Source organism: Panthera tigris, chromosome A1 (genome assembly GCF_018350195.1).
Source record: "Panthera tigris isolate Pti1 chromosome A1, P.tigris_Pti1_mat1.1, whole genome shotgun sequence".
NCBI classification, from domain to species: Eukaryota; Metazoa; Chordata; class Mammalia; order Carnivora; family Felidae; genus Panthera; species Panthera tigris.
The window spans coordinates 1879965-2024143 of NC_056660.1; the positions used below are offsets into that span (position 1 = coordinate 1879965).

The 144179-nt window shown below is 46.5% G+C and overlaps 1 protein-coding gene and 1 long non-coding RNA gene across 4 annotated transcripts; one reads left to right on the forward strand and one right to left on the reverse strand.

The window, feature by feature from the left end:
- Nucleotides 1-17841: 17841 nt before the first annotated feature.
- Nucleotides 17842-94085, reverse strand: LATS2 (large tumor suppressor kinase 2). 2 transcript variants are annotated; one of them, XM_042979139.1, is made up of 9 exons: nucleotides 93876-94085; nucleotides 92936-93096; nucleotides 81018-81587; nucleotides 30219-30351; nucleotides 27724-29159; nucleotides 26080-26662; nucleotides 24625-24807; nucleotides 22751-22857; nucleotides 17842-19819 (listed from the first exon to the last, which is right to left on the reverse strand). In XM_042979139.1, the coding sequence occupies exons 3-9, from the start codon at nucleotides 81354-81356 to the stop codon at nucleotides 19325-19327; spliced, it is 3276 nt and encodes a 1091-aa protein (XP_042835073.1). In that variant the 5' UTR covers nucleotides 81357-81587; nucleotides 92936-93096; nucleotides 93876-94085; the 3' UTR covers nucleotides 17842-19324. The 2 variants fall into 2 exon arrangements, with proteins under 2 accessions (XP_042835073.1, XP_042834998.1); XM_042979064.1 differs by lacking the exon at nucleotides 92936-93096.
- A 149-nt stretch (nucleotides 94086-94234) lies between these two features.
- On the forward strand, nucleotides 94235-95918 carry LOC122236678. Of its 2 annotated transcripts, none has more exons than XR_006214861.1 (2): nucleotides 94235-94798; nucleotides 95712-95918. It is a non-coding gene; the product is annotated as an uncharacterized LOC122236678 (long non-coding RNA). The 2 variants fall into 2 exon arrangements; XR_006214865.1 differs by having other exon boundaries at nucleotides 94235-94792.
- Nucleotides 95919-144179: the final 48261 nt, after the last annotated feature.

Consider the following 144179-nt stretch of genomic DNA (forward strand, 5'->3'; position numbering starts at 1 on the left):
GTTTGTAGAATTTTCACTTTGTTCCAAATATTCTGAAATTTTGAGATGATGTACATTTGTATAGATCTATTTTTATCCATTGTTCTGTGCACTTCAGGTCCTCTAAACCTAGAAACATATTGTTTAGCTCTAGGAAAATTTCCTAAATTATTGCACTGAGGAGTTCCTCAGTTCCATTAAAAAAATTTTTTTTCCTCTTTCTGAACTCCTATGATCCAGAAATTAGACACGGACTTATCCTCCAATCCCTTATGTTTCACTCTTATTTTCCATTTCCTCATTTTTGGGCTCTTTTTTTTTTTTTCCCTGGGAGAGTTCCTTGACTTTATTCTTCAAACTTTCTGCTGAGTTTGAAATTTTTGCTATCACTCTTATTTTTTTTTTTAATCCCAAAGAGGTCTCTTTTATTCTCTGAATTTTTTTTTTATAGTATGATGTTTTTATTTCAAGGTTGCAAGATCTTTTCTCATCATTTTGAAAATATTAGTGATAGTTTATTCACACAAGCTCTTATTTAGGCTGCCTTTTCATCTGTGTGTTTTCGTCTGCATCTTCCAAGTTATAAGCTTTCCTCAGGCTCACATTATTCTTCAAAGGTTCGTACCTGAGAGCTAAACACTAAAATGCTGACTGGAAGCTCTGAGTGTGTGGTGAAGCTTCATTGTAATCTGGCTTGGCTTTCTGGTCGGAGAATCTTGATATAAATATTTTCAAGTCTCTCCTTCCAGGCTGTTCAGAGGACCTGGAGAAGACCACCAATTTCCTGCCCAGAGGACAATGGCTTCGTGGCCAGTATTTGGAGAACCGAATGAGAACAGGACATACATCCATTTCATCCTACTGTGGATGGTCCCATGGTTCTGTCCAAAACCACGCCTTGTAACCTCACAACGTTCCAGCTTGTCATACTCAGAGAATAATTTTCTGACATTTTCCAGTTGGGGGAAGGGTAGTTGGAAAGATGATGTAGGTAGCTTTTAATATAAACCTTCAGCCAATTCTCTTTATTTTAGCATGAAACATTCATCAAAATAGACCACAATCTGGGCCATAAAACAGACTTTTATACATTTAAAATAATAGATAGAAATCATAACTCTCAGACCACAGTGGAATTAAACTAGAAATCAGTAACACAAAGATAGCTGGAAAATGCCAAAATACTTGGAAATTAGGCAGAACACTTCTAAATAACACATACATCAAAGAAGAAATCTCAACAGAAATATAAACATATTTTGAAGTAAATGAAAATGAAAATACAACTTATCAAACTTTGTGGGAGGCTGCAAAAGGGAAATGTATAGTATTGAATGTGTGTACTAGAAAAGAAAAAAGTATAACACCAACAACCTAACTAGAAAGAGAAGAGCAATTAAGTCCAAAGTAAGCAGAAGAAAATAAATGATAAGCACTAGATAGAGCAGAAATCAGTGAGATTGAAAATAGAAAATCAGAAGAGAAAATCAAAACCAAATGCTGGTTATTTGAAAAAAAATTAATAAAATCAGTATGCTTCCAGCTAGAGTAATTAAGACAAAAAGAGAGAGAACATAAATTGCCAATATCAGAAATGCAAGAGGGGACATCAATAGAGGGTGGACATTAAAAGAATACATTTGGTAACCTAAATGAAATGCACCATTTCCTTGAAAGACACAATCTGCCAAAACTCACATAAGAAGTAATTGATAATCTGAATAGGTCTATATCTATTAAAGAAATCAAATCAGTAGTTAAGCTTCAAAAATGAAAGCACCAGGCCACAGGGGTTCACTGGTAAATTCTACCACACATTTAAGGAAGAAATTATACCAATTCTCTAGAATCTCTTCCAGAAGATAGAAACCAAGGAAAATTTCCTAACTTATTGTATGAGGCCAGCATTGCCCTCATACCAAAATCAGACAACAATATTACAAGAAAAGAAAACACAGGCATCTCTCATGAACACAGATGCAAAAATTCTCAACAAATATTAGCATATTAAATCAAACAATGTATAAAAAATTATACATCACAACTAAGTGTGATTTATTCCAGGTAGGCAAGACCTTTTCAACATTCAAAAATCAATTAAAGTAGTCTATCACACAAACAGGCTAAGAAAGAAAAAATCACATGATCATATTAATAGATGCAAAAAAAAACCCCACTTGACAAAATCTAAAACCCATTCATGATAAAAACAACAACAACACTCAGCAAAATTGGTATAGAAGGGAACTTCCTCAACTTGATAAAGAACATCTACGAAAAACCTACAGTTAACATCATATTTAATGGTAAGAAACTCAAAACTTTCCCGCTAAGATCGGGAACAAGTCAAGGATATCTCTTCTCACCATTGGTTATCAACATCATACTAAAATTTCTAGCTAATTCAAAAAGATGAGAAAAGGAAATACATTTATACTGATTGGGAAGAAAAAAACTGTATTTGTTCACAGATGACACAATGGTCTATGTAGAGAATCTGAAAAAAAATCTATACAAATACTCGTGGAACCAATGGTAATTACAGAAGTTTGCAGAATACGAGGTTAATATGCAAAAGTCAACGAGTAAAGGTGATCAAAAGGTAAAAACCTCCCAGTTGTAACATACATAAGTCTTGGGGATGTAATGTACATCATGGTGACTATAGTTAACAATACTATATTGCATATTCTAAAGCTGTTAAGACAATAGATCTTAAAAGTTCTCATCACAAGGAAAAACATTTGTAACTATGTGTGGTAATGGATATTAACAAAACTTTTTGTGTTAATCATTTCCCAACATATACATATATCAAATCATTATGTTGTAACCTAAAATGAATACAATGTATAAATGTCAATTATATATATGCATATATATCAATTATATCTCAAAAGAAGTCAATGACTTTCTTACATGCCAACAATGAACAAGCATAATTTGTAAACTGTCATTTGTAATTTAAAAACACATTACTATTTACAATAGAACCACAAAAAATGAAGTGCATAAGTATAAATCTAACAAAACATATACAAGAGCTACAGAGGAAAACTACGCAGCTCTGATGAAAGAACTAAATACATGGAGAAATATTCCATGTTCGTGAATAGGAAGACAATGTTATCAAGGTGTCAGTTCTTCTCAACTTAATCTAAAGGACCTACACAATCCAAATCAAAATCCCAGCAAGTTATTTTGTAGGTATTTTTAAGCTGATTCTAATGTTTACATAGAGAGGTAAAAGACCCAGAATAGCCAACTCGATGTTGAAGGGGAATAACAAATTTGGAGGACTGACATGACCTGAATTTAAGACTTATTATAAAGCTACAGTAATCAAAGCCGTATGATACTGGCAAAAAAGTGGACAAACAGATCAATGTAAAAAGATAGGGACCTTGGAAATAAATCCATAGATATCGTAAACTGATCTTTAACAAAGATGATTGGAGCAAAGATAATCTTTTCAACAAATGGTGCTGGAACGACTGGACATCCGCAGGCAGAATCTCTAGACACACACCTTACACCCTTCACAAAGAATATTTTCACAAAAAATCATGAACCTAAATGTAAAACACGAAATTAGGAAAGCCCTAGAACAGGAGGAAGCCTAGGTGATCTGAGGCATGGCAATGACATTTTATTTATTTATTTATTTATTTATTTATTTATTTATTGAGAACATTTTCTTGGAACTTGTCATTGTAATGGCTTAAATTTCTTCTTAAAAAATAACTTTCCGTAAGTTACAATTAGCATTTTTACCAATACTAACAGGGTCACTCAATGAAATATTAACAGCAAAACAAAAAACACGATTAAAGAAAAAGTTAAATGTTTTAGCATTAAACTATTTATCTTCCTGCAAGGTTGTTGCTGTGTTGTATAAAAATGGCACCAGGAGGTCACCTGGGTGGCTCAGTCAGTTGAGCATCTGACTCTCAATTCTGGCTCAGGTCATGATCCCACAGTCATGGGATCAAGCCCCCCATGGGGCTCCATGCTGAGGATAGAGCTTGCTTAAGATTGTCTCTGTCTCTCTCTCTCTGTCTCTGTCTCTCTCTCTCCCTGTATCCCTCTCCCCCACTCATGCTCTCTCTCTCTCTCTCTCTCTCTCTCTCTCTCTCAAAAATAAAAATAAAGAAAAATGTTAAAAATGGCACCAGGAAGCAGTATATTGCCAAATTGCTCTTTATCTGACACTGTACAGCTAAGAAACCTTTCTCCATGGCCATTTATTTCCAAGCGAAAGATCATTTAGATATTTCCACTCCAATCCAGGAATACATGTAAACAAGTTACAATATTCCCTGAGACTTAAGATAACAATGTTATCCTCGAATTACATAATTTTTATAACTAGTTTTTAAGCACGGATACTTTCAGGCCTCTGAATGTTATAAACGGAACCTAGCCTAAAATTCATAAGGTTTTGCAAAAATAAATGCACGCTGTGTTTATCTGCAGTCATTAGAGAGGTAAGGGGTGTTTTCTTCCATTAGCATTGTTGCAAGTACGTTCTTTGTCCATTGGTATCGTTAAAAATTGCTATTTTAAAATCCTCTATGTACCACTAATTTAAGACATCTATGCTAGATTAAGTTGTTTCATAGTAGTTTGTTTAGGGTTCCGTTTTCACTCCTCAGTAGGGTTTATGTATTTCTCATATGCTTCTCACTACTTCTCGTTACTTCACACGGTTCTGAAGGATTACTGAGTGTTATTTTGATCAGCCAACCATCTTCATAACAAGATCTGTTGACAAGTCCTGGATTTTCTGCAAGAGCTTCATTAATTTCAGTTACTTCTCCTGATAGAGGAGAATAGAGTTCCCTAGCAGCTTTCACACTTTCTAAAAGACCAAACTCATGTTGCTTGTTCAATTTTGTCCCAACTTCAGGCAGACTACAGTAAACAACATCTCCCAAAGCTTCCTGTGCAAAATTGCTGGTTCCCCCTGTTCCGGTTCCATTTTCTGTTGTTACCCATTCGTGTTTGTCTGTGAATTTATGCATGCAGAGCAGAGCGGAGCCCGCACACTGCTCCCCGATGGTGCCAGCCCCCAGCCCCCAGGGTCGCAGCCTCCAAATTCCACACTGCTCCTAGTGCCGGGTTCTCATGTTTGCAGAGGTGTTGGGCTCACAGTCTGGCAATGACATTTTATTTTATTTTATTTTATTTTATTTTATTTTATTTTATTTCATTTTATATTTAATTTAATTTAATTTAATTTAATTTTAATTTGAGAGACAGAGAGAGAGCATGTGCACAAGTAGGGGAGAGGGGCAGAGGGGGAGACCCAACACAGGGCTGGATCCCATGACATTGGGATCACGACCTGAGCTGGAATCAAGAGTCGGATGCTCAACCAACTGAGCCACCCAGGCACCTCTAGCAATGACATTTTATTTTATTTTTTTTTATTTAAAAAAAAATTTTTTTTAACGTTTTATTTATTTTTGAGACAGAGAGAGACAGAGCATGAACAGGGGAGGGTCAGCAAGAGGGAGACACAGAATCTGAAACAGGCTCCAGGCTCCGAGCAGTCAGCACAGAGCCCGACGCGGGGCTCGAACTCACGGACCGCGAGATCGTGACCTGAGCTGAAGTCAGACGCTTAACCGACTGAGCCACCCAGGCGCCCCTAGCAATGACATTTTAGATAGAACATTGAAGGCACGATCCATGAAAGAAAGAAAGAATTGGTTAGCTGAACTTTATTGAAATTAAAAATTTCTTCACTGTGAAACACAATGTCAAGAGAATGGGATGATAAACCACAGACAGGGAGAAATTGTTTGCAAAGGACACATCTGACAAAGGACATAATATACATAGAATTCTTAAAATTCAACAATAAGAGAACAAGTATTCTGATTTTAAAATAGGCTAATGATCTGAAAAGAAGCATCACTAAAGAAGATATACAGATGGCAAGTTAGCATATGGAAAAATGTCCAACATTATATGTCATCAGGGAATCGCTAATTGAAACAGTGAGATATCACACTATACACCTGTTAGAAGGGCCAAGATCCCAAACACCGACCACACCAAATGCTGGTGAGGATGTGGGGCAATGGGAACTCATTCACTGCCGATAGGAATGCAAAATGGCTCAGCCACATCAGTGGCTCACAAAACTAACATACTCCCACCGTATGATCTAGCAAGCGTGCTCCTTGGAATTTACCCGGAGGTGAAAAGTACAGCCGTCCACCCTTATCTGTGCTTTCACTTCCCACGGCCCAGTTACCCACCATCAACCACCGGCTTAAAGCAGGAGATCCTCTTTCCAACTTATTGCCAGAAGGTTAGCATTAGCCTAATTCTACACCACCAATGCCTAGGTCGTTCACCTCACTCGGTCCCACTGCATGGGCATTTTACCACCTCATACTGTCACAAGAAGCGTGAGCACAGTACAGTAAGGTATTTTGAGAAAGAGAAAAACCACAGTCACATACTGTCATTACAGGATATTGTTATAAGTGTTCTATTGTTAGTTCTTGTTAATGTCTTACAGTGTCTCACTGACAAATTAAACAGTATCACAGGTATACACGTACAGGAAGAGTATAGCATATACAGGGTTCCGTACTATCTGAGGCTTCAGGCATCCAGTGGGGACATTGGACATGTCTGTCCCCCATGGATAAGGGGAGACTACGTATGTCCACACAAGAACCTGCACGTGGGTGTTTAAAACAGTTTTATTCATAACTGCCCAAACTTGGAAGCAACCAGAATGTCCTTCAGCAGGTGAGTAGATAAATAAACCATGGTACATTCAGACAATGGAATATTATTCAGTGCCAAAGAGGAATGAGCCATCAAGCCATGAAAAGTCACGGAGGAACCTTAAACGCGTACTAAGTGAAAGAAGCCAGTCTTAAAAGACTAAACATATTGTACGATCTCAACTCTATGACCTTCTGGAAAAGGCAAAACTATAGACCGTAAAAAGCCAGTGGTTCCCAGAGGCTTAAGGAGGTTAAGTCCGTGAAGCAAAGGATTCTCAGGGCGTGAAGCTACTGTGTATGATGCTGTGATGGTGGATACATGTCACGAGATATTTGCCAAAACCCATAGAATGGACAACACTAAGTTGAATTCTAATGTAAACCATGGACTTTGAATGAGAACGACGTGTCAGCATGACTTCTTTGATTACAACAAATGCACTCTGGTGGGGGTGTTGATAACGTGGGAGGCTATGCACGCGTGGGGGCAGGGTGTATGGGAAACCTCTGTACTTTCCATTTCATTTTGCCGTGAACCTAAAGCTGCTCTAAAAAAAAAAAAAAAAGGCATATTAGGGGCACCTGGGTGGCTCAATCGGTTAAGCGTCTGACTTCGGCTCAGGTCATGATCTCACAGTTCGTGGGTTCAAGCCCCACATCAGGCTCTGTGCTGACGGCTCGGACCCTGGAGCCTGCTTCAGATTCTGTGTCTCCCTCTCTCTCTCTGCCCCTCCCTCACTTGTGCTCTGTCTCTCTATCAAAATTTTAAAAAAAGCATATTAATTAAAAAAAATCTCTTTTCTGCCATTTTAGTGGTGTCAGGGGAGAGAGAAAACGTAGACACAGTCAGAGTTGATTCTTAGATGCCTAAATCAATATGCTACACCGAAACCGAGAAGTGTGTTGAAGGAGCGATGGCTGGTGGAAAACACTAAGAAGCTGGTTACTTTTGGCCCTGAGGGAATAACTAGGCCTCTTGGTACAAGCTGAGGGCAAAGGAATAGATACTCACTAAAGAGGGTCCGATGGTTTGTGTGAGAATCCAGGATAATAAATATCCTGGCCCTGCCAGATGCTGAGTAATGGAGAGCCTTCAAGCTTCCTCACTGCAAAAGATTCCTGACCCAGGAGGGAGAATATGGCCAATGTACATGCAACAGAGGTAGAGATCTCAAGGTAGAGAGAGAGAGAGAGAGAGAGAGAGAGAGAGACATTCTGAGCCATCTCTGCTAGGTTCTAGGTCCACAGAATGCCTGCACTTGGTTGTATAACCACCAACAGGCAAGGCAAGTGAAGCCTTTTCTGCAAATACAGAAAAACCTCAGAGTCATAAATAACACACACACACACACACCCCAAGTGGAGCTCCTAGTCACCCTCAGTGCTTGATACTTTATTTTATTTTTTCTTCCCATAATTTAGAATTACTTTTCTTCCTATAATTTAGAATAAATAAAACATTTTTCTTTTTATAACCGTATCCAAGTTAGCACATGGTGCAACAATGATTTCAGGAGTGCTTGATACTTTGAACAAGAATGGATAGCAAAAGGAAAGGTGCATCGTTCATTAAATATACTGGAGAGTCCAAAAATAAATCTTTAAATTTATGGTCAGTTAATCTTTGGCAAGAATGCTAATAAGACAATCCAATGGGAAAAGAATAGTCTTTTCAACAAATGGTTGACATTCACAAGCATACTAATGAAATCATACCCCTTCATCTCACCATACACACAAATAAATTGAAAATAAATCATAGAGCGAAATGTAAGGGCTAAATTAAAAAAAAATTTAAAGAAAATATAGGAGTAAATTTTCATGACTCTGGGCCAGGCAAAGCCTTCTTAGATACGACACCAAAAGCAAACCCACCAAAATAAAAAATAAATAAATTGAACTTTGTCAAAATGAAACATTTAGGGGCATCAAAGAATACCGTCAAAAAAGTGAAAAGACAGGGGCGCCTGGGTGGCTCAGATGGTTAAGTGTCCGACTTCAGCTTAGGTCATGGGCTCACAGTTTATGGATTTGAGCCCGCATTGGGCTCTGTGCTGACGGCTCAGAGCTTGGCGCCTGCTTCGGATTCTGTGTCTCCTCCTCTCTGCCCCTTCCCTACTAATGCTCTCTCTCTCTCCCTCCCTCTCTCTCTGTCTCAAAATAAATAAACATTAAAATTTTTTTTAAAAAGTGAAAAGACAACACATTTCCCAGAATGGAAGGTATCTGCAAACCGTATTTCTGATAAGGCTCTTGTCTCTAGAATATAATAAAGAACTCTTACAACTCAATAAGAAAAAAGCAATAGTCCAATTTTAAAATGGGCGAGAAATTTGAAGAGACGCTTCTCCAAAGAAGATAAAAAGATGGCCACTAAGCACGTGAAAAGAGGCTAACATCCTTAGTCACTAGGGAACTACAAATCAAACCCACAACGATACTACTCCATACCTGCCAGGATGGCTATAACAAAAATGATGGATAGTAACAGGTATTGATGACATTGCAAAGGAGTTGGAGCCCTCATACGTTGCCGGTGGGAACGCGAAACCCCGCAGTGGCTTGGAAAACAGTCTGGCCGTTCCACCAAAGGTCAATTACAGACTTACCATTTGCATCAGCCTTTCCACCACCAGCACATACCCAAAAGAAATGAAGCCACATATCCACACAAAAACTTGTTCACGAATGCTCATAGCAGTATTATTCTAAACAGCCAAAAAGTAGAAATAACCCAAATGTTCATCAACTGATAGATAAACAGGATAAATAGAATGGGGTAAATCTGCATAATGCAATATTATTTGCAATGCAAAGGAATGACACGTACTACAACATGGATGAACCTTTAAAGCATTATGCTGAGTGAAAGAAGCCAGTCGCCAAAAGCCATAGATTGTATGACTCTATTAGCATGAAATGTCCGGAACAGGCAAAGCCGTAGAGACAGGAAGCAGATTAGTGATTGCCGAGCGTGGGCACCTGGATGGGGACAAAAAATGGGAGTGATCGCCAAAGGGAACAGGGTTTCCCTCGCGATGAAAATTAAAATGTTACGAAATTATGGTGACGTTTGTGCAACTGTGAATATCCTAAAAACGTTAATTTTGGACTTTAAATGGGTGGATTTTATGGATTTATGTGAATTATATTTCATTAAGGGGGACTTGCCTTTAAAGACTTTAAGCAGTCTCTGCACCCGTTGTGGGGCCTGAACTCACAACTCCAAGATCGAGAATCGCATGCTCCACTGACTGAGCCACCAGGTGCCTCTAAAGCTACTTAAAAAAAAAAAAAAAAGAAAGAAAAAGATGGCCAGAGTCAGAAGGAAAGCTTCCAACATGAAAGAGAAAGAATAGAGGAAAACAAAGAAGCAAGCAGCAAAAAGGCACCCAGAGACAGCTTGGGAAACCACAGAAAACCCTGAAAATAATAAGAGGGCTAATAAACACTAATACTGAGGGGCACCCGGGTGGCTGAGTCGGTTGAGCGTCCGACTTTGGCTCAGGTCATGATCTCGTGGTCCATGAGTTCAAGCCCCACGTTGGGCTCTGTGCTGACAGCTGGGGGCCTGGAGTCTGCTTTGGATTCTGTGTCTCCCTCTCTCTCTGCCCCTCCCCCACTAATGCTCCGTCTCTCTGTGTCAAAAACAAACATTAGAAAAAAACACTAATACTGAAGACATAAAACAAGAAAAGGTTTCTTAGAGATTAAGAATGAACTCTTGGGAATTAAAAAGATATTGCTTGCCCCTCCACCCCCAAAGTTTAATATGAAATCTGCAAGATAATGTCAATGAACTCTTCCAGAAAGTGGAATCAAAAGACATGACAGCATATAAACAAGAAAATCGGAGGATAAATTGAGGAGTCCCAACATATGGGAGTTCGAGAACCAAGTGAATAAAATTCAAAGCAACACAAGGAAACTTCCCAGAACTGAAGGGCACAAGCCTCTAGGTTGAAAGCTCCGTGTGTTCAGGATAATCAATGAAAAACAGCGTATATCAAGGAACGTCATCGTCAAGTGGAGAGCGCTGGGTATACAGACGTGACTCTAAGTCCTTCCAGAGACAGAGATAAAAGGCCACTCATACAGGACTGAGAATCCCAACGGCATCAGACTGCCGACAGCAACAGCCGAAGCAGGAAACAAAGGATGAGCGCCTTCCAAATGCGTGTGAATTTTCATCCTGGAATTTTATGCGTACCCATATTTTCAATCAAGTACCAAAGGGGTATTTTCAGACAAGCAAGGACTCTGAACGTTTTTTAGGTATAAATCCTGCAAAACGAAGATACAGCTTTTGGCAAAAATGGGATCCGGCACAGGAAAGTGACAAAGAGAACTCCCAAGACGACAGCCGCTTGTCGGGTTTGGAGAGCAGCCGGTGCAGACTGGGAGGAGGTGGACAAAGCATTTGTGCTCCTGGAACACAGGCTGGCATTTGGCAGATCTGTTGCAGTGACTGGGAAGGAAGGAAGGAAGGGAAGAAGGAAGGGAGCGAGGGAGGGAGAAAGGAAGGGAGGGAGGAGAAAAGGGCGGATGGACAGACAAAAACACCTGTAGGTTCAAAGAAAACAAAGCAAATGGAAAAATGAGGTAGTTATTAAGAACAAGAGGGGACAAAATTTCTATAAGAAGAGAAACATAGTCACAATATAGTGTTCGGCTCCAAGGCTACTTAGCGTAGTCTTAGTAGTAATATTTCCATTGACAATTGATTTAAAAATTGTGATCGAACTCTATTAGGAAACAGAGGTTGGGAAGAGGACTGTAAGAGAATCAGCAGGAAATGCTATTGATAAAAAACAGTTGAAATAAGTAAGTCAAGCAATAGCATTAAAAGTTTATTACAAATGATGGAAATGCTAGAAGAAATAACATGGAAGACATGGGGGTTGTGTTTGGGGAGCAAGAAATGGCAAGAGATGGACAGAGACTTTTTTTTTAGTCATACAACTTTTTAAAAACTATACACATTTATTGTCTATAAAATTTAAAATTAGCTTTAAACAAAAAAGAAAAGACAGTACTCATCATTGAAACCAGTGGTCTTAAAACTTGTTTTGTTTAGACTGCTTTTTTGGGAAATCTCATGCAAGATAAAAGCACAGCTAATATATGACAGAAGCAGGGGGCAGAGGCCCTCTTGCCCTAGCAGCCTCTGAGACAACTCTTAGAAGCCACTAATTCTTAAGAAGAATTTAAAAATTGGACTCTCTCTGACCCATGTTACTAATAAATCTGCAGAAGTTCTAACTTACCCAAAGTTATACAAAGCTGGGCTTTAGAATCAAAAAACCCCAGACTCCCTACTTAAGACTCTTTCACGTATATGGTCCTGCTTCAGAAATTTAAAAACAAAAGAGACAGAGGCATCAATTAAAGCCAGTTCATTTTTAGAGACAGGGAATATGTAGACACCTTTAATCCTGTTGGTGTAGGAGTTAGAGGCCAGTGGAAAGAAATAAATGAGTGTCGAGGCTTTCACAAGAGGTAAGGGACGATAAGGTCAAAGGAGAAAGAGAGGAAGTTAAGAGGTTGGCGTTATTACGCCGAGAGTGGCAACTAGGTATTATCTCAAGTACCTAGTTTGATCAATCGATAAGATTTACTCCAAGCACTGAGTTGGATTTTGAGGCCGAGTCTGGGTTCAGCTGGAAGGTGTATCTTGATTGATTAGTGACGTCTGGCAAGAAAAGTAAGAGATTGCTGTGGTAGATGTGCTACGTATCTGCTATTCTTGTCTTATTTCTACAAACTGTCATGATCCTTTTGGAGACATTAGGCACCAGCTTCAAGAAATAGGAAAACAGCGATGCTGGGAAGTACCACATAGTCAGAGCAGCAAAGCAGCAAAGGAATAGGCAATGATGCTGCTGAACCAGAGACAAGTTGGGACGCACTGTAGATTTTTAGTTAACTCTGCTCCTTGAGGAATAATGTGGTCTCTCCCTTGCCCAAGTGTAAATGACACGTAAGAGATGAAGGGCAACTTACCTATCTTAAAATTCAGCAAGATGTTTGTCCATGCGGGGATTAATGCAAAACTAGAGAACTGTTCTCTCGGATCTGAGCTATCCAATATGGCAGCCATTAACCACATGTCGCTACTGAGCATGTGAAATGTGGCTGGCGTGACCGAGGAACTGAATACCGAGTTTTCGTTGGTTAAAACTGAAATTGCAATTGCGACCCACTTCCTCTTCCAGATGGCGTAGACATACTTTTCCCTATTCCTTCCACTAAGTACAAGTAAAACTCTTAGGCATTATACATAAAAGAAACAAAAGACACTGAAAGGAGGAAAGGAGGAGGAAGAACAGCTAGGGACCTCGTACCCAAGGAATGACACAGTGCTGAATTCCCTGGTTTTCCTTCTGCCTCAATGATCCAGACTTGAAGCTAAAGAAGTCAGCAAATTGGAATGCCAACAAGCACAGACAAAAAGGGTCCCAACGAGGATCTGCTCTCTCCACCAAAGGAGAAAGAATAGGGTAGACTAGCAAGACGGCTTTTACACCATAACTGCTCTACTCCAGCCAACTGCCACAGAAAAAACGGTGGCACCACATACTTATCCTAAAATGCCATGCCAGCAAAGGCAGAGTGGGGGAGCCTGGAGTTCTACCCTCGCAAGACTGAGATGAGGCTTCCTGCTGGGGTGATTTCAGAGAACTCCTAGCAGGATGCTGAGATGTTCATCCCCGTTGGCTGGTAACGCCTTCCCCAACTTGGCAGTCTAAGTGGAAAACGTGGGGACACTGGACTTCGATACCTATGTCACCATAATGAGGCACCCTTTTCTCTCTGTCACTAGGGTGGTGTCAGAGAAGGCCTCCTGCCGGCGACAGGACTGCTTGATGTTAATGAGGACACCCTGACGTGATGTCAGCGGACACAGCTTGGACGGCAGGTACTGCACCCCTGCTCAGCAGTAACGATGAGACTTCTCTGTCCCTGAGCATCCAAAGAGGCCAAGTGGCGGCTTCTATCTCCACCAGGCAATAAGGAGGCAGTATGGCCCTCTTTCCTACCAGAGCAGTGTCAATGACAGCCACACAGAAGATCCAAAGTCTCGGATCATGATGCAAAATGGCCAGGTTTCAGGGGAGTATCATTTATCACAACAAGAAACAGTAAGATCTTAAAAAAAAAAATCAATAGACGACAACACTGAGATATCAGACTTGTCTAAGATAATAAACGCTTCAAAGAGCAACCACGCTTCTTAAAAAATGAAAGCTTCAGCAAAAAAGTAGAAGATATAAAGAAGAATGAAATGGAACTTTTTGAACTAAAAAATACGATAACTAAAATAAAGAGCTCGCTGGATGGGCTCAAGAGTAGAATGGAAGGACAGAGGAAAGAACCTGTGAACTAAAAGATAGAACAATAGAAATTATCCAACCTGAACAACAGCACAGAGATGGGGGTGGGGAAGGAACAGAGCCTCGGGGATAACAAAAGATGTAATACTTGTGTCCTCGGAGAACTGTAAGGAGATGAGAAGTGGGGCAGGGATGAAAAAGCAACCAATGAAACAATGGCCAGGAACTCAAAACTTTGGCAAGAGAAATGAACTTGCATGCTCAAGAATCTGAGCGCGGGGCACCTGGGTGGCTCAGTCAGTTGAGCCTTTGACTTCGGCTCAGGTCATGATCTCACTGTTTGTGAGTTCGAGCCCCACACGGGGCTCTGTGCTGACAGCTTGGAGCCTGGAACCTGCTTCGGATTCTGTGTCTCCCTTTCTCTGTGCCTCCCCAGCTCTCTCTCCCTCTCTCCCTCTCAAAAAAAAAAAAAAAAAAAAAAAAAAAAGAATCTGAGTGAACCACAAACCAGGTAAACCCAAGGAAATCCAAGCCAACACATATCATAATTAAACTTCTGAAAAGCAATCAGAGAAAACATGTTGAAAGCAGTCAGAGAAAAACACCTGGTGTCTAGAAGGAAAATAGAATGACAACAGATTGTCATCAGAGACCATGCAGGCTGGAAGGAAGTGACACGCTCTTTGTCACATGCTGAAAGAACAGCTATCAATCTAGAATCCTACATCCAAAATAGCATTATACCTCGAATTTAGACATACCTAAAATATCTTTCAGAGCAAAAGGGGAAAGGAAGACATTCTCAGACGAAGGAAACAAGAAAATATGTCGCCAGTTGACCTAACCCTAAAAGAGTGGATAAAGGACATTTTCTAACAAGAAAGGAAAAAATAAAAAAACCTCAGAACATCGGGAGGAAAGGCACGGTCAGCAAAACTATCGGTAAATGCAGCAGGCTTTCCTTCTGGAGCTTTCTAAAGTATGTTTGATGGTGAAAACAGTTTTCAATTGTCTGATGTGAGTTGCAAAAGAAAAACAAAGTTGCCATTCAAGCTAATGTGTTCCCTTTAACCGTGGGCCCTATGTATTTCATCTCAATGTTCAACAACAATAGAATGTTTCTTCCTTTCTACAATGAATAAGCACATTTTGCCCCGTAACTTTAAGCTGCCATTTTTGCAAACTGAAATTCTCTTACTAAGGAAAAGTTCTTTACTGATGGAAAACGATGTAATTAATGGTTAATAATGCCAGCATAGTACTACTTACAAACATGCACAAAGATCTTTTTTTATATTATGCTGAATTTTTGCCAGTGGAAATAAGATATTAATGAAGTACTGGGGCTTTAAAGGTGGTTTATAAGTAAAATCTGGAAGACGTAGGATGAGTTTGATAAACTCCACCTTAAAAATTTCCAACTGAATAATGGTTTGGACCACAGGACGTTCGGAGGAAGTCTGCCACGCTGGATAGCGTCTTTCTCTCCGTGATTTGTGTTTAGATTTACCAAGGGACACATAACGTGCCAAGTGCGAAGAAGGAAACTTCGAAGGAATGTGGTATTTGTTCCCTCAATGCACTCCAATCACACCCAGCAATGACCACGGACGCACTGAAGCCGGGCCTGGCTGTGTCCTTGCAACATCCTGAGCGGAGTATTCACTTCCTATGGAATTTGTCAAAAACACTGAAGCGGTCTGTTCGCGGTAATCTGTTATCTGGCCATCAGCCCAGTTAAACAATTCACTTTAGCTGAGCAGGAAGGAGAAGTTGAAGAGTGAGAAGCGAAGGGAAATCTTCTGGGATTCCCTTAGGGGCCGCCACTCGAAAAGTGCATAATATTAGGACCACTGCTTTTTAAGGCTATTCAAATGAATATTAAGCATACACAAATATGTTCTACCTCTTTCAAAATAAGAGGAACATCAAGCAAAAGTATATCAAAGGCGCACACACACACACACACACACACACACACTTTAGTCAATGGACAAAGATCAAAAAGGTTGGTAATACACAGTGCATTTGGCAAGGCAGTAAGTAAATACTCTTGTGTATTTTTATTGGGAGTACATACTGGTATAATACCTGTTGGCAGGTGAAAGATTTGCTTTTACCCTACTTATGAGCTAAGAAGTCAGTCTATTACTCCTTCATGAATCCTGAAATCAGACAAGGGACTCCAGGATCAGACCCACAGGACTTTATTACTCACAGTACACTTGTGATGAGAAGTACCAGGCGGTATAATAAAGCATGACAAGTTTCTGTAAGTGCGGGCTCGGATTGCCGAGTGAAGGAAACAGATGCAGAAAAGTACACGAAACGTTCTCGCATTTGTGCAGGTGGGGCAAAATATACGTGCATATGTGTTTCCTTGTGCTGTGTGTGCGTGAGAGGTGTCCTTTCTCTAAGGACACGATAAACTGAGAGGTGAACTCAATGGCTGAGACAAGGAGTAGGAGACATTTCATCGTATATCCTTTTTACACGTTTGATTTTTTTTCTTTTTTTAACGTTTATTGATTTTCGAGAGAGAGAGAGAGTGCGCGTGCGAGTGGGGGAGGGGCGAGAGGGGGGGACAGAGGATCCAAAACAGGCTCTGTGCCAACAACACAGAGCCCAACGCAGGGCTCGAACTCACAAACCATGAGATCATGACCTGGGCCGAAGTCAGACGCTCAACCGACTGAGCCACCCCGGTGCTCCCACATGTTTTGATTTTTAAATCATGTGATTGTACCTACTCAAAAGATTAACCCAAAGAAAAGAAACTATTATCTTTTCTGAAATTCCACCAACCATTTTATTTTAATTTTTTAAATGTTTATTATTATTTTTTAACGTTTATTTATTATTGAGAGACAGAGGGAGACAGAGCATGAGCAGGGGAGGGGCAGAGGGAGGAGGAGACACAGAATCGGAAGCAGGCCCCAGGCCCCGAGCCGTCAGCCCAGAGCCCGACACTGGGCTCGAACCCACGGACCGCGAGAGCATGACCTGAGCCGAAGTCGGAGGCTCAACCGACTGAGCCCCCCGGACGCCCCTCCACCAACCATTTTAAACCTAAGGTCAGGGCACTACACCGTTCCCTCTCCATTTGAGCACTTCATGCAGGGGGATCGGCTCGTATTAGGATTGATTTCATCACCCGCCAGACACATTCAGTATCTCGCTCGATCCGCTGGGCTTCGGCTTCTTGTGTATAAACTGAAAGCCCATTTTTGCCACACCTCAGACCCTTCCTTCCTGAGCCAGCTTCCCCCCCACCCCCCAACCCCGGTCTGGGCGGCGCCCGTCCCTCCCCTCTCGTGACAGTGCCTCCAGCAGCTGGCAACCCTAGCCGCACACGGGTCACTGGGGAGCAAGTCACAGATTAAAGCGGGAAGTTACAAATTCAGCACGACGTGACATCAAGGGATTTGGATTCAAACTTTTAATAATAAATTGTGCCAGTAGAAGCTTTTCAAAGGCAATGATATATCAATAAATAATAGTTAAATTGAGTTCCTGAGAAAGAACCTACCACATGAAAGTATGTCAGAGCGCTGTAAATAACGGGCTTTACTACAAAATAGCGAAAATACTGAGTCACAGTACAAGCACAGCAGACTTCAGAATTTGCCATTCATACAATGTAAACCAGTACAGTTTTGTTTGTTTGTTTCGTTTAGACACTGATAAACTTATAAGTGTTGTTGCCTAGATATACACTAAATAATGGATACGTTATGCTAAAAACTTCGAGGAAAAATATGTGGAATAATATAATGAAAAATACGATGCGTCAGGTTTTTAAAAAGCAAAAAAGAATTGAACTTTTAACTCAGATATAAATCACTTTAAATAGGAATCATACTAATTTGAAAAAAGGAATATTTGGTGTGTTTATCTATGTAGTTATATATACATCTACACTTCTAAGAAAATATGTATGGCTTCATTTTTTTTTTTATTCCAATGTCACTTTGAATAATCCTTGCTGTTTTACAAAGATTAGAAAAATGTACTGTTAAAACCCAGTTAAGTTTGATACTTCAAAGCACACGCACACACACACACACACACACACACACACACAGAAATGTGGAAGAACTAAATTTCATCCTGGTAGCAATACCTCAGCTGTCCAAGACCACAGGAGGAACGACGTCACGAAACCTCTCAGTGGCAGTAGGTCGCAGCCACTGGGTTCCACGTGTCAGCGATGCCAGTGAGAGTGTCCGGACGAGCGAAACGGACACAGTCCCAGGATGAACTTAAAATTTTTGGCATGGCTAAATTAATCCCTTTTGATGTATACGAGTTTAGTATATGACAAATGTTGAAGTTTGCCCCCCAAGACACACACACACAGATCGCTTCTGTTACACATCTGCGTTTCTTTAACAAAACAGTAAGGGTTACAATCATAGCGAAGAAGTCACCCACACGATACATTATCGGCACACTGTCTAGAACATCTCATTTAAAGATACTCAGTAAAAACATATTCACAGAACCTGCTGTGAATGGCAAGATATGGTAATTTTATAATAGAAAAACCCTGCTCATGCAGTACTCTCTACACACCAGACATCTGAAATCACACCCACATGATCACCTTGCTCACACTTTCTATTATACTATAATATGCAAAAAGCAAAAAAAAAAAAAAAAAAAAGCAGCTTTTAACATTATATCACAATTTTGAAATGTGGGAAAAAATATAAAACAAAAACCATTGTGTGAATAAAATGGCATCAGTAATATCAGAACAGTGTTATCTTTTTTTTTTTTTTTACACATTATTGCACAGAGATTTCTTATCACATGTTCTTCAGTTTTTATGTCTTTTCCTAAATGTGAATAAGTGCTATGGATAAAATACAAATGTAGAAAATAACAGCAGCATGATTTGTCAAAGTTAATCCCTATAATTTAGTAAGAAAATGGCTATAAACAAAATAAGTGCTCTTTCTAAACTGTACTAAGTTTTAAAAATATTGTTTTAATGCAGTGAAGGTCCTCGAAAGCCAATTGAAAGCAATGTTGACACCCGCCCCCCACCCCCATCATTCGGAACCTGTTAGGCTTGAGTCCTCGCGTAAAAAGCTTTCTTGTTTCTTTTGGGGGTTTTGGCGAAGACCAGAACTTCCGCTGCCAGACTCAACCCACCTTGAACGCGGCTGAGCTCAGCTGTCCACCGGGCCTGCGGGGAGACCGGCCGCGGGCCCCCCGGGACCCCGCGGAGGCAGGGCGTCGGCGGAGCGGAGTCTACACATACACTGGCTGGCACCCTTCGGTCTGATCCCCCGTATCGGAATTTTCCACGTCAGAGTCCTCGGCCTGTGAAGCGTCTGCTCCCGAAGGCTTTGGGCACCTAAAGGGATAGCCGTTGTCATCAAAGAACCTCCGGAAAGTGAATTCGTAAAATGCGTGCTCAGGGTGTTTGTTGTTGGGAGAGGTGAGCGTGTCCCAGGCCTTAGTGCTGTCTTCGCTAGCGTCGTTCCAAGGGCTCTCTTCGTCTACGGGGTCAAAGTTGGAGGTGTCCATGGGGTGGCTGATCTTGGGCACATAGGGGGCCGGCTGCTTCCGGATGTCACTGGAGAAGTCGATGGCCCCGAAGAAGGGGTGGGCCTTCAGATCGTCGGCCCCGTTCCTCCCCAGGCGCTGGTCAGCAGCACAGCACAGTTTGGTGATAAGGTCCCGGGCTTCGGCGCTCAGCTTGACCTGGGCTGGAATGTGGAGCGTGTTCTCCCAGTTTATCACCTGCAGAAACGACAGAACCAAAGTTTTCCTCTCTGTGCGCTTTTCACGGTCAACGTGAGGCCGTTGTGAGCCTACGTGACGAGGTGGCTTTTAAATACTTTCACCTTCGTGATGGGAGAACGATTAGAACAGGAGCACCGGCGCCACCCTGAGCAGCTGTCAAAGGCCAGTGCCGCCGAGGAGGGGGCTCACCGGCTGAGGCAGAGGGGCATGAAGCCAAATACAGACCAAAAGACACGGATTTTCTTGGATCAGGAATACACGTCAGCGGGAGAATTTTCTGATTTCCATAAGAACGAAGAGGCTGACCCTCTGGGAGAATCATCACGGTTCTCATTCAGTACTTCCGGCTGAGACATGTTCAGCTGGAGTGTCAGTTAAACAAACAAACAAACAAGGCAACCCTACAGACAAGGAGAATAAAGGTGCTGGCCCTGTGGCCTTCGCCTCATGTTCACAGTCAACTGCACAGACTAGCCATCGACATGTTCGGCAAATATACTGGTTACGAAACGTGGCTACCGTGAAGAAGAAACTGAAGGGCCTTCTTTATCATCTATACTCAGAGTCAGGGTAAAGCAAGGCCAAACTAATGGGCTACGGGCCGGGGTGAGGGGGCACTGGGTGAGGCATGGAGGTAGCTGAGTGTATAGGTGGGGGGGCTGGTCTGAACTTGAGTAGATGTTCTAGTCATAGAACTGTAACAGAAAACTGTAAAAGTCATAGAAGAAAATGGGAAAATACTCATGACATTAGATATGGCAATGATCTCTTGGAAGACACCAAAAGCACAGGCAACAAAAAAGTACCTAAAACGGACTTCAGCAAAATTTCAAACTTTTATGCACCAAAGGACACCATGAACAGAGTGGAAAGGTAACTCCCAGAATGGGAAAATATATTTGCAAAGTGTTTCTCTGATCAGGGATTAATGTCCAGAATATATAAAGAACTCCTACAGTTCAACAACAAAAACAACGATTTAAAAAGGGCAAAAGACTTAAATAGACATTCTCCAAAGAAGATGTACAGATGTCCAATAAGCACACGAACAAAGGTTCAGTTGCTAATCATCAGGGAAATATAAATCAGAGCCACAATAAGATACCACCTCACACCCACAGGATGACAACTTAAAGGAAGTCGATGAAGACGGAAGAGACTGGAACCCTGTGCACTGGTGACGGACGTGTACGATCAGGCAGCCACTGTACCGAACAGTTTGGTGGCTCCTCAAGACGTTAAACACAGAATGACCCTGTGATCTGGCCATCGCACTTCTGGGTATAAAGCTGCAAAAATGAGAGCAGGGACGCAGATTCTTGAATACGTTCTTCGCGTCAGCCGAAAGGTAGAAACGACCCAAGTGTGCACCACCAGATGACGGGTAAATAAATGTGGTTTACACACACAACGGAATATTCCTCAGCCTCAGCAAGGAAGGAAGTTGTGACACATGCTACAACGTGGATGAACTCTGAAGACATGATGCTCAGGGAAAGAAGCCAGTCGTGAAATGAGGTGCCTCGAACAGGCAACTTCCCAGAGACCAGAAGAGGGGTTATGGGGTCCGGAGGAGGCAGGAATGGGGAGCTGCTGTTCCCTGGGTACAGTTTCTGTTTGGGAGGATCAAAGTATCTGGAGACAGGTAGCGGTTAGAGTCGCACAACACTGTGAGTGGACTTAATGCCACTGGGCTGTAAAATTAAAGCTGGTTAAAGTGGTAAATTTTATCACAATAAAAATACTGGGTTATCATCACGCAGGCAAATTAGTAAATTAGTGGCTGGTTTGGCAATTCAATTAGGATGCAGATAATGTCAAATTCCAATTTTATTGTTACCAGAGTGGAAACTAAACCTTCATTTAGGGTTTTGCTAAATAAGGGATCATTAATTTAGGGTCTAACACAGACTCTGGGACACATGAATACTTCACAGAACTGTTAGTAAACACGCATGCTGGTGGGTAAGTTCAAAGAAGTACCAGGGGCGCCTGGGCGGCTCAGTCGGTTAAGTGTCTGACTCTTGATTTTGGCTCAGGTCATGATCTCAATCAAGGTCTCAAGATGGAGCCCCGCACTGGGCTCTGTGCTGGGTGTGGAGTCTGTTTAAGATTCATTCTCTCTCTCTCTCTGTCTCTCTCTCCCCCTGCCCTGCTCACACACACATGCTCTTCTCTCAAAAAAAAAAAAAAAAAAAAAAAAAAAAGAGGTTCCAAAGATTCCATCAGATTCTCAATTCAATCCTTCTTAAGTAATCAACTCATTTATATCAGAGGACAAATGGCTATCACTCCTTTTAAATGCTTATTTACTTTGAAGACAGCACGAGCAGGCGAGCAGGGAAGGGGCAGAGAGAGAAAGGGGGACACAGGATCCAAAGCAGGCTCCGCCCTGATAGCACAGAGCCTAATGTGGGGCTTGAACTCATGAACCGTGAGATCATGACCCAGGCCGAAGTCGGATGCCTGACTGAGCCGCCCAGGTGCTCCTAAATAGCTATCATTCTAAAACTATTTAGTATTAAATGATGGACAGAGGACTTAATTATTTCAAATTAATATTAGGAATACGTACTGCAAGCCTGACCGCATAGTTGATAATCTGTGAACAGATTACTGTTGATAAAACATCCAAACAACTGATTTCTTTAAATCCAGTTCCTAAAGGTTTCAGTGTCTTTTGCCCGGTAGGCACAGGTGGCAACAGAAAATGGAGGTACACGGGTCTAACGGTGCGGCTTCACTTGACTAAACAAAAATTTTATAGAGCTGATAACAGTAACACTTTGACAGCATGCAACTGACGCTCCTACGCTACTCAGAATAAAAGGTCCAACGTTGACCAGACATTCGGGGCTTCATCAGAAAACCACGCGTGTTTGCAGCAAGCAGGTGCATGCCTCCTGCACGGGGCTGCTTCGTTCCTACCTTCAGCTGGGTCTCCGTGGGAGTCGGGGCCAAGAAGGGTGGCTGTCCCACCAGCATCTCGAAGAGAATCACGCCAACACTCCACCAGTCACAGAGCTGCGTGTACCCTGAAAGACAAAGGCTCACTCAATTCCAACACGGGCATGCATGACTCCTAGAGAAGAATTTGGGGAAAGTCTCCAATACTAATTTGCTGTGAAGGGGGAAAGCGCGTTCACGCAGCGTACATGCTTTGTGGCTCAGAACAGAAGGCTGGATGGGACACCTGCCGGGGACCTGACAGATTTCCTCTTATTTTCTCTCATTCGTCTGTGATATGCACGGGATGCTTTTGTAATAAGACTTCTTCATCTTAAAAGATTATTATTATTGTTGTTAGTAACATTGCAACCGGGATTTTAGGTTCTTAAAGGACACAAAGACACAAATGAAAAGAGTACTGGCTGAAAAACAGTGCTACACCGGTGAACGGTCAGCTGCGGCCAGTCGCGAGGGCTTCCCGGGGACGCTGGCGAAGTCAGTTTTGGAAGGAGGTGAGGGATGAGAAGAGGAAGAGAGAGAGTGCCCTTTGGCAAAGGAAACAACTGTCCCCTGAGACCCAGCATGAGGCGCTACCAGAGCCAGGCCCTTGGTCACGGAGCTCCCGAGACGCGGCAGCTGAGGCCGGGGCACCCTGCGGCTTGGACAGGACCAGCCTCACCGAGGCAGGAGGACAGGCTCATTTTTCTTTGATCTTCTCTCACTTTTCCTTCAAAGCTCTGCATCCCAGTCCCAGCTATGCTCCAGTCTTGGTGTCACCTCGTCCCCGCTAACCTGAACTGGGCCTTGGGACCCGCCAGCAGCATTTGCCAACTCTGTTCTCCCTCCGTCCCACGCCTTCCACCCCAGCCTGGCACTGGAGGCAGGGGGGTGGGGGTGGGGGAGAAGGGGAAATCTGCCCCCTAGTTCCCGGACTCCTGCACGTGTTGGGGTGCTGCAGACAGTGGGAAGGGGATGGGGGAGACGCCACCACAGGAAGGAGAGAATGAGGCCGTTACTGGGCGGTGAGGCTGATCATCACAACCACCTCTCAAGGCAGTTCTTGTGACGCCAGTGGCTCTGAGTGAGTGGTTAGGTGATTTGCCTTGGATTTCCACGGCCGACCGAGAAAACTCGGGTCTGAACAGACTCCATAGACCCGAAACCACACGTGTGAAAGGACAGGTCACCGATCCCTGGACGTATCACACCGTGGCCGTGAGCCACGCGACTGATCACTGAAAGGTTCCTCCTGTACTCAACCAAATGCCGTCGTTGGTAGAACACAGCATCCACACGGAGGCCGATCTTACCGAACACTTGTACTTTTATGCGCACCACCGTCCCCAAATGTCACCCTCCAGCGATCCTGGACTAGCAGAGAGAAGCGGAGGGAGACACTATTTGTGTTTTGACATACTGGACAACCAGTGGAATTTGGTAGGAGCAGCTGGGAGCCCGGGCAAGGAAGAGTCAAAGCGAGAGTATGGCTCAGGCAGACCGAGAAGTGTCCGGGTGACCTCACGGTTGGTTCTTAAAAACCAGGTGCGAAGAGATTTCTCTTGGGGTCTAGACGGAAAGCCCACGCCCACTCCACACCCTACACCCACTCCATCCCTTCCCGGCCCAAGGGGGGGCTAGCGAGGTAGGCCTAATGGCGGACGTCCGTCGTCTTTCTCGCCGGAAGCAGGAGCAGCTACAGAACCGACGCGCGGTGCGCTGGAGGCCTGCTTGTTAAGGAAATCGTTTCCCTCTCAGGCTTCCATGAGGATAAACGTACAGCGAGACCATTCGGAGTCTCAGAAAGCTGGAGCCAGAGACTCTTAGAGGTCGTGGCTGTGGCCGGAAGCGCATACCTTTTCGCAGCAGCACTTCCGGTGCGATGTAATTTGGGGTCCCAACCAGGGAGTGGGCCAGACACCTCTGGTGCTGCTTCCGGGCTCTCTGCTCCAGCGTCTTCAGCCGGTCTCCACATCGACAGTTAGACACGTCGTCCCAGAGGTCACTGGGCTCCATGCTGTCCTGCCTGATGTGGCTCCCTTTCACCCCGGAATCGGCGGCAGTCAAAGAAGAGAATAAAAACCCAGGTGAATTTGCACTGTTCAACAACGCAGCAAATCCACAACTTCAAAGGGGAAAGTAATTCGGTTCAGCTCCCGGCATGTTAAGAGAAAGAATCCTCCCCAACTGCTCTGCAGGGGTGGCCTGTGATTCCTGGGTCTGAGACTCGAGCCGCGAGGAGCCGTGAGGAAACACAAACACTACGACAGAACACACGAGGGGCGCCCGAGCGGCTCAGCTGGCTAAGCATCTGACTCTTGGTTTCAGCTCAGGTCGTGATCTCACGGTTCGTGGGTTCGAGCCCCGTGTCGGGGTCTGCGCTGACAGCACAAAGCCTGCTTGGGATTCTCTTTCTCTCCCTCTCTCTTTCAAAAACAAATACATAAACTTAAAAAAAAAAAGATGAAGCGATGACGAGCTGGGTGCTACGCGGGGTAGCAGTGTGATGCTGTGGAAGAAAGGCTCACGTAACTTGGGGACGTCATGCGTAACACTCAGGCCAGTCTCAGAGGCCTACTACCTGTTGGACAGGACGTGTTTCAAGAGAACCACGGAAAAGCATGAGAGGATTTAAAAAAGATAAACAAAAGTGACTGAAATACCAGAAAATGGGAACGAGTTAAACGTATAGGATTAGTTTTGAGTTAAAAAATAGAAGAGCTCTTGGCTGGCTCAGTCCATACAGCGTGCAACTCTTGATCTTGGGATTGTGAGTTCGATCTCCACATTGGGTGTAGAGATTACTGAGAAAAAAAAATAGGGTTAAAAAAAAGTAACAGAAGCCGAGCCATCGCATTAAGACCACTATTTCCAGAAACTGAGCCATAAATAAGATAATGGCCGGCAGACCTACAGCAGATGGAGTTACACCCAACCTGCCTAGTCTATACCTTCACCTGGACTTACTGACGCCTATAGACACATTCACGTTCGCCATTAGGACTCTTTGCGAGGTGGTGAGACTTTTAAGGCTCATTTTATAAGGGCAGAGTGATGGTTCCTAACCACGTTCCCATGACACCCCGTAGACTATTGTCCTAAAAATGCTACAGTAAAACTTAAATCCGTTAACTTCAAAAAACTTCTTTTACACGTATCATGCTACTGCTTTAGGGAGAAAAGGAGGTCACGCTAACTTATATTAAACAGATAATTTCAAAATGACCAGGAGCCACCAGGATGCGAAACAGCTGCCTGAGTCTGGTCCTATCTAGACGTAGAAGGTGGGTGCGGCGTATCTAGGACAATACCTTTCTGGTAGTATTTGGAATTGTGAGTCCACCTGAACCCAGTGCAGAGGCCAAAATCCGTCAGTTTGATGTGACCATCGAGATCTATCAAAATGTTGTCTGGCTTGATGTCTCGGTGGATGAAGCCCATCTTGTGGACGCTCTCAATGGCCAGGGTCAACTCTGCGATGTAGAACCGGGCCAGGTGCTCGGGGAAGACCTCCATCCGGATCAGCAGGCTCATCATGTCCCCCCCCGGGATGTAGTCCATCACGAAGTACAGGCTGTCCTTGTCTTGGAAGGAATAGTAGAGCTTGACCACCCACTCGTTGTCTGCCTCAGCCAGGATGTCCCTCTCGGCCTTGACGTGGGCCACCTGATTCCGGTTCAGGACGTCCTTCTTCCTGAGGGTCTTCATGGCGTAGAGGGCGTGCGTGTCCACCTTACAAGCAAGGCACACTTCTCCAAAGGCACCGATCCCCAGGGTTTTGATTTTCACAAACATGGACTTATCCATTTTGGCCCTCTTCAGCCTGTTGTAGTTAGATTCCTTCTGGTAGAGGATCTTCCTCATCTGTGCCTGTTCAGCTTCACAGAGTCCAGCCTGTGGAGAAGGGGAACAAGGAAGTCACGTCAGAGGAGCCCACGGGAGGAAACAGCCAGGGCGGGAGACAGCTGAGAACCGCGAGGGTCCTGACTCGATTTACAGAACCAAGAACACGTATGGGTCCAGTATACTACAAGCAAGACAACAACTGGGTTTGCTCTTCATCTACTTAATGTAGACACAAATCTGGACTCTAAAGGGAGGACAAAACCGGCGACTTTAGGCTCTCAGGAAACCTCTAGAAACAAACACCGTTGGCAAAGCAGACCACAGCATTCCCCGGACTCTCAGCGCAATCTAATATTTTAACAGCTCAGGGAAAATGGGAACAAAGAAAAGTCAATGAAAATGGGGCAGCAGAAAGTAAGAGCACAGATCTGATTTTTAGAATTTGAAATCGCTGGCTTTGTGTGATTTAAATTTACTGTAAGATTTTAATTTAAATCATTTCATTAATTACCTTCTCTAGCAGTTTAGTGTCAACTAAGGTATATTTAAAATACTATTTGCTGGGGCGCCTGGGTGGCTCAGCCGGTTGAGTGTGACTTGATTTCAGCTCAGGTCATAATCCCAAAGTTGTGGGATTGAGCCCCGCCTCAGGCTGCGGCCTGGAGCACGGGGCCTGCTTAGGATTTTCTCTCTCTCCTCCTCTGCCCCTCCCCTGCTTGCATGTGCACGCACGCTCTCCCACTCTCTCTCTCAAAAAATAAAATAAAATGAGTAAAAGGAAGTAAAACAAGTAAGTAAAATAAAATAGCAAAATGAAATGAAAGAAAATGAAATAAAAATATCGCCGTGGTCACGTGCCCACCGGCTGGGTCAGGCGCAGTGCTCACGGCCCCCCCGACAGAGCCGGGGGGGGGGGGGGGACCCGTGAGGGAGCCTGCACCATCGGTCATCCCTCCAAGCTGTTGGCCCCATAACCACACCATCGCCCCGGGACGCGAACCGTTTGTAATAACGGGGCAAAGCAGAAGCATAACAGAGGTTCGGCTGTGAGCGCCACCGCCAATTTGGAGAAGAGCCGGGCCGGCGGCGGGAACCCGAGGACAGCTTACTTTCGCCATTTCCTGCTCCAGCTGCAGCCTCCGGTTGACCTTCTGCTGGTAGGTTTTTATGACATTCTCCACGTGCTGCTCCATGAAGAACTTGAACGCATACGGTGAGTAGCTCTTGATGCGCGACTCCCTCTTCTCCTCGTCCCTGCTGGCTTTCCGAACGGGGACAGGCGAGGTCTGGATCTGCTTTTTATCCTTCCCCGGCCTCTCCCCTTTGGCGCCTTTGTGGCTCTTGTCGCTCCGGTCGGCGGGCTCGGCGGCCGGGCCCCCCCGCAGGCTCTGCTCCACGCCGGCGCACAGGCCGTCCACGTCGTACTGCTCGGACTTGCTGTGCGGCAGCAGGTGCTTGGGGTAGGGCGGGGGCGGGCACCTCAGGTCCGGGCCGCCGTACTCCACGTCCAGCGGGTACGCACCGGCGCCCCCCAGCGGCAGGGAGTGCTCGTCCTTCGAGTCCAGACCCTCCACCCCGGGCGCGGGCGCGGGCGCGGGCGCGGGCACCCAGGCCGGGTGCGAGGGCCCCACGGCCGTCTGGGGCTCGGGCCGCATCACCCTCACGCTCTTGACCGGGTGCAGGATGTGGGCGGCCGTCACGGCCGTGATGGTGTTGGGGGAGGGCACGGAGGGCTCCGTCTTGCCGGGCACGCCCGCCCGCATGGGCACGGCCACGGGCGGCTGGTGGCTGTTGAAGGAGTTGGTCCTGCTGGGGACCGGGCCTTCGGGCAGGAAGGCCACGTGCTGGCGGGGGGGTGCCTCCAGGCCCGGCTTCTGCAGAGAGTCGCGGCGGGACAGGGTGGAGGCCTGCCACTGCTGGACGGGGGCGCCGCTCAGGTCGTACAGGTCCACGTTGAGGCTGTTCCTGGAGGGCGCCATCAGACTCTGGGGGGGGCTGTCGCTGGCGAACACCTGGCCCCGGGAGCCCATCACGTGCACCTGGTGGGCCTGCTTGTGGTGCGGGTGGGGCAGGTACAGACCGGCCGCCGCTCCCGCGGCCGGAAACGCGTGGCCGGCGCCCGGCTGCACCTGCACCTGCACCGCGGGGCCCTTGGCGGCCGGGCTCGCGTACGCTCCCGCCTCCTTGTTTTGGAAGGAGGGGCTGCGCTGGAGGCCGTAGCCCAGCGGCTCCCCCGGCACCAGCAGGTGCGGCCTGTAGGGGGGGCCTTGCAGCGGGAGGGCTTGGCCCGCCGGCGCGGCCACCGGGAAGCTCATCCCCGCGGACTCCAGGTTGGCCGCGTAGCCTTTGGGCTGGTGCTGATGGCCGCCGGGCACGCTGCGCGCGCTTCCGGAGAAAAGAAAGTCCACGTACTGCCGGGGCACCTCCTCCAGCGGACCGCTGCCCTCGTAGGCTGCCCCGCTCATCTGATGGTAGGGCGGGAAGGGGTCGCCTGTTCCTTCGAAGCTCGGCCTCCGCGGCCCGGGGGCCGGCGCGATGCCCTTCCCTGCAGCGGAAAGAACGCGGACACGGCGTTAGAGGGGAACGGCTCTCGCGGGCCGGCTCCCGGCGCTAGCCGCGTCCTTGGGGGCGGACACCGCTGCGCAGGCTCTTCCGCCGCTCGAGGCCGCCCGACGCAGGCTGAACTCTGCTCTGGCAAACCCGGGCTGCCTTGTGGGTCAGAGCCCCTCGTGGGGGGACCCGGCAGAGCCCACAACCTGTTTTCCTGGGCTAAGAACATGTGTCAAAGGCACACGTAGGAGAGAATCGTTACAGATGTGGGTCTGCGGCAACACAGACCCTGGGACTCCAAGAATCTGGAAATGGACTGCCAGCAGGCAGCAGTTTAATACGAGCCTCCTATCAACGAGAAAACAAAAGTTTAACAACGAAGACACAACTTCTCACTCGACGGACGAAGTGGGAAAGCTCCTTTGGCTGAATGGCGTGAGTCCCTTATCACACTCAGGACCTCAGCTACCAAAAATTCTCCCATCTGTTCATCCTCTAAGAGGAACATTCACTGACAGCCAGTGAGGTAGAGCATTTGGTGCTGGTGCCTCTGGCCCTTCCTGGGGGTCACTAAAGGGGCTGTCCCAGCGCCACTGCCCGTGGCATCCAGCCCAGGGAGGCGCCTGCCAGCCTGCTCTGAGGCTCCTGTGTGAGAAAAGGCGTGTTTTAAAAATCCGTGAAATAAACCTTCCTTTTAATAAACAGACTCCCTCACAGGCCCAAGAGAAAGTAAAAAGCCCACTTTAGATCTCACTCTGCGCGTTGCCTAACTTTAATATCCACTGAGTTTTCCAACCTCTGTAACACAAAACCTGTCCGCAGCCACCGGCCGCAGGAAGTACCCCAGATTACTTCACACGGGGAGAGGGAGCACCCAGGGAAGTCCCAGGATCTGCCCCCGCTGCCTCCCCTTCTAGGCCCTGAGTGCAGAGCAGGGCAACGTGCCAAGAGACAATCTGTTGACCAGGGCCACACTGAACCTCCCTTCCTGCAAACGGATTTGTGCTTTTCGATGGCAAATCTCCCTCCCCCAGGGCTGCGGGTCTGAGCTCACCTGGGGAGGTCTGCTTAATGACTCGCACAATCTGCTCATTCCTGGGGTCCAGGTAGCCCATCTTGCTGATGTACTCCAGGGCGGCTTCGATGCTCCGGCTGCCAGTCTGCTTGAGAGCCCTGCCGGCCATCTCCTGGGCGGGGCGGGGGAAGCACACAGATGCTTCACTGGGAGGTACAAACGCATGACATCTTCCCACAGAGCCCCTCGGGGACTTCCGATGCTGCAATGTTCACCTCTCTGTGCCTGCTGGGGGCCTGCACCGTGAAATGTCTGCATGAGATGCCCTCAGGTGCCCACGACACATGCTTAACGCACACTGAACCACGGGCTATAGAGAGTATGTGACGGACAAACAGGTGTTCTGATGGTGGACCAGAAAGAAGCTAAGTTCTGCTTCTCCTTAGGAAACTTCCGGTTGGACTGATAAGTTCTGCTCTGTGGGTAAACCTATGACTAGAACAGTTTAACGTGAAAACTAGTTGAAGTCAGGGACCCTGGCTGCAGCTCCAGCCCACCCGCAGGCTAACTGGGAGAGGGAGTGACCCGCCCCCAGGGGAGGGGAGGGTTGCCAGAGTCATTTATGAAGAGCTGGCTGAAGGCCTACTGTTCGCAGTGCCCAGTGCTCGCTCTGGTAGTTGGGAACTTGCGGCTGGGCCCCTGGTCTAGTGGGAGAAAGAGAGACAGACCCCGAAAGAGCCCTTGGAGCAGTGCCCAGCACAGGACACGGCCTCCGAAAACTGCCTGCGAGATGAACAGGAGGCAAGCTGGACCCGCCATGGGAAACACAGCAGACAAGGGTCGGGGAATAGGAAAGAGGGTCAGAGGAGACGGATTCTTCCGGCTCAGAGCGAGGGCACCAGGGACTGACTGTTCGTGGAACAGACGGCAATACAGCTGGCTCCCCAAGGTCGGCCCGAAATTGGGCAGATGGAAGGCACAGCAGAGGAAAGGTATTCTTGGCAGGTGGAACCGTCAAAGCAGCAGAGGCCTGGGGTGGGGGGGTGGGGGGGGGTGCGTGGAGAACAGGCCGAGGGGCCAGCAGGGACATGAGAGACAGCAGAGAGGGAGCCACAGGCTGGGCCTGACTGTCCCCGGGTTTTGGCCCTCTTGGAAGGCAGGGACACGGAGCCACGAGATCGGTTTGGGGCAGAACTGGAGGCGTAAGACAGGCCAGAGTGCACGGGAGACAGGAGGGAACACACCTGTGAGTCGGCTCAGCAGAGCTGTGGGCAAACAGGATGGACGGGACAGGAGAGAGAACACCTCGGAGGCCAGCCTCCTGGAGACGAGGGCGGAACACACAGAGGGGGTCTCAGGGGCGGGAGAGCATGGCCAAGGGGACCCCGTGGCTCAGACAGGAGAGAAAAGGGCTGAGGGTGCAGGAAGACCCCAGGACAGTGAGAAAGCAGCTTGGGGCTGTTGTGGGCAGAGAGCGGCTGTTGTGGCCAAGGGCCACTCTGGGGAAACAGCACTTGTCCCCGACACCGAGAATGCACCAGTCTCCCTGCCCTCCGAGCCAAGCATTGTCCAGGCTGACTCAGATCTGTGCTCCTGCCGGCCCCGGGAACGAGGCATCACACACCCGTGACCTTTACCGGCCCCATCTGTCTGTCTGAATGTCTGCCTCCTCCTCCTCTAGGACCGGGAGAACCCGCTGGGGCCTGGATTCCACGTCACTCGTGGCTGTAGCCACCCACCCAACGCATCAGCCGGGACAACTTGAGTGCTTGCATAACAGCAAAATCAAGTTTCCCGTTCCTGGCCATATCCCCAGCGCGTGGCAGGACAAAACACGTTGGCTGTAACCTGTGCCTACGTTCTTGGTGGTGCCAAGACACTCGGCAAGACAGTGGGGGGAAGGAGGGGCCGAGACGGGGGGCCCAGCGAGGCCGTGCCGGAGAGCAGGACGGGCAGTGGGACGTGTGGGTGCGTGTGAGGGGGCCGCGTCCGGGGCCGAGGGGCCCGAAGAGACATGGCGAGGCGGACGGGGCCACGGCAGTAAGGACAGAGCTCCCGGTTTAGAAGCAGAGCTCGGACCGACAGGGCGAGTGCCTGACGCGCGGCGGGGCTGCGGAGAGAGAGGTGCGGGGTGAGCACGGCGATGCCCCACCCGCAGACGGGAGGCAACGCTGCCCCCCCCCCCCCCCCCCCCACTTCACAGCTATGTTATGCGATGAGGTCATGGCTGCAGAGAGCTCTCGGCGGCTTGGAGAGAGACACGGTATAGGGCCGCATCTTCTCAGGATGACCCTGGAGCTCTTGGCACCCATTTAAAAACTGGGGGAGCCGACCCGAACCGCAGCCCTTCGGTCAGCACCGACCGCGCCACCTGCCGGGTCAGAAGCACGGGCGCCGGCTCCCGCGCCCTTCGGGGGGACCCCAGACACGCGCACCACCTCGGTGCCTGCCCGTCGACTGAGTCCAAATGAACACCTTCTCCACCCGTGCCCGTTGCCCGGGCACTCGCGACTCCCACGTTTAAATGTTTACCGAGCTCTGAATCCAGGAACTGAACTGAGCAAGACCAACGGGAGACCACAAACGACGACTGTGGTCACAGCAGTGCTTCAACTCGTAAGGCCCAAGCGACACCGATGAGACAACCTGCTTGTCAAGAACCACCAAATAGTCCAGCTCGGCTGTGTCCCGTCCTCGACGTCTGCTCCCCGTGCTCACCTAGCAGGTCAGTGGTGCCTCGACACCAACTCTCGGAGACGCTACCGTGCGTGCAGGCACCGCTAGGTCCCACAGCTGCGGGAGATCCAGGGTCATTTCCGAACCCACCGGGACACGCGCACCGTCTCTCCTCCAGCCTCAGCGTCAGCCGCGGACTGCGAACAGACCCCAGCAGACGCCAGCCAGAGAGCACTAAACGCAGCCACCGGCACCGCCTGCTGCCCGCGCGGTCGCTCTGTGTGACCTCTCGCCCGCTCTAGGGGACTCCGCTTCTCAGACATCAGGCCGGCAGCTTGGAACGTCGCCACGGGCAGTGGCCCTGGGGCTGCGCGGGGACAGGTGCAGGGAGAGGGGAGGGACGGGCTGCCTGGTGGGAGAAGGCCTGGGCCTCTGCCCTGCAGGTCGGATGCCCCTCCTGGCACAGGTCAGCGGGTAGAGTGGAGCCAAGGGGCCATTACATACCGCATTTCTTTTTCTGTTTCCTTTTTTGGTTTCAGGAGCAGAATCCAGAGACTCAACACTTACACACAACACCCAGTGCTCTTCCCCACAAGCGCCCTCCTTAATGCCCATCACCCGTCTGGACCCCCCCCCATAACCCTGTTTTTTCTCTCGAGCTAAGAGTCTCTTATGGTTTGCTTCCCTCTCTGCTTTTATTTTGTTTTTCCTTCTCTTCCCTTATTTTCATCTGTTGTATTTCTTAAATTCCACACGGGTGAAATCATATGGTATTTTTCTTTCTCTGCCTGACTTATTTCGCTTAGCATAATACACGCTAGCTCCATATACGTTGCCGCAAATGGCAAGATTTTATTTTTTTGATGGCTCAGTAGTACTCCCGTGTATATATAAACCACATTTGCTTTATCCATTCATCAGTTGATGGGCACTTGGGCTCTTTCCCTAATTTGGCTATTGTTGGAAGTGCTGCTATAAACCTTGGGGTGCATGCAACCTCTTCAAGTCTAGATTTTTGTATCCTTTGGATATATACCTAGTCGTCAATTGCTGGGTCATAGGGCAGTTCTCTCTTTAACTTTCTGAGGAGCCTCCACACTGTCTTCCAGGGTGGCTGCACCAGTTTGCATTCCACCAACAGCAGACCAAAGTGCCCCCAAGAATGCCCAAATCCTGCCCCAGTGCTCGGGCACTTCTCCGGGACGGTACGCGCTCAAACATCAGCATATTGTGCGCCAGGTGCCTGCACCTCCAAGCATCCTGCACGGGCTGGCGCACATGGGCCCTCCTTGGCCCTTCCTCCCGCAGCACGCACGCATGTCCCAGGGGCCTCTGAACTGTCTCTTCCTCTTACCCGTCCCCACGCCACCCCTGAGCCCCACCCCACGTGCTCCTCCGTCCCTCGTGCTCCTATTACCGATCCGCCCCGGGACAGATATAAAAGTATAAAGCGCCAGGTTTTACGTTTGTTCTTCTTCCCATAATTCTAAAGGGGAAGGGAACGCGTTCTTTTCAGCAAGTCTCGACGGACACTTCCGATCTCTTCCACTCCACTTCACCTCGGGCTGCCCCTCAAAAGTAACTACGTTCTGTGGGTGCGGACATGAGACCGAGGTTGGGCGGCCCTGCCCTGAAGCGAGCACGTGGCCCCAGTTTAACGGGAAGGACAGTCAGGCATCCGGTCCTGTGTCTGACACTAGGAAGAGACGGCTAAGTGATGGAACGGCCGAGTGGGACTGTGACCTGACATCAGTCGAGGAGGAAGGAGCCGCCAGCTGGGAGACAGACGGGAGAGGCCGTGGGTTCCCCGGGCGGGCGGCCTCCCGCTGTGTGGGAAGACAGGGAAAGCGCCAACGAGGGCCACCCCCAAACGCAGGCTGGGAATGTGATAATCAACCTGTCTCCCTAGTTTTACTCCGTGACCCAATTTGCATACCTGGGCCCTTCTTCAGGAGCCTCTGCTACGGAAGTTCACAAAATCTTAAAGCTGTCCCACTGTGTGTCTCTGAACCGCTGACCACTCACTGATTATTAACACTCGCAGACGGAGCGGTACGTCCGTCGACAAGACTTTGATGCCTTTATGTCACCCATCACCACGCACCAAGAAGATCTTACGTACAACTGAATTCTCCGAAAACACTCTAGAAGGCTTCAGTTAGGGCTGAACGTCTCACACGAAAGGCACGCTCCGCCAGCAGGGACGAAGTTTTCCCTTCGAGACGGCCGCGCGTGCTGGGATGGGAGCCGTCGTACGAGGCGCGCTAGCTGCGGCACAAGACGCCTCCAGGGTCCCCACGAGCTTCACGGCGACTGCTCCGTGCCCCCCGCTGCAGACCCAACCTGTGCGCACTCGACCTGCCCCTTCCAGGCCTCCCCCCGACCTCCGCGTCCCGCACCCAGTCTAGAAGCTCTGTCTGTCTGCTTTACCCACACCAGGGTGGTGGACGCTCGGTGCTCTGAAGGCGAGAGCATTCCACCTTAGGCGTCTCTCCCAAGGGGTTTCTCCTCTTACATTTTACCAGCAAACTGCTGAGAACTGAAAACGGCTTCCAGCCACAACAAATTCTGGAAAGGGGGAATCTCCCACATCTTGTCTGATGTGCCACGGGCTGCGGTGAGGCAGTTTAACAAGTGGCCAAGTGGGTGAGGGTGGGGCACGTGGCCACACCGCTCTCCCACTGCCCCGGCAGGACCTGGGGCGGCTCCACGCTGGGACCGTCCCACGGCGTCCGCTGGGATCGGCCAGGGCCTCCACTGCAGCTGCGTCAGCACCTGACATCCCGCCACCTGGTCCAGATCCTGCCCCTCCCTCTGAGCCTCCTCCCCAGCAGCCTTGCCCAGGGACCGGCTCCCTGGCAACCAGCTTTGCTGTCCCTCGGCCCCAGACGCATGGGCTCTCGGTCCGGGGAAGGGGCTGTGGTCTGGCCAGGCATGTGCCCCACCTGCCTTTGCTCTCCTGACCTGGTCACCCTCAGATGGGTGCATTTTCTCCACCACTCACACTCACAGGTCCTCTGGGGAAGAGCTGTTGCAAACCTAGTCATGCTCCTGCAATTTCTGGCTCATAACTCATAGGAAGACGAAAGTTGGGTTCACACACTCTATATAGCTCGATTATTTTATGGGCATCGACACAAGACTGAGAGTAATTGAAATTCAGTGAAAAGTTATTATGTATGAAGGAAGGAATTTCCTACGGAGATCTTTCCCCCACCTCCTTCCTGGTAAGGAAGCATTTTTCAAACATTAGCAAAGCCATATCCCCAACATTTTAACATTCCAGCTATGAATTTTGGCTGAAAAACTAGAAATGTAGAACTCGGGCCTTGCTGGGTCTATGTGGGCCTGTGTCTCAGTCCTTCCCATACCCACTATCAATTTAAGTTCAAAGTTAAAACGGAGGGAGAGAGGGTCTGGCCGTCGCTCACTGAAGGCCCCATCTCTGGCCACCCGAGCACTGCTGTCCTGGGACTCCAACACCCGCTCTCTCCCCAAGTCCAACGGGCACTTGCTCAGCTTGCCAAGGAAGAAGACAGCACAGCCAGCTTTGAAACTGGGCGGTACTCCTCTTCTCCACCTTAAAAAGGAATGGGATCCAGAAGACTCGATTTCCTGAGAGAACAGCGGGAGGAAGATCCAGAAATGCTAGCAGGGTAGGTAGCCTTGGAAGAAGCCTGCCCGCAGGGGAGGGAAGGTGCCTGGGTGAGCAGGGAAGCGACAGCCGCTCCTGGGAGCGCCAGGAGGCAGCCCGGGAGGCCCACACACTGCAGCAGGGTCTGCTGTTGCCTTTCACTCCCCGAACCAGATGCTTCCAAGAGTTCTTCTGGAAACAAAGCGGAACACAGTGTTTCAGCGCATCCGGCCGCCAGTCTGTCAAGCCTTAATCAGAAACACAGGCCTGGGGCGGGATGGATGTGAATCACCAGCCAGCCCCGCGGACCGGCCTCCCACCTCCCACCATTCTTTGCACGGTATGTACTTCCCAGAGAAGGAAGCACGCTCTCCGCGGGCTTAGGAGAGCTTCTGTGCGTGTGCGCTCCAACGACGGCTGGAAAGTCGGGCGCGGAACAAACGGGAGCAACCTTTAGATTAGAAAGGTGATGTGTGTACAAGAAAAGAAAATCAACTCCTACCGCACATCCGTGTGACTCACAGAAACATCAGCCCCTGGTGGTGGCCTCTTAAAGGTCTGCTGGACGAAGCCACGGCACCTACACCTTAGTTACACAGCAAGTGCCTCCGGGGAGGGTAACTGCTCAGCACATTAGAGGGAAAAGAAACTCGGAGTAGGGAACGAAGAATAAATTTAGCCTAAAACTAAACAAACATGAAAAAGCTGCAACCCAGCCAATGATGAAAGAAGCATGAATACAATAGCATTTGATAACTAGAGCTAGCACCAAAATAAAACAAGTCATTATAAAGATAAATGGGCCAGTGAAATAGAAACCATAATTCTCCTTTGAGGTGAATGTTTGTTAATAAGTATCAAAAGTTAGGGGCGCCTGGGCGGTTTAGCCGGTTAAGCGGCCAACTTCGGCTCAGGTCATGATCTCCAGGTTGGTGGGTTCAGGCCCCGCGTCGGGCTCTGTGCTGACAGCTCGGAGCCTGGAGCCTGCTTCGGATTCTGTGTCTCCCTCTCTTTCTGCCCCTCCCCTGCTCATGCTCTCTCTCTCTTAAAAATGAACATAAAAAAAAAAAGAGAAAAAAAAGTTTTGACTTAATTTTGTTTTATGTTGAAGCGTTTTTGTTAAAGACAGGTCACAGTAAGAATATTTATTTATGCCTATGCCATGTTCCATTAAAGTAAAAGTGCCTGTATTATGTAGCTACATCATTGTGGGCAGATGACCGAATTCTTCAGATCCCAGTTGAGTCCAGTGAAAGAGCAAGATTTCACAAGGGAATCCCTCGGTTTTGAGGGATATTTGCTAAAATGCTAAAGATGTTTAATTTTGCCACTTTGGAGATAGGTGGAGAGAGGTATCACACACTCCATGGAAACGTCACATAGCAAAACTCCCTTTGGTTTTCAAACACACACGCACACACGGCGACTGTGTCCAGAAGTAAGCACCGACAACCGCCTGTCGCCTGGACACGCGGGCTGCAGCTCCCGGAGGAAGGCGAGTCCCTCGCCCTCCCCTCCGGTCGCGGCCGGCCTGGGATTTGCTCCAGTGAATGAACCACCACCGATAACCGTGCCAGTCCCGAGCCTCGCCTGGCCTTTAAGAGGCCGGGCTGCTTCCGTCTTGACTCTGTGGCTCCCTGTGGAGCTGGAGAGAGCCCCGTCCAGCCTCAGTGGCTCCAGCTGTCCTGCCGCAGCCCTGGCGTGTGGGTGGCGCCGTTTCGGATGCTCCAGCCTGAGCTGAGCCCCCAGCGGAATGAGCTACACTGAACCCCGGGAGAAGCCCCGCGGAGCAGAGGAACTGTCCAGCAGAGGCCAGCCAAGCCAGACGGTCGTCATAAGCAACACATTATTACTTTTCGGGATGGTTTGTTACACGACACTAAAAAACTGGGTCCGAGGCTACTTCTTCTGCAGCGTGTAATCTGAGAAAGTATGTTCACCTATTCGCCTTAAACTTTGAGCGGTTTGGTCTGCTAAACTTTTAAACAGTTTAACTTTGCAGAAATATAAGATTATTACTATTAACGGGGACCTAACAAAATGCCAAGAAACAAAACTTCATCAGAAGAGGAGATGATCTCAATACTGATTGCTTAGTGAAGTTTGAGAACTTCCGTAAACATCTTTATTTTAGTATATCCCCTTAGGTCGGTCTAGTTTTCTGTAATGGCCCCAATAATAAAATACTTGTTTTGCATTTGGTTATCGTAACTGGGCTGCATACTCAGCAGTAAGTACTGCCTTTTTACATAGTCTTGTAACTTTGTAGGCCCTCAAATAAATATTTGGTTGGGTTACTATTTGACCACAAAATTATTATTATACCTTTAAATGTTTCTGTTCTCTCAAGGGTACTAAATTCCTGGGTGTGACTTATGATAATTTAGGTCCAATCCCTTTTTGAGAAAAAATATACAATTTTTTTTGGTAACGGAAGTAACAGGAAAACAGATGTAACACACGAAGTGTGTTCGGGAGGGGAGCCCGCGTGGCTCAGTCTGTTGAGTGTCCGACCCTTGATTCTGGCTCAGGTCACCCACAGTCGCGGGGCCGAGCCCCTCGCGGGGCTCTGCCCTGACAGCTCGGACTCCGCTTGGGGTTCTCACTCCCTCTCTTCCCCTCAGCCGCTTGTGCTCGTGCTCTCTCTCAATAGATAAATAAACATTAAAAAGAGAATTAAAGTGCTTCAGGAAAGAATGGGCCAATGAATTTTTTTTTTTTTTAAGTAATCTCTAACCCAGGAAGGGCTCAAACCCACGACCCCGAGATCAAGAATTGCCTGCTCTGCCGACTGAGTCAGCCAGGGGCCCCCGGGCGACTGTGTCTGTGTCTACTGTGGGAGAGCTTCCTGGGTCCCGACCATACGTGGGCATAGGCATGAACTTGTGTGTGCACACAGCCCGCCGCCCGGGCTGAGGAAATGAGTACTGCACTGGGCTTCCCAGCCCCAGCCCCTGACCTGCGGGCACCCCTGAGCTCTGGCAGGAAGCGCCACGGAACAATCCAGCAGCATCCTGATCCAAGGACTAAGAGCCAAGGCCCAAGAGAGCTCGCCCAAGGGCCTCATGAGGCAGAACTGGCTCCGGCCCCTTCCAGAGCACAGACCCCAGTGTTTCTTGTGCCTGGGGAAGCAAGACGTCTTTGGCCGACGGCCCAGGAACGGTGCGGTGGAAGCAATGAGGCCGGGAGCCCCACACAAGGCAGAACTGTAGGGACAGCTCCGGGCACCATTAGCCAGAGGGTCTGAGGTCACAGGCAGGTAGAGGTCCACGTTTTCCCAACACAAAAGAAGACCTAAGTGGAGCCGCACACGTTCAAACGACGAGCTGAAGGCTGCCAGGCGGAGGGTGGGGCTGGGTGCAGGTGGCCTTGGGAAGACGGATCAAGCAACTGTGCGGGAGACAGGACAAGGTGATGCGCAGAGACAGGGCGGAGCGCTGGGCAGAGGCTACGAGACCCGAAGCCGGCCTTCCCGACTCCCGCGGCCGCACAGGGCTCAGGCTGGCCTGGGCCGCACCGACCGCAGGCTCTCCCGTGCCTTTCTCTTCCTTTCGAGGTAGGCTCAGACGTCAGGACGAAGGTGCAGTGGGAGGGGCTTGCCGTGCGTGCAGTTCGCCCACAGACCTAACTCTGAACCTCCACCACGGTCTGACAGGGACGGAGGTAAGATACCAAAGGCAAGTTAAGACAAAAGGCCACCTGTCACGCATGTTCTGCGGCCTAGAGGAGCCTTGCTCAGTGGTAAAGAGAAGGATGAAGGAAGGTAAGTTGGAGATTTTTTAAAAAAATAATTTCTTAGATGTTTATTTATTTTTAAGGGAGACGGAACGTGAGCAGGGGAGGGGCAGAGAGAGAGGGAGAGGGAGACACAGGACCCGAGAAGCAGGCTCCGGGCTCTGAGCTGTGAGCACAGAGCCCGATGTGGGACGCGGACCCACGAGCTGTAAGATTATGACCTGAGCGCAAGTCGGACGCTTAACCGACTGAGCCACCCAGGCGCCCCGGTAATTTGGAGTTTTGATTCACACTCTTGGTGGGAACTCTACCTTGAGAGGAAAAGGTCTCCAAAAAGGAAAAGACTCAATCTCTACCTCAACCCGTGAAGCTTTAGGAAGAAACATCAGAGCAAGAATGATGACAGACCAGTGAGTGAGGCATGGAAACCTGTCATCAGTGAGCAAAAGAAAACTGTTGCCCGAGATGTGCACATTTCTGCTGAAGACGGCACTACCCATCCCTGGTCTCTAACGCCCACTGTATACACACTTGAAGAGGATAAGTGGGTGGCCGGTTCGATTCTATGAAGGACCGTCTGCCACCAAAGTTTCCGTGCTGTGATGAAGGACCAGCCTGTGCCAGCACTGGACATCAAGCCGGCCGACAGATGAGCCGGAGTCACCGAAGCTGAAGCACAAACAGCTTAAACGTGATTCTGCAAGAACAGATTTCTTCTCCTGGGCTCCAAGCCAGTCCTGGCTCTTGAAATTAAGTCCACAGAATACGTGGGAAGCCTGGCTTCTCTTCACTTGCGGACAAATGCTGCCCGTGAACTTCTCCCCTGGTCTGTCTCTGCACGACCCACCTACCTGAAGGCAGCACATGGGCCTACTTCGCTGGCACATGCCTCTGTCACAGAACCTGCAGCCTGTTTCCTCTGCTTTTTGAGTCAGTAGCTGTTTTTGCTTTTGTGTGTTCCGGGCCCTCAATGCCTCTGTCTCACGTTGTTGGGGACGGTCGGCCCACAAGCATCAAGGGCAGGGGTGTCTCATGCCGTGTACCCACAGCTCTCCTCCCTGTGGTTACTATTTTTTTTTAATATTACCAAGTAAATGGGAAGGTCTAGAAAGCTAAGGTTCATTTAAGAAAGAAGACAGTAATCTGCTACTTTTACAAAGTACCCTTGAAGGATACAGTGTAAGATATTAAATACACTATAGTTTACTAAAATGTATAAATATATATGAAACATGGTAGTGGAAACTAAAATTCCCTACTTTTTATGTATTTTTCACAAAAAGCTACAGTATAACTTTGAAATGGATACATATCGGAGAGTTAACTTTTAATTCACATCTTCAAGGGCTCAGAAGCTCTGTAACAATTTTCATTTTCCAACAATGTTTTAAAATCCACTCATTTTGTTTCAAATCTGGCTGTGACTACCAGTTATAATTTTTCTGGATTCTATGCTGCTGACAGTGAAATCCCAGGACATGCATTGCCAAATAGCGTTACAAATTTTATGTTAACAAAATACATATCTGTTCGGCGAGAATGTGGAGAAAAGGGAACCCTTGTGCACTGTTGGTGGGAGTGCAAACTGGTGCAGCCACTGAGGAAAACAGCACGGAGGTTCCTCAACACATTAAAAATAGGAATACCATATGGCCCGGGATTCCACTTCAGGGCATTTATCCAAAGGAAATACAAACACTAGTTTGAGAAGATATTTCCATCCCCATGTTTGTTGCAGCATTATTTACAACATAAGTATCCACTGATGGATGAATGGACAAAGAAAATGTTGTGTGCACATCTACGTACACACACACACACACACACACAGAATCTTATTTGGCCATAAAAAAAATAAGCCAGAGAGTGACAAATACTATATGACCTCACATATATGTAGAATCTTTAAATACCCAAAACCTAAAAAGGGGCCTTCCTTTCAAATTGCAAAAGGACTCAAGAACACACAGCTCTGGTTCCAGTATTCTCAACGCCAGTAACTGTCCCCATCACCCCTCAGCGCCTTCAATCCTGCCGGCCTAATCGTCTCACAGAACTTCGTAACTGGAACTAAGTTGTGGGGCGCCTGGGTGGCTCGGTCCATAGAGGGTCCGACTCTTGATGTCGGCCCAGGTCATGACCCCAAGGTCATAGGGCTGAGCCCCACACTGGGCTCCATGCCGAGCGTGGAGCCTGCTTAAGATCCTCTCCCTCTTTCTCTCCTCCCTCTGGCCCTCTCTCCCCTCCTCGCTCTCTCTCTCTCGAAAATAAAAATAAAACAAAACTTTGTAATTGGAGAAAAATTATCCTTATTAGTGAGGATATATAATTAACTACATAGTGAAGGAAACAATCTGAGATGTTAACACTGCATCTTATCTCTGTGTGGTAGGGATCAGGTGTGAATTTTATATCCTTCATACTTTTCCTACACTTTGCAAATCTGTAATGACTTTGCATTGTTTTTGTATTTAGAAAATAAAGTCTCAATAAAAATGCATCAACCCCAGGGGCACCTGGGTGGCTCAGTCGGTTAAGCGTCCGACTTCGTCTCAGGTCATGATCTCGCGGTTTGTGGGTTCGAGCCCCGCGTCGGGCTCTGGGCCGACAGCTCGGAGCCTGGAGCCTCCTTCAGATTCTGTGTCTCCCTCTCTCTCTCTCTCTGCCCCTCCCTGCTCACGGTCTGTCTCTCTCTGTCTCTCAATAATAAATAAACGTTAAAAAATTTTTAAGAAATGCATCAACCCCACCTTCTCATACATATACGCAAACACCCCACCGGTAATGGCTGAACTCAGGTGCTCCTCTCCCCCTGGCCTTTCTCACTCTGGCTGGAATCTCCTCCTCGCAGGGCCCGCCTGCACACTCCTGCCCTCTTTGGCCTCTGTCCCCTCCCCCCGAGCTACGATCCACCACGTGGGCTGTACTCTCAGTGGCGGGCCACTCTGAAATGCACCACAGACATCTGCCCTGTGGCTTAATGTCCTGGGACCCTTGCTCACACGGCTTCCGATGCGGGAGTGTCAGCCCACCCCCAGCTCCAGCTTCACAACTGCCTACACACTTCTGCGGCCGGGGCTCAAGCCCTTATCCCAGCACGGGCACTCCCCGACGCCCGTCCCCTCACCCTGCAGCCAGCACCCGGGAGAACGGACTTCTGTCTCCTCGTATCAGAATGCCTTGTACACGCCACCGTCGAACTGATGCCCCTGAGTTGCACTTACTGGTTCGTATGCCGTCTGCCCCTACTGGACTGTGGGAACATTGAACGAAAGCCCACTACTGAGTCATTTCGAGAAACGTACCTACTGAGAGCCCACCACATGCCAGGCATCATCGTAGGCCCTGGGGAGACAGAGGTGAACAAAACTGAGGAAGATCACAAAGTGACGACCGAATGTGTAGGTGTTGCGACGGTGACAAGCGCTAAGGGGAAAAAGTCAAATGAGGCTTATGGGGAGAAGGTGATGTCAGGTCAAGGGTAGTGGGGCTGATGGGGAGTGTGTGAGGTCAGGTCAGAGGTAGTGGGTTGCTATTTTATAAAGGATGCTCAGGGTGCCCGGATGGCTCGGTCAGTGAAGCGGCTGACTTCGGCTCAGGTCACGATCTCGCAGTCCATGGGTTCGAGCCCCGCGTCGGGCTCTGGGCTGACAGCTCGGAGCCTGGAGCCCGTTTCGGATTCTGTGTCTCCCTCTCTCTCTGCCCCTCCCCCGCTCACACTCTGTCTCTATCTCAAAAATAAGTAAAGGATGTTCCCAGACCTCTCTATTATGACAACATGTGGACAGAGATCTGAAGGAAGGGAGGGAGGGAGCCCAAAGGTTTCTGCAGGAAGGGGACACAGTGACTAAAAGGCCTTGAGGCAGGCGAAAGACTGTTGAGGAAAAAGCAGGCTCGGGGTCGCTGGAACAGAGCAGGGGGTCAGGGTGCTGAGACTCAGGCCCCGAGTTACTGGGACGCTGCTCACAGGAAGCAGTGCGTTTACGTGAAACCAGCCGATCCAACTGATTTCACCCCAGCTGCCAGCGGCACCCTGCCGTCCCCTCCCCTCCCCTCCACGTCGTGGTTCCGACGTGCGGGACCTGGTCCCCCAGGCTCATTTCGGCATTTCAGCGCTGACAAACCACCGGGCAGGATCTCCGCGCACACAGGCCACGATGAGGACCTGGCTTTCACCGAGTGAGATCAGAAGCCACCCAAGAGCACAAGACCTGCTTTCTGCTTTAAAAGGGTCGCTGCGGCCACTGTGCGAACGGACTCTAACGGTACGCAGGGAGAGAGGGGGTCGGCCGACACCCCAGACCCGACTGGCTGTCCACATGCTCTGCCCGGCGGCAGGGGCTCTGCTGGGCCTCCTGCTGGGCTCTCAGGAGGGTCCTCTCAGCTCCCACAGGGCCTTGGTTACAGGCTCCTTTGGCTCCAGACCACAGCCCCTGGAGGGGGGGGGTGTCCTCCTCAATGTGGGGGCAGCCTTCTGGGTGTTGTTGGAAGAATGACTCAAGACTGAGACAGAAACAGAGCCAGGAACTGTGCACGTGGTCTCCAACCCTCAGAATGACTCCAAAATGTCGGCACTCACGTTTTATGAAAGCCAGGAGACTGAGGCTCGGAATGAGTAATCACGTCTCAAGTTCATGCCATCGGTGGTTCAAAACCCAAGCAGCCAACAAAAAGTCCGATGTCCTTAGTCATCGCAGAAACTGCATTTTTTTTTTAAACAAGGGGCTATTTCACACCCCTCAGATTGGCATGTATTTAAAATGTCTGGGAGCTCCAGTGGTGCAACTGGTTAGCGCGTGGTACTTACAAAACGTCTGATGTCACCGGGTATTGGCAAGGACAGAGACCTGCCCCGATAAACCGAGGAAAGAAGTGCGAGTTGGTGTAACCATGTAGGTGAATACTTTGACGATATCCAGGAAAGTTAAAGATGCTCAAATCCTGTGACCCTAACATCCTAACATCCTTCAGAGAAATTTCCATGTTCATAAGGAGACATACAGAAGAATGCTCACTGCACTTCTGTTGGTAAAAGAAAACTGGAATCAATCTGAATGTCCGTCAACAGAGTAATGGATAGATAAGGGGTGATCTAATTACACAGTGCAATACTGAGCAATTAAAATGAATTACAGCCTCTTCTATCAACAAGGAAAAATCTCGAAAACATGCTGAATAAAAAAAGCAAGTTGCAAAATCATATCGTATAGAGTTTTTTTGAATTTGTAGAACACCAGCGTAGATTGGTTATGGTATGCGAGGGAATGAGAAGATGCATTCAGGACAGTACTTGCTCGGGAGGGAGGGGACAGATCAAGGTTGGAGAAGCCAGAGAAGCTTGACTACACATGTAATGCAGGGTTCCTTTAACAGTCTCTGAAACAGTATTGCAATTCCAGACTTCAGCTCTATTACAAAGCTGTAGAAACCAAAACAGTATGGTACTGGTACAAGAATAGACACGTAGAACAGACACACTGTAACAGAATAGGAAACTCAGGAATAAATCCACAATTATTAGATGAATAATATATAATAAAGCGTATCTAATGGGAAAAAGACAGTCTTTTTAGCAAATGGTACTGGGAAAACTGGACAGCAACACGCAAAAGAATGAAACGGGGCCACTTTCTTATACCACACCCAAATATAAACTCAAAATGGATGAAAGACCTAAATGTGAGACAGGAAACCATCAAAATCCCAGAAGAGAGCTCAGGCAGTAATGTCTCCGACATCAACCGTAGCAACATTTTTCTAGAGATGTCTCCTGGGGCAAGGGAAACAAAAGCAAAAATAAACTATTGGGACTACATCAAAATAAAAAAGCTTCTGCACAGAGAAGGAAACAATCAGTAAAACTAAAAGGCAGTAGTGTCCAAAATACGGAAAAAAACTTCTGCAACTCCACACCCAACAAACAAATAATCGAATTAAAAAATGGGCAGAAGACACCAAACGCACATTTCTCTGAAAAAGGTATACAGATGGTCCACAGACACATGAAGAGATGCTCGACATCACTTACCACTGGGGAAATGCACATCCAAACCACAGCAACATGTTACCTCACACCTGTGAACAGCTAAAACCCACAACACAAGGAGCAAGTCTTGGAGAGGATACTGAGGAAAAAGGAGCCCCCTGCACTGCTGGTGGGAATGCAAACTGGCGTAGCCACTCTGGGAAACAGCATGGAGGTTCCTCAAAAAATAAAAATAGAACTACCCTACCCCATGACCCAGTAAGTCCACTACTGGGTATTTACCCAAAGAATACAGAAACACTAATTCAAAAGAATACAGGCACCCCAATGTTTACAGAAGCATTATTTATAATAGCCAAATTTTGGAAGCAGCCCAAGTGTCCATCGATAGATGAATGGATAGAGAAGAGGTGATCTATCATGGATAGATACACACACACACACACACACACACACACACACACACACACACACATATACAAAGACACACAATGGAATATCGTTCAGCCGTAGAAAAGGATGAAATCTTGCCATTTACAACAATATGGTGCTAAGCGAAACAAGTCAGAGAAAGACAAATACCATGTGATTTCACTCCTGTGTGGAATTTAAGAAACAAAGCAGCAAAGGGAAACACAGAGAGAGGCAAACCGTGAAACAGACTCTTAACTACAGAGAACAATCTGAGGGTTGCCAGAGGGGAGGAGTGGGGTGGGGTAACGGGGCGCCAGGCGAGGGGACTGGGGAGTGCTCCTGCTGCGATGAGCGCTGCGTGAGGCATGGGACTGGTAAGCACTAGACGACACACCTGCAACTAGGATTACACGTATGTTAACTAACTGGAATTAAGATAAAAACTAAAAAAAAAAAGGCTCTGAGACAAATGGGGGGAAATGTTCTCTTATTCTCCTTTTACAAATGTTTGAAAGATTACATCATCATCATCAATCATCACCACATATACTGAACAATAAAACCAACACCCAGTTTCTCTTTGTCCCACGGTCTTTCTTCACAGTCCTGCCTCCTTATCCTGTAAGCATTCGGGGCCAAAAACTGAGTCATATTCATGTTTGTATTCCACTGTGCTTAGCAAACAGGGACTGCTCACTGTTTGGTTAAGTACCGAGCGAACGAACACATGTGCAAAAGCACAGCCCTTCATCCCGTGGTTTCCCCCCCACCTTGCAAGTTCTTGGAAGGCAGGAAAAAGCACCATTTCACATCCGAGTCAGTGTCCTTGAGACCTTTTCAAATAACCCATTCTTCCTTTGCACCTGCTCCTATCTTCTCACCCTTCTCCTCTCAGGCAACTGTCTGAAATCCCTCTTGCAAATTGGTTCAAATTCAAATTGTCTGTGGACAACTGGCCCAGCAAATAATGTCTAGGAATGAAATAGTTAATTAGAAGTATATCTATCTGGGTGTTGCCTATGGAGTGAAAAATTACAAATGGACTGAGTGTCCCAAAATAAACTAATGTCTATCATTCATATAGTGAACTACAACACCGTTTTTAAAAAAAATAATGTGAGGGAATAAAATTTCATGACATGGGAAAACATTTATACTATACTGCCAAGTAAAAATAAATCAACAGGGGCTCCTGAGTGGCTCAGTCGGTTAAGTGTCTGACTCTTGATTTTGGTTCAGGTCATGATCTCAGGGTTGCTGAGATCAAGCCCTGCGTCCGACTCTGTGCTGACAGCTGGGAGCCTGCTTGGGATCCTCTCTTTCCCTCTCTCTCTGTCCCTTGCCCCCCTCCCCCCCCCCCCACCTTTTCCATAAAATAAATAAATATTAGAAACAAACAAAAAAATGGTAACAAAGATACATATACGACTTCAGCTCATGCTTGGTGCATTAGCCGCAAGTCTGGTTACTCTTGGTTTACGTTTCGTTTTCGTCGTAGCTCTTACACAACAATCACGGTGAAGAAGGGATCTCAGTAGCTGGTAGAACACAGAACTAAATGCAGAAGAGCTACGGACCCCACAGATGCCCAAGCGCGTGACGTGAGCCCACAGGGCAGGGGAGGGTGAGGTGTGCAGCAGAAAGCAGGTGCTCTGCTGGAGGTCCATATGCAGGGCACCTGTGTCCTCAGGTCCCCACCCTGGGCAGGAGGCACTGAACCAGAAGCACGGGCATCGGAGACCGTAGCCAGGGGCAGACAGGAAGCACCAGAAGGAAGCAGAGACTGGGCCACACATGCTGAATCGACGATGGCCCGTCAGCGACCCTCTCCTGTCCTGTGGACAGACCTCCCAGAGCCACTGCCCATCCCCCCTGCACCTCACAGACTTGAGGGGCTCCCCTGGAAAAACCCAAGTGTCCCCGAGACGAGCCTCCAGAAACAGACAGTTGGGGGACTGGCTCTCTGCCTGATCTCCCTACAGTGAAGAGCCCATCAACAGGCCCCACCCCACAGTCCCTCCACTCAGCATCTCAGTGCGTCACTCCCAAATATGAACAGCCCCCGATCACCAGACCCTCGGGAAAGTCTTCCAACAGGAAGTCAACACAAATCAAACAGTACCTGCGACAGGACCCTGTTCTCGTGAGACCTTACGAAATCACAGCTTATCCCACACGCTCACGGTAGCTGCCTCGCGGTGGCAACAGCATGACTCTCCATAAACGTGCGCCAAACACCCCCTGGGGGACCCGTGACCCTTCCTGCTTCCTCTCGCTTCTCCTTTGGCCACTATTCTGAAACGTCTGCTCCCCCTCACTCAGCCTATCAAAGGCCGACACGGACTTGTCGACGCGGCGAATGTGTGTCAACTTCTGCTTGAAAGAATCGCCACATCGTCTCCGCCCCCCCGTGGGTCTCAGACCTTCGCCAAATGCGAAGGCACGCTGACCCTTGGCTGCAAAAGACGTGGCTGGAAGTAATGTTTCTCGTTTCAGGGAGGATCGTGTTCTTAAACTGCTCACTGGACCCACAAGTGGCAGAAAGCGGATTAAAAAAAATCAGAAAATGCACAACTTCTTAGGCACATTAACATTTTCTCTGAGAAAACAGCGGTTTTGAACGGCAGGTGACCCCATGTGATGGTGATGAAACAGTTCTCAGTACACGCTACTGCTGGGAGGCTCTGCCCCGGTCCAGGAATTTCAAGATCTGTTGTGCTTCTGTCTCGACTGGACAATCTGGGGGCAAAATACCACCAGCAGGCTAGGACAGGGCTAAGAGTTCCAAAAATGATAGAACACTAAACTTATTAATTTTTGCCAGAAGCGTCAGCCCTCCCACGAGGAAATTTTCTATTCCTGTTTTCTACCTAACAGTGCTCCGACCCTCAGAGTGAATTCTTAGGAAATGCCATTTATGCCACCGGCCACAGCCCACAACTATAAGCGGTTTGGTAGATTTTTGAAGGAAATGGGCAGCTTGAGAGGATGACGTTGGCAGAGGGCCACGTGCCGTACAGGACCCTTTACCTAAATCATCTCCCGTCAACCCCACAACTACCCTGTGAAATGAGAATTACCCACCACGGTTCCGAGACGGAAAAACCGAGACTAGAACAGATCAGTAATTCACGTAGAGTGACAGAGACAACACAGCTCTCTGCCTGATCGTGGATGGGCTGGTGTTCAGAAGCTGGTGTTGTTTCTGTTACAGAACAACTAGTTGAGGTCCAGGGTTTTGTTCAAGCCAACGACTTCGGGATTTCAGCTGTTAACGTTTCGTTTGTTCAGAACAGTTACTAAACCACCAACCAGCAAGGGGCCCTGCTCTGGGTACTGGGGCTGCAGCAGTGACAGAGCAGACCAAAGTCCCTCTGCTCATGGGACTTCCATTCTGGGGGTGGGGAACGTTCCTACACCTAACGATTCTCGTTGCTTGCTCACTCAGGCCAGTTACGTCAACCAGCTGTAGCACTTAGGTGCAGTGGGGGCTGCTTTTAGGGGTTACTGGTAACTACTCGCTAGAGTTACGGAAGCATGAGGTTGGTCCGGTGGGACCTGGACCGTTGTCCTCACTTGATGCCCAAGTCCTAGGCCCATCCTCAGGGTGCGAGCAACAAGCCTGAGCCAGGACTATCATACCTCGGAAAAGCGAAACCCAGCGTGTGCTAATTCCAAAACGCATGGAAAGAGTCGAATTCTCCGTAGACAAGATCTAAGACAGGCAGGCAAGGTAAAGGTGGCGTTGTTTGAAAAGCTGCACTCGGAAGTCTGTGATACAAAGTCTTGACCTTTTTTCAAGGCCGCAGCAGAGTTCCATTTTAACGGTTCGCCTTTCACATTTATGTTGGAATGCTCTTTCCTCTTACTCTCTGAAACGTCCTTGTCCTTGTCCTCCATGAAGTTTGTGTAGCTCATTTAAAAATGAAATAAGGGAGCGGATTTAAAAGGCTAAACGCTTTAGGGGGAGCAAACGGATAAGAAGAGAGTTATTCTAAAAAACCAGAACAGGACAATACGAAGTCTGTGATGCCGGTGAGCATCCCTGGACGCTCCCTGGACAGGGACGGGGACACGGATGGGCCGTGTGTGGCGCTCGCGAGCCCAGCGGCCTTCCTTCTCACTCGTGCTCTCAGATGGGAGCAAACCGCAGAGGACAATTAGCAATTCAAGCGGCTATCCTCTCAGGTCAAATGATCTATCTGAAACAAGTTCCAGGACTGAGATACAGCAGCCAAAGAAAGCAGTCACGCAGTCCGCTTCGACAAACCAAAACCCGTTTGCACTGCCGTATGGTTTGGCTTAGCTCGAGACGCGAGTATGAATACAGCGTAACCTTTGCTAAGGAACGGCCACGAAGGAAGTATTTTCGGATGAAAGGCATATGTTTGATGTGTATTACAAAATTCCACGCCGGGAGGGTTTCACGGTAGCTCTTTCAGGGCGCTGTGGAGGCAGCACCCTCGCCAGCGATGCCCGCCTTGGTCGCGGTCACGGCGTCAGAAAGGCACACGCCAGCAGCTCGTCCTCTCATGTGCGTCCTGCTGGCCTCGCTGAACTGGGACGGTCCGTTTCTGGAGCCAGCTCTGCCGCTATCCAAGCTGAGCAACACAAACAAACGTCACGGGGCCAGGGAAGGGATGAAAACGATCCTCTAAAAAATGTGTGTGGAGTGGTTTAACTTTAGAGACTCAACCACATGAACACTCCTTTCTCAGAAATTCACAAACAACACGTAACAGTCTTTACCCAGCTGGGCAATCTGAGCTCTTCTAAGATCTCGTCCGTTTGGTGACAGTTTAGTTTTTTTTAATTTCTTTTTTCTTTATGTTTTTATTTATTTTTGAGACAGAGAGAGACAGAGCATGAGCAGGGAAGGGGCAGAGAGAGAGGGAGACACAGAATCGGAAGCAGGCTCCAGATTCTGAGCCATCAGCACAGAGCCCGACGCGGGGCTCGAACTCACAGACTGTGAGATCATGACCTGGGCCGAAGTCTGACGCTCTACTGACAGAGCCACCCAGGCGCCCCGGTGACAGTTTAGTTTTGAAAAAGGTACTGAAAATGCATCTGTCGGCTGGCTGGCTGTAAGCCCCAAGAGGGGCCATCAGGTCTAGTATGTTCACTATGGTACCCTTGGGGGCCTAACACAGTGCCTGGCACACAGCAGGCCCTCCCTAATACACGCTGCATCAGTGACATTAGGAATTTATTTTCAGGCTCAAACACCTGGTGTTCTAGCTAAAACTGTCTAACCCTCTTGGTCCAGTAACATCTAGGTTACCGTGAAATGACCTATAGCGAACTTCGGCAAGCGTGGTTTTGGCACTTTCTTTATTCTTTCATGTCGGAGTTCAGACGTCAGATGCTGGTAGGAAAAAGTCCACGTCCGCTGTAGAGATGAAGGGACAGCCAGCCGGAGGACCGACCGCGGGAGGGTGCTTGTGTTTGGTGCGTTTCACTTTGTGCTGGTGGTTGTAACCCTTAGGACCCTGCCCTGGATGAAGGTCTGTGTTTCACACACGGCAAGGACCAGGACTCTGGCAGAGAGCAGACAAGGTACCCTCTCTTCTGCACAACTTCTGAGACGTGGTGAAGGAATCATCCACACATAATGAAAGACACCTAGCAGACCTGCACAGTAATCCACATGATGCACAGTAACTCACCTAAAACCCAAATAAAACTTATAAACTTCTGGAAGAGGACAACAAGCAAAATACCTTTGGCTTTGCTGACGCCCAACTTTAAACATTTTCCAAGGTGGGTGCTATAAACAGAATTCCGGGGATTGTCAACAATTAATTCTGGGGGCACATGGCTGGCTCCGGAGGTTGAGCACGCTACTCTTGATCTCGGGGTTGTGAGTTCAGGCCCCATGTCGGGTGGAGAGATTACTTAAAAATAAAATCTTTAGAAAAAAATCAATTTTCTAGGATCAGCAGTTTCCCTTTTTATACCAGTTCATTCCTTTAAAAGTAGCCAGGAAAAAAACGATCTTTCTTCTTATTTCACCCTTGTCCTACAACCAGGAAATATCAGCAATCTGCCGTAAATACTAGGACACTAAGCACAGCCTCTCTTGTGACCTCGAGTAAAAACAAGTGTTTCTCCACACCAATAGCAAATGACTGGTTTGTTCACTTCACAGTTGAGAAATGAGCCGAAAACCTCCTGCTCGTAAAACCCCACAGAAAACCTAAAGTAGGGGCGCCTGGGTGGCTCAGTCGGTTAAGCGTCCGACTTTGGCTCAGGTCATGATCTCACAGCTTGTGGGTTGGAGCCCCGCATCAGGTTCTGTGCTGACAGCTCGGAGCCTGGAGCCTGCTTCGGATTCTGTGTCTCCCTCTCTCTCTGCCCTCTCCTGCTCGTACGCTGTTCTCCTCTCTCTCAAAAATGAGTAAAACATCAAAAAAATAGTTAAAAAAAGAAAAAAAAAAGAAAACCTGAAGTAACTGTCTACCACAGCAGGGCCCATGACTGCCCCCTTGCTTCCTGTCCAATCCACCTCCCTGACATGAGGGACCCCAGGACAAAGGACAATACCTGCCCAGCCCTTGGCCACGTATCTGTTCTCAGAGAGAAGCCTAAGTGGGACACCAAATTACTCGGGAGAAAGAAACACACCCCGTGGAATACAGCAAAACCGGAAACAAATTCGTCTTCGTTGGAAGGGCTTCTTTCTTTCTTTCTCAGGTTTCTAAGGAAAGTGAAGCAGTGGAGTAGTCACGGGAGGGGACAAACCATCAGGAAAGCCCTTAGCAGAGTGCCCAGCACTTGAACAGCAGCTGGGTGATGGAGTAAAACACGGAGCCCGTCCCCGCGTCACCGTCCGCACTCTACACAGAAGTGCGTATGGCTGCCATTTTGTTTACACCGGGACTCACAATTTCACGACAAGGTGCCCTTATCTACGTGTGATGCGATTCTCCGCATTGTGATTCACAGACCACAAAATGCTTGTCTGATCCATCCGAGGATCTCGCTCTGCAGTTTGAAAGACACTTGACCAAAAATGCTTGGGGGCCATCAGCAACCCTTCCACCAAAAGGAGCAGTCATTTCTTCATACCAGTGATGTGAGACTTCTGAAAATGCCCTCCCTTCAGTGTCGGTGCCACAGTCCTCTCCTATCTTCTCACGCTCGAGCCGCCACGTAGCAGTGGGAAGGCGTCGGCTGGGCTGGCTCGATTCTCCAGGATCAATTTTACTCCCGCAGAGGACCATCAGCTAGTCGGTCAGCAGATCTGCAAACTCACAGGGCAGAAAGGTCTGTGGACCCTAGGACGTTCCCTCGGGCACGTACAAGGACTTAAGAGGTCAGCGAGAGTGAGGATTTATTTGAGAAACAGGGAAGCGAGTTCCTTCCTGATTGGGAACAGACGATCCTATCTGGAGCCTCTTGTGACCTGTGGGGTCTGCAATGATGCGGAAGGAACTCACCAGCAGCGGGCGATAAGGCACTGACCCGGAAAAGCGAAACCAGGTCCCAGGGCCCCTGACGCTGGGCCCGGAAAGCAGGCTGGCGGGGCACGGCCTGCTCTGGTCCCACACACACCCCGCACACACCCGTCCACCGGCCTCCGACAGGGCTCCAGGGCGCCTTGCACAGCACCCCAGAAACCAGCCGGGGTACCAAGCAGCGCAAGGTGAAAGGTCCTTCCTCCCAGCCTTCTCAGCTCCACACACCGAGATAGCCAAAATGCGCCCCTGGACTGCCTTTCCGCACTGCCGTCCCCACATCAGAAGAGCGGACTTCATTTGTGACACTAAAGCACTTAGAGCAAAGGGCGCTGAGCCGGGCGGGAAACAGAGGACCGCCGAGAAGACTAGCCCCGTGGGTGCCCACGCTTGCTGAGGAGTTTTTAAAAATACCAAGGCCCGGAACCCATGTAAGACGGATGAAATCGGAACCTCTGGGGCTGGGTGTGCGAGCCTGTGTGTGTGTGTGTGTGTGTGTGTGTGTGTGTGTGTGTGTGTGTGAGAGAGAGAGAGAGAGAGAGAGAGAGAGCGCGCGCGAGTGTTCGCACATGTTCCCAGAGCTCCCCGTGAGTCTAACTGCTCAGGGCTGAGAACTGTTGCTTCCAGCATTTGCCCTGAGGTTCTACCCTTCCCCCAACACACCCTCTACCTCTTCTCTCCCACTGGCGCTGCAGCTAAGCTCCCTGACACCCCACCTTCAGACTGCGCTGTCGGAAAGCAGGCGCCGCGTGGCCCTTGCTCCCCTGTGCCCCAGTCCAAACCGCCGCCCCCTTCCCGAGAGGCAAAGTGAGTTCTGCCAAAGTCAAAACTGAGCTTTTTATCCCAGGTGCTTCCAGGAATCCCGGGCTTGCCACCCGACTCCGAGAAACTGAACATTTGAGCAAGCGGGGGTCAGAGATGAGAGGTATTGAAGATATTAAACAATCAACCAATTTAGATATGAAAATGGGAGTTTCATTCGCTGGTTTTTGGGAAACTGAACTTGATATAAACAGAATTATTCACCGTGATAGAGAGTAAAAGGTCTTCATTATATTCACGAAGGGATTTTCCAGCTACTCTTCAGGGAGGCGGGAGAGGCCATAATATCCTGGCTTTAAAAGAAATAATCACTTTTTCTGAGACGCATCTATCATCTTGATCACATATAAATTAAAGTCATGGGGCACCTGAGTGGCTCAGTAAGTGTCCGACTTCGGCTCGGGTCATGATCTCGCGGTTGGTGGGTTCGAGCCCCGCGTCGGGCTCTGGGCTGACGGCTCAGAGCCGGGAGCCTGCTTCACATCCTGTGTTTCCGTCTCTCCCTCTGCCCCTCCCCCACTCATGCTCTGTCTCTCTCTCTCTAAAAAATAAGTACTAATTAAAAAAAAACTTAAAAACATGATAAGCCATGAACTTTCCCCTTCTTACTCTGCATGCCGTGCCAACGGCTGATGGCATACATCCCCCCCAGGCATCTGATCTCCCCTCTTTAGCAAACACAGGAGGCAGCGGAGCGGCCGGTTTTGAGCCTCGAACCGCTGGCAGGGGAGTAGGGAGCCGCCAGAGGGAAGAGGGCTTGGCCCGGCCCCAGCGAGGGGGCCTGACACAGGACTGCAGGTGGCTGGTGGTGGCCAGTGCCGCCTCGAAGCCGCTCCCGCTGCTGTCTCCGGCGAGCAGCCGTTCTGGGGCTTCGTGTCTCGATGCCGTTAGACCACACTTCGGCCGTGTCAACACTGACCCAGAGCTCAACACTGAACAGAGGGCTCACAGGTCACCCAGAAGCCCTGGGACCAGCTTCTGTACAAGACAGACAGGTCCTGGGCTTCTCCTTTTCCAGGGAAGCCAAAATTCCAAATTTTAATGTGGAGCATCCTGGTTTCTGAAAGTTGGAAACCGATTTTTTTTGTCTTTTTAACTGTAAGGTAGTGTGTGGGAGTAGAAGAAAAACGCCACTGCTGAAGACGGAGATCCCTAGGCTTCCGCTCTGTGACCTCTGCTTTCTACAGACTGGAACCCGAGCTGCCAAGTTCACTGACCGGACTTTGACTGCGGGGTGTGAGCACGTCACCCAGAACCACCCAGAACCATCTGCGAGGCGTAACCAACCCACATCAGGTAGCGAACCGCCGTTCCCGAGGAGAACGTCCGGTCCCTTGGGCTTCTGAAGTTGGGGGTCAACAATGAAACAAGATCTTAAAATTCCAAAAGGACTGGAAGGAGGTCCAGCGGACGACACGTTTTGTGCTGCTGGCAGAAAGAAAACAGTCAGGGGGCCTGGGAAGAGGGCAAGCAGGCAGCCTGGCACCTTGTGAGGGAGGGGCCCCCACGGTAAATGTATAGATTTTCACAGAGAAAAGTTAAATCTTTAACCGTGAAAAATAAAATGTCGGTTTCAAAAAACAACAACAACAAAAAAACACAAACAGATTTAAACCCAAGAAGAAAAGGAAGCGGAATACGGAGAGAAGCAGCAGCTCATGAAATGATAAACTGAGACCGCGAAACAATGCGATTCCAGTTTCTCTGTTTTGCTATAAAATGCATACATACAAAAAGACTGAAGGGATAAATCAACGTATTAATGGTAAAAAATTTACTTTGACCAGTGGTTGCTTGTCAGAAGTAAAGTTTTCAATGGCTTTTGTCTTATTCACCTACGGTGCCTGAAGTTTTCTACAATTAATAGAGATTGCCGTTTTAGAAGTAATGAAATGACAATAAAATTATAAAAGCTGCCCCTTCTAAGATGGTTGAACTTTTAGCGAGGACACTTATAAGCAAGCGGTCCGAGCGGAGAATGTCCAAAGCAAGAGCGCCCTAGGGAGCTGGCCCCGACCACAGCGTGACCGAAGGATGCCCCACCTCGCTGTTACCACTGACTAGCACCGCACTGTCACGTGGTAATTTCCATTTTTCTTGTAGCCGCATTTAATAAAAGCCGAAATACAAATGGAATTAATGCTAATGTGTGTTCTTTCGTGCAATATATCTTTCAGCATGTAACCAATATTAAAAACAAAGAGAGGTTTCACATTCTCTTTCTCTCATGAAGTCTTGCAAATCGGGTATATATTGACTCACGTATCTCAACTCAGATAGGCACACCCCCGTGGCTCCGCGGCCCTGAGTGGCTCAGGCCCCGCCCAGGCAGCGTGGCCCAAGAGCTCCAGCCGTGTCCACTAGGCCACTCAACAGTTACGCAGAACCCAGCAGACTACTCTCCCCAAGTCGCGGTTTGGTTCTGCTTTGTTCACAGGTTCTTATTTATTTAACAGATTCTTATCAACTATTATCAATATTGTTAATATTGATAATACATGTTACTCCCTGTATCTTTAATGAAGCATAACTTACATACACTGGCAGAGAAGAGTTTCTTGTTGGTGGCTGTGGGGGTGGGGGGTGAGGCATGGACATATTGGCAGGAACACCTATGGGAGGGTTCCTGGAGAGGACAGGGACCCAGATGAGTGGAACGATCTCGTTCAATAACTACCTTTCAGAGTCTTCCTCCATGTATGATTATTTAGGTGTTTCCCTCTAATTCATGACATATGTATGAGGTAGCATACCATGAAAATCTTCTGCTTGGCTTTTGTGAGCTCTGGACTCAAAATTAGGTTTGGGTCTTGACATTGTTCATGGCAGCATCTAGAACAGTAGTAAACGTATGCTGGTCAGCTGGCTCATAGGTGGCAGGACGGTGAGGAGGATGGACTGAAATTCTTGCCATGACGCCTCACATAATGCTCCAGGCTAGAGGGGTGTTGAGCTGTGGAGACATGCCCCTGATGGCCATGTGGCCCTGTAGATCTGGGGTGGGCTTTTCCATCAGTCTTGACTCCGGCAAGGATTGGATTAGGGCTTTATCCTTAAGCTTCTTATTTTTTTTTTTTTATTTATTTTTTTTTTTTGACAGAGCTTGCACATGCGACTGGGGGAGGGACAGAGGGAGAAGGAGAGAGACTCTTAAACAGGCTTCACACCCAGTGTGGAGCCTGATGTAGGGGCTCGATTTCACCACCGTGAGATCATGACTTGAGCGGAAATAGATAGCTGGGTGTTTAACTGACTGAGCCACCCAGGTGCCCCTGTCCTTAAGCTTTGTAAAGTACAGCTCGCTTTTGTCCTTAATTTTGCTTGACATTTTGGAAGAGCTTCTCCATCTCTCCCTGTCACCACCCCCACTCCCCAAGAATTGGCCTGATCATCCTTAAGCCACCTCTGAAAGTACTGGCCAAAACCAGCAGTGCCCCCAAGATCAATAACGGTCTCTGGAACTTACATCTGCTGCCCCACCGTCTTCTAGGCTGTAGGAAGGGGGAGAAGGAACAAACTGCATTCATTTTAACTGGACAACTCAGTAAGTGTGACAGATACATACAACTGTAAAACCATGATCACAAGACACACAGTGTTTTCATCATTCCTGACATTTTCTGAGTGCTCCTTTGTGGTACTCCCTCCTTCCACCCCACCCTAATTAACCACTAATCTACTTTCTGTCACTACAAATTAGTTTCTTTCTCTAAAATATTATGAAAAGATGGGAATGCAAGCTGGTGCAGCCACTCTGGAAAACAGTATGGAGGTTCCTCAGAAAACTAAAAATAGAACTACCCTATGACCCAGCAATTGCACTACTAGGCATTTATCCAAGGGACACAGGTGTGCTGTTCCGAAGGGACACAGGCACCCCCATGTTTATAGTAGCACAATCAGCAATAGCCAAAGTATGGAAAGAGCCCAAATGTCCATCGACGGATGAATGGATAAAGAAGATGTGATATCAGATATACATGCCATGGAGTATTACTCGGCAATCAAAAAGAATGAGATCTTGCCATTTGCAACTACGTGGATGGAACTAGAGGGTATTACGCTAAGTGAAATTGGAGAAAGACAAATACCATATGACTTCACTCATATGAGGACTTTAAGAGACAAAACAGATGAACATAAGGGAAGGGAAACAAAAATAATATAAAAACAGGGAGGGGGACAAAATGTAAGAGACTCATAAATATGGAGAACAAACTGAGGGTTACTGGAGGGGGTGTGGGAGGGGGGATGGGCTAAATGGGAGAGGGGCACTAAGGAATCTACTCCTGAAATCATTGTTGCACGATATGCTAACTAATTTGGATGTAAATTTTAAAAAATAAAACAAGTTAAAATTAAAAAAAAGAAAAAAAAAAAGAAACCCAACACGTGGTTTCAGGACCAAATCCTCACTAAACTGCACAGGGCAGTGTGTTACAGTAAAAAAAAAAAAAAAAAAAAAAAAGCCCAGACTCTAGTTTCAGACTCTAGTTTCAGTATGAACTAGGTTCAAACTACACAACTGTGTTTCGGAGCTTATGTGGCTAAATTTGTTTACTCTCCTAATTTCGTATTCTTCATTTGCCAAACAGAAATATGTTAGGGCTTCCTTTCCTGCAAGAGCTTTGTAAACATACAGATTAAAAAATTATTGAAGGTGTTTCAATGAAAAAAAAAAACTATGAAAAGAAAATCCTATATAATCCTACTTCGTGTTTAGCATCTTTCATGCAGCCTGATTTTGAAATTTGCCCACAGCGTTGCGTACGTAAGTGGTCCCCACAGGCTTCTTTTAATTGGTGAATAGTATTCCACTGTACAGACGTGCCAGCATTTATTTATCCATTCACCTGTTGATGGACACTTGAGCTGTTTATTGTTTTTGGCTATTACAAATAAACCTGCTATGAACATTTATGCACAAGTCTTTTTGTAGACATAGGTTTTCATTTCTCTTTGAGAAATAATTGAGAGGAATGACTGAGACGTATGGTTGGTACATATTTAAGAAATGCTTTTACATTTCCACCGTAAATTTAAGGAAATTCTAGTTGCTATACATCCTCACCAACACTTGGTGTTATCAGACTTCAAAATTTTATCCTTGGGGGCGCCTGGGTGGCTCAGTCGGTAAAATGTCTGACTTCAGCTCCGGTCACGATCTTGTGGTTTGTGGGTTCAAGCCCTGCGTCGGGCTCTGTGCTGATGGCTCAGAGCCTGGAGCCTGCTTCGGATTCTTGTGTCTCCCTCCCTCTCTCTGCCCCTTCCCTGCTCATGCTGTTTCTCTCTCTCAAAAATGAATAAACATGAAAAAAATTAAAAAGTAAAATTTTATCCTTTCTAACAAATATGTAGTTGTATCTCATTGTGGTTTTCATTTGCACTTCTCTGATGTCTAATAATGTTGAGTATTTTTCATGTTCTTAGTAGCCATTCTTTTTTTTTTTTTTTTTTTAATTTTTTTTTTTCAACGTTTTTTATTTATTTTTGGGACAGAGAGAGACAGAGCATGAACGGGGGAGGGGCAGAGAGAGAGGGAGACACAGAATCGGAAACAGGCTCCAGGCTCCGAGCCATCAGCCCAGAGCCCGACGCGGGGCTCGAACTCACGGACCGCGAGATCCTGACCTGGCTGAAGTCGGACGCTTAACCGACTGCGCCACCCAGGCGCCCCAGTAGCCATTCTTGTATATTCTTTCGTGAAGTGTCTACTCAAATCTTTGCCCATTTTTAAAGGCTTGTCATTTTATTATTAAGTTGTAAGAATTCTTGGGATGCCTGTGTGGCTCAGTCGGTTGAGCATCAGACTCTTTATTTCGGCTTGGGTCATGATCTTGAGGTTTGTGGGATCGAGTCCTGTGTTGGGCTCTGTTTTGGTAGCTCGGAGCCTGCTTGGGATTCTCTCTCTCTTCCTTTGTCTCTGCCCCTCCCCCGCTCATGCTTTCTCTCTCAAAATAAATAAACTTTAAAAAATTCTAAGAATTCTTTATATATTCCCAAAATAAGTCTGTCATCCAATATATGAACTTGGAATATTTTTTCTTATCCCGTGGATTGACTTTTTGTTGTTCTAAATGATGTCTTCTGAAGAATAAAGGTTTTTAATTTCAGAAAAGTCACATTTATCAATTTTTCTTTGGTGGTCCATGCTTTCTATATTAGATTGAGAAATCTTTACCTTTTGCAAGATTGCAAAGATTTTCTCCTATGTTGTCTTCTAAAAGTTTTTGTAGTTTGTATTTAGGTCTATAATCCATTTTGACTTAATTCTTGTGAATGGTGTAGAGTTTGTAGAGTTAAGCATTCATTTTTGTCCGTTAGATTATCCATTTATCCCAGGACCATTTGCTGAAAAAACAAAAAACTTCTTTCCTTTCCCACTGAATTTCCTTGGTAACCTTGTTGAAAATGAGTTCACTATGTAAGTGTGAGCCCACTTTTGGACTCTGAATTCTGTTTCACTCATTTGTGTTATCTACCCTTATGACCACACTGTCTTGATTATTGTATAGCTCTAGAATCTATTATAATCTAAAGTTCTAACTAGTATGAGTCTTGAAACTACATAGTTTAGGTATTCTACCTATGTTCTTTTTAATATAGCTTTTGCTATTCTAGGTCCTTTGTAATACATATGAATTTAGAATCAGCCTGTCAATTTCAATTAAAAAAAAAAAAAAAAAGCCTGCTGTGGCTTTATTGGAATTGTGCTGAATGTACAGATAAGTTTGAGGAGAACTGCCATATTAACAATGTTAAATCTTCCAATCCATGAACGTGGTATCTCACTCCATTTATTTAGATCTTTTTTAACTCAGTGCTGTTTTATATTTTTTACAGGTCTTGTACACATTTTGTTAAATTTATCCCGAAGTAGTTCGTATTTCTAAATGCTATTGTAAATGAAATCACATTTTAAATTTCAATTTCCCAGTGTTGCTAGAAAACTACTGATTTTGACATATTGACCTTTTCTCTTGTGACCATGCTAAGTTATTTTGCAGGAAATTATTAGTTCTGGTAATAGATTCCTTAGGATTTCCTACAAAAGGACCATGTCAAATATAAATAAAGACAATTTTACTTATTTTCCAATCTGTGTACTTTTATTTTTTTTAAGTTTCCTTTTTCTTGAGAGAGAGCATGGGAGAAATAGAGAAAGAGGGAGAGAGAGAGAATACCAAGGAGGCTCTGTGCTGTCAGCATGGAGCCCGATATGGGGCTTGAACTCATAAACCACGAGACCATGACCTGAGCTGAAGTCGGACACTTACCCGACCGAGCCCCCCAGGCACCCATGTGTACTTTTCTCTTTTACTGCTCTTTAGGCACTGGCCAGGACCTCCATAGAAGACAGAAGTGGACATCCATACTTTATTACTGATCTTGGAGGCAATATACTCAGAATTTCACCATTAAATGTGATGTTTGCTATAGATTTTACACAAGTGCCCCTTGGGAATTTGAGGAAGTTCTCTTTTATCCCCAGTCTCGTTATGAATGGCTATTGGATTTTGTGAAATGCTTTTTCTGCATCTATGGAGATGGCTTTACTCTTCACTTTGTTGACATGGTGAATTACATCAATTTTCTAATGTTAAAACAATCCTGCATGTCTGGGATAAATTCCATTCAGTCCTAATATATTTTTACTGAATGGCATTTGCTAATACTTTGGTTAGGATGTTTGCCTTTATAGAGCATTTATAAAAGATACTGGAATATTGGTCTATAGTTGTCCTCAGTGGTTCTGTCAAGTCGTGATATCAGAGCAATATTGGTCTCATAAGATTAGTCAGGAACCACTCCCTACTCCTGTCTTTTGTGAGAAAGTTTGGCTCATGTTACTATTACTTCTTCCTTAACTGTTTAAGAGAATTCACCAGTGAAGCATCTGAGCCTGTAGTTTTCTTTGTAGGAAGGATCTTATTTTTAAAATTTACTTATTTGTTTTGAGAGAGAGAGAGAGAGAGAGAGAGAACCAGTGGGGGAGGGGCAAGAAAGGGAAGAAGAGGATCCAAAGCAGACTCTGCGCTGACATGAGAGCATGATAGGGGCTCGAACTCACGAACTGTGAGGTCCGTGAGATCGCGACCCGAGCCGAAGTTGGACACTTAACAGCCACCCAGGCACCCCTTGGTAGGAAGGACTTTAATATGAATTAAACAGGTATTAGGTTATCAGATTTTTCTATTTCTTCTGGTTTTAATTTGGTAGTTTTTGTCTTCCAACAAATGTGTCCATCCATCTCATCTAAGTCACATTTATTAGATCACGAATTTATTGTTTACATATTCCCTTACAATCTTTTTAGTGTCTTTAGGCCCCTTGGTAATATCCCTTCATTCATTCCTGAAATTGGTCATTTGCTTCCTCTGTGTTTTTTTCTTATTTACTTTTTTGGGTAAGCTTGACTAGAAGTTTATCAATCTTATTGATCTATTCAAAGAACCAGCTTTTGGCTCCACTGATTTTCTCAACTGTTCTTTTTTCTTTAATTAAAAAAAAATTTTTTTTTCATTTATTTATTTTTGAGAGACAGAGAGAGACACAGTGTGAGTGGGGGCGGGCAGAGAGAGAGGGAGACACAGAATCCGAAGCAGGCTCCAGGCTCCGAGCTGTCAGCACAGAGCCCGACGCGGGGCTCGAACTCACAAACTGTAAGATCATGACTTGAGCCGAAGTCGGACGTTTAACCAACTTATTTGTTCTTATAGTTTGTTTTCTTTATTGTTTCTTTTCTTTGACTTACCTTGGGTTTAATTTACTGTTCTTTTTTTCTATCTTCCCAAGGGAGAAGGTTAGATAATTGATTTTAGGCTTCTTTTCTAAAATATACGCTTAAAACTATGAATTTCCCTCTAAATACTGCTTTAGCAAAATCTCACAAATTTTGATATATAGTTATTCAGAACAAGTACTTTACAACTTCCTTTGTGATTTCTTTTCTTTTTTTAAAATTTTTTTTTAACATTTATTTATTTTTGAGACAGAGAAAGACAGAGCATGAGCAGGGGAGGGGCAGAGAGAGAGAAGGAGACACAGAATCTGAAGGAGGCTGCAGGCTCTGAGCAAGCTGTCAGCACACAGCCTGATGCGGGGCTCGAATCCACAAACTGTGAGATCACGACCTGAGCCGAAGTCGGACGCTCAACCGACTGAGCGACCCAGGCACCCCCCTTTGTGATTTCTTTTCTAAGTCATGACTTGTTTAGATAGGAGCTGTTTAACATCCAGATATTCAGGGCTTTTAAAGATTTTAACTTTTTTCTAATCTAATTTCATTGTGGTCAGAGAACATACTGTTAAGATTTCGATCTTTGAGAAGTTACTGAGACTTCTTTCTCAACAAGTGGTCCACCTGTGAACATTCTACACGCACTAGAAAAGAACACTGATTCTGCATTTACTGTGATGTTTACAAATGTCAATTACGAAGTTCAAGTGGTTGACGATGTTCCGGTCTCCTCCACACTTACTGATACTCGTCTCCCTGCCCCACCACCTGTTGAGAGGCGGGCCGGGCCCCACATAGGACTGGGGCTTTGCTGATTTTTCCTTTGCTCTTGCTCTGTCTGCTTCACCTCACATGGTTTGAAGCTTCGTGTTTAAATGCACACTCGTTACTGCATCTTCCCGATATACGGGCCCTTTTATTATAAAGTGGTCCTCCTCGTCTCAAGTAGCACTCATCTTGAAGGGCACTTACTCTGATATTAATGTTGCCACTACATCTATTTTATGTTTACTGTTTGCATGGCTTATCTTTCCCCAGACTTTTGTCTGAGGTCTAATTGCGTCCTTGTATTTAAGAAGTGTGTCTGGGGGCACCGGGGGTCAGTCAGTTAAGTGTCTGACTCTTGATTTTAGCACTGGTCACGATCTTCGTTCACCACGTCAGGCTCTGCACTGACAGCACAGTGCCTGCCCGGATTCTCTCTGCCTCTCACGTGCTCACATGTGTGCTCTATTGCTCTCAAAATAAACATGTGGAAAGGAGAAAGAAAGAAAGAAAGAAAGAAAGAAAGAAAGAAAGAAAGAAAGAAAGGAAGGAAGGAAGAAAGAAAGGAGGAAAGGAAGGAAGAAAGGAAGAAAGGAAGAAAGAAAGAAAGAAAGAAAGAAAGAAAGAAAGAAGAAAGGAAGAAATAAAGGAGGAAAGGAAGGAAGAAAGGAGGAAAGGAAGGAAGAAAGGAAGAAAGAAAGAAAAAAGGAAGGAAGGAAGGAAGGAAGAAAGGAAGAAAGGACGAAAGAAAGAAGAAAGGAAGGAAGAAAGGAAGAAAGAAAGGAAGGAAGGAAGAAAGAAAGAAAAAAGAAAGAAAGGAAGGAAGGAAGAAAGAAAGAAAAAAGGAAGGAAGGAAGGAAGGAAGAAAGAAAGGAAGAAAGGAAGGAAGAAAGGAAGAAAGGATGGAAGAAAGAAAGAAAGAAAGAAAGAAAGAAAGAAAGAAAAAGAAAGAGAGAGAGAGAAAGAGAGAGAGAAGTGTGTCTTATAGACAGGATATAGTTGCTTTTTAATACAGTAGGACAACCTCTAACTTTTGATCGGAGTGCTTAACCCCTTTGAGCAAATGTAATTATTAACATGGCTTTATGTAAGCCTGTCATTCCTATTTATCTCATCTGTGGTTTGTTCCTTTGTTCCTCCCTCCCTGCCTTCATGATTACCTTCATGGTAATCAAAATTTTCTTAGTATTCCATTTTATTCCCTAATTGGCTCTCTAGCTTTAGCTCTTTGAATTGCTCTTAGAGCAATCTACAAACTGCAATGTGCATTTTTAATTTATCACAATCTACTTAAATGTTAATTTGTAATTATGTCAGACGAAACACAGAAACCTTGCAATAAATAATACAATTCCAGGGCGCCTGGGTGGCTCAGTCAGTTAAGTGTCCGACTTCGGCTCAGGTCATGATCTCATGGCTCATGGGTTCAAGCCCCACGTCGGGCTCTGTGCTGACAGCTCGGAGCCTGGAGCCTGCTTCGGATTCTGTGTCTCCCTCTCTCTGTCCCTCCCCCACTGGTGCTCTGGCTCCCTCTGTCTCAAAAATAAATAAACATTAAAAAAAAGTTAAAAAAAATTATACAATTCCACTCAGTCCCTTGTCCCATACGTACTGTTATATCTATATGTATGATAAACCCACTGATACAGTATAGTTTTTGCTTTAAATACTGATGTCTTTTAAAGAAATTAAGAGAAAGAAAGGAATAAATTAGTCTTTCATACTTGTTGATATTTAGTATTCCAAGTGCTCTTCACTCCTCCCTGTATATCCTGTATTTCTTTTAGTGCAAATGGTTACAAATTTTCTCAGATTTTTGTTTCTCTGGAAATGTCTTCACTTTTTTTATTTTTTTAAAATTTTTTAATGGTAATGTTTTGAGAGAGGGAGAGAGTGCGCAAGTAGGGGCGGGGCAGAGAGAGACAGGGAGACACAGAATCTAAAGCAGGCTCCAGGCTCCTAGCTGTCAGCACAGAGCCTGACGCGGGGCTCGAACTCACGAACCGTGCCGTGAGATCATGACCTGAGCCGAAGCCAGACGCTTAACCGACTGAGCCACCCAGGCGCCCCAAAGAAAGGTCTTCACTTTCATTTCTGAAGGACAGTTCTGCTACATATAGAATTCTCAGTGGACAGATTTTCTTTTTACTTCAGTGCTCTGGTAAATGAGAGAGTCCAGCCAGAAGCAACCAGGCATTGAGAGGAAGGATCTCAGGCCTCAGACCTCAGACCTCTCTGAATCCTCAGTGCTTAGCACAGTGCATGACACCTTATAGGTGCTCAATAAATATGTGCTCAAAGGACTGCAGACATGATTTGGGTTCACTTCTGATTCTGCCTTTTACTACTACTGAATGTTACTCAACCTCTGGGCAAAACTAACTTGCATGAAACAATTACAGAACAAGACTCCTGGAGTGATTTCACTTTTAAAAATCTAACGTTGTTAGATTTTTGTTGATAATAACGAAAACCTTGAAATAATCTCATTGCCCAAAAACTGGGGAACTGTTAAATTCTGGCGGATGGCAGTCCACCACGACGGCATATAAACGTTTTAGACTAATGTTTTCATTGATATGAAGAAATGCTTTGTAAACAAATGTGGAGGGAAAAGAATTCAGGACGCAAAACAAGGAACAGCCAGATCTGGATTTCTTAGTGTCACTACTTAGTAGACACGTTATCTGCCGTGTGCATGGTAACCTGCGAACTAGTTTTCTCCTCTGTAAACGTTGGCAGTGACAGAACCTTCCGCATGGGCTTGATGAGAGGATTAAGCGATATTCACATAGTAGTTGCTCAAATATACTAGTTTCATTGACAAGTAGTTCTAGTGGGTGATGGGCACCGAGGAGGGCACCTGCTGGGATGAGCACTGGGTGTTGTCTGGAAACCAATTTGACAATAAATTTCGTCTTAAAAAAAAAGAGTAGTTCTAAAATACCAACCACGTAGTCATAAAAATTATGTTAAAATTAAATCTACATGTTTATTTTGTTGAATGTGTTAACAGTATTGTGATTATGTTTTTTATTGTTGTGTTTTGTATCTTTTTCTGTCTTTTAGAGATACATTTAAGTATACATGAGTGATAGGGGTACCTGGTGGCTCAGTAGGTAGAGTGTCTGATTCTTGATTTCAGCTCAGGGCATGATCTCATGGTCGTGAGATTGAGCCCCACACTGAGTGCACAGCCTGCTTGGGATTCTCCCTGTCCCTCTCTCTCTGCCCCTTCCCCGCTCACCCGTGCTCTCTCTTCTCTCTCAAAATAAATAAATAAACATTTTTTAAAAATAATAAAAACATATATGAGTGATAAATGAAACGATGCCTGATATGTTTATTAAATATCCTAGATACTATACTTCAATTAAGTAACGTACTTTCTAAAAAGTTGTCCAGAGATAAATATTAATGTACTTTTAAATTTTTTCCAAAATAAAGAGTTAACCAAAACAACAAAAAAGAAATATAATATGGTAGGGGCGCCTGGGTGGCTCAGTCAGTTACGCATCTGACTTCAGCTCAGGTCATGATCTCCATGGTTCGTGGGTTCGAGCCCCATGTAGGGCTCTGTGCCGACAGCTCAGAGCCTGGAGCCTGTTTCAGATTCTGTGTGTGTCTCTCTCTCTGCCCCTCCCCTGCTCACGTCCTGTCTCTCTGTCTCAAAAATAAATAAACGTTAAAAAAATAAAATAAAATAAAATAAAATAAAATAAAATAAATAAGTAAATAAATAAATAAATAAAATATGGCCAAATAACAGTGATTATCTCTGGACAGTGGGTTGATGGGTCAACTCTACTATATGAAAATGTCTTCCTCTTATAAATGGCAGGGTGACAGTTATTTCTCTCTTTCTCTTTCAAGTTTCATGGGTAAAACTGAGAGACTTCTAGCTTTGGGTCTGCCCCTCACCTGCTGTATAGCCTTAAACTGACCACATCATCTTTCTGGGTCTCCGTTAATTCAACTGTGTAAAGAGTCCTGTGGGCTAGATAGTCCCTAAGACCGTGTAGACCACGGTTCCCTGGATGGTGCTGAGAGAAACAGGAATTCAGAAGAGGGAGAGCCCCGCTTGTGCTGGGAAAGGCCACAACGATGCATCATGGCAGAAGTGGGGCGGGAGTGGGTAGACGCGGCTGGGCTGGCAGGGAGTGCGAAGCCAGCGAGTGAAGCCAGTGTGGGAGAAAGTCGCACCGCTTGGTGGTAGTTGCCTCTTGTGTAAAGAGGCAAACACAGCTGGAGCAGGCGGGCTGTACGGTAACGAGAGAGATAACGAAGTCTGGTAAGTTAAGTGGAGATCAGACGGCAGGAAGAAGACGGGAGTGGATACCAAGGGAGTGGCTGACTGTCACCTTTTAGGAAAGAGATACTGGGTCAAAGAGACTATTAGAAGAATCTAGATAGAGAGCAGCGTGTTAGCACTGCAATGACAAGGATGTGAAAGCTACACAGGAGAAAAAAATAGGAACTGGGGAAAGTATTCATTGGTGACTGAAGTAGAGATTATAATCAAAGAGAAGTCAACGACGGAGGTCTCAACTTTTTTGATGAACCACTCCCAGACCTTCTTGAGAGAAAGCGAGAGGAAAAAGGAGAGAGAGCACACATTTCATGTTGTAGGAGGAAGAGTTCTGAAAGTACCAGTGAAATCCTGAAGGAAGGGCAGGCTGCATCTCTGCTGACTTGAGTCCTCTTTCTACTGGAGATCTCAGGACCCTTGGCCCAAAAGGTGGAGACCAAATATGGCAGACTGGAACCAAGCACACAGGACTTGGGAACAGATCGCCAGACACAGGAGGGGGCCTCTTACGTGAACACTTCCAGCCCAAAACACTGGAGGAACAGTGGGGATGCCAGAGCAGCAGAGCTGAATGAACCACGTGGCGTCCAGGGAGAAGGAGGAGGTGACAGGGGCACACGCACTTTCCAGAAGCCTCCTCTAAGGCCCTGGAGGCGGACGGCTGCCACAGAAGCCGATCCGCTCCAGTGCACCCCACTCATGCCTGGGCCTTCTAGATGCCAAACGCCACTAGCTTTACAACGGCCCTCTGCGCAGTAGAAGCTTTCATAACCCAACGAAATTGCTTTAAACTTACAATGAATGTTTACTTGTTGGCCGGAGAAATGTCAGTACCGTTAATCACTTGTTTTGAAACAACCTTTATTTCTGCCCAAGGTAATTCTTCTAATGTCGTGACTGACCGGATAGATATCAAAGCCACAAGAGCACACGCCTTGCACAGGTCAGAGCAAACCTCCTCCGTGTGATTACCACTAAGGCTGGCGAGAGGGCGACGCCGTCCCCGGGAAGCTCCCTGAAACCCTGCTCTCCAGCCACCTCACACACTTCCCAGACCGATGACACACAGCACTGTGGTTCAGCCACCTTCCCTTGTGTGCCCACCACGGGCCGGGCGCTTTACGTTCTTTCTGGTCTGCAGCACAACTCCTACCCCGGGACTGATGGTTACCCAAAGCGTACAGATGAAGAACTGTGGGCTCAGACAAGTAAGTTGTTAGCCTGTGGTGACGGCCAGCGGGACACGTGGCTATGTTCTGGTCTCCTGACCAAACCCACCGCCTGACTTACCGAGATCCTTTCCTCCTTACTAAGAGAAGCCCGGTTCTATCAGGGGCAGCCATGTGCCCAGCTAAGTACACATTTCCAAGGCTGCTTTAACCTCTTGTGGCCAAGTGACTAGGTTCTGGCAGGTGAGGCGTGGAGGAACGCGCCTCAAGGAAGAGCCAGCGCCAGATGGGCATCTTGGCTGCTGTGCTCCTGCCTCCCGCAAGCATCGCTGACTGGAGATGGAAGGCTTGAATTATGGAGAACAGAACCAAAAGAGGGGAGGAGCTTGGTCCTTGAGGACACTGCAGAACCACCAAGCTGGCCGTGTCCTACCAACCTCCAGCCTTCATCATGTCCCCTATGGCTATTAAGCTCTGTAGCTAGGGATCTGTCAGCAGCAGCTCAATTCGATTCCCAAACCATACTCCGAGCAAGCTCCGTCTGAACTGAAATCCAGTCTGTCCAACTCTAATAGCTGGAGATCTCTGCTGAGCCTTCACCGTTTAGCCACAGCTATGCTAGACGCTCGGGGTAAGGGGGAGGGCATGAAGAATGGCATCAAGGGAAGAGAAACTTCCTACCGTTTCCCGTATCTCCAGGAAAGACATCAAGTACACTTACAAAAATTCAAATTGTTGAGCGGAAAATCACCAATCTGAAAAACAATTATGAAAAACATCTCCCTTCCCAATATACTTACTAAAGAAAATTCTAAAAATCCAAGATGAGTAGAACTTCCATACAACTTGCATGATGAACGTATTCTGCGTTAAACTTGAGAACTACGAAACCCTGGTGGTAACTGTTAACACCAAAATAAGGAGCAGCTGGGTAGTGACTATGATAACGAATGTGGCTTTTTTGGCGTTAAGTTTGAAATTTATAATAACTGCATGAAAGGTCAAAGGACGTAAAAAAGCCCTCAATTTCCTTGTTGAGTTATCTCACAACGGGTTGGCAATGACAGGGACAGTTGAGGGAGCCCTGAACGGACTGCACGCAAACATCAGACTCGGATGTCGGAGCCACTTCCTAGGACCCACTCTACCGAGTTCCACGCAGAGCTGAGGTTGCAGGCAGTGGCTGTGCCTTCGTCGCCATCCGGGCGCCTCAGGAAGGGCTCATATCCAGGGCCCACTCCTCACCAAATGAATCCAATCTCTAATGCTGGGGCTTGGGCAGCAGTACTTTTCCAACATTCCCCAAATTGGAAACCCACGGGGCGCAGGGAAAAGGAGGACCGTAGAATTATCCCACATCCTCTGTAGCACTTGCCGTATCTCCGGCACTTGCCGGGGGAAAGCGCTATGCAATGGAACATATTAAAATGCTCACTGATCACCTACTAGGGTGGCGTGAGCCATCTAATGGCCACGGCCATATTTGTAACGGCAAATAACCACCCCGGTAGGAAACTGCTGGCTTTAGGTAAACAATTATTTGTGACTCCCAACATTCTTCACATTATGGCACATATGGAGAACACGAATAGTTGTACCGCATGCTTGGATAAAGGGGAAAGCTTGTGCAAAGAGGAGGCCAGGACCGGGGCCCCCGAGGGCAGCCAGACCCAACACCTGCGCAAACTCGTAGCCCGTCGTTCCCAAAACCCAGCCAGAGAGCTCCACTCGGCACGCGACACACTGTGGGGCACACACCAAGCTGAACGTCCAGATGTTGCTGCCCTGGGCTTGTTACGGCCTGTCCTTCTCCCCAGAGGGCAGGCCTCGCCGACCTGTCCGCCAACTACTCTCCAGGACGACAAGTTCCCGAGTCGGCTAGCAGGTGGGCCACGCACAGGGAGGAGAGACATGGTGTTCCTCAAGAGATGTATTTTGGTCTTGATGTACTAGACTCTGCATCCTGTTTTAAGAGGAAGATGGACCAGGGCACCGGGGGGCTCAGTCGGTTGAGCATCCGACTTCGGCCCAGGTCATGATCCCGCACTTCGTGGGTTCGAGCCCCGTGTCGGGCTCTGTGCTGATGGCTCGGAGCCCGGAGCCTGCTTCGGATTCTGTGTCTCCCTCTCTCTCTGCCCCTCCCCCACTCACACTCTGTCTGGTCTCCCCCCAAAATAAGTAAATGGCAAAAAAAAAAAAAAGAAAAGAAAAGAAAAAAAAAGAGGGCGATAGATCCAATCTCAGACACTTAAATAAGGGCCTCCCCTCAAAATATGGCAGTTTTCCGCTACTCACGTCTGCAAAACTGTCACCACTGTCTATTACCACACGCCTACTGCCACTGTTAAGAATGCAGAACAAACCACCAACCTGACAAACAGAGGTGTCGTTTTGTAGGAGTCGCAGAACTCATTGTTGGCAGGGTTGGAAACAGAAGGACAGTTTAAAAAATGTTTAAAAGAAACTTGGCAAAATAGAAACCGTCGGGATTTGCCAGTTGTCCGAGTACTCGTTTGTCCTAATCCTTCCGTTTCTAAAATGTTTTCTGAGTCAGTCAGGGATATCTATGGAGGTTTATGCAAAAGGCTGTTCATCACAGCCTTAACTGAACGAGGAGCCATCACACCGAGGCGCTCCTGTGCCTCCATCGATGGGAGCAAAGCAAACCCGTGCCCGTGATGCCGCCAGGAGAGGGAATGGGAACCTAAGGACAACTGACCATCCGGAGCCGGCCGGGCTTTCCCGAACAAGGTAACCGCTGAAGTGTGCCACGCAAATACTCCTCTTGCTTTGCTTCTGCGTCTTCCCCCACGAAAGCCTCTTCCCCCACGAAAGCCTCTTCCCCCACGAAAGCCTCTCCCTGAGCACCTGTCGGTGGAGCACTCGTAGCCACTTGGGAGTTGCGGCCGCCAACCGGAGTCATCTTTGCTCGGGTCAGCTTCCAAAATGTTTACCGTGCTTCGGTTTACCCGTGCACACCACTTATTTACAATGAGCTATAAAACTTCCATTTGGACAGTGGAATACAATACAGGTGTTGAAAATGGAAACGTTTATAACAAATCATCCGTCCCTCCGTTTAAACAGCAGATGTTTTTGAGAGTTTGCAGTCTTAGGTCCAGGAGAATGAAGACCAGAACAAAACCACTGCCTAACGGGGCTTAACTCTGAAGAGACAAATGGATATTACACAACATACACAACGAAACACTCAGGAACAAATTGTGATAAACGCTATGAAGGGAAGTTGCTGGAATGACAGAGAAGAAAACAGAGGGATCTGGTTTAGACTAGGGGGGTCAGAAATTACTTTTCTGAATCTGTGACAGCAAGACAAGGCTTCAAAAGGAGTAGGCAGTTCTCAGGCCAGACAGGGCCAGTGCTGGGAAGTGGGAGGGAAGGCAGTGAAGCCCCGGGGCCACAGCACCAACTGCAGGACACGGGGTGTGACCGGAGGCTGTGACATGGGCCCTGCCTGCGGGTCAGGAATTCATCCCAAGTGCAGTGGAAAGGTTTCGAGAAGGAAATGACAGGATCTTTTCCTTTTCAGAATGACTACGGGGAGGGTTCTGTGCAGGGAACAGATGAGGAGGGGCCGGGAGGTACCGCAGAACCATCAGGCAAAGGCGGAGGCTTGGCAGGTGGGGGGACGGGGCGGGGGTGTGTGCACACGCAGGGCACAGTCTGGCAGGGAACTGACTGGCCGCGACGATGGGTAAGGAGGGTGAGAAGAGACAGATTATACACGTATGCTTTTTGCAAAGGAAGAAGTGGGATCATCCTGCAAATACTGTTTTTCCCACCTGGCACGTCCCTCCTTTCCTTAAATTCCTTTAGTCGGAAAAAAACTTGGTCACTTTTATACCAAAATGTTCAGAGTGATCATATCTGACCTGTCAGAACTACAAGCAATTTTTCTTTTCTTCTTACACTCTTCTGTATTTTTCAAGCTTCCACAACGAACACATACTACTTTCAAAACTAGGGGGAGGCCTGTGTGGTGTGTTGGGGGGGAGGGTATAAAACAAGGGTATGATGTGCTTGTGTCTTGTCAAATGAATTTTAAATAGCCGACTTTAATAAAATATACAGTCTATCTTTCGCAAGGCCACATTTAATTTGAGAGGCAAAGGCGAAAAAAAAAAAAAAAAAGAGGGGGAAAGCAAGGAACTGCTACACCCAAAAGCCATTGTAATACAATTTCCTGTCACATTACTGGCATTCCTAAACTTAAGTGTTTCTTTTTTCCTTCTCCTCTTATTGACATTTCTGGGCAGTACCGGGTGGGTGCTGGTAACCCTGAAAAGTGGTTCCCTTCCCAGAGGAAGGGACAAGGAGGAAATGTGCATGTTATCTAAACTCCTTCTTTCTTCATTAGCAAAACCCCTGTATTACAGAGAAATGATCTCGAGGCAGGGCTTGTCACCAGGATAAAGAACAGCACTCCGGGGTTAACACTTCTCTAGGTCAACGTCTGGCGCTTTCCGGAGGACGCCTCCCGTCCGAGCGAAACACGCTACGAGGCCGGGTGGTGTTTGTCCTCTTCCAGCCCCGACGAGTCCCGAGTCGGCGAGGGCTCTGCGCGGCCGGCCCAGGGGGAACCGCCTCGGCAAAGCGGCCCGGCTGCACCCACGGCGCGTGCGCAAACTCGCCCCGCGCGCACGGCCCCGGGCACCGGGACGCCCGGCGGACGCGGCCCCCAGAGGCCAAGTGCAACGACAGCGTGACCACCTGGCCGCACAACGCTAGGCATCGAGCCCCCGCGTAACTATGGAGGTCCGAGTAGGACCAGCTGGAGCCCAGGAGGAAGACTCAAGCCGCTGCAGGAGGGCTCTGAGCTGAACCGTACCGCCAGGTGCCCGGATCCAGGCAGGGGAAGGTGGAAGCCGCTGTCAGCAGCCAACAGAAAAGCTGGAAAGGCCCCCGGAACACGCGAAGCAGAAGGTGCGGGCGGCCAGGCCAGGCCGGGGATCCGGGGGCCGGGGATCCGGGGCCGGTGCGTACAGTGGGCGGGGCGTCCCTGGAGAGGATCGGATGGGGCCTGTGGCCGGTGGGCGAGGGGTCCTGGGGACAGGAAGGGCTGAGCAAGTGCCGCCAGCCCCAGAGAGCAAGAGGACACAAGGGAAAGGAGAGGGCCAAGTCACGGAGCAGAAACGCCCACCAGGACCGGGCGCACAGCAGCCAACACAGAAAATGGCCAGCAACATGCACACTGCAAGTTAAAGCCAGAGCTCTGCATGACCACACTAAGGGAACACTGAAGTCTGTCCTCTCCAGTGTGTGTCATAAGCACGTCTAACAACCCTTACCGAAGATACAAGGTCAGTAGGAGCTGGGGGCGGAGGGGAGGGGGGCAGAGGAGAGACCTCCAATCACGTACCACAGTTTCCTGGGCAGTACTGGGGTCCACGGGAATGCATCTCGAATGTTTGCTGTGTAGTTTCAGCGAGGTTAGCTGTGCAAGTGCTTGGAGCAGTACTTGGCCAGGAGGTAGGGGTCCACACCAGTGTCTGCCCTTCGTCCCTGAGGCCCCCAGGCGCCCCAGGCCTCGCCCCTGTGCAGCGCCACTCTTGTGGCAAAAGGACCAGGGTCCCGGAAGAACTTGTGGAATGGGTTGAGAAACCGGACTTTTCTACACTTTTTGGCTTGAGAATGCAAAGAAATTCACTCCCCCCCCCCTTTCCTATTAACCAGATCACCTCAGATTTATTTGGCGCTGTGATCATTATTCTCAGGAAACCTGCCTCTGAATATACAGCCTGACCGTGGGCTTTTTTCTTAGGCCAAATTTGGTGTAATCAATCAATGTGTTTGTTTACATTTCTTCGTACCTTCATTCCAATAAAGATTTAAGTCACTTAAACATTCGCAATAAAGTGAGGAAAAACTGGATTAAGTCAGGATTAGGAAATTGATGCTAACACAGAAATTCAGGCCTAGAAGAATATAGCGATAAAAAGCCAGGGCCCTAAAAGAGTCTTGGAAGCTGCCAGACTTGGCAACCCTCACAGGGGATCAACAAGGGAGGTGCCTGAAGGTCAGGATATGGGGCGGTCCCCAGAGAAAGTGCACGTGCTAAATGCTGCGGAGAAGCAAAAAATGTCTCCTGGTACTCGCTTCTGAGAGAAAATTCTCATCGAAGTCTTCCTCTGGACGACACAAGGTGATACCATGCTTCGCTGTTCCACGGAGCGCAGGCTACTACTGAACAGGAACCTTGCCACCGCGAGGCCCCCATGCCATCCGTCCATCCGTGCGCCCCGAGAAGCCTGGAGTGTGGCGAGCCTGCCCCGTCAGACGCTTCCACCTGCCTACCCGCCGCAATTCAGTAAGAACACACAAATCACATGCTTCTGAGAAGCAGACGTGTCACGCGTCTTCACACCACTGCAAAATCAAATCAGTGGTTTTTAAAAATTTGTCAGGAGGGACACCTGGATGGCTCACACAGTTAAGTGTCCGACTCTTGATTTTGGCTCAGGTCGCGATCCCACGGTCGTGGGAACAAGCCCTGTGTCAGCCTCTGTGCTGACAGCACAGAGCCTGCTTGGGACCCTCTCTTTCCCTCTTTCTCGGTCCCTCCCCCCTCTCAAAATAAATAAACATTAAAAAATAAATAATTAATTAAAATCTGTCAGGGAGAGAAAGAGGGAAAAACCTGGTAATATCATCACTTGACAAAAATGAACTACTGGGACCTCATTCTGCACCGCAAAGGAAACAATCAACAAAACTAAAAGGCAACCAATGGGATGGGAAAAGATATTTGCAAATGACATATCAGACAAAGGGCTAGTATCCAAAATCTATAAAGAGCTCACCGAACTCCACACCCGAAAAACAAATAATCCAGTGAAGAACGGGGCAGAAAACATGAATAGACACTTCTCTAAAGAAGCCATCCAGATGGCCAACAGGCACATGAGAAGATGCACAATGTCGCTCCTCATCAGGGAAATACAAATCAAAACCACACTCAGATACCACCTCACGCCAGTCAGAGTGGCCAAAATGAACAAATCAGGAAACTATAGATGCTAGAGAGGATGTGGAGAAACGGGAACCATCTTGCACTGCTGGTGGGAATGCAAACTGGTGCAGCCGCTCTGGAAAACAGTGTGGAGGTTCCTCAAAAAATTAAAAATAGATCTACTCTACAACCCAGCAATAACACTGCTAGGAATTTACCCAAGGGACACAGGAGTGCTGATGCATAGGTGCACCAATACCCCAATGTTTATAGCAGCACTCTCAACAATAGCCAAATCATGGAAAGAGCCTCAATGTCCATCAACTGATGAATAGATAAAGAAATTGTGGTTTATATACGCAAGGGAATACTACGCAGCAATGAGAAAGAATGAAATATGGCCTTTTGTAGCAACGTGGATGGAACTGGAGAGTGTGATGCTAAGTGAAATAACTCACACAGAGAAAGACAGATACCATATGTTTTCACTCTTATGTGGATCCTGAGAAACTTAACAGAAGACCATGGGGGAGGGGAAGGAGGAAGAAAAAAAGGTTACAGAGGGAGGGAGCCAAAACATAAGAGACTCTTAAAAACTAAGAGCAAACTGAGGGTTGATGGACGGTGGGGGAGAGGCGAAAGTGGGTGACGGGCATTGAGGAGGGCACCTGTTGGGATGAGCACTGGGTGTTGTATGGAAACCAATTTGACAATAAATTTCATATTAAAAAAATACATATCATCACTTGAAACCATTAAGAGTACAAGAAAAACTGAAACTAAATTTTATAAGATAAAGTAAATGCTAAATTTAATTACCAATGCCAATATTAAAAGTATCCAATGATACAAAACATGACACTCATAACCAAAAAACTTATCTTTACAATTCCTTAAATCTAAATTGATTTGTTTCGAGAGAGAGAGAAAGAGAGCATTTGTGTGCAAGCAGGGGAGGGGCAGAGGGAGAGGGAGAGGGAGAGAGGCTCAGTCCCAAGACCCTGGGATCATCACCTGAGCTAGAATCAAGAGGCCGACACTTAACGAACTGAGCCACCCCGGCACCCCTTAAATCTATAGTTAAAGAACAGGGGCGCCAGGGTGGCTTAGTCAATTGAGCATCCACTCTTAATTTCAGCTCAGGTCATAATCCCAGGGTCCTGAGATCAAGTTCCTCGTCGGATTCTGTGCTGAGCGTGAAGCCTGCTTGAGATTCTCTCTTGCTCCCCCCTCCCCTGCTCGTGTTCTCTCTCTAAAAAAAAAAAAAAGAAAAAGAAAAAAAGAACAGTTCCTTGCATAAGGAATATTAATCTATTGGCCTTTTTTTGTATAGAAATTTTCATAAGCCTTTAGTCATGTATGTGTGAAATATTTTAGACACTATCATTTGACATATACACTATATCATTACACAGAAAATACTTAGTCTTTTTCTAGAAATTTCTATTTAAAGACATTTCAATTAAAAACATACCCAGGAGGGGCGCCTGGGTGGCGCAGTCGGCTAAGCGTCCGACTTCAGCCAGGTCACGATCTCGCGGTTCGTGAGTTCGAGCCCCGCGTCGGGCTCTGGGCTGATGGCTCAGAGCCTGGAGCCTGTTTCCGATTCTGTGTCTCCCTCTCTCTGTGCCCCTCCCCCGTTCATGCTCTGTCTCTCTCTGTGCCAAAAATAAATAAAAAAAAAAATAAAATAAAAACATACCCAGGAGCGCCTGGCTGGCATGCGACTCTTGCTCTTGGGATCGTGAGTTTGAGCCCCACATTGGGTGCAGAGATAACTTAAATTAAAAAAATAATTTTTTAAAATATATACCCAGTACATGCTAGTTACATGGGTGTAATTCACTGGGTGAAATTCACCCAGCTGTACACTTAGGAATCATGTACTTCTCTTATGTAAATTTTGTTTTATTACGAAAAGCCTAAAAGAAAACACTCCCTTATAAACATTCGGGCAAATATTTCCAGTTAGTCTCAGGTCAAGTAAAATGGGGAAAAATGTGTGCGCATGCATATACGATGGATAAAATGGTGCATATAAAAGTGTGTAAGACCTCGGGAAAACCTGGAGTTTACTGCCATTCTGATTAATATTAGGACTAAAAATGACACTTAAACTCAAAATACAAGAGAACATAACCGAACCTACATTAAAAGGCAATATAGTAGGAGACAAAGGAAAAAGGACAGCTGCAACACTAGAAGTCTCTGTGCCTATTACACCGGATCTAATCATCTGAGCTGTGGGAGACCGAACTCTAGAGCTACTGTTGATCCCTTCCACACATGCTACTTGGGTTCCCGTCAGGACTTTCTGACCGGAATTCTCTAAAAGCAAAATGCATCCTGTATACAGACCAAAAACGGTCCAAAGTGGACTGTGAGGGTGAAGGCAGAACTGTTTTACTTTACAAAGTAACACTACACACTAAAGTGATTGAATTATTTCAGGAGCATTAAATACGGCAAATGGAGTCCTTTCTGCCAGCAATTAACATAAATTAAATGTTGATGGGAACTTCACTGGTGTCACGATCCTTAATTTTACTATATTTGTATTTTACTGTCTTGGATACAGCACCGGCTCCATTATTTCTTGCACTGTAATTATCACTAACGGATTCTGCCATAATGAGATCCCACCTGTATTTTGGATTATTTGCTTCACTTGTTTCTTTTTACCACAGCTGAAACACAACTGCAAAGAACACCCTGCTCTGATTACCTCTTTTGTTTGCAAGCGATTTATAGAAGATTTTAGGCTTTGCTGTTGGGTTTCAGAAGTCTCTGCGATCTTACTGGTATTTCCCCAGGACTGCTCCTTCCTACTTTCAAAACCATCAAGTTCTGTTTGTCAGGGGATAGCACTTGGCAGCGTGTTTAACTTCATATTTTCACAATGAGAAAGGTCATGCCTCTGCTGTCAGCTTCCACTGCTAAAACACTCGGCACCACATTATTCATGATCCTGTGCTTTATAAAAGCAACTTTCAACTCAACAATGCTTCCTTTACACAAGTTAATCCCAGTATATCCCAAAGTGTCAAGGAAGTGCCCTGCAAAATAGCACGATTAGTTTCACAAACATATCATCTGAAAAATGTAAATTCTCTAGCTCAGTTCTATGGTAATCACCTGCAACCAGAAGGCTGCGATTGCTTTTGGAAATAAGAGGGCATTGTTAGCCTTTTCCTGTGACTGTGAGGCCAGGAGTAGGTAATTAGGTTATTAAACTAAAAGTGCTCAAGCCATCTTGATATGCTTTGAGCATGAAATCTTACTAATTTTCCAAGGCAGCAAAAATGCCTAGCTTATTTCCATTTTCATGCAACTGTGACTCTTAAGACGACAGATGGTAACAAAGCATTAGCCTTCAGACGTCCCTTTAGAAGGCAATTACATTTTTACCAGTTCCATTTTACTAAAGACATTTTTACCTGGCCGGACACTAGTTCCATTTTACATGGTCCTGCCCCTCAACCTGGGTTTTACGTAGCTATGCCAATCACGACAGGATCATAAATGCATAGCTGTCGGTTGTGTGCTTATATGTTATTGGTACCACCTCCTTCCTTATTAAGGTGTCTCTTATTCTTAAGCAACCGAACAGTCAGACCACACGTGTTGCCACCAGTCTGATGACCTCTCAAGCCTGCTCACTTCCCTAACATAGCCACATCTCCTCTACCAGTATACACACCAGGAGAAAACAGAGTCTAAGAAGAGCCAATTCATGTTAATCGACCTTCCCCTTCACTAAGTAAAAAAATGCACAGACCAAAACCAAGGGAAGCCAGTGTCTTCCCCATGACCGTTCAGAATAACCCCAAATAAACCCCAAAGAAAGGGCAAGTGTGAAAGCCCCTCACCACTTTACACGGACAGAACCGAGAATGCACGTGGTACCATTGCAGTAGGGTTCACAAGTGTCTGGATCCTGCCTGCAAAGCAAAAGCAGCCAAGAGACCCTTCTGGAGAGAAGGTGGAAAACAATACAATGGCACCCCGGAAGGGCCTTGGATTTTGACCCGGAGACACTTTTCTTAGTAGCTAAGTCGGGGCCTTGGAGGGGCAACCGCAGGACCTTCGGCTGCCTCCACTGTGCTCCGACGGCTGGCTTACTGTAACTGCCCCCACGGGAGCCTCGGGTGCACCCACCTGGTCGCATCCCGCGTTCACCAATTCCTGCAGCATCTGCCGGTTTACTTCTGCAGCTGCGGAAGTGCCCGATTCATTAGCAAAAGGCAACAGGGAGTATCTGATTTCTCTCAGGGCTTTCTGGTAAGGTCCGAACTTCGGGGTGGCTCTCGTCTGCTGCTGCCGGGCAGCATCCTTGCCCCCCAGGACTTTGGCGGCCAGGGGAGCGTCACTGTTTGGTCCCACCGGCAGGCCCTGAGCGGAAGACTTGGACGGCTGCTTTAAGCCCTCTCGGATCTCCTGCAGTCGCTGGCGGCTGTTTCCAGAATAAGTCGTGGCAGGAAAAGTCTTTGGCCTCATTGTTAGTCCAGTTTCCTTTTACCATAAATACAATCTTCTTAAAGTGTTTTGTTATAAAAAAAAAAAAAAGAAGGAGAAGAAAAAAGAAAAAAAAACTGTCAACAGTATCAGTTAGTTGTAAACATACTTTCAAAACAATTTCCTTTTGAAAATTTTCTTTCCTTCAATATTTGTAGTTCCTATGGAGAACCTAAAATTTTCCAGAGACTTCATTCCGAAGATCATCACTATCTGAAAAAGAAAATGGAAAGAACATACTCATTGATGGTCTTCACATACTGTTGACAATACTTTTCAGAAACGGGCAATGATCTTGAAAATATTCCACTTGAAAGGATTAAGAAAGAACACATCACCTCTCAGAAATGATAAAAATAGTGTTCAGCTCTAGTCGGCGCCCATGACCTCTAGGGCTGTCCCAAGATGTTTCCTGTAACATGTAATCTGTAATAAAGTAAATCTCCACAAGCTCATATTACTTACAAATATTCACCTCAGAGTAAGAACAGTAAGTAGTATTAACGCATCGTTCACTCGAAATACTTCATTATAACAGAATTTCACTTTGAAACTTGCAGCTTGAGTATTTAGGGTTAAAGCTGCCACGTGAGGTCTTGGATTTCTGGCTTGTTCCTAATAACCACTCAGTTCATAGCACACACCTTTGTCTCTCATCTCTGTGGCTTTACTAACCCTTCCCCGACCTGAACCTGTGGTCCTTCCATGTCTTTGCAAAGCTTGCCGTGTAAAGCCCTTCCAGACTTCCTGAAAGACGCCACAAACTTGTCACATTAAAAGTGTCCTATATCGCAAGTGAAAGAAGTTCTAACACCATGTGTTATGATGAGACTTTGAAGGTAACAACTCCCTGGGTTTTTTTTTAATAAAACGGTCACCTTCTTATCAGCATTTTGACCTAAATGCCAAAATAAAAATACGTTTCTTGGAGACACTGATCCTTACGCGGACGGGGACTGGTAAAATCACGAGGGTGATTCCGTTCTCAGAGCGCACTGCGACCGTACCGACAAGCGGCTGTACCAGTAAAGGTGATCCGTGTGGATCACTTGAGCACAGAAGCGGCCCCCACGCGCAGAGCCAGAGACCCCAAAGCCATTTCCGGTAGTGAACGAGACCTACCCCAGGCCTCATTGACTCCGTTGTTGTTGCATTCAGAAAACAAGATGCTGCCCTTGGCGGCCAGCTCCCCCGGAAGCAGGATCTAGCCCAAGCCACTTGCCCGCTGGGTGACCTTGAGCGAGTCCTCTGACTCCCCGCGCGAGGCACAGCACGAAGCCTGGCAAGAGGGTGGGGGGCGCCGAGAAAGAGCGCGCATGCGTCTGGCCCGGAGCCCTGGCGGCACAGCCGGTCTTGGGGGAACCGCGCCGTCTGCCACTCGTGTGAGTACGGCTTATGTCGTCAGCTCTCGCGACCCGAGCGCGGGTGCCCACGGTGGCAAAAGCGAAGGCCCGCGCGGCCGCTGGGCTCACACCCCAAGTTCCGGCGGGCCCGCTCCCTTTCCTTCCTGTTTTGCCCTCACTCGTTCCACTCCTTTTAGCCCATAGGACTCGGGGAGCAAACTGTAAAGGATAAGCATTTTGCATTTTAATCAGCAAAGAAAAACTGACTCGAAAAAGAGCACCCTTTAAAGGGAAAGGAGCGGCGGGATGTGAACTTTTTGTTTCAGCGAGGAATTTTAGAACTGCAAAATGGAAGTCTGCTTCCCAGACACTTGCACGTCGAAGAAAAACTGATGGCCAGTATTTATCCGGTATCTACTAGGTGCTGGGCTCTGAGAGTTCTATGTGAATTTACTTACGTAGATCTACCTCATAACCACACATGGCCGTAAACCTGAAGAAACGACATCAAAATTACTATTCTTTTCTTACAGGTGGGAAGGTGGAAGGTCTGAAAAGTTCTATCACTTTCTCAATGAAACTGAGGGAAGAGTCTATTTACGAAGTAAGAACCAGACTCAACACATTTTCCAACATGGAATTCATGTTCTGATACACAACGTTTCACACAGCAGTCCCTGACACGACTGTTGTAAGACTCTGCAGACAGGGAACAATTAGATCCAAGAGCTGCTGAGATTTCCCCGGGGCCTGGACCAGAGTGTTGGCAGGGAGCCAGAAACCCAGAGCTCTGCTTAATTGGTGTAAAATGGGGCATACTGTAACCACACTCATTTTCAGTGACTTCGTGGTCCAAGCATCTGTTTTGAAATACCTAACTTTCTAAAACCAGGGGTTCCCGTTCCAGCAAAAATAGAGAGGTTCTCAGGGAGCTGCCAAGCACGTATGGAGGGTCCCGAGTGATTCGATATGTCTGAGGACAGGCAGGAGACTTAGCTCTTTTCCTGTGGGAATTTACACAGATCACTTTGTTTCCCATCTCTAGGGTCTTCTTACCCTTTCTTTGAAAACTAAAATACAGAAGACGTAAATCATACTATCTTCTCACAACACATAATCAGGGAGGGTTTCTTCGCAGTCGAAATGTACTCAAGCTTCCTCTGCCACCGACTCATCTCTGTGCCATCCGCCCACTCGCCCACCTGGCAAACATTCATCCAAAGCCTACGAACTCTCAGGCACTGCTGGGACAAACAAGAACAAAACTCCGCCTCGGCAAGGTGAGGGTGAGGGAGCCAAATAAACAGCTTCAAAGGACAAGAGATGCCCAAAGGAGAAAAAAAAGAAACCATCTAAGAAATGGGTGAAGAAAGGAGAAAGCCAGAAAAAGCTCTGAAGCAGAGACAACTGGACCTGAGTGTAGGGAGGAATGGAACTCCAGCCAGAGGGAACAGCATTTGCAAAGGAGCAGAGGGACAGGAAGTGTGCAGGCCCCGCCCTCACATTCACGTCTGGGTGGAGGCTTTTCCTGGAGGGTGATGGAGGCTTGAGACCCTGGAGGTGCACAGGGCTCCATCTGAAGGACCTCCGTGGACGCGTTGCCTGCACTCCTTGCAGCTGGTGGCGAGCCGTTGTCTGTGGTTGAGCTCGGGAGGGACATGGCCAGAAGTGCCCTTTTAAAGAACTGAGTCTGGAATCTAACTGGAAGGGACAACCACACACACCAGGTAGACGAAGAAAGCCTGGGTGAGAGGCAGCAACCCCAGGGAGGGAGAAGAGGGCTCAGAGCTAGCTACACCTTGGCCAGGTGTCAGGGCTTGAAGACATCAACAGAGCCACCAGCAGGTGGGACATTTACGTAGCTCGTGACTGTCCACGAAAGAGAGCAGTTAGGTGAGTGAATGGAGAGCTCGTATCCCTCCCACCTGGCACGTCTTAGGGAGCAGCGGTCTGTAATAAGCCTCATTTTACCTTCAGGCGGTATCAGCAGAGTGAGGAGAAGGTACAAGGTGTTTTGCACTCAGCTCAGAAGGGCAAGGGCCGCAAGAGGTGGTCCAGACTGAGGAAAAAGGAGCCGTGAGAAAGCCAAACCAAGGCGCCCTCTCTGCCCAGCCACACCGGCAGAGGGAAGGGGCGCCAGACGCAGGTGAGGGAGGCCCTGGCTGGTCCTGAGGCTTAAGAGCCACCTCTGGAATTTACTTTCAAAATGGGAAGCTGGGGCTCCCAGGTGGCTCAGTCAGTGAAGCATCCGGCTCTTGGCTTCAGGTCATGACCTCGTGGTTTGTGGGACGGAGCCCCACGTCAGGCTCTGTGCTGATACCGTAGAGCCTGCTTGAGATTCTCTCTCTCTGCCCCTCCCCCACTCTCTCCCAAAATGATAAAACTTAGAAAAAAAACGGAAAGCTGCTGAAAGCTGGGGAAGAAGTAAGGCTTTGTTTGGGGCGGGGGTAAAGTTTGACATCACTTCTTAAGCTAAACAACTCGTAAGATCGACGAACGTTCACAGAGAACACACCCTGATGCGTAGCATCCAGATCAAGGAGTGTTGTCACGACAACTCCAGAAGCCCCCAGCCTCCCACAGACCCAGGCTTCAAGGGGAACCGCGGTCACGACTTCCAGCACCAAGGATCAGCCTGGCCAGTGTTTGAACTTCATGTCCGCGGCATTCCACGCTCCGTACTCTTTGTCCAGCTTATCTGGGCCAACACCGTTTGGCTATTCACATACCCGGTATGCAGCAAGAGGGCCCCTTTTTCACTGCCGTGTCGTGTTCCATTGTGTGAACATCCTGGCCATCCACTCTGCCACCGCAGGACGTGTGGGTCGGTCCCGGTCTGGAGCTGCGGCAAACTGTGCTGCTGCCTTAAGGCTGCTGAGCCCCCACGGCCCCGGCCCCAGATCTGAGGCGCTGAGTCCGCGGCCCGCTCTACGACACTGCTCCCACCGCCCTATCAAGTACTTTGCGCAGCTGCGGGCAGAGCCTTGGTGGTTCATGCGGTACTTTTGCGGGGCCATAAAAAGATGCCCCTTTGTCAAGTAAGTTCTTTGCGACTGTATTGTCGTACAACGCGAGCAGCTCCTGCCCTGGGGAGCTTTCCAGAGCTCTGTGGACAGTGGCCCGGCTCGCTCTTAAACATACTGAGGACACATGTCACGATCTATCACACACCCCGAGTGAGGGGGGCAGGTAAAGTCTGAACCACAAGGAGGGTGGTTCTTCAAGGCAGGTGACAGAGGAGAGATGTGATCGTATGTACTGTCCAGAATATGTGCGTATCATGTGCGTCACGTGACTTTATCCGGGCAGGTAACTCCCTGCTGCCGCTCAGGTAATCTGCGAGTGCCCCAGAGTCTGCACACAGGCTGCACACGCCCTCACGGAAGTGAGCACTCACACGACGTGAGGCGTGCCCTTTTACGTGCAAGGCCCTTGAACCGTGCACAACGTGAACACTCACACAAGGCGGTCCTATTACTAGGTTTTAGGGAAGCAGAAAATAATGACAAGCCTCTGACTTGAAGGCGCTCAGAGTCTAAGATGGGAGACAGAGGGGAGCATTGGTTACTTACCTAATGTGACAGTAAAAGTCTTCCCAAAGAATTATGGGGATCTGAAACAGAATAGCAGCCGGAGAACGGAGAGAAGTGGGTGGGTTCAACAGCAGCTAAGAACTAGAACCTGCAGGGTTGGTGACGTTCACTAGAGGACTGCTTTGGAAGAGGCGGCCAGGTTTTTGGTCTGGAAACCAGAGCTGATGGCAGTACCGTCCTCTGAGCCACGACAACCGTCGGCACAGGGAGCACCGTCAAGAAAGCAGCCTTGGTGGGGACGGAGGAGGGCAGTTATGGGGAAGTGAGGACACGTCTGGGGGAGGCTGATTCAGAAGACTGCCGTTCGGTGCAAAGGAAACAGCAGCTGGAGGTGAGAAGCCGGACTCCCGCCCCCAGCTCTGGCACTTGGCTCCGTGAGCTGGGCCAACACTTCCCCTCTTGGAGCTTCGGTTTCCGGCTGGGCAACAAGCCTCCCTCTGTCTCCTTGACAGGGCTGCTCGGGAGATCACAGGTAAAGCCGCCTGTGACATCACTCTCCTCTGTAACGCACAACACCCTGGCCAATTATTAGAGTTACTAGTAAGTTCAGGACTCAGAATCAGTAAAAACGGCTTTAATCAAGTCAAGAGACCACACCAGGGCAAACTGCAGACGGGCTCAGTGGAAAAGGCACCAAACTGAATCTAGAAACACGGGTATTTTATGCTCACTCCGTGTGCCTCCTCTTTAAATATTCGATAACCGTGCTTCAAAAGTTAAAGTATCTTCCTTTTTAAAGAAAAAAAAAAAAAAAAAAAAAAAAAAGAAAAGCACAGAGAGAGAAAAACTTAAGTCATTTGACTTCATGTTTAAAACACGTGCCTTCAGCCGGGCCCAAGATGTTCAGTTCTGAGCAGTACTTGAGTTTCGAGAAGCCGACTGCTTCCCGACCAGCCAGAATCCGGTTCAATCTGTAGGACTCTGGGCAACTTAAAAGCAACAAATTCTTCCTTATGTCTGGAACCTGGCAAGACCGTTGTCTCTGCTAGGAACAAATACCATTCCCAGCCCGATTCACTTATGCCTCCCAGAATTCTCAGCTTAAAACTCCCCTCCGCAGAAGGACCTTCCTGCCCACCCAATCTCAGAGACCCTGATGTTCACTCCCAGCCTTCCCACAGTGCCATCACAGCGTATAGTGTGGGACTCCCCTGGAGTCACCTCCCCGGGAGGCTCCGGGGGACAGGAGCACCTGCGGTGGGGTACAGGCAGTGCAGGAACACGGCTGGCACAAGGCGGTGCACACGGGAGGCCCCTAGGAAACAGCAGAGCTCTGCCCCGGGACTTAAGACGCGGCCCCAACGAAACATCCCCGAGAGAAGCTCACACATAACTATGATCAAAGTCGCACAACTACAGTCCGTCAGTCAGCCAAGAACAGGAACGCAGCTGTGACACAGGCCACTATATGGCTGGACCGTGAGAACATCATGCTAAGTGAAATAAGCCAGACACAGGAGGACACATACTGCATCATTCTGCTTACAATGAGGCATCTAGAACAGGCAACCTGAGAGAGACAAAGCAGAAATGGAGATGACCAGGGCCCAGGGCAATGGGGAACTACGGTCTAGTGCGGAGAATGTTTGTGTGGATGATGAAAAAGCCTGGAGGGCAGACGGAGGTGGCGATTCCAAGACCAACGTGAATGTACCTCATGCAGCTGAATTATACACTGTGAGTGGCTAAAATGACACGTACTATGTACAATTCACTTTCATAAAAAATGGGGAAAAATCATCTAACTATTCACGTTTAGCTAACTAGCGTTTGGAGAATGGTTCCCTTTCTAAACACAGCTACACATGCAGAGACTGGACCTCAGGATGGGGCGCTGACAGGAGGGCAAAGTCCCCTCCCGGAGTGAAGTCTAATCTGCCGATGGCACACACGCCCATGCAAGGACACCACCCCCCCACCCCCACCGCCACTGCCAGGATGCTGACCGTCACCCCCACCGTCACCCTCACTGTCAGGATGCTGGCCACCCCCCCCCACCGTCCCCCCCACTGTCACCCCTGCCACCAGGACGCTGAAACACATGACAGGGAACAGCTTCTGCAGAGCCATGCTCCTAAGACACTTGGCAGCTTTAGGCACTCGAGTTTCCCACAAACATTCCAGTTATAAAGCCAACCAGCACAGGTGAGACCAGCATTTCTGTGTTGCCGTCCGTATTTATTCCTGAGCCGAAAAATACCAAGTGGATGAACCCTTAAACAGAATGTGGTCAGAGGTCTTGGTTTCTTTTCTTCTTATTTGCCCCTCAACAGCTTATTATGAAAATTTTCAAACTACAGAGAAGTGGAAAGAATGACTCGGTGACACCCCATAAACCCACCACCCAGGAGAGCCCCTCCGCGTGGCAGGGAAGGAGGTCAGCACCCACTCTTCTCATGTTCTTTCCATCTTCCACCGTCGTCTCACAGCAAGCGCTGGCCCTGCGACCACCACAGGCACCGTCCTGTCTCCGTAGGCCAATATGTAAAATAGCACCTCTGGGTAAACTGTGTTCCTGCCTGAACAATCTGGAAAGCAGGAAACTTTCCTTCAGTCTCATAAAGAACGAAAGCATTTTCGCAGCCTGAGACCTTGTATTTTAGGTTTTAGTTTGAAGACAATTGATTTCATGGCCAAATTATGAACTTAGGAAAGAATTTTTCGTGGGAATACTCACTAAACTAAGATTGCAGCTGGAAATTAGTTCCTCTGACGCACCTCCATATCATTTTAATAACTTCTTTCATCAAGAATTTCCTAAACACGACGACCCTAGGGCCTCGTGGATATGGGTTTTAAGAAATGAGGGTACCAGGCAAGGTAGATCTGGTTTTAGAAATTTGTTTGGTATCATCAATCGATTTGAACATGCTTTAAAAGAAACTATAAGACTCCAGAATTTTAAAACTACAGCACAACCCACAAAACAAAAACTCCTCATTTTCAAACCTGGAGCTGAGACAACTACTTCAGTACAGGTGGCTCATAGAAAACTGTTACGAGCGATTATCTGAAGCATCTATTAATTTGGTGCCATCAAATCCAATCCCGATCCTGGAAAGTGCTAAAGGTGTTCACGAACTTTTAGTCTGATTTCTCTTAGTGCTTCGTAGACCCACACTGGTTGCTTAACGCCTGTCAAGCACCAACCACAGAATCCACCAGACCCACACTAATGATAAACATTGGCATTTTTTTTTAAATGGTATTTCTTGGGACTAAAATTCCACTTATAATTGAAATCATATCCTTCTCATAATTAACTAGCAAAGCTGAAACTACATCAGACGGCCGGGCCAGGCCTCCAACCAGATGCTGAACGTCAGAATCACAAACCACCACGCTGATGGGCCTCTCCATTGTGTCCAGGCCAGGAAACCACACAACGGGGGCCATACCCCTCATAACGAGGGTCTTGGAGGAAATCAATGATTACATTCCTCTGGGGATCCAAGAAAACTCCCCCCCAACACAGTGCCATCACAAGGCTGTAGTGGGCTGAGAAGTGCCATAGGTGTGCCAAAAACTTTGCTGGATATTATGAGGTCTCACCCAGATGGAACAAGGTCTCACCTCTAAACAAGCTTACTATCTAGAAGAAAAACAAACCATCACATTCTCTATAGTTCTGCACCCGATATCTGTAGGATATGTACGTATGCATTATGAGCAACGGCATAAAAAAAAATGGAACGACAGAAGTCTGTACTCAAGATTACTCAAGCGACCAGGTTGTAGATAAATTCATTATCCGTTATTTGCAGCATTCCTAACAGCAAGCAAGCAGCTGTACAGGATGGGTCTCCTTATCTTCAACTCCATACCCGAGCAAGGGTTTTCAATCTTTGGGAAGGCCCTACTTCCTCCCCCTCCAAATTTCAGACATACGCCAGCTAGGGAGTCGGGACACCCATCCCATTTGAGAGCCCCTGCTATGGACAGAGGTAACACTGTGACTGTGCAAAGAATCCGAGTACATGTGCCTGTTTGGGAAAAATCTGTTACAGAAAGGATCATTTCAGCAAAACTGGAAAGGCTAAAGGGCTATGATTTGATGGAGGAAGTGTGAAGCTATTCTTAGAGCCTGGAACTTCCTGTGAAAAGGCTCAAACATACAAGAGAAAGATGAACAGGCAGACAGTGTCGGGGAGGGCGCAGGTACCGTCTGGGTACATTTAATGAAAACACAGGAGTGAGACTCCTGAGGGAGGATGAGGTTAATTAGTAATGGAACCCGTTGGTCCTTAGCATTCCTGATCAGGAAAACTGCCTGGAGGCAGGGAGGCCAATACTCCAACAAAGGCCCACTCCAGTCAAAAGCCAACTTACATCCGTCAGATCTTTGCCATCCTTGCTAACTTAGAGGCTACAGAATCTACACTATGCCAAAATAGAACAATAACTAGCTGTCCATAAACTTACACCACTGCTACAAAATACGAGATGTTTCACTTGTCCTCCAGAGAAATTCCTCTGAATGTCAAACGTTAGCACATGAGCGAGAAGTATTTAATTAGCTTAAAAAACTGCTTGTCACCATTAGGTGGCCATGGTCTAGATGGTAAGCAACATCAGGTTTTGTTTTCATGTGGTGACCGGCCAACATTCAGCAATGTCACATTTCTGTCCTAATTTTAGTATCGCCAACATTATCTTTATTTCCACTATTAACCCGTTTGAATAATACTTCCAAATGAAACGATAAATCGAACAACAGTCGCTTTAAAAGAAACAATCCTGAGAGAATAGCTAACACTTAATGAAACTGGTGGTCCAAGCAGGGCTGCGGTCAAATACCAAGAGCCGTTCAAAGGCGCCGTGTGTAATAATGGCCTGCTTCCTAGAGCATCATCCACCCGACATCCAATAGGAGCGGTGACCCCTGGACTTGTGCCACAGAGGCCCAGATCTGTCCAGAGGAATTACTGAGCAATAGGATTTTTTAAAAGGGAAGGAGATTCAGAGACTTTTTTCAGCTGGAAGTCAGTCACTTTAGGGATTATCAAGCCCGACCCCTTCATTCTGCCGATCGGGATATCTTGCTCCTTTTTAAACAGATTTACAGTCAAGACAAATTAAATGCGCTGAGTTATCTTCTGTATTTCTTCAAGCCATTTTTTAGAGGTCAGGAAGGAATACTGTTGAGAAGTTTTACATCATCACCATGAAATAAAATATAAAAACGGCTTTTCGAAACTGTGTTGGTCTGGTTTTTCCAATACAAAGCAGAACACCCCGCCCCCAAGCTTTCCAAATCCTACCCAGTGTTTGTGGCGAATTTATCAGCTTCAACACCTTCCCCCCCCCCCCCCACCAGAATAGTGGGATCTAGGAGCCTAGGGCTGGCTATTTACGAACTATAGAAATGATCCCTGAAAGTATAGTCTTTAGGGCTGGCTATTTACAACACAGCATTTAAAATAACAAGTCATATTATTGTAGAAACACTCCCCTCCCACCAAAGGAAAGTCCCTCCCATCAACCCTGTGATTTGCTAAGGAAAGAAACATGTACAGTTTCAATTTACACTCAGGTCAAAACTATTTCCAACTAGATGCAGAGACTAGTAGAATCTTTTCCAATTCTAAAATTTCATGATTCTAGTAATTGACCTTAATAATTTTGCATGATGTCTTCTGCAGATACTATCTTAAACGGCTTGACATCTGGAGATTTATTAAATGTTCGGCAATTTTAATTTCAAAGGAATGCTGGTGTATTCATTAAACAGTGTTCTATATACCTGGATAATGAGTCCAAATTTTAGGAGACGCTGAATAACGTAGTGTCTTGTTAATTATAATTTAAAACAGACTTTCTTAAACAGTCTCTGCATTCTTATTTTGTAAGATTGTTGTTACTACCTTACTACAACAGCCGCTAAACAAAAAATTAAAAGATACAAAGCCTCTTAGTCTCTTGATTTAGCCCTCAAAATCGGTGGTCCATCGTGGAGGGATTTACCCCGAGATTCAACTAAATATATGGACCAAGATGTACTTATACAAATTTCCTAACAATAAGCCATTGTTAAAGGCAGGCCCCTCATCTACTCAACTTTAAGTTTAAACCGAACACTTGTACAAGGACAACACACGTTTTGTGACTTTCATGTCAAATTTCAGTACATTTAAGTTTCTTAGTAAAATGTGGGTAAACATTCCTGTAAAAATGTAACGTATTTGCCGAATACTTTGGGAAATGCGTTCCTTGGCCCCTGAATTTTTACCTGCAAACTCCTAGTCTCTGCTTAACAGCACTATTAAACGATTTTTTTAAAGTCTAGATTACAACTATGTTGAGAGCACGCTCACTTATATCCTACATAGTGCGAAAATGTAAAAGTTCTTGTTTAACATTTTGTCATCACAAAGCTACAAATAAAGGGTACTTTCACCGTTACGCTTGCAAGAAGAAAAAAAAAACCTTCTAATTCGAAGGGCTCAGATCAGGTGGCCAGCAGCCCTCGAATACCGGGGCCCCCCCCGCGCCGTCAGGTGAGTTGCACCTCCTTCGGGGACCGGCCTTCCCCTCCTCCCCCTGGGGCACTGGGGACTCGGAATCAACAAACTACAGGTTTGCTCCAGGCTGACACTCCCGCCCAACCCCGCGCGCCAGACTTCACCCCGAGGGAGATGCTCTTCCAGAAGTTCCGAAGGCAGGCTTGCGCAGAAGCGACTGGCAAAACTCGCCTTAACTCAGAATCCGCACCTCCGGGGTCCGGCAGGGGAGCCAACTGCACGTGAGGTTGCATCAGAAAAGACGAGCTCCAGAAAGTCGGCTAAACTAGGGCGCAGGAAAGGCGTGTTATGCAACGGCCGCCGCTCTCGCGGCCGAGAAGGCGCCCCTGAAGCTCGGGCTGCGACCCGCGAGGACCCGGAGGCACACTCGGAGAGGTCGGGGCGCGCGCCGGCCGGGCGTCGCCGGGGGCCGTGCGGGCGGCGCGGCCCGCTGGGAGGAGGGGGGGGGGGGGGACGGGCGCACGGCCCGCGAGGCCACGACGCCGAGGCCTGGGCAGGGACGACGGCGCGGCCCCCGTAGACGGCGGCGCGGTGGACGCGGGATCCCGGCGCTGTCGGGCCGCGCGGCCGCGCCCGGCCCGGCCTGGGGGTAAAAGCCCAGCTCCCCCCGGGGCCGCCCCTGCCCCGCCGGGAGCCCGGCCGCCGCCGCCGCCGCCGCCGCCGCCGCCCGGCGCACAACAAAGCGGCGCAGCCCCGCCGGCCGGGCGCTCGCTCGCAACTTGCCCGGCCCCGCGGACGCCGGACGGCCCGCGACGACGCGCCGCCAGCGGAGGCGGCTCCGGGCCCGGGCCGGGCGGGGGCCGGGGCGGGGGAGTGGGGGGGGGGGCAGGGCGCAGGGCTTCGCTCGGGACAAACTTCCTCGGCCGCCCCGCTCCCCGCCCCTCGGCCCGGCCGCCCCGCCGAGTCGGGCGCCCCTCCCGGAGCCGCGGCCCGCGGCGGCCCGAGGGTGGGCGCGGGGAGCCCCAGGGCCCCGCCGGCCCGCGGAAACTTCCAGCCGCCCCGCCGCGGCCCCTGGCCGCACGCCCCCCGCCCCTGCCCCTTCACCTCCTGGGGCGCGGTCTACACCCTCCGGGGCGTCCTCGCCCGCGGCTCCGGGGCCTCGCGCGCCGGGGGACCGGGCGCCGGTGGCTGGAGCTGCTGTTGGCCCCGCGGGGACGGGGGAGCCCCGGGCGGCGGCGACGCGGGCGGCGGCTGCTCCATCTTCCCGGGGCGCTCACGCCGAGGTTCCAGCGCGCAGACCCAAGTGGGACATTCGCTACATTGTTGGCATTCCACGGGCGTCACGTGACCCCGCCTCCCGCGTCACTCTCGGCCGCATACCAGCCCGGGCGGGGCGCCTGCGGCCCTGGCTGCTCGGCGGCCGGCCCGCCCCGCTCCGCCCCGCCGCCGCTTCCTGCCTCCCGGTCGCGGCCGCCCCAGCCCGCCGCCACCTGCCCGCGGCCTCCCCGCCGGCGCTCGCGGACCTTTCTGCCCCTCTGTCACCCGCCCCCGGCTCCAGTACTGCCCCTTCGACTGCGCTGGTATAAAAGTTGGTAACTCCGTCCTCAAAGCCGCCGTTAGGCATCTCAGACCAGCCTTGGTGGAGAAAGTAAGTGAACAGGCCTGAAGGAGCCACCGAGTTACCGAGCAGACGCCAGCTGCTGAGAGTAAGGGCAGAAGAGGACAGACAGCCGTTTGTCCGTGGCATCGAGTACTAAAGAAGGACGTCCGGATGTGTATCCGAATGTAATCAGTTTGAATTCAGTGCAGCCCCCCTGCTGTGGCTATTTTGTCTGCGGGAAGTGTCTCGCGATGCGCGTGTTTCAAGACTATGTGGATGGTCTCGTAGACCAGCCAGTGACTTGTGCGATTCAGCCCCTCGACTGCCTTTCCATCTGTGAGCTCTGGATGTGGTACAGGGCTTAGGCGGGGATTGTGCGAGATGAGAGCTCGTCCTCCCTGCCACCCACAGACTGCGGCAGGTGATGGTAGGGACTAGTATCCTTGTAAAAGCAAATCCAGTGTCCTTTTTCATTAACGAACTCTTGTGAAGTTTTTAAATTTTCATTTGAAAAGAAACGGTAACGAAGGTCATCGTGTCCGGACGTTTTTCACGACCTTCCCAGTCCCCCGTCTGTCATCCTGTCCTCTTGCCTCTCTCGCCTCTCTCACTGCCACCTGGGCTTCCAGCCCTGCCTCTGCCTTAGCTCTTCCAGGGGATCTTCCCACATAGCCCTCCTGTTTTCCCTCCGCTTTGAGCTCTGGTAATGAAACCATTCTTGTGCAACTTAGAATTCAATTTTATTTTTCAGTCTTGTCCCGCACTCTATCCAGGCATCTTGCGCGGTTAGGTCCCCCGCGGATACTCCGTAATTACATCCCTCTTGCCCTCACCTGTGTACCTCTTCACTCCCACAGCGACCTTACTTTTTCCTCCCTGGCCCCCAGCGGGCTGGGCTGGTTGACATTCTTCTTTGCGTGTGTTTTAAGGTCCCGCCCTTGCTGTCTTCAAAGAAGTCAACATAATTAAATTTAAAAAAAAATTGTTTTTTTGGTCAAAGAAATATTGTAAATAAAAGGAATTTAGTGGACCTTAAAATTATGTGTAAAAACCCTTACAAAATTTTGTAATTAGTTACAGCATTGTTTGCAATAGTGAAAAATCCAGAAGAACGTAAAATATCCAGCAATAGGGAATAGTGGGAAAATAAAAGGTAGATATTCACATGACAATAGAGCTAAGTGAATGAACTAGCTGTATACTTTTCAAAGGATGAATGAGAGAATTCAATTGGAGAGTGGAAAAAAGTAAGTTGCAGAACTATATATATATACTATGATACCGTATTCATAAATAAATACCACAGAACCTATACTAATCCCGTACTTTTATGAGTATAGACATGGAGACTGCAGGAAGATGCACCCAATTCAGGACAGCTGTTGCCTACGTGGAAGGAGGGAAACCAGACTGAGGAGGGAAGAATGAGGACTTCAACTTTACCTCCAGTGTGTTACTTCTTGTATTTAAAAAAGCGATGCCGAACTGTCAAAACCTTAAAATTTGTGGATTCCGGGCAAGTAGGTTCAATCATGCGTGCTGTGTTATCCTTTGTGCCTTTCTTTGAAAAAAATCTTTTGAAAATGTTCAAATATATATGGGAAACAAAGTGGAAACAAGTAAGTTTCTAAATGGAAGCTTGCTTAGGGAAACTGACACACCTATGCAGGAGGATATTGTGATTAATGGTCATGTTTATTGTTTTTCTGGGTATGTGTTTATTGATGTGGAGTCATTCATTCCTTTGGGTTTTTTGTTTTTTTATTTTTTGAGTACTGCTATGAGTCATGGGCTAAAAGCAGGCACTGGGGATACCATGGAGAGCAAAACCACATGATTTATCCCCTGCTGGAGCTGACAGCCTTGTAGTGACATAATAGAGTACACTATCCAATTTTGTAAAATAATATAAGTATATATATTTATTTTCAAAAGCTATATACAAAAATATCTGTTATATAACGTGTAATACAAAAAAACTTAAACATACGTACATACGTATTTTTTTTTCTTTTTAAGTCCAGAAAAATATGCAGCAATGTTAAAAGTTGTAATTTCTGGATTTAGTGATTCTGGGTGATTTTTGTTTCATTTATTTTATTATTTTTTATGTACTTGATTTTTCTTTATTTAAAAAAATTTTTTAATTAACAAAAATGTTTTTCAGTTTTTATTTTAGAGAGAGAGTGCGCGCATGCTCACGCTTGCTCATGAGTGAAGGAGGGACAGAGAGAGAGGGAGACACAGAATCTGCAGCAGGCTCCAGGCTCTGAGCTGTCAGCACAGAGCCCGCCGCGGGGCTCGAACCTGTGAACCATGAGATCATGACCTGAGCCGAAGTTGGACACCTAACCAACTGAGCCACCCCAGTTCCCCATTTTTTAAAAATTTTTTGTAAGTTTTTAAATTCCAGTGTAGTTAACACACAGTGTTACATTAGTTTCAGGTATACAATATAGTGTTTCCACGATTCTATACATCACTCAGTGCTCAACATGATAAGTGTACTCTTTAATCTCGGTCACCTATTTCACCCTTTTAGGTGGTTTCTGTCTGATAGTTCTTAATACTTCTAAATAGAATAGTTAACAAAAATTGTGTTCAATTAAATAATCAACTAAGTAAGTACATCCACACAATGCATCGAGCTGAGAAGAGGAGAAGGAGAGAACACAAGTCCAGCTGAGCACGAGGCCTACCGCAGTGGCAATGTTTCAATGTGTAGATAATTAACATCCCATGTATATAGATGTATGTGTGCGTCCTTACTCTATACCAGCTGTTGCCCTAAATTTGTGTATTATCTCATTTAATCCTCTAGACAACTATGTTATGAACCCCATTTTCTGGAAGAAGATCCTAAAACACGGAGTCCCAGTGACTCACCCAAGATCTAAGAGCTGGGATTCAAACCTTGGTAGATCTGGCGCCAAAGCTTAAAAACACGGGTCTCAGGAAGTCTTGATTATAGTGTACTTATGAAGAAGGAAGCTGAAATCAAATAACTCCCTTATGCTTCATCTGAGGGAGGAGGGGCGGGCGTTCTAGAGGGAGGAACAAGAACTCAAAGGCATGTCTCCAGCAGCAGCCAGAGCAGAGAGAAGCAGCCGCTGCGAGCACAAGGGGCAATCCACTCCCAGGCACGGCCCCCGCGGTTGTGAGGCCAGGATGTTTTAGAGGTTCTCACTGAGGCACCCGAGGAGGATGCCATCAGACTACCTACCTGCCCGCCACCCCTTCCCCAGGCTTTGAATGCAAGAAACCTGAATGATTATGGCCCAGCCTCTTTATGCCTTAGTGCCTGGAAAGCAGCATCCGGTCCTAAAAGGCCTACAAAACTGGAAGATGAGGCACACTGATTTAATTTATTTTATACCCAGGTATTTTGTTTCCTTGAGTAGTTTATAAATTCCACAGGAACAGGAACCATATTCTTCCCCTGAGACTACATGCAAAGAACGTCTTAACTATCAATTTGAATGTATTCAATGCCCTTTACGGAATTTTTTTTTTAATTTTTTAATGTTTATTTAATTTTGAAGGAGAGAGAGAGAGAGAGAGAGAGAGACAGTGTGAGTGGAGGAGGGGCAGAGAGAGAGGGAGACCCAGAATCCGAAGCAGGCTCCAGGCTCCGAGCTGTCAGCCCAGAGCTTGGCGCGGGGCTCGAACCCACAAACTGTGAGATCATGACTTGACCCGAAGTCGGACGCTTAACCGACTGAGCCACCCAGGTGCTCTTGAATGCACTTTAATATCTCAAATATCAAAGTGTAAGTACCACCTTTTTCTCCGAACCAAGGACTTTGGGTCAGCCAAGGACATCTCTGGTTCGTTGTTGGTTGGATTGTTCCATTCTACAAACTTGTAGCAACTTCCAAAGAAAGGATTAACCATTTCAGCTCTGTTAGTTGGGGACTCTGTTTCAATGATGAACTCTTTTTTTTTTTTTACCCTTTTTTGTAATTATGATAAAATATCCATAATATAAAAGTCATCATTTTAACCAATTTTAAGTGTATTGTTCAGTGACATTATCTCCACGTCGTACAACTATCACCACCACCCATCTCCGGAACGTCATCGTCCCAAACTGAAGCTCTTACCCATTAAACAAGTCCCATTCCTCCTCTCCTTGTTTGTTTGGGTTGTTCTGAGGGATTTTTTTTTTTTTTTTTTTTTTTTGCAGTTAATTGTTTTGCTTCTGTTAGGTGAGCAGCTTGTATTTTAACTCTGCTGTCGAGACCCCAGTCTCTAGTAACGTACCATACCTTACTCATTTTTTTGCTTTTAGGTTTCTGCTTTAGCAGATTGCTTTGCTAATCTATTAGGTAAGGAAGATTACTTAGCTTATCAAACCTGTACGTACAGAAACAGCTGATAGAACTTATTCCTAGAAGTCTTCCTCTGCAGGGAGGAATGAGGGCTTTGTGATGGCTGTTTCAACTGTTAAAAGGCCATTTGCTTCTTCAGTTTCTGGACATTTCCCAAAGGGTTTATATTGTAGAAAGTCAGACTTCGATACAAGTAGATTATTACTGTTTTTAAGAGAGTAATAGATTGCTAGGCAGTAGATGAATGACCAGTAATGTTTCATATCTTATTTTGTAAAAGCCTTTAATACAAACCTACTTAATGGGTTCTACCACCAGGTTTCTTTTAAATTTTATTTTCTTTTAAATTTTTTATTTTTTTTAATTAAAAAAGAGAGATAGTATGGGGGAGGGGCAGAGGGAGGGAGAGAGAGACAGAGAGAGAGAGAGAGAGAGAGAGAGAGCGAGCATCTCAAGCAGCCTCCATGCTCAGTGCAGAGCCCGATGTGGGAGTCAAACCCACGGCCCTGGGATCGTGACCTGAGCCGAAATCAACAGACACACTCAACCAACTGAGCCACCCGAGTGCTCTGGTTTATTCCAAATTAAAAAAATAATAATAATTTTGGTAAAATACATCTAACTTACCATCTTCACCACTTTTTTAGTGTACAAACTTTTATGTTTCACAATAATGAAAACAGTTCTGATACCAGAGGGGAAAATCCCCAGTATTAAGTTTTCATTTTGCATTCTTATGTGTGTTTTCTAATATTAAAATCATCTTCTCTGATTCTGGCTTATTTCTAATTGCTTTCACCATTTTCCAAAACAGGACCTCCTGGAAAACTTGATGAAACTCTCTAGGGCATCTTTAGGGGAAGGCCCAGGGTCCCAGCAAGGCTCCCAGGGTGGCCCCCTGGCCAGGGTCCACAGACCTGCCTTTCCAGCCCTCCAACACCACCGAGCACAGCTTCATTCTCCGCATAGCAGCCGCTCTGCTGCTCAGATGAGTAATGAAGTATGCGATTGCATAAGTCAGGATTGCTCAAGACTTTAAGAAGATTTGTTCCCAGAAGACCTCAAAGAAACACTGTCAAGATAAAAATCACATTCTGCATTTAGAGAATTCTTATGTTGACACTTCACATTATTAAGAGACAAGTTGCTAAAACAAATTTTCTTTTCTTACCACATCCCCCGTTAGCTTACTTTTCATGCCGAGTGAGCTATGACAGCAACACCAGCTATGTATTTACTTATTTCTCATTACGTGTAGAGTTGGCTGCGATTTCTATTTTCTCTGCAGACACGAGCAGTACGTTGTTGTGTCTGTAACTGAAATACAAATCCCACTGACAAGGTCTATATGCTCTGATACGTTCTAAAACCTTCCATTCAAATTTTTAATTTAATCTTTTGCAGTGAACCTTGGCAAATTTTGCTTTAGGAAGAACTAAAAGTGTGAGGCTCAAAACTGATCGCCACAAAATCAATTTCGGTAACGAAATTAACATTCTCAAAGGGAAACATCTGAGCCAATCTACATTGACAATAACTATTTAAGTGGGTAATTGTAAAAGAAACATTTTCATGGTCTATTTTTAACTTTAAAATTAACTACTAAATGTCATCTTGGTTGTTATTGAACAGTTGCTTTTAAGACCATGTATTTTGTTTCATTAATCAGATCTGAAAAAACAAAACAAAACAACAATTGAGTGTGTTATCTTCAGATGCTTGATAAATGGGTTTTGATCGTGAAAACCACGATGAGATGATGATAAGGCGATTTCACATGCAGAAGTGGAAGGAGGCCAGTGACGGAGAGGTGGCCAAATTTCAAAGAGCAAAGGGAAATCTGTAAAAGTCTGGAAGCACTCACGCAGATTGTATTCGATAGCTGGTAACCCCAGGACAAAAAGAGTTTCTTGGCTTGGGGTCGAAACTTGAAAAATGTCCCAGAGCTAATACCCTTCAGGAAGAGGCGACAGAAAGAATTAAAGTTTGAGGTAAAGATACTCAGAAGGGGAGAAGGGCGGCAGCAAAGTCATGGGAAAGTCTGGTATTCCAGGCATGCGGAGAATGGACAGAATGAAGAGAGTAGGGAGAATGTTAGAGAAATAGGGCCATGAAGTAAACAGAGAAGTGGAGAAGACCAGATGGCATCGCTCTGTCAAATTAATACCTGGGTGGGAGAGAGGAGCTGAAAGAATATTGGTGCGATATCACGGGAGGTGAGAGAAAGTTAAACTGAGCTCAGGTAGAGGGAGGAGAAGAGTGGATAACGCTCTCATGGGAATTATCACGGTGCCCAGGGTTCACACAATGAAAGAACAGAGCAAGGTTTATGTCTACACCGAAAGGTAACCTTAAAGAAAAAATGAGATCTTGAGTTTGCCTACCATTTCTCTCTGGTGTTTTGCCTAAAGAGGAATTTTGGGTGTGTTCATGGCTAACAGAGGTTACAGTTTGCATTTGAAAGTCCCACACCGTTTCCACACTTCCAAGCGATGCTGGACATTTCCACGTATGTGTCTTGACAACCTTTCAAAGTCAAAATGGTCTCAAATGGAACACATACATTCATTCAAATATTTATTGAGCATTTACAATATGCTAGGCTTGTCACCCTCTCCAACAAGTACCTAATTTGCTCAACGTTGAGTTCAACACTGGGTGCCCAGATGTGCTAGGCACCTGGGACAAAATACTGAAAATGGGCATTATCACGGAGCTTGCAAGTCTAGCCGGAGAGGTAGATAGCAATCAGGCCCACGCTATAAACAAATGGAAATTGTGGATTCTGGTTTGTACTATAAAAAGACACAAGTATCCGTGAGATTTTATAAAAGAGGGGATGTGACCTGGTCTAAGAAATCAAGAAGCAATGGGGCGCCTGGGTGGCTCAGTCGGTTAAGCGGCCGACTTCGGCTCAGGTCATGATCTCGCGGTCCGTGAGTTCGAGCCCCGCGTCGGGCTCTGTGCTGACAGCTCGGAGCCTGGAGCCTGTTTCCGATTCTGTGTCTCCCTCTCTCTGACCCTCCCCCGTTCATGCTCTGTCTCTCTCTGTCTCAAAAATAAATAAAACGTCAAAAAAAAAATCAAGAAGCACTTTAGCTGAGATGTAACAGATGCAAAGAAATTAACAAGATGGAAAGCATTCTAAGAGAGACAACGGCCCATGCAAAGGCCCTGTGGGGGAAAGATCGGCACACACCACTTCGAACATTAAAAAGAGGCCATTGTTATCGGAATGCAGAAGTAGGGGGTGGGGGTAAAGACAGAGAGGTGGGCAGAGGTCAGGCTACATCAGGCCTTGCAGGTCGTTTTAAGGAATTTAGTCTTTATACTCAGAACAATGGGAAGTCATGAAAGGGTCATAATGACCTGATGGAATGACATGATCTGATGAGTTTCCAAAAGGTCATTCTGGCTGCTAAGTGAAAGGATGAGTGGGAGCTGAGAGAAAGGAGGCAAAACTAGTTGAGGTGAGAAGTGATACAGCTTGGGCTAAGACAGTAGCAATGGACATGGAAAAGAGTAGATGAAATGGAGAAAGGACGACAGGATGAGCTGAGAAGGGAGTGGCTCCTAGGTTTCTAACTTCCAAAACTGGGGGGCCATCGTGTCCATCCAATGGACTGAGATCAGGGCTTTGGTGTTGGAGGAACACCACCTTTGAGGTGGAGTGAAGTGAATGGAGGTGTTATGAAGGCAGCTGTAGACACCTATTTGTAACTCAGGAGAAAACCGATCAGGAGGTCCAAACTGGTGAGTTTCTTGCGCGTACTGCGGGTGGCCCCTAAAGCTCAAGGTGTACAAGAATTTGCCCCCGGGGACCGTGTAGAGGGAGAGGGGAAGGAGACTTGACCGTTGAGGAAATGCAACATTTCACGGTGATGTAGAGCAGGGTCAGCCTGTACGGGAAATCGACAAGCTGCCAGAGGGCCGGAAGTAAACGTGGTTTCACAGAAACAAAGGGAAGAGTGTTTCAGGGAAGGAGGGATCAACAAAGATATAAGCTACTCAGAAGGGAGGTAAAATGAGAAGTGAAAAATGTCCATTGGACTTAAAGACCCAGCAGTCATTGGAAGCTTAGCAGAGAGCTCTGCTGGGAGGCTGATAAGGGAAGATGTTAGATGGGAGCACTTCCCGCGAGTGAGGCAGCAAAGAACAAAGAAGATTCTGGGACATGCAGTTGGAAAGGTGAGGAAGTGAAAGCAGTTGGAGGACAAGGAACGTTGGGGCGGGGGCGGGGCTCGTTTTCAACGGGCGAAGTCTGCTGCTGTAACAGGTTAGCACACAATTAGTGACTTGAGGAAGCACAGGGTTATTACCTTCCCACCTGGCGGGGCAGAAGAGGACGCCCGCAGCACAGGGGCAGGATGGGCCAGGAGACCCCAGCGTGTCCATTCCCTCTCCTTTGTAGGCCAGCACCTGGGCCTACATGGGCTCCCCTACTTTCAGTTTCTTCTGTCTCCCACCCATTCTTCGCAGCCCGAAGCCACATTAGTTTTCCTAACATACAGCCTACTCCGAAACCTCTAGGGGCTCCCCGCTGCCTACCGAACAAGGCCTAGACTCTCTGATAGTCGACGCCCTCCGCGATGAAGTGGAAAAAGGTGCTTCCAGGCTTCTCTTGCACTCTTGGACTCTGTGTGTGCGTGTAGGTGTGCCCTGGACCTCCTGCTTGGAATCTGGCTCCACATCGTGTCTTGCCAAGTCTCGCCAAGCTAGGCTGTCTTCTCCCCAGTGTCTCTCCTGGTTGAAATCCGACCCCCATATGGGAGGTAGCGGAATGCCTGCCCCCCCCCAAGATGGCCACACCGTAATGTCTGGAGCCCGAGAATGTGTCACCCCACATGGTGGAAGGGACAGCGCAGATGTGATTAAAGTTACAGATTTTGAGATGAGGAGATTATTTTGTATTATTCAGGTGGGGCCCAGGGTAATTAAAAGGGTCCTAAGAAGTGGAAGAAGGCAGATGGGAAGGATTTGACCTGCAGCTGGCTTTGGAGACAGAGGAGGGGCCACAATCCAAGGAATGCAGTGGCCTCTAGAAGCTTTGCAAAGCCTCCGATTTACAGCCAGCAAGAAAACGGGAACCTCAGTCCCACAACTGGAAAGAACTGAATTCCACTAACAACCCAAGTGGATGGGAAACAGACTCCCCCACCTCGTCTCCAGGAAAGAACTCAGCCCTGATAATGCCTTGGTGTTTGCCATTGAGATCCGTGCCGGCCTCCAGAACCACACAAGACATTGTGTTGCTTGAAGCCACTAAGTTTGTGGAATTCGTGGTGGCAGCAATAGGAAAGTGCCACGCTCTCCTTCGTGGGGTTTCTCCTTCATTAGACACAGTTTCTGATTCAGTGTCTCCGAGAAGCTATCCTTGACCATTTAAGCAAGAAGTGACCACTTTCCTTTCTTTTCATCTCCCAGCAGCACTGTGTGGGACTTCTCTCTCGGTGAGAAATGGTCTGGCGTCCTGGGTATTTGCAGACGGGTCCTAATTCTCCCATTAGACTTCTGGCTCCTCGAGGTGAGTGGGTTTCGGTGTGTATAAGGAGCTGCCACAGTGCGTGGCCACTTGCCCAGTTCATAGGAGCTTCTCAACCATTGCGTTCGCTTTCTTTTGCTTTGTTTTTACGTTATCACTAAACAAATGGAAACCCTATAAAGACGGCAGAAGAAAAGTAACCATAGTAAGTGTACCCTTTCTCTTCTCTTTCCCCTTACGTTAAATATTATTATCTTAACTCGGAAATCGAAGGCCTTTCCTTTACTATCATCAGTGGCCCCAAAACCATTTGGATATTTAGTTAACAGAAAATATGACTCCCATCACATAATTAATTGCGATTAGTTCTATTTCATGCCTTTCCTCAGAAGCAGACCTTGGAACTTTAGGGAGTTAATAATAAATAAGAATGGATAAAGAGACATGTTTACCTGTAAATGGTTGCTGGCAGCCAAAGTATTCTGTTTCTTTTTTTTTTTCTTTTCTTTCTTTTTTTTTTTTTTTTTTTTTTTTTTTTTAAGTGGGCTCCACACCCAACTGGGGCTGGAACTCATGACCCTGAGATCAAGAGTCACGTGCTCTACTGACTAAGCCAGTCAGGCACCCCCCGAGGTATTATGTTTCTTAATATTGCTGATTATAATCAGTTACATTCACGCCAAATAGGATTTGGCTTCCTTATGAAGAACTAAGTCTGCATTTTAATGTTTCTTTTCCAGGGTGGAATTATGAGGGAGGAAACAGTACAATGGTGAATATAAATTATATTTAAACTTAGAAAGAGAAAACTGTGTTAAAAAAAAAGTTCCCCCAGATCAAGTGACATGTTCATATCCATCTATACTGAACAAATGCCACGATGAAAATAGCAAGATGGATAGAACATTTACACACTACTAAAAATCCCAAGATGTGAAGCTACAGTGTTCAAAGAATCACTGCGAAAGCATAAAGCAAGATTCAGATATTAGAGACGATTGCTCCCTTGACAATGGATACATGAATTTCACAGATCCCAGAACTAGAAACCTAAGAAGTCAAGAGGAAAGGCAAATATTATCTGAACAGTTGAAACCACTAAAAATCACAACTCAGAGCTGAACTAACAGATTTTTACACTGAGAGGTCAGAATGATAGATTTTGTTTTTACCAGGCTCTTGCTGGATTTTAAGCTTCCACGATACCCTCCCAGTATGCCCTTATTTAGCAGATAGTATACTATATATGAGTTGAAGATCTCTCTAGCGAGCATGCGACTACGCAAATACTGAACGTAGCTAGCTACAGAAATCTAGAGAGATTGTAGATAAAATCTGGCCGGGAAGGAAAGACGTGGCAGGAAAACAGAGGGAGAAGCCACAAGTCCAACTGGACCAGAAACTCAGAGAAAGAGCCCTCCGAAGGCAGAGCAGGTGGGGAGGAAAGGCTGAGCTCCCAGCAGGAAAATAAAGAGCATCGGTGCTCCTGCGACAGTCAGGGCTATTGGCCTATGGGTCCACCCTGTTACTGTAAAATTGTTCTTGATAGATTTCTCAGTTTTCTCCTCCAGACTAAGTTTTAATTACAAAGTGCAATAGAAATACTATAGGATCACATAGGTGCCCGAGCCCAAGTCCTTTTTATGAGTGGGACCTAAAAGGAAGTCAAAAGAGGGGAGATCCTTTGAGGTCCTCATGGAAGGCAACCAACGCTATGTCACCACGTCCCCAGGACAGTGCTAGTCCCAGGTGTGGTCACCTTAGGAAGCCATGTCTGAGCCCATTCTGATGCTGCATTTCCTCTGCAACTGATAACCACTGAGTATTTGTCTTTTAAAGGCAACTCAGGGGGTGAAAAGCCTTTAAGATTCGGGGCCGAATCTCTTCAAGTGGAGTCTCAGGGATTAGAAATACTTTGTCATTCATTCATTTATCACACGTATATTGAATTCCAGGCCCGGTGTTGGGCATGGAGATCATAATGGTGACCAAACTCAGACAGGACCCCATCGTCATAGAAGTTACAGCCGAGGAGGAGGAGGGGGGCATAAATCAATCATCATCAAAACAAATGCATGGTCAAAACAGTATTAAGTGTCATATAATCTAATTCCTCTTACCTACTGGGCACAGGTGGCGGTCAGGGCTGCCCTTCCTGAAGGAATGACATCGGAGAGCTGAAGGGTGAGTGGGAGGTAACCAGGCAGAGGGCAGGGGCAGAGGAAGGGGTGGGGGGTGGGGTGCTGTGCTAACAAATGCCTTGTGAAGATTGTAGCCAGTCTGCTGTTGCTGCAAGGACCCTCATTGTTTTCACCAAACCAACCGCCTCTTGGTGATGCTGATAGGAGTGATTTTGGGGCCACCCAAGTTTCTTGGAGGGGCTGAAGGAGATGTGGGTGACCTAAACCCCTCTTCTGTCCCCCTCACCACTAGGCAGAGGGCACTGCCAGGGCAACCTCCTCATCAGGCCCAGAAAAACGTTTTAATTTTAACTTCTTTTAAAATCGGGGAAAAAACGCAAATGTAATAATAAATCTAGCCTAGATTATATTTGCCTTTGTACACAGTCATAAATACCCTTTTAATTGTTATGGAGGAAGCGGCCACACCACAGCCCTGGGACGGGCCTGTGGCAGGAGTATGAGGGGAAGTTGAAAGGAAAGGTTTGGAGGGCAGGCAGGGCCAGACTCCTGGGAAGTGTAAGGCTGTGGGACTGTATCTACCCCAAAGCAATGGGCAGTCACTGAGGAGCTCTGAGCTGAGGACTGACACGATTGTAAAATGATCACTCTGGCCACCGTGTGGAGAGCAGACGGCGGGGCCCGTCGGGAAGGAGCTTAAGCCATCACTGGGCTCGCAGAGGTGAGAGATGATGGTGTTTCTTCCGAGCAGGGCTGCAGGGCTTTGCTGAGGCTGCCAAACAAAGTACCACCTACCACAAACCGGGGGGCTTAATAAACGGCAAGAGTGTATTGTCATGGTTGGTCAGGAAGGGTAGAAATCTGAGATCCACATGTCAATGGAGTCGGTTCCTAGTGAGGGCCGTGAGGGGGGGTGTGTTCCAGGCCTCTCCAGGAGCTTCTGGAATCTTCAGGCGTTCCTTAGCTTGTCGGTGGTCATTTTCTCCCTGTGTCTTCGCACGGTCTTCCTCTGTGTGCGGCTGTGTTCAAATTCCCCCTTTTTATAAGGACATATAATCATACGGGGTTAAGGTCCAACCTGATCACCTCACTTCAAATCGGGTCATGATCTCACAGTCATGGGATTGAGCCCCACGTTGGGCTCTGCACTGAGTGTGGAGCCAGCTTCGGATTCTCTGTCTCCCTCTCTCTCTGCCCCTCCCCCACTCATTCTCTCTCCCTCTCTCTCTCTCACCCCAAAATAAATAAACTTAAAAAAACAACAACTGTGGTTTTGATGTCCACATTTTAATTCCTGATACCGGTAGCTTTGTGTTCTCTTTTCTCTTGATCAGTCTGGCAGAGGTTTATCAATTTTATTGATCTTTTCAAAAAACGAATTCACTTTTCATTGATTTTCTCTATATCTTAACCACTACATAGACTCTATCGCTGAATAAGGTCACACAGTGGAGGTACTGGGGGTTAGGACTCCAACGTTTGAAATTTGGAGGGACACAACTCAACCCATAACAAAGCCAGCAAACCACGGTCCATGGGCCAAATCTAAGGCACTATCTGTTTGTTTTGGGTTTTTTTTATGTGTATAATTTATTGTCAAATTGGCTTCCATACAACCCCAGTGCTCGTCCCAACAAGTGTCCTCCTCAATACCCATCACCCACTTTCCCCTCTCCCCCACCCCCCATCCACCCTTAGTTTGTTCTCTGTATTTAAGAGTCTCCTGTGGTTTACCTCCCTCCCTCTCTGTTTGTATCTATTTTTTTTCCTCTTCCCTTCCCCCATGGTCTTCTGTTAAGTTTCTCAAGATCCACATATGAGTGAAAACATATGATATCTGTCCTCTGACTTATTTCACTTTGCGTAATACCCTCCAGTTCCATCCACGTTGCTGCAAATGGCCAGGCTTCATTCTTTTTCATTGCCAAGTAGTATTCCATTGTATATGTAAACCACATCTTCTTTTTTTTTTTTTTTTTAAACATTTATTTATTTTTGAGACCGAGAGAGACAGAGCATGAACGGGGGAGGGTCAGAGAGAGAGGGAGACACAGAATCCGAAACAGGCTCCAGGCTCTGAGCTGTCAGCACAGAGCCCGACGCGGGGCTCGAACTCACGGACCACGAGATCATGACCTGAGCTGAAGTCGGCCGCTCAACCGACTGAGCCACCCGGCGCCCCAAACCACATCTTCTTTATCCATTCACCAGTTGATGGGTTGATGGACATTTAGGCTCTCTCCGTAATTTGGCTATTGTTGAAAGTGCTGCTATAAACATTGGGGAACAAGTGCCCCTATGCATAGCACTCCTGTATCCCCTGGGTCAATTCCTAGCAGTGCTGTTGCTGGGTCATAGGGTAGATCTATTTTTAATTTTGGGGGGACCCTCCACACTGTTTTCCAGAGCTCCTGCACCAGTTTGCATTCCCACCAACAGTGCAAGAGGGTTCCCGTTTCTCCACATCCTCGCCAGCATCTGTTGTTTCCTGACTTGTTCATTTTAGCCACTCTGACCGGTGTGAGGTGATATCTCAGTGTGGCTTTGATTTGTATTGCCCTGATGAGGAGTGACGGTGAGCATCTTTTCATGTGTCTGTTAAGCCACTGCCTGTTTTTATGTGGCCCCTGAGCTGAGTGGTGTTTATATTTTTAAATAGGGGGAAAGCCAGAAAGAGAATAATATTTCATGATTCATGAATATTTTATGAATCCGTATTTCGGTGTCCACGAATAAAGCTTAATTGGAACGCGACCACACTCATGCAATCATGTGCCACCTGTAGCTGCTTTTGCCCTACACTAGACTTGAGTAGTTCTGATGGACACCATATGGCTTGTAAAGCCTAAATATTTGCTATCTGGCTTATTACGGGAAAAGGTTGCCAACCCTCACCCCAGAGCCACAGCAGTGGGCATGAAAAATTGGTGGCTGATGGGGCTGTTGAGGAGGCAAGACTGACACAACTTGGCATTGGGTTACACGGGGGTTGAAAGGGAGGGGGATCAACGAGTCCTGCTTTCCTGGAACCTCCCCCAGAGATCTCCACAGAGTCCAGGATATGCAAACGCCTCCGCAAACCAACAAGGTGAGTAAAATGACCCTGTGCTTGGACCCCCATAAGAAAGAACGAACACCGGGGCCTTATGGGGGGGTGGGGGAGGGTGGCGTGCCTCGCCTAAAAGTTCGCAGTCGATTTTTGTGAAGACGATGCTGGTGAAACAACACACATCTGGAAACCAAATGCAGGCCGATTTACTGGTTCATGGCTCCCACTTACAAGGCTGATGTGCCGAGTCCAGTGGGGCCCGTGGGGAGAAAGGTGGGGCCTCGCATCCATCAAATCCCACAGCCCCCTGTCCACCTCGGGGTCTAAGCCACACCGCGTGTGCCCCACCTTTTGTCTCTCCTGCAGGCCCTCGGCACCCAGCCTCGGAGCTCCTTTGTTCCCGCGGCCTCTCCCCCTCCCTCCCTCCTGCACCCTGGCCCGTGTGGAGCCCTCCTCGCCCGTCAAGAGCTCTCCTCCAGGCTGGTTCCTGCCTGTGTAAGAGGAGCACGGCAGGCAGGTGCAGGTGCGTGAGAAGACTGGAAGTGAAGACCGAGGCCACAAGACCAGGATGTGGTTCGGATGTAAGTGGGTTGTTTCCCAACAGACCCCCCTGCACCTCTGCCGGCCTGTTGGCACGTCCCCTCCGGTCTGCGATGGGACCCAGGCCGGACCCAGACAGACTCTGGGGAACCGATGCCCGAGTGCAGCTCTGAGATGCTCCACCAGCCAGAACCTGTCCCCAGACTTCTCTCTGAGTCTTGTCCCCTGGATGTGCTTTTGAGATTCCGGGAAGAGAAAGCTATGAATGAATAGAGGCGGGGAGGAAGGAGAGACCTTACCCTGCCACTGTCAACTGAGCCACGACGGGGATTGTGTCAGTCTTCGTTGGTCCTTAGCACCTAGAACACGGCTGGCACAGAAGAGGTGAGGCATGAATATTGTAGAACGATTTCGGGTAACTGTGTCGTGTGTCTATTTTCCAAATGGTTCTGATCCTTAGTGCTTTTCTCTACTCGTTGCTTTGAAAGCTTCCATCACCCTGGTTTAAAAGAGCTCCCCATCCTCCTCCACGGAGTCTTTCCCGAACCTGGATTGCACACATATAACCTCTGCTCTAGGAGGCAGCGGAGTGTGTTGTCTGTGGAGCCAACGTATCTGGCTATTTGTGAGATCTTGACCAATTTCTTCAAAACTCTTCAGAGCCTTAGTTTTCTTATTTATAAAGCAGGGATTCACTTCTGTCTCACGGTATTGGAAGACCAAACGACACAACGTATGCGGAGCCCCCCGCAGATGCAAGGTGGTTGTCGAAGAAGTAAATTTTCGATTCAAGGAAAGTTTTTGAAGAGCGAGAGCTTACCAAATCTCAAAAGAGTAAAAAGAACATCCTAGAAGGGAGGATAAAGTCAATAATCTTTCTGTGAGTCTTCAGCCTAATGAATCAAATTATTAACATCAAATTTAGGGAGGGAAATGCATTTCTACAGAAGGTAATAGCACCATATGCTACCATTTATAGCCCATAGCTGTGCTTTCTTAGGAATCGTGAACAGAACATCTAAAAAAGGCATTTATGAGTTTTAAGTAAGGCACAGTTGTGATCAACATCCTGTAGATACTAAATTGTTTTTTTTTATATAAAACTATTTAGCCATATTAAACTCTACATGCTGTACATGCTGAAAAAAAAGACTAAAAGAATTTGGGGACTTTGAATGGAATTTCCCTAACCTTAGGAAGGAATGCCACAAGTCGAACATCATAAATGCCAGCTGTGGAATTAATTCTAAGCCATTTTAAGGCCTGACAAGTATTTTATTTGGCAAGAGTAGAGCAATGTGTTATGGTGGATCTCTGAAACTCAGGGTTCTGATGCGTGGATAACCCTACTTTTCCTTTAGTGCTGCTATTCAGAGAGAAGAAGCAAGATTTACAGGTTAGACTGGAAACATAAAGAAGATGACTTTAAACTTGTTGATATCCCAAAGTCTTACGTCACCATTTCACCTTTTTTGAAGGTTTGTTTTTACGTTCATCACAAAATTACCTGAATTGATCAAAATCAACCCCTATCCTTTAATAAGCATGCACGCACGCACGCACACACACACACACACACACACACACACAATGGCCCCCATCTCAGCTGGAAACAAGAGGTCAGACAGGCTGCTCCCCACCGCCTGTTCCGTGAGACAACACCCTGTTTGGTCAGTTCACACGCCCAACAGAATGTGTCACTGAAAAACTCTCTGAATGTCAGGAAATTGAGACTATGGGTACAGAGAGATGGTCAAATGATTTCAATTCCTTCCTTGAGAGAAGCAATTCCTGACACCATGAGGAATGCTCCGAGGAATTTGCTCTCTCACTTGCAGGAAATCGTTCTCCTATCTAGTGGGCATTATCGCAAACACCAAACGGGCTGACAGAGGACACACGTCAGCACACGAGGGGCTCAGCCCTGAAAATTCCCCGGCGGTGCTGGACGTTAATTGGTGATGCAGTCATTACACGCAAGTTCCACGAAACAAGCACAGCTGGCAAGACTGGGGTTTCATTTGTGCGAAAAACAAGGACTCGTCTGCTCAGCTGCAAATGAATTTCATATTTACGGCTGCCTTCATTGCTCCGCTGCTGAACGCGAGCCACAAATCAGGGCAGTGAACGTTCCGATGTTCTTTCAAATGCCCAGGACACCATAGTAGTGTAGTGCTGAGTTTCTGGAGGTGTGCTACTCAGTAAGGGTAGATAGGACTGGATGTCAGCCAATAGCATCCGTTGAGCACTTTTGTGCCAGGAACCGCGAAGAGAAGGAACAGGAAAGACTGACGGAGGGAGCCCCACAGACAAGAGGAATAACGACTGGCGTGTTTTTCATGGAGCAACAGAACAGTAAGAAGTTCAACGTAATATACTAACAAAGCAAGGGCTAGAGTGCTCCCGGGGTGTCAAGCCGAAATCCAGGGCTCAGTTGGAATCCAAAGTTCAGACGAGTGCAGCAATGAAAAACAAATGAAGTAGAGAAGGGACAGCTCTGGGGGCGGGGGGCAAACCGTGTGGTCTAAACACAGGTCTGTGGGCTGGGAAACATAATTGTTTTTAAGTTTATTTATTTATTTTGAGAGAGAACGAGTGAGGGGAGGGCAGAGAGAAAGAGGGAGAGAGAGAATCTCAAGCAGGCTCCACACCACCAGCACAGAGCCTGATGTGGGGCTTGAACTCACGATCTGTGAGATCGTGACTGGAGCCGAAATCAGAGTCAGATGCTTAACCGACTGAGCCACCCAGGCACCCCCGTTTTTACACGGTGACCAGGAATTAGGCTCAGAGAGCTATCATTTCACCTTCAAAATCTAGAAGGCAGAATTAAATATATTTTCTTATTTTATTTAAAAAATAAGACTACTTCTACTGAACTGCTAAATTATTCTCATGTAAAAATTGGCTTGTGTGACTCTACACAGTTAACTGATACTTGGTTTGAAGACCGTTTATTCTTAAACTTCTGGCACTTGGTAGTGATAAGACGAAAACGTATAAACAAGTGGAATATTAATGTAAAAACTTGGGTTCGATCATGTATGCTTGGCCTCACAGACCTTCTTTTTGAGGAAGTAGCCTGAGTGGGAAGCAACCAAAATATTCACCAAGTCAACGTATAAACGACCTGCAAAATCACAGGTTTTCGTGAAAGTCAAGGCGCATCCTTCATCATAGCTTCTCGAACACAGACCTGAGTTTGGCAAAGCACCAAGGTGGCGGAAACCTGGAGGGTTTCTGGGGTCAGGTTCATTTGTAATTCACAGACCGGGCTGGAAACCCTCAACCAATATTGTCTATAGGGATAGCCTGGGGAATTTGTTAAAAAAGTGGACTTCTTACTCACTTACCCCAGAGATTCTGAGTCCAAAAGTCAGTCCAAAGTGACAACTCTAGGCATGTTCATTTTGGTTTTTATAACGGAAATTTTTTAAGTATTTACAAAAATAAAGGGATTCGTATAATGAGCCCCATGTACCCATCACTCAGCTTCAACACATGGCGGCACATCTTGTTTATCTTCTTGTATCCTCCCCCATATTATTCTGAAGCAAATCTCAGACATCATGTTTTCTGTAAATTTTTCAATATCTTTACAAGATAAGGACACTTTTTAGAAAAACCATAAAAGGCATCTGAATTAGAAAGGAGAAATAAAATTATCTCCGTGTACAGATGACATGATCATGAATAAATATATATATTTATACATATATATATACACCCTAAAAATACATATGAATAAAACTATTAGACCTAATAAATTATTTCAGCAAAGTAAAAGGGTACAAGAGAAATATAAAAAAATCAATTTTATTTCTGTACATTAGCAATGAACAATCTGAGAATGAAATTTAAAAAATCTATGATAGAATCAAAAAGAAGAAAATATTTAGGAATAAATTTAACCAAGAAGCACAAGCCTTTTATACTGAAAACTACAAAATATTGGTGAAAGAAATGAAAGAAGACCTAAATAAATGGAAACATGTCTGTGTTCATGGATTGGACAATTTCATACTGTTAAAACTGACTACAGATTTAATATAATACTGATCAAAATTCCAAATGTCTTTTTCACGGATATGGACAAGCTAACCCTAAATTTCAATGGACCAGAATAGATAAAACAATCTCCTGGGGTGCCTGGGTGGCTCAGTTGGTTAAGTGTCCAACCTCGGTTTAAGTCTCCATCTCAGGGTCATGCATTCAAGCCCCGCATTGGGCTCTGCACTGAGTGTGGGTCCTACCTAAATAAAAAATCTTGGGGGTGCCTGGATGGCTCAGTCGATTAAGCATCTGACTCTTGATTTTGGCTCAGGTTATGATCTCCCGGTTCGTGGGATCATGCCCTGTGTGGGGTTCTGTGCCGACAGCATGAAGCCTCCTTGGGATTTTCTCTCTCTCTGCCCCTCTCCTGCTCTCTCGCTCTCTCAAAAATAAACAAACTTTAAAAAAAATCTTGAAAAGAAAAAAAAAGTTGGAGGACTCAACACTTCCCAATTTCAAAACCTACCACAAAGCTACAGTAATCAAGGAAGTATGATACTGACATAAACATAGCCATGTGAATCAATTGAACTGATTTAAAATTCCAGAAACAGGTGCACCTGAGTGGCTCAGTTGGTTGAACATGTGACTTCGGCTCAGGTCATGATTTCGCAGTTTGTGAGTTTAAACCCTGCATGGGGCTCTGTGCTGACAGCTTGGAGCTTGGAGCCTGGAACCTGCTTTGAATTCTGTGTGTGTCTCTCTCTCTGCCCCTCCCCCACTCGCACTCCATCTCTCTCTATCTCTCTTTCTCAAAAATAAACATTAAAAAATAATAATAATAAAAATAATTTAAAAAATCATTACTAGTCCCTAAATAAAATAAAATAAAATAAAATAAAATAGGGGCACCTGGGTGGTTAAGCGTCTGACCTTGGCTCAGGTCATGATCTCCCAGTTCGTGAGTTCAAGCCCCACGTCTGGCTCTGTGCTGATGGCTCAGAGCCTGGCCTACTCTGGATTCTGTGTCTCCCTCTCTCTCTGCCCCTTCCCCGCTCACACTCCATGTCTCTCTCTCTCTCTCTCTCTCTCTCTCAAAAATAAACATTAAAAAAATTAAAAATATCTTACTTCTTCCTTACATAAACTGTAAAAACTAGGATCATTTCCACAACAGAGAAAGGAAATACACATGAATTATATCACACACACACACACACACACACACTAAAATAAAATAAATAAAATAAAATAAAATTCCAGAAACAAACCCATACTTTTATGGTCAATTGATTTTTGGTAAGGGAGTTCAGGTAATTCAATAGACAAAAATAGTCTTTTCAACTAATTGTGCTGGGACAACTGGATAGCCACAGGCAAATCCCTACCTCACACATTCACAAAAATTAACTCAAAATGGATCAAAGACCTAAATGTAAAAGTTAAAATGATAAAACTCTAAGAAGAAAACATAGGTGTAAAGCTTCATCACCTTGGATTTGGTAACCTTTCCTAGATACGACACCAAAAGCACAACCAGCAAAAGGAAAGAATAGATAAATTGGACTTTATCAAAATTAAAAGCTTTTGCATATCAAAGAATAGTACCAAGAAAGTGAAAAGACAACTCACAGAATGAAAGAAAATATTCATAAATCATATACCTACTAAAAGGATTGGGGCACCTGGGTGGCTCAGTCAGTTGAGCATCCAACTTCAGCTCAAGTCATGATCTCACAGTTCATGGGTTTGAGCCCCACATCGGGCTCTCTGCTCTCAGCATGGAACCTTCTTCAGATTCTCTGTCTCTCTCTCTCTCTGTCCCTCCCCCACTAGTGTGCTGTCTCTCAAAAATAAATAAACATAAAAAAAAGAAGTTTCTCTTAATAAAGAAAATCTACTGAAAGGATTATATATCTAATAATATATCTAGAATATATAAAAAAACTCTTATAACTCAACAATAAGACGAATAAAACACAAGCAAGGGATCCAAAGAGACATGTCCCCCCAAAATCTATACAGATAGCCAGGAAGTGCATGAAAAGATGCTCGACATCCTTAGTCATTAGGGAAATGTAAATCAAAATCATAATGAGATATTAATTCCCAGTTACTAGGAGGACCATAATAAGAAAAGACATATAAGCGTTCGTTAGGATATGGAGAAATTGGAGTCCTCGTCCATTGTTGGTGAAAACGAAGACGGGACAGTCACTGTGGAAAGCAGTTTGACAGTTCTATGAAGCATGAAACCTTGAGTCACCATGACCCAGCAATCCACCCGCCCCCCCCCCAAATATCTACCTAGAGGAGTGGAAGCAATGTTGATACGAAAACTTGTACACAAATGTTCATAGCAGCAGTATTCATAATAGCCAAAAAGTGGAAACAAGCCAAATGTCCATCAACTTAGGAATGGATAAACCATATGTGATCATCCAGTCAACGGAATGTTACTTGACCATAAAAAGGAATGAATGAAGTACTGATACGTGTTACTACGTGGATAAGCCTCCAAAGCCTACGGGTGGAATAAGCCAGTCTCCGAAGTCTGTATATGTGATCGTATATGTGAACATTATGAAATGTCCATAAGAGGCAAACCATAGAGACAGTAGATTAGTGGTTGTCAGGACACAAGAGGAAGAAGGGAAGGGGGAGTGACAGCCTAATGAGTATGGGTTTCTTTCTGGGTTGACGAAAGCACTCTGGAATTCGATAGTGGTGATGTTTGCACGACCTTGTGAAATGCTAAGGCCCTGAATTATTATACCCTATAAAATGGTGAATTTTGTTATGTGTGAATTATACCTCAATTAAAAGAAAACATAACCATGATATGATTTTCCCACCTAAGAAGTTAACATGAATCCCTTAAAATCACCAAATAGAATCATTGTTCAAATTTCTAATTTTCTCTTTAAAAATATGGTTCTTGCCCTCTGGTCGAACCAGGATTCCAGTAAAGTCTATACATTGCAGTAGGGCCAATAGGCCTCAGTCCCTTTTAATCTATAGTTTTGCTCCCTGCTGTTTTTCTTTTTCCTTCTTTCCCCCCTCGCAGTATATTCACTAAAGAAACCAGACTACATGTCCCGCAGAGCTTCTGCCGTCTAGATTTGGCTGCTTGCATCCCTGGCACCATTTAACATGTTCCGATACCCCTTTTATATCGTGTGAATGGGTGGTGGGACCAAGCTGCTTGATCAGATCCAGATTCGATTTTTTGGCAAGATGGATGTAATATACCCCCATAGTCGGGCACCTAGTATCAACCTAGTATGATTGTTTCTCTTGCATTGTGTTAGGAGATGTTGATGCTGGGTACCTAATCCATTACTGCATTAGGGGGTTGCACAGTGGCAATATTCCATCATTCCACCTTCATTGATCAGTTGGAATTCTTTTATAAAAAGAAACTTCCCTGAGGGGCTCCTGGCTGGCTCAGTCGGTTAAGCGTCCAATTTTGGCTCAGGTCATGATCTGGCCATTCATGAGTTCGAGCCCCACGTCTGGCTCTGTGCTGACAGTTCGGAGCCTGGAGCCTGCTTCAGATTCTGTGTCTCCCCTTTTCTCTGTCCCTCCCCTGCTCACACTCTGTCTCTCTCTCAAAAATAAATAAACATTAAAAAAAAAATAAATGTCCTTGAGAACTATTTGGTTCTCCTGAGGTTCAGTTCTAATAGAAGAGGGAGAATACATGTTTGACTTTTTTTCCCTTTATTTTATCGGTTTCCAGAGGAGTAAGTTGTTTCTCTAGCATTCTGTGAAAGTTACCCATGAGTGTTCGTTTTGCTTTTGGTATCGTTTGAAAGTGTCAGGATGTATTTTGCCCCATCGACGTGTTTATTCTCACACTGCCCCATTTCGACCAGCGCATGCTGATGCACATCGCCTCCTGAGTCCTTCTGAACAGCTTCTTTGCTTTCCTGATGTTCCAAGTTCACCTTGCACATTCAGGAAAGTTCCTTTTCAACAAGTCTTGGTGGTTCTCGTAAGGGAGGTCTAAGGACCACAGTTGAAAACACACGAACCTCAGTAGTTTCTCCAGCTTCAGCCCACGTCACTTACCCTCAACAAGATCGCTTGTGTTTTATCTAATGATATGCTTGTCTGGACTAATTAAAGGGGGTCGTGTTAGTAGTGGCTGTTGGCTAGTGGTGTCCACGAACACCATAGAATTATAGAGATGAAAGTTATCACACTTATCTCTCTTTTTCTGGGGAGACATCAGTCCACACTGGCATCAGCGACCCGCCACCCCCGTGCCGAAGGAGGTGGTGTAGATGACGACGATGGTGTTGACAATATCGACAGTAGCAGCCACCTGTTACTCTGTGCCTGCGATATGCCCGTCACCGTGTGAAGGGCTTGACAGACACTCTTTCCCTTCAGTCTTCACATAGGCCCTCTCACATCACCCCATTTTGCAGACAAAGAAACTGAGGCTGATGTGGTCTTTGCTGGCAAGTGTCCCTAAGCAGCCTTCAGTCCCTTCAAGGCCGGTGTGAGGCGGGGGCCCCCACGGTGCTTCCGGTCTCGTTGGAACCCCCAGCCCCGTAGTGAGGCTGACCGTGGCATTACGAAGAGCTGTTTGGTACCACGGGAATTTGAAGCGAGGATCCTGTGAGGTCATTGGTAGGAGGGCCCTTCTTTGTTGTTTTTTTAATTCCAGTGTAGTTCACAGACAGTGTTAGATTGGTTTCAGGAATATGATAGGGTGGTTCAACAATGCCATACGCTACTCGGTGATCATGATAAGTGTGCTCTTAACCCCTTCACTTGTTTCACTCATCCCTCCCACCCCCCTCCCCTCTGGCCACCATCTCTTTGTTCTCTGTAGCTTTGGGGTTTGTCTCTTGTTTACTTTGTTTCTTAAATCCCGCTTATGAGTGAGATCACATGGCATTCTTCTGTCTCCACCTGCATTATTAGCATAATTCCCCCTGGATCCATCCATGTTGTTGCAAATGGCAAGAGTTCATTCTTTTTCACAGCCGAGCAATATTCCATCGTGTATCGTCTTTATCCATTCATCTGTCCGTGGACACCTGGCCTGCTGTCATAAGTTGGCTACTGTAGACAATGCCACAATAAACACAGGCGTGCATAAGCCCTTTCAAATCAGTGTTTCCATTTTCTTTGGGTAAATATGCAGTAGTGGAATCACAGGATCATACGGTAATTCTATTTTTAATTTTTTCAGGAAGCTCCATATCATCTTCCACGATGGCCGCACCAGTTTGTGTTCTCACCAACAGCACAAGAGGGTTCCTTTTTCTCCACATCCTCACCACACTTGTTGTTTCTTGTGTTTTCTACTGCAGCCATTCTGACACATATGAGATGATATCTGATTGTGGTTTGGATGTACATTTCCCTGATGATGAGGGATGCTGAGCATCTTTTCCTGTGTCTGTCAGCCATCTGGGTGTCCTCTTTGGGAAAATTTTCATGTCTTCTGTCCATTTTTAATTGGGTTATTTGGTTTTTTGGTGCTCAGTTCTTTATGTATTTTGGATACTTACCCTTTATTGGATATGTCATTTGCAAACATCTTCTTCCATTCAATAGATTGTCTTTCAGTTTTTCTGGTCATTTCCTTTACCGTGCAGAAGCTTTTCATTTTGATGTAGTCTCAATATTTTACTTTTGGTTTTGCTTCCTTTGCCTTAGGAGACATCTCTAGAAAAATGTTGCTACAGCTGATGTCGGAGAAATCACTGCCTGTGCTCTCTTCTAGGATTTTTATGGTTTTAGTTCTCACGTTTAGGTCTTTAATCCATTTTTGAGTTTATTTTGGTGTAGAGTGTAAGAAAGTGGCCCAGTTTCCTTCTTTTGCGTGTTGCTGTCCAGTTCTCCCAACACCGTTTGTTGAGGAGAGTGTCTTTTCGCCACTGAGTAATTGACCATATAACTGTGGGCTTATTTCTGGCTCTCTGTTCTGTTCCATTGATCTATGTGTCTACTTCTGTGGACGTACCGTACCGTTTTCATTACCGCAGCTTTGTAGTGTATCTTGAAATCTGGGATTGTGACACCTCCGATTTTGTTTTTCTTTTTCAAGATTGCTTTGCAGTTCAGGGTCTTTTGTGGTTCCATACAAATTTTAGTATTATTTGTTCTAGTTCTGTGTGAAATGCTGTTGGTACTTTGACAGAGATTGTGCTAAATCTAGACATTGCTTTGGGTGGTGTGAACATATACAGATCCATACTTGATCTCCTGATCCGTGAGCATGGAATATCTTTCCATTTGTCGTGTCATCTTGAATTTCTTTCACCCGCATTTTATAGTTTTCAGAGTACAGGTCTCTCACCTCCTTGGTTAGGTTTATTCTTAGGTACGTTAGTATTTTTGGTGCAATTGTAAATGGGATTGTTTTCTTAATTTCTCTTTCTGCTGCTTCATTGTTAGTATCTAGAAGGAGGTCATTGCATTTTAAAACTGAAGTTTGTTGGCTCAAATAGCTCTTCTGCTGATGGGAAGTGTGGCCAGGTATTTTGAGGCCCAGGAGCCCTGCTTCCATTTCCTGAGCCTGCATTACGAGAAGAGGAGTCAGAGCCTCGGTTTTCCTGAACGATGACAACTTCCCCCCACGTCGGACCACTCCTGAGCAGAGGTGTCCCTACGGTTCGTAAAGCTCCTTCAGGATCCATGATCATTGCTGATTTCTACCTGCCCTCTGTAATAAAGTACATTGATTATAAAAAGCATCTTAGCCAATCAAACTTTGCTAAAACAGCTAAACAGCAAAATGATTCAAGTCAACAGTCCCTTTCACCATGTACGTCCGTGGACACTGCACTGACGTTGCTGAATTAAGTTTGCTTCCCACTCAAACTAAATATGGAAGTCAGGAAAGCAAGGTGCAGTGGGTGAAATCAATGAGGCAGGGAAGAAACCTTCCACCTCTACAAAAAGCGTTCCAAGAAATCGTGAACATGGACTAAAAGTTATACAGGACACTCTTTACTAAAATCCAGTGTAGGCTCAGGACATACGGGCAATGGCAGCCAGCTGGCAGAAAGAGCTCAGACGGCTTAAGGAATCAGGGAGTGCAACAGGATTGTTTTTAAAATGGAAACTGCAGTTTTCTTCTTTGATCACCTGTGTTTTCTGATTTTTCTCTCGGGACCAGATGTTGCTTCTGTGATCAGAGAACAACAGCAATAAACTCCTGGTTGGAAAAACCGAAAAGGGTGTGCCAAAGGAGCCGAGGGTTCGGGCTGGGCAGGGGGTGGGGGGGCGGGGGCAGCCACGTCCAGGTCCCAGAGCCTGGCGACCTCTTCATCCTCTGCCCTCTTACTATGTTCGGGGAGTTGAGGTGGCCGAAGAAGGTTGGGAAGCTGGAAAGCCACTCGAGTGGGACCTTCTGTGTTCAATGGTCAACATCATGGCTGTGAGTTTTAAAGACACTGCTGCCGGGCCTTGCCCCCAGGGGCCCTGCTTCAGTGGGTCTGCGGTGTAGCCCGGACATTATGTGGAAACTCCTCGGGTGAGCATTATTGTTTCACGGGGGCAGAGTCTCTGTTCGGGCAGGTGAAAAAGTTCCGGCGATGGGCAGTGATTGTGGTACATTGTCAGTGTTCTCAAGGCTACTGAACTGCGCCTCTAAAAGTCGTGAGCTGGTAAAGGTTAGGTCATCTGTATCTTACCACAATAGACACCCCTCCCCCACCTCCCGCGATCACTCCCTGCAGCCGGCGTGGGGCCCAGGGTTGAGAATTGGCGCTCACCATGTCGAGCTCCAGGTAAATTCCTCCCAGTATGTTTCTCGTGGCATCCTCAGAGTCACTCTATGGGCAGCTACTCTGACCAACTCCATTCCGCAGGGAGGAGGAGGAGGCTTGGAGGCTTTAACTGGTCCAAAGTCTCACAGTCAGTGGCTAAACCGGGTTTCACATGCATATCTAAATTCATTTTTATACTAAGTGGACAATTTCATCGCCATTAACACTAACCAGAGGGTGTCAATCAGCAGGCACCTTTCATTCCAAGTGACTTTAATGAAGTGGACAGGGACCTTTCCCTCCTCCTCTCCCCCTCCCCCTCCCCTCCTCCTCTTTTTTATTAAAAACACTGTGTTCATCCTGAGCTTGGAACAGCTTCTAGTTGAGTTTTACAGCCGGCAGAGCAGAAGCCGTTCATCGTAAGTTTCTGTACAGCGGGCCAAGGTTGAGCTTCACTGAAAACTATGCAATCCATTTGCAATAAATCTACTTTTGTTTTGGTGCCACTGAAAATACCGAAGCTCACACCAAAAGCGAGGAATTTGAAGATTATTATTTTTAATAGCAAAGGCTGTCACCGTAACAACGGATCACTAGCAGATCACCAGGCCCAGATGGGAGGACCATGGAAGGAAGGAACAGAAAAGAACTGAGGCGGGTGCCTCCTCTGCCGGTCTGGTTTCTTAGGCAAGTGTTGTTTTCCATCAGCCTGCACTTTGCTATCCGTCCTCCTTCCAGCTCCCTGGAATTCTGAGTAATTGTTGAATCTGGCTGGCAGGGCCCAGGGTTGGGGGACGTCCCAATGCTTGCATGTTTCAGAAATAAGTCTCAGTGGAACAGCTATCTCTCAGTCTGGCTAAACAGGGTTTTTGAATCTCTCTCTTTTTTTTTGGGGGGGGGGGGATGAACCTCTTTAACCATCTGGGGAAGCCTGAGGACCCCTTCTCAGAAATTTTCTAATGTGTGAAATAAAATACACATAATGACAAAGGAAACCAATTTTGTTGAAATACAAGTATCAAATAGTTTAAAAGTCTGATGACTTAGTCATATATGTTTCTTCACTCATGCGTTAAGATCAGATCTAACAACTTCCATTGTTAAAAAGTAGTAATGACCATAAGTGGTATTTCAAGAATAACTACAATTGCCACATGATAGGAAGATTCTAGTATTTCTACTGGAGACAAAGTCACAGGTTCTGTTCATACTACTGAGAATGTTGTCTACATTCATAAAGGAAGGAAATGCTAAATTTCAGTTAGAAGAGAAAATAAAGATGTAACTTGTCCTTATCTGGGTTCACAAACCCCTTAGCTCTATCCACAGACTTTTTGGGATCTCTGTACCTCAGGTGAAGAACGCTGGATTAGTATCGCCTACAGAAAGCATCCCCCATATGAAGCCTTCAAAGGCTTAACACAGCATTCAGTGTTAGCTGTGATCGCAATATACATCCCAATATACATCACATTTCCTGTTAATGAACCTAACCAGGAACCCTAGAAGGTGTACTTTTCTGCAATGAATACTTAAAAAGGAAATTTTAAAGTACTGATGGTAAACAGCTAAACCTCAGGTAAGGCGACTATGTGAATGTTCCTGAACCACGTGGATACCAAATAATCTGTCCCCTAGGTGTTATAACTGACCGGAGTTCATTTGATCCCACGCAACTTCTCGGTTCATTTTCATGGGTGATGATAGCTGACAGAGAGTTTTGAAGTGGTCAGGGTTAGATACCCTCCCACATCTCACCATTGGGTTATAATGAAAGCAAATCTCCGACCAAAATCAGATACAAACAGGTATTTATTAGACAGACATTTATTAGCAAATCGAGCACAAGACAGTTCACACAACCGGTTCTGGAAGATCCAAGAAGTTCCAACTCTCGGTCCTTCAGTTGCTCTGCCCAAACCCTCAACATGGCAGACGCAGCGTTCCCGAGGTGCAAAAGCTGGACCCCCAACTAAAAGGTCATCAGACCCCAGGCCCGACCTTAAGGGTGCAGGCTGCAGGCCTCCAAATTCTTATAACTTGCTCTTACGAGGGTAGAGAAAGTCCAAACTGTTTTAACCAACGCCTACTTGATTAGCCTTAAGGTCACCCATGGGAGCCCATTATTGGCATTTATCATTCTAAAAAACAAGATACTGTCTTACCGATAAAAACCCATTTTTGATAGCCGGTATGCTTCTCAGAAAGGCCTGGGCTGCTGATGGAGACATAGGCGCGGGGGGACTGGCAGTAGCCACCTGTGAAAGCCACCTGTGTGACGCTACTGACCACTCCTGGACTTCCATTCCTCTCTCTGTCTCAACCTTCTATTACAAAAGATTTTAAACTTACAGAAAAACTGAAGGAATTGTACAGTGATCCCTATCTATGTCAATAATTCTCACATCTGAGCATACAGCAGAATCACCTCGAAGACTTGTTAAAACACACATGGCTGGGCCTCACTCCCATAGTTTCTGATTCGGTGGGTCTGGCCTAAAAACGTGCACCTTCTAACAAGTTTCTAGGTGATGCTGATGATGCCAGTTCCTGCACGTCACTTTGAGAACTACAGACCCTGGTTCTACCGTGAACACGCCGAGATATTTGTGGCCACACGTCTATCCACTTACCTGTCCATCCATCCATCCAATTTTCTGATCCATGTCAAAGTAAGTTGCAGGCATCAGTACATTATCCCTAAATTCTTGAACATGCACATCAACTAGACTCCAGTACTTGCACATGGAGTTTTTTCAAAGGAATCTCCAGGGGCGCCTGGGTGGCTCAGTCAGTTAAGTGTCCGACTTCGGCCCAGGTCATGATCTCAGGGTCCGTGAGTTCGAGCCCCGCGTCGGGCTCTGTGCTGAGAGCTCAGAGCCCGGAGCCTGTTTCAGATTCTGTGTCTCCCTCTCTCTGACCCTCCCCCGTTCATGCTCTGTCTCTCTCTGTCTCAAAAATAAATAAACGTCAGGGGCGCCTGGGTGGCTCAGTCGGTTAAGCGGCCGACTTGGGCTCAGGTCACGATCTCGTGGTCTGTGAGTTCGAGCCCCGTGTCGGGCTCTGTGCTGACAGCTCAGAGCCCGGAGCCTGTTTCAGATTCTGTGTCTCCCTCTCTGACCCTCCCCCGTTCATGCTCTGTCTCTCTCTGTCTCAAAAATAAATAAACGTCAAAGGAATCTCCAATGTGGGGCTTGAACTCACAACCTTGAGATCAAGAGTCGTATGCTCCACCAAGTGAGGCAGCCGGGCTCCCCATCATGGATTTTTTTTTTTCAAGTAACATTTACATATGGTGAAATCTGGACCGTGTGGTCTCCTTCTTCCTCAAGTTTATTGAAATATAATTTACATATGGTAAAATTCACTCTTTATAGTATATAGTTCTATGAGTTTGGCAGATATCTATAGTTAGGCACCACGATCAAGATACAGAACATTTTCTCTGATATAAAATGTTTCTTCAAGCTCCTATACAAAATGTTTTCCTGTATAAAACATTGAAGCCCCTTGTAGGAAACACCTCCAGCCCTTGGCAAGCGCTGATCAGTTTTCTACTCTGATAGTTTCGCCTTTTCCGGAACGTCATGGCAACAGAATCACAAAGCATGAGACCTTTTCTGTCTGGCTTTCACTTAGCATGCTACATTGGAGATTCAACCACGTTATTAGTAATTCCTTTTATTGCCGAGCGGCGTTTTACTGCTGACAGTAAAGCTGTTGGCCGGACAGTCTTAAAATTCAATTGGAGGCTGATCAGCACACGTGATTGCACCGAAGTATTTTTTTTTTTTATTAAAAAAAAGATTTTTTTTTAACGTTTATTTATTTTTGAGACAGAGCATGAACGGGGGAGGGTCAGAGAGAGGGAGACACAGAATCTGAAACAGGCTCCAGGCTCCGAGCGGTCAGCCCAGAGCCCGACGCGGGGCTCGAACCCACGGACCGCGAGATCGTGACCTGAGCCGAGGTCGGCCGCTTAACCGACCGAGCCACCCAGGCGCCCTGCACCGAAGTATTTTGAAGTAAATTACAGATGTGGACACACCTGCCCTTGTGAGGACACAGGTGCCGGACACGGGCTTCTGTGATGATCTGCACCTGCCGTCCCTGGGCCTTAGTAACGTTTTCTACTCCATGACCCATGATTTCCTTCAAATGACTCAAGGAAGACTGCTGCTCTTTCCCTCGCTTCGCCTTCTAGAAACTCTTAGGACAGGGGTCCTCCTGGCCATTCCGTGAGTGGCCAGCCGTGCTGGGTGTGTGAAATTTGGATGAACTCCCCACGCGATTATAACATGACCCTAGGCCAATTTTTCCTTCAGGCCAATACAGGTTTCTTTTTCTTTTCTTTAAACGCTTTATTTGTTTTTTTAAGTTTATTTATTCATTTAGTTAGAGAGAGCGTGTGGGGGGAGGGGCAGAGAGAAAGGGAGAGAGAGATCCCAAGAGAATCCCATGAGGCTCAATCCCACGAACCGTGAAATCGTGACCTGAGCCAAAACCGAGAGTCGGGCTCTTAACCGACTGAGCCACCCAGGTGCCCCTCAAAGGCTTTATTTTTTGAAAGCAGTTTTCGGTTCACAGTAAAATTGGGAGGAAGGTGCAGAGATTTCCCATGAAGCCTCTCCCCCTTCATAGGCACAGCTTTCCCCGCTATCAACTCCCCCCACATTTGGATACATTTGCTACAATGGATAAATCTACACTGACACATCATAATCACCCAAAGCCACAGCTTACGTTGAGGTTCGCCCTTGGTGTCGTACGTTCTATGGGCTTGCACAGAACAGTTTCTCGGCCCTAACAATCCCCTGGGCTCGCCCTGTGCAGCCCTCCCACTTCCAACAACCCCTGCCGATCCCCGATCATTTCACTGTCTCCATGGTTTTGCCTTTTCCAGAATGATGTATAGCTGGAATAACAGTAAGTAGCCTTTTCAGATTGCTCTTTTCTTTTCTTTTTTTTCAGATTGCTTTTTTTTAAATTTAGTAATATTCATTTCCTCCATGGGTTTTCATGGTCTGATAGCTCGTTTGTTTTTTCTGCTGAATGATGTTCTGAGTCTGGCTGTATCACAGTTTGCTTATCCATTCACCTGCTGGGGGAGATCTTGGTTGCCTCACAGTTTGGGCAATTATAAGTAAAAGTGCTAGACGTATCTATGTGCAGCTTTTTCTGCAGACACAGGTTTTCACTCCTTTGGACAAACACCAAGAAGCACAATTGCTAGACCTCATGATAGGAGTGTGTTTAATTTTTGAGAAACTGCCAAGCCACCTTCCAGAGTGACGGTCCCATTGGCATTCCCACCAGCAGGTGGACGAGAACGCCTGTTGCTCCTTCACCAGCATCTGGTGTGCTCAGTGTTCTGGATTTTGGCCATTCCAGTAGGCGCGAGGTATCTCATCGTTGTGTTAATTTGCATTTCCCTGATGGCATGTGATGTGGAGCATCTTTCCGTATGCTTATTTGCCATCTGTCTATCTTCTTTGGTGAAGCGTCTGTTAAGGTCTCTGGCCCCTTTCTAAAAAGCACGATTTGTTTTCTTATTGCCGACATCCTTGTTTTTAACTTGGGAATTTTAATTCAAGTATTTTGTTGAAAGTGTTTCTAGAATAGCACTATCCAATGAAAATGTAATGCAAGTCACATATGCAATGAAATATTTTCTAGTTAGCCACATTAGGAAAAGGAAAAAAAGGAAATTAGTTTTCATAAGTATTTTATTTAACCCAAATTATTATTTTAACATGTCATTGATATTAAAATTTTATTAATGAGATTTACTTTCTGTATTTTTTACTGAGTCTTCAAAATTTGGTGTGTATTTTAACTTATAGCACCTCTACAATAAAATTAAAAAAATTTTTTAATGTTTTTTTATATTTGAGAGAGAGAGAGAGAGAGTGCGCCAGAAGGGGAAGGACAGAGGGAGACAGAGACAGAATCTGAAGGGGACTCCAGCCTCTGAGCTGTCAGCACAGAGCCCGACGCGGGGCTTGAACTCATGAGCTGTGAGATCATGACCTGAGCCAAAGTCAGACGCTTAACCGACTGAGCCATCCAGGTGTGCTATACTAAACTAAAATTCTGACTAGCTATACTAAAATTCTGACTAGCTACATTTTAAATGTTCAAAAGCCACATGTGGCTAGTGGCTACCATATTAGACATTATAGGTGCAGAAGTAACCAGTAGCCAGGACCCCCTTGGCTAAGAGGAAAAGTTGAGTTGTGGATAATAATAATAGTAATAATCACAATAATAACATTTTAGAGCAGGTTTTGGTTTGCAGAGGCTTCCCAGACATTATCTCATACGGTCCTGGTAGCAACCCTGTGAGATAATTATTTTCAGCAGCATCATTTTGCAATGAGAAAATTAAGGCTCTGAGAGGCGAAAGTGGCTTGCCCAACAGTGCTCAGTGGGTAGGTGACACAGCTTGGCTTCTCTCCCCAAGGCGTCTTATCCTCACACAACCTCCCCTAAGCAGACCCTACAATCTAGGTGTCACTAAAGAACATGAAAGCAAGTGAAGTTACTTCCCCAATCATTCTAGGGAATGATTCCCCAAGAAGAGATGTTCACATTAAAATGAGGAAAGGCCAGGAGCTCTCAAAGTTCAATGCTCATAAGAATTTCCTAGATGAGCTTACTTTATTATTATTATTTTTTAATGTTTAATTATTTTTGAGAGAGACAGAGAGAGAGAGCAGGGGAGAGACAGAGAGAGAGGGAGACAAAGAATCCAAAGCTGTCTGAGCTGTCAGCACAGAGCCCGACGCGGGGCTCGAACCCACAGACCGTGAGATCATGACCTGAGCCAAAGTCGGAGGCTTAACCAACTGAGCCACCCAGGTGTCCCATAGATGAGCTAACTTTAAGTGAAGATTCCTGGTCCCCAAACGTTGACATTCTTATTCAGTAAGGCAAGAATCTGCATTTTTATCAATAGCCCCAGGATCCTGATAGAGGTGGTCCATGGCCCACGAGTTTCCATACGTGGCCTGCAAGAATGTGCAGGACCTTGAAATGAGAGTCCTGCTTAAGGATTGAAATTCGTTTCAGAAAGTTGCTTGACTTCAGGCAACTCAAGAGTCCCAGGACGGGGGGACCACCGGGGTTCACAAAGTGGAATACTGAGGTTGTGAAGCATGCTATACAAGATTTAACGCCATGTTAAGATATTCGTTATATATTGCATAAAAAAGGTTACTGGATTTGTGCACTTTTCTGTAGGATGTTATACGTTGATGAAAGTTTTATAAAAAGGAGATTAAATAAATGTTACAGTGTCAATGCCTTATCTGCATATAGTTATTTCTTTATATTTATACTTACATTTGTATGTGTGTCCACATAAAATGAATGAATAACACCAAAATATTCACAACACTTATCACTGCCTGACATGTTTATGGATAATTCTTAAATTTTCTTCTTTCATCTTGATTTTTTTCCTGAACTGTGTGCAATAAACATGTGCTGTGTTGATAAAAAATAATGAAATGTTTAAGGCAATAAATCATAAAAGAGAGGTCTTGAAAGATAAGACCAGTTAGTAGTCACTTTATTCTTTTCTTCTTTTTTTTTTTTTTTTTTAAATTTTTTTTAACATTTATTTATTTTTGAGACAGAGACAGAGCATGAACGGGGGAGGGGCAGAGAGAGAGGGAGACACAGAATCGGAAGCAGGCTCCAGGCTCTGAGCCATCAGCCCAGAGCCTGACGCGGGGCTCGAACTCACGGACCGCGAGATCGTGACCTGAGCCGAAGTCGGACGCTCAACCGACTGAGCCACCCAGGCGCCCCTATTCTTTTCTTCTGAATGTTTATTTTTGAGAGAGAGAGAGAGAGAGAGAGAGAGGGAGAGAGGGAGGGAGGGAGAGAGAGAGAGAGAGAGAGAGAGAGAGAGAAGGCACGCACCAGTGGGGTTGGGGCAGAGAGAGGGCGACATAAGATCCAAAGTGGGCTCCGCACTGACAGCAGAGAGCCCGACGCGGGGCTCAAACTCAGGAACCGCGAGATCATGACCTGAGCCAAAGTCGAACGCTCCACCGACTGAGCCACCCAGGTGCCCCAGTACTTACTTCACTATATAAATGAGGTCTTAGGAAAAGATTACATTTGGTAGCTTTTAAAACATTTCCATGTTTTCTCATTTGGGGTATAAATGGATACCGTTCATGCTCCATAGACTTGCATAATCACCCTAAAATTGAAAGCCTTAGCTGTCAGGTCCTTTTCCAGGCTCAGAGCTCCTTAAAGGAGTTGCTGAACATTGTCAGGGACGGGATGCACTTTGCATCTCGATGCCACTCTACCCGTGATGAAGGCCGTGTATACCGGGTCACAGGGACCCGAGCAGGGGTGGGGAACCCCTCCGGTTTATCCGACATCAAAGCCCGGGGGTGCACCACAGGGCTCCAGGCAGATCTGGCATAAAGAGGTGGTATAAAACAACGGTTGGGGCATCTGGGTGGCTCAGTCGGTTGAGCATCCGACTTCAGCTCAGGTCATGATCTTGCGGTCCGTGAGTTTGAGCCCTGCGACGGGCTCTGTGCTGACAGCTCAGAGCCTGGAGTCTGCTTCAGATTCTGTGTCTCCCTCTCTCTCTCCCCGTGCCCTGCTCATTCTCTGTCTCTCTCTGTCTCTCAAAAATAAATAAATATTAAAAAAAAATTTAAAAAAACAACGTTTGTTGGTTCAGGATAACATTAACGTGCACGTACTGAGTATGTGTGTGTGTTATACATTTCTACTTTTATATTTAAAATATGTAAGTATATTTTCTAGAAAGTGAAAGCATCTCTTAAAGACCCCCCAGAAAACTGTTTTAGGGCAGCATGTCTGGCTTCTGGCCGGCCTTCAGGCTAATACAGCCTTCAGGTGGTGAGGGTCCCCTCCGGCTGCCTCACTGGGTAAGTTCCTGGTACTCTGGGAACACCGCGTGAGGGCTGGATTTGAACCTGGCTTGTGTGGTCTCGGGCCACTTTGTGCCCTCTTGAGACCCTCGGTGAAGCGCTCGCTAGTCAAGCTGCAGGGCGATGCTGCCAGGACCCTGACCTCTGTCTGCATCCCTGACGCGCCCCCGAGTCTCCCCATCTGAAAAAAAAAAAAGAAAAAAAGTGGGAAGAACAGTAATATTCATCTCACAAGGTTTTTGTAAGCCTGACACGAGTTAATTCACGTGAACGACTGAACCACCTAACGTGGCTCATACTGCTGCCACCGCCAGAAACATCAGTGAATAAATGAATAAAACGGGGGGAACGTCTGCACAAAGGCCTTTGCCAGAAGATTCCCCGTGGTTCCCTCGTCACTAGCTCCCGGAAGAGTCGGGAGGGGACAGCCTGCGGGCAGCGGGAGCCCACAGCTTCTGGTCTCGGGCCCACGTCTCCTGCCCGCGGGCTCCCCGCAAACCCGGTGGGCCGATTCTGGAAAGCCTGCCAGACTCCCATTTTCGCTTTTCTCCTCTTTCTGTCTATTTTGGGTGACCCCCTGCCCCCCACCCCCCAGGCGGGCCTTGCCTGTGGGCCAGGATCCAAGGCGGTGGGCGAGGGGCTTTGATGTTCAGAGGCCGTGTGGGAAAGTGGGTGGCCTGTGGATGGCAAGCTCGGCTGGGGAGAAGGGGAGAAGGCACCCCCACTCTTATTCCACTGCGAGGGGAGCGAGGGGAGCGAGGGGAGCGGGCAAGGCCCCTGTGAGCCTCACAGGGCCCCAGAAAGCCGAGTACAGGAGTTACTTCAGGACAAAACAAGCACGAAGAGAACAGGAGAGAATTGTGTGAAAGTGGCTAAGCTGTGTGAGTCACTGCGTGATGGCCAGAAAAATTCCAGGGTTTCTGATTAGAAGAAAAAAAAAAAGTAACCGTTCCTCGCATTCTGCACGGAGGGAGGCTGCGTTTCACTTACCAACAGGTTACAAAAATGAACTTTCAGGAAGGAAAAAAAGACCCTCCAAAAGCATGAATGAGGTCAAGGCCCACCTCCGAAGGAAGCGCCTCCTCAGGGCAGCGCGGGGAGGCGGTGGCGGCCAAGGTGGGTTCCCAGCCTGGGGGACATCCAGACCCCACCGCGGAAGAGGAGGGTCCCTCTGGGAGGTGACTGGCTCCTCTTGGCTGAGTCGGAGGCCTTTGCCGCAAGAAGGCAGGGGGCCAGCCCCTTAATGCGGAAACGTTTCAGTGGTGGAGGATGAAAGCAAATGAAACAGCATCTTCTAGAAAGACGTGCTCTATTGACATGATCCAGAATACTGCGACTGGAATATTCTTAGGCAGCTTTAGACACACTAATGTCTAAAATCATTAACCCGAAAGAAAACATATCCAAGAGGTCGTGTTTCCAGGGAAGTATCCTCCCTCGCGCACAGGTTTCCACACATTTCTGACCTTTAAATTTCAGGAACTTGTTTTTCCTTGTTTTAAGGAAATACTTCTGCTGTGCGTCCCCACCCCCCAGCCCCAAAAGATATGATGAAACGCTAACCCCCAGCACCTCAGAATGTGACCTTATCTGGAACCAGGGTTGCACCGAGGTCACTGGGGAGGGGCTCGTCCCATATGGCCGCTGTTCCCACAAAAAGGGGAGGTGCACCTTCCTTCCTTCCTCCTTTCTTTCCTTCCTTCCTTCCTCCCTTCCTTCTTCCTTCCTTCCTTCCTTCCTCCCTCCCTCCTTTCCTTCCTTCCTTCTTCCTTCCTTCCTTCCTTCCTTCTTCCTTCTTTCCTTCCTCCCTCCCTCCTTCCTTCCTTCTTCCTTCCTTCCTTCTTCCTTCCTTCCTTCTTCCCTCCTTTCCTTCCTCCCTCCTTTCCTTCCTTCCTTCCTCCTTCCTTCTTCCTCCCTCCTCTCCTTCCTTCCTTCCTTCCTTCCTTCTTCCTTCCTTCCTTCTTCCCTCCTTTCCTTCCTCCCTCCTTTCCTTCCTTCCTTCCTCCTTCCTTCTTCCTCCCTCCTCTCCTTCCTTCCTTCCTTCCTTCCTTCCTTCCTTCCTTCCTTCCTTCTTCTGTCCTTCCTTCCTTTCCTCCTCCTCCTCCTTCTTTTACTTTTTCTTGCTTATTAGAGTAAAATGTACACATTCCGAATCTTGGATTCACAGCTCAATGAAGTTTTACATACGGGTCTACCTGTGTTGTCACCGCCCAGGCCAAGACATCGAACGCTGCTGGCACTCTAGCAGTTTCCCCTGAGCCCCTCCTCAGGCTTCATTTGTTTAAATTTAGGAATAGATCACAAATACGTCTCATGTCGGTCAATACAGACCTACAAAATTATTTTCAGTTTTGGTACAGTATTCCATTTTATTTAATGGGTGTGTCATAATTTACTTAACTACTGGTATATTTAGAGTCTTTCCAATTTTTAAGACTTTATAAATCGCCCTGACAGGCATTCTCACAAACACATCCTACCTCCTTGGTGTAATTATTCCCTCTAGGAGGTAGGGTTGCTGAGTCGAAGGAATGCTCACTTTTTTACGTGTGCTGCAAGGGGCGCCTGGGTGGCTCCGTCGGTTGAGCGTCCGACTTCGGCTCAGGTCACGATCTCGCGGTCCGTGAGTTCGAGCCCCGCGTCGGGCTCTGGGCTGACGGCCGGCTCGGAGCCTGAAGCCTGTTTCAGATTCTGTGTCTCCCTCTCTCTGTCCCTCCCCCACTGGTGCTCTGGCTCCCTCTGTCTCAAAAATAAATAAACGTTAAAAAAAATTAAAAAAAAAAAAAAAGTGTGCTGCATACTGGCTAATGACCTTTCGGAGAAGTCCTACTGCTGGAGCCTCTCAGCAGCATCACATGCCCGTGCCTGCTTCCCCACGCCCTTCCGGGCACCGAGGCCCAGAGCCCCATCCTCGCCAGTCTTGTTTCACCAGTACCTCAGAAAGGCGGCTTGAGACCCCTCTCGAGAGAGCATCTCCGAGAGACTGCTACACAATTCAGGGAGACAGTGAACACCCGCACTGGTGCAGCGCATTTTCGGAGGCAAGAGGCCGAAGGAGCGACGGGGACAGCATATTGCTTGTGTGCGGTTTACAAGGCGGCCTCACACAGATGCTCTATCGTCTCAGAAACTCGCTGAAGCCGCCACCGTTATCCTTCTCGGTACTACTGTGGTTCCTGCTATTATTATCCTCCTAGGACAAATGAGAAGAAATTAAAAAGAGAATCAGAGAATCAGAGTTCACCGATTGTCTGAAATGAAATACCCAGCTGGTTACAGAGCCGGGACTGAAACCTAGATATTCTGGCTCTCCCCCCTGCCCCCCACCCCAGGACTTCTTCCAGTCAAGCTGAGGGCTTTTGTTCATTTTTTATTTATTCGTTTCCTCCCACCCTCCTCGGTCTGTGACACAATCGGATTTAGGGTGAGTGGAATATCTTCCTGTGCCAAGCAGGAAGAATTGACTCGACTTCAAGGGTTCAGTCCAGAAAACCCAGGATAGCATTGAAAGCTCCCATAGACCAAAAAAAAAAAAAAAAGGAAAAAAAAAAAAAGACAGTTTGAGCAACTGTGAGGACTTTTACTGCATTGGATGGAAACACTTTACAAATGTCTACATCTATGAATTCAAAAGGATACTAAAAACAGCAATGGTAACACCTTCATTGGTCACCTTCAGAGAATGCTAGGGACACGCTTATTTTCAAGACTCGTAAATAAAAGGCAAGAATTAGGTATTTATTTCTGCCATTCCAGTATGAACTGTAGTACTGAGTAATCAGAGAGGGACAAGCGGAGGCTTCTATTGACAAAGTATTCCAGCTAATAAATGGAGAAGACAAGTCCGAGTGTCACCACTCTGTGACCTCTGCATGGGCTCTAGGCAAGAAGCATCAATGGCTGATAAACACACAAAAAAAGACAGACCAGCAGACCCTTTGTGTGAAAGGACACACTACCACCTGTGAAGTATTCTTGCCAAGAATTTAAACCTTAAACCTGATCCCACATCTCAATCTAACTACCGATTTCTGGGAAATAGAGGGGACAGGGAAACTTGCTAAGTGGCATTACATTGGGCTACAGTGAGAAACGTTACCCGCTTTCTTCATCAAAAATTTGCAAAGAGGGGCGCCTGGGTGGCTCGGTCAGTTAAGCGTCCGACTTCAGCTCAGGTCGCGATCTCGCGGTTTGTGAGTTCCAGCCCCGCGTCGGGCTCTGTGCTGACAGCTCGGAGCCTGGAGCCTGCTTTGGATTCTGTGTCTCCCTCTCTCTCTGCCCCTGACCGCCCCTTCTTTCTCAAAAATAAATAAATATTTAAAAAAATGTGTTAATGTTTTAAAATATTAGAGAAAACCTAAACGCAGGAAAGTTGGTATTTTTGGTGCAACCCTGGGATGGGATACTATACTTCCGTTACGAATGAAGATGTTCCCAATATGTTGTATATGATAAAAGCAGCTTATAAAGGTAATTTTTATTATGAAAAAATTTTAAATTATTTTGTTTTATTTTTTCCATCGTGATCAGTGTACCTTTTAATCCCCAGCACCTATTTCACCCATTCCCCCACCTAGCTCCTTCCTGCCCCAAATCAGTCTGTTCTCTATAGTTAAGAGTCTCTTGGTTTCTGTCTCTCTTTTTTCCTTTGCTCATTTGTTTTTTTCCTTAAGCTCCACATGTGAGTAAAATCATATGTATTTGTCTTTCTTTGACTTAGTTTGCTTAGCATTATACTCTTTAGCTCCATCTATGTCATTGCAAATGGCAAGATTTCATTCTTTTTTTATGGCTGAGTAGTATTCCATTGTATACATACTACATCTTCTTTATCCATTCATTTATCGATGGACACTTGAGCTGCTTCATAATCTGGCTATTGTAGATAATGCTGCTATAAACATCGGGATGCATGTATCCCTTTGAATTAGTGTTTTTGTATTTTCTGAGTAAATCCCCAGTAGTGCGATTCCTGGATCGTAGGGTTGTTCTATTTTTAATTTTTTGAGGAAGGCCCATACTGTTTCCCATGGTGGCTGCAACAGTCTGCATTCCCACCAATAGTGCATGCATGAGGGTTCCTTTTTCTCCGCATCCTCACCAACAATCGTTGTGTCTTGTGTTTCGGATTTTGGCCATTGTTATAGGTGTGAGATGACATCTCGTTGTGGTTTTAATTTATATTTCCCTGACGATGAATGATGTTGAGAATGTTTTCACGTGTCTGTTGGCCATCTGGATGTCTTCTCTGAAGAAGTGTCTGTTCTTGTCTTCTGCCCATTTTTTAATTGGATTATTTGTTTTGTTGGATGTTGAGTTGTATCAGGTCTTTTTGTATTTGGGATATTCACCCTTATTAGATATGTCACTTGCAAATATCGTCTCCCATTCCATAGATTACTTTTTAGTTTTATTGGTTGTTTCTTTTGCTGTGCAGAAACTTTTTATTTTGATGTAGTCCCAAGAGTTTATTTTTGCTTTTTTTTTCCTTGTTCAGGAGACACATCTAGAAAAATGTTGCTACAGCCGATGTCAGAGATGATTTCCTGTGCTCTCTTCTAGGATTTTTATGGTTTCACGTCTTACACTTAGTCTTTAATCCATTTTGAGTTTATTTTTGTGTACAGGGTAAGACAGTGTTCCAGCATCATTCTTTTGCATGTTTCTGTCCACTTTTCCCAATGCCATTTGTTGAAGAGACGGTCTTGTTCCCATCTTATATTTATTTCTCCTTTGTCGAAGATGAATTGACAATATAATTGTGAATTTATTTCTGGGCTTTCTGTTCTATTCCCTGATCTATGTATCTCTTTTTATGCCAGTACCATATTGTTTTAATTACTATCACTTCATAATGTAACTTGAAATTTGGAATTGTGATGCCTCCAGTTTCACTTTTCTTTCTCAAGATTGCTTTGGCTACTTGGGGTCTGTGTGTTTGTGGTTCCATACAAATTTTAGGATTGTTTGTTCCAGTTCTGTGAAAAAAAAATGCTGTTGGCATTTTGATAGGGATTCCATTAAATGTGTAGATGGCTTTGAAGAGTAGAGACATTTTAACAATATTTGTTCTTCCAACCCATCAGCGTGGAATATCTCCATTTCTTTGTGTCGTCTTCAATGCCTTTCATCAGTGTTTTCTAATTTTCAGAGTACAGGTCTTTCACCTCCTTGGTTAAGTTTAGTCCTAGATATTTTGTTGGTTTCAGTGCAATGGTAAATGGGATTGTTTTCTTAATTTCTCTTTCTGCTGCTTCATTATTGGTGTACAGGCATGCAACAGATTTCTGTACATTGATTTGTATCCTATGACTTTCCTGAGGTTATTTATCAGTGTAAAGGTAGTTTTTAAGTTAATTAAGATATTGTAAAGATATTGCATGCTCATTGTAAAAAGAAACTCAGATAATCCAATGGGAGTAAAGTTCCCATCGCCTCCATCTCCACTAATAGCACTCAATTCCTCTTTCTCGTATAGATTTTTTCAAAGTTACTCATAATGTAAATGTATATTTCTAAACTCTGATGGAAGCCTTTTACTTAATAAAAATATTAACTACTAGTAGAAATTAGTAGTTATTTTTTTTACTCTTTCTACATCAATTTTACATGGAGAAACCATTCTTTTTTGTTACAAATTTTCTGAAACTCTAAATTTATTGATTCAATAAATGTTTATTGGGTGACCTACATGTCTCAGAAACTGTGGTGTGTGTGTGTGTGTGTGTGTGTGTGTGAGAGAGAGAGAGAGAGAGAGAGAGAAGCCATAACGAGTAAGACAAATATCTTAATCTTGTCCACAAAGCTGAGAAACTGGCAAAGGAAATACATATGAAACAATAAGTCAATCTAATATGGTAGAAAGAAAGCTTTTTATTAAAGCCAGGAAAGCAGGCAAGGGGGTGTTTCTCTGGGAGAAACTATGTTTATTTACAAAAATATCTTTTTAAAAAATGTTTATTTTTTAATTTATTTTAAAAGAGAGTGAGCAAGCGAGGGATGGACAGAGAGAGAGAGAGAGAGAGAGAGAGAGAGAGAATCCTAGGCAGGCTCTGCACTGTCAGCACCGAGTCGGATATGAGGCTCAGTCCCAGGAGCCGTGAGATCATGACTTGAGGCGAAATGAAGAGTTGGCAGCTCAACCGACTGACCCACCCAGGGCCCCCAAAAACCTCTTGATGAACTTTCTTCGTATGAAAAACCACACGCTTAGAGTGCTCTAATGGACTTATTCAGTGGTTCTCAAACCTGGTTGCATATTAGCATAACCTAGGTCAATGAAAAAAAACGAAACCTGACGCCTGAGCTCCACCACCGGAACTTCTGATTTCACTGCTAGAAGGCCCCAAACACAGGATTGTGTGATGCTTCCTGGGTGTTTCTAATGGCTGAGTCTAAGAGTATATTTAATTTGCTCTGCTGCAACGTGAAACCACTCTACCCCCTCCTACCACCACCAGCACGGCTACCGACTTTTTACGAAAGTCGAAACACATCACCTTGTACTCCGTTCAGTAAAAGAACGGGGATCAAGAACACCTCCAAGTAGCTGTCAAATTGTGTCCACATGTACAGGTAGCAAAATGCAGGTAACTTGCATGCAGCTATATAGGGATTTGGATACAGAAATGATCAAGAGAAATTTAGGTTCCCTACTAATTCCTGAAATACTTAGAATATTCCCAACTTCTGCGTGTAGAGTGAAAGTTAAACCCATTTGTATTTATTTATTTATTTATGTGTGTTTTTATTGAAGTATGGTTAACATACAGTATTAGATTAGGTGCAATACAACATATTGATTCCACAGTTCTATACATTACTCAGTGCTCATCAACATGGGTGTGCTGTTTCATTCAGCCCCACTCGTCCCCCTCTGGCAACCACCAGTTTGTTCTCCATATTTAGGAGTCTGGTTTTTGGTTTATCTCTTTTTTTTCCTCGTTTTGTTTCTTAAATTCCGCATATGAGTAAAATCAAATGGTATTTGCCTTTCTCTGATTTATTTCACTTAACATAATACCTTGTATATTCTCTTAATAGGCATCTTCTGGTCACATACAATGTTTAGACATTACTGCTTGCAAGTTTCTCTTTTTTTTAAACTTTTAAACATTTATTTATTTTTGAGAAAGAGAGAGAGACAGAACACTAGCAGGGGAGGAGGAGGAAGAGGGAGGCACACAATCTGAGGCAGGTTCCGGGCTCTGAGCTGTCAGCACAGAGCCCGATGCGGGGCTCGGACTCACAAACTGCGAGATTATGACCTGAACCAAAGTCCGATGTTTAACTGACTGAGCCACCCAGGCACCCTTGCAAGTTTCTCTTTTGACTTAACATATCATGGACGCTTTTCCATGTCAGTTCAAGTTATCTCATTTCTTCAAACAACTGTACAAAATTCCATTTTATGTTCCCACGAGGGAACATTTTTTTAACCAGTCCCTAATGATGGACATTTAGTTTGTTTATGATTTTCACTATTACTTTAAAAATGCTGTAAAACATCCTTATCCATTTTTACCTTATTTTGTAAGCATTTTCTGCAGGACAAATTCCTGGAAATGGGAATTCCTGTGCATACAACCCCATGTTATTGTTAAAAGTGTCTGTGTTTGTTGTGTCTGTATACAGGCAATATTTTTTCATTAAATTTTTAAAATATTTATTTCTTTTTGAGGGGGGAGAGGCAGAGAGAGGGGGAGACACAGAATCCGAGCCAGACTCCCAGCTCTGAACTGTCAGCACAGAGCCTGACGTGGGGCTCAAACCCATGAACCGTGAGATCATGACCTGAGCCCAAGTCGGATGCTGAACTGACTGAGCCACTCAGGTGGTATTTTAACATATAAACTCATTCTCGTTAGTTCCTTTTTATCCCACATTCCCTTCCATCTTTACATCCGGATCATGAGACATGTTTACTGCCATTGAGAGGGCCACAACTCAAAGTAATGTGTCATCAAAATAGACTTTTGACGCTCATGACAGAGACAGAAGCTTTGAGAGAGCATATTTTTTGAGTTACCAAAAGCCAGTTTGAAGGCCAAACTCACCAAGTTTATGCCATAAACAACTGATTCGGGAAAATTTTGTGATGATGTAAGAGCAAGTTCTACCTAAGAGGAGATTAAAGGTCACCGGGGAGAGGATGAACTTCCGAGATGAAGACAAGAGCCATGGAGTCACCCTTTGATGGTGTCTCCAAAAAGCAGTCTGGCTCAGCCTGGATGAAAGCTGACGGCAGCCTTGGAAGGGACCGAGGGGATCCCACATCTCGGGGAGGCCATAAGGCCCTCTGAGGAGTCCCAGGCCCCTCAAGGCACCAGAGTTGTACAGTGGCCTGGCTGGGTGAGGTTCCTGAGCAGATGGCTTAAGGACAGCATCAAGCAGTCCTTCCCAGCACAGCATGAAAGGGATGTGGGGGTGGCTGAGAGAAGGGACAAGGAGGACTCAGAAAACACAGACACTTGACCAAAGACCGCGAGGGACCAGGGCCATCCGGCTAAGGGCTAGGAATAGAGCAGTGAACAAAACTGATGCAGGCCTTCCCTTCACAGAACCTGCAGACTACCCCGGATGACACCAAACAGTTGGACAATTATTACATGGGAATATGATGTAACATATTGGCATATCTAGCTTCCTACAGTAAATGATGTCTACGCTGAGACTTGAAGGGGGAATAGAAATCTGCTCGGCACAGGTACATGGGGATAGTCTTCAGGCAGAATAAACATAGTACAAAGGCTCAGGGCCAGAAGATGGAATATCTGGGGGCCTGGCTAGAGAGACAAGGTATAGCTAAAGAGGTAGGCAGGAGCCAGCTACAGAGAACCTAGAACGCTGCATTAATTGATTTGCATTTTGTCCTGAAGGCACAGGGGAGCCATTGGAAGATGACCTATTTCCATCATCTGGTTTTTTAAGTTCCCTGCTTTATTAATGAACTAAATCTACAGCTAAATTGCCAATGAAAACTCTAAGATATAAAGCAATCACAAAAAGGTCGGGAATGAACAGCACCAGAGTTATTGTTAAGGCAAGAATGTCACATCATTGAAACTAAAATGTCAAAACCAATCAACCATTTAGGATGTGGTGACAATAACATCATTGAGAGTTTAAGACGACTAAGGGGCACTCAATGATTCGAAGCAGGGAATGCCATGACTAGCTTTATGTATTAAAAAAAAAACACACATAAGACCACTCGGGCTGTTGTGTGGAGAAAGGAACGGAGGCGGCAAGCCTGGAAACAGCGAGACCAGGCAAGAGAGCTGGAGACCCAGACCAGGCTAGAAACTAGGGCGACCCCACATCCTGTTCCCCAGACCCGGGTTTGCCTAGAACTGACCAAGTTTATGCCTGTTGTCCTCTCTTGCCGTCTGTTGGAGCACCTTTCACTCTTAAACGCATCCCAGTTCGGAGGCTCCGACGGTGGCTGGCCGTTGAGGGGGAGAGAAGCCATTCGAGAGCTCTTTGGGACATGCAGGTGACAGGGCTCGGTGAAGGGTCGGACTTTAGCAGGGTCCTACACGGGCAGCCCGAGACTTGCCTGTGGCTCACCGTGGCTCTGTGTTAGGTTCTCACCCGGGGACTCCCACACTTAAAAAACACTGGGTGAAGCCTTCCTCTATCTCTTTTTTTCTGCTTTTCTTTAGCAGGAAAACATCAACAACCAGAACCTTCATCAAACGTGGGATGGCAAACTGTCCCACAAGCCTAGACTACTATATCTGGACTATTGCATGAAAAAGAAAGGAACATCTATATCATTTAGGGCTTTGTTTTTTAAATCTTTTTGTTATAGAAATCTAACCTGTGTACTGAAAAACAGTAGGTGTTAATAAACTTATTTAGACATTTTAAATAGAAGTCCCTGCTATTTACGGACATGCTAACCTTAAATAATTCTAATCTCTTCAGTTCCCAAAGTCCTGGGCCCTTAGCTGAAAGCCTGGACTTTGGCCAAACAGCGCAGAAGATGAGCTCCTCATTGAGGGCTCGGGGAAACCAGGAGACAGAAGGGAAGAACGTAATGCTGAGAACTGGCCTTCAGGCCAGAACCAATCAGATGGGGACCCCAGGGCTGGAATGAGCCAAGTTTCCCTTCTAAGTGTCTGTGGATGTGCTGAGCCACAATGGGGACCCACAGTGGAAAACTGCTCAAGTCTGGGCCTCTCTGTTAGGCTCAAGAGACAAATCATTATTAAGTAATGAATGATGAATGGGCTTCAGGGGGCTCTGGAGAAAAACACAGATGCCCATCTACTTGTAGGACCCACAGGGGAATGTCTCTCCTATGATGAAGTCCTCGGGGGATTGAGAAGTTTCTTAAGATCTCCAACTATGCACACTCTATGTATCGGGCACTAACTGGGTGCCAGACAAAGGATCAGGTATGAAAAATTAAATGCAAAGTTGAATAAAATGATTCTCCTACCATCAATTAGCTAACCTGGAATCAGGGAAACAGGCCAAGAACTATAGTGTGATCCCAAGGAAATTCCACATCTGTGGACAGCCCTATCAGTCCTCTTGATGCACTGATGGAAAGCATCCTGGGAATCCCACCCTTGTCTGGAGTGCTATCTACTGGGCTCATGTGGTACTCAGGGACGAGATCACTGTTGCACTCCGTAAAGAAAAACCCACTTTTAGAGACAGTGCAGCCCACCCTTCAAACTCAGAGAAACACTGCACACCATCAATACCATTAGATGTGCTGGCTCTGACTTCAGATACTCAGGTGGAAACTCACCCTGCTCAAGTGGAAAGTAACCCTGCAATCTCTCCCTGCCCTTCTCATTCATCAAAGCACCAATTCTCAGAGTCTGAGTGTCTCACAAATGCCTCCTAATGGATCTATCCCATGGTTTTGTTTACTTTGTTTATCAGAAGAAGCTCCAATGGTATATTTTTATCCTTAATAGGCCTCCTTTAAGGCATGTCAACCTCTTAATTTACGTTGCCTTAGGAACTTTTTCCTTTTTCAGACAGTGGGCAACCAGTTCAAAAGACTAGGGTCTGAGCATGGGGTACAATTTGTATGGGTCGACCCAGGAGTAGCCCACATTACTAATGCTCTACTTCCATCCTTGGCATCTCCAGCCACGAAGAAAAGATGTGAAATGCATTAAAAGACCATTCTTTTTCCCTTGGTTTGTAATGGATGACTGAAGAAGAAAAAGAAGAAGGAGTATGCCTATAAAATTTTGTACATACAGGTGCATAAAATGTATACATATAAATAAATACATTTACATAAAATGTGTATTTATATATAAAGTCTGGCTTTGGTATCAGAATAACGCCAGCCTCATAATATGAGTTGGAAAGTGTTCTATTTCCTAGAAAAGTTTGTGTATAGTTGGTCTTTTTTTCTTCTTTAATGGATGGAAGAATGCACCCGTGAAACCATCTAGGCCATGTAGACCTGGAGTTTATTATATGTAATAAAACATCCTTTCTCTTTTCAGAGGTCTTTATTTAGTATTCATCAGCTTACTTAAACATTGAATTAGGAGGGCTGTGTGCTTTGGGCACACAATGAAGATCTCCAAGTCAATTGAACCCAACTGAAATGACATGTGCTTAACTTCTGAGTCACCTTAAAAAGCTCTTTGGTCTTCAGATTGTTTTGTGGGATTTTTTTTGTTATATAGTCTTATAAATGACACACAGATTGGCTGAAAACAGCTACAATTTGACACTCCATAATAGTTTAAAACCACATGCCTGGCCAAAAAGCATATGAAAAGATGCTCAACATAGCTAATCATTAGGAAAATGCAAACCAAAACCACAACAAGGTATCACTTCACATCCATTAGGACGGCCACTATTATAAAAACAAAAAACAAAAAACAAAAAACAGAAACAGAAACAGAAACGCCTGAGGGGCAGGCTTTAGATTTGGCAGCTGTCTTATCGCCTACAGGGCTGCTCTCAAGGAGCATAGGCTGTAGATGCCATCTTGCCACCTTCCTTCTGTCTTGCTCCAGCTTGCTGGTATCTCCCACAAAAGAGGTTATACTCTCATGTGGAGCCCCAATTTTTGTAACTGCCACCCAGAAGACACCGCTAGATCTCCTGGCTCTGGTGGCCAGTGGGGCTTATGATTGTGATAACTACAGACTGTATATATATTTGCAAACAATTAAAAGCTGATGACTGAGGGTCTGACTTCCAATCAGCCTGAATCTAGGTGCTAAGATCCTCCCCTTTGGGATATTGACAAGTCTAGGCACATATGTAACTATAGGGAGCTACTAAAAATATAATAGACTGCTTGGACAAACACAAAGGTTTGAGAGACAACCAAGAGATGGGACAGGGTTGAACAAAAAGGTATATCTCCTATACAAGGCCACTCCTTCAAGACTGCGAGAGAAGTCTCAACAGCATAGAAACCAATACAGAGAGTCAAGCAAAATGAAGAAATAGAGGAATATGTGCCAAATGAAAAAACAAGATGAAACCTAGAGAAAAACCTTAATTAAATGGAGATAAGTAATTTACCTGATAAAGACTTTAAAGTCATGGTCATAAAGATGCTCACCAAACTGGGGAAAGGAAATGGATGAACATGTGAGAAATTCAACAA

What these genes read in the sequence shown, in the direction of transcription:
- LATS2 (XM_042979064.1), bottom strand. Translation starts at nt 81,356, where the DNA reads ATGAGGCCAAAGACTTTTCCTGCCACGACTTATTCTGGAAACAGCCGC. An exon ending in TGAACGCGGGATGCGACCAG is followed by an intron (nt 30,352 to 81,017) that starts GTGGGTGCACCC and finishes CGCCCCGCCCAG; the next exon opens with GAGATGGCCGGCAGGGCTCT. An exon ending in TTCCAAATACTACCAGAAAG is followed by an intron (nt 24,808 to 26,079) that starts GTATTGTCCTAG and finishes CCGGGGTGAAAG; the next exon opens with GGAGCCACATCAGGCAGGAC.